The sequence below is a fragment of the Pinus tabuliformis genome, chromosome 6 (assembly GCF_031772625.1).
Source record: "Pinus tabuliformis cultivar Carrire ecotype Pingquan chromosome 6, CPIR1, whole genome shotgun sequence".
Taxonomy (NCBI): Eukaryota; Viridiplantae; Streptophyta; class Pinopsida; order Pinales; family Pinaceae; genus Pinus; species Pinus tabuliformis.
The window spans coordinates 780,431,291-780,575,469 of record NC_142292.1 but is presented as its reverse complement, the minus strand read 5'-3'; the positions used below and the strand labels follow the sequence as shown (position 1 = coordinate 780,575,469).

The 144,179-nt window shown below is 38.9% G+C and overlaps 1 pseudogene; it reads left to right on the top strand.

Moving 5' to 3' along the window:
• Nucleotides 1-36,437: 36,437 nt before the first annotated feature.
• Nucleotides 36,438-107,934, top strand: LOC149261053 (acyl-CoA-binding domain-containing protein 4-like; annotated as a pseudogene).
• Nucleotides 107,935-144,179: the final 36,245 nt, after the last annotated feature.

The window sequence follows — 144,179 nt, the reverse complement described above, 5'->3', positions numbered from 1 at the left end:
AGCTAGTGTATTTGGGTGCTTTGCAACGCAGCTAGCTAGTGGAGCAGTTGAAATGATCCTGATTTGACTAGTTCTGAGCAGTTTCTGGTGGAGAAATTCTGGGAGAAGCTGTAATTTGTTGACCTTGTTTCTTTAGGAGCTGGAACAACACTTTTAGGGAATTAGGATCCCTTGGTTTATGGACATTTCATGCTTAGAGCTGTAAGGCACAAAAATGTCTATAACAGTTGCCCCCTAAAGTATGAGGCCGTTTATCGGGTGAAATGCTTTATTAGGAGGATCCGAAGTTCTTCCAATGCTGGGAGGAGACCTGTAATAAGATACAATACAATACATTATCTTCATACTGTTTTCATGATCTAGCTGAGGCGGGCATTCCCATGCTCAGTCTTTATAAATTCATTTTCATGTACATAGGACAGACAACCGTCTGATGGTACACTGATGATTCTGATGGAGTCATCATCCTTTTGGTAGGATGATTATCTGTGCTGCAATGCTGTACATTTCAATGTCTTTATTTTTCCTGAATATATATCGCAACCCGGATGGATGAAACTAGATCCGGGGTCTTCAATCTCGTCCGATCTTCACTCGAAGTACAAGTCGATCCATGTGAGAAATGTTTTGAAGTCGAACATGGAAAGACATCGCTTGATTACCAGTCAATGATGTAAACTGTTAACAAGCGCGAGAGGAATCACCGATAATGATAATGACCCTCAAGGTAATGCAGTACAATTCACGTGGTGTGAATAAAGGACTTGGTGTCGAACACCACGCAAAATCTTTCGGTCGAAGGTCATTGATGTATACCTGTCGCCGGAAGTGAGAAACTTGCCATTGAGGCATGCAAGCTTCAAAGTACTGAAGGGGTTGTTCCTAGATCAACTTCTTGGATAATGAGTTGATGTCGACAAGAAGCGATCCATCAAAGGAGGGCCTTAATGAATCCCACATCAATGACACGGAACGGAGCAAATGATTTTGATGGAGGTGAAAAGGATCTGATGATATATGGTTCAGGGTGGCGGTTATGAAAGAATGAGGTATAATGTATGGTAGTGGATGGGACACGGGTGACTTCTCTTGCACATGTTGGCGACACTTATGTGATGGATTGGTAGCATCTACCCCAAATGTGGATGGTGTGGTGTGACCATGGTGATGTGACTGGTGAATGAAACAACCCAACCCGACTCAGGCATGGAGTGGAAGTGTCATGTTCAAGAGCGACTTGCTACCAATAAAGTTTCTTTGAGTTTTCTTCCCAATTATTCCCCAGTCATTGCTGACCAGTACCTCTTTATTTTTGTCAAGCTTGAGGAGGATAACATATGCTTGTTCTATAATTTTCCCTTCGGGCAAACCCATCACTATGTTTTAATGAGCCTAGCGATAGTGAAACTCGTTCTCACCTAAAGACAAGTTTGTCGCTATTAATCTTTTTAACGAGTCTAACGACAAAGATAACTCGGTCCTTTTCATTTTTAGAGAGTCTGAAAAGGCACGTAAAGGTAACTCTGAAGTTCCTTTTTCTTCATCTAATCCCTTAAGTCTGAAAAAGTATAAAACAATACAGAAGGGACGAATTTTCGATAGTTTTAACGAGCTGAACAAAACAAGCGCTCGATCTTTTTGTGCAATAATCCATCAGGTCCAAAAAGATTAAAATCTAGAGGAGGGATAGTACTTCCGGTCGCTTTAACGAGCTGGAAGGCCAAAACTCGGCAATCTTTTCATATTTTACGACTCAGTTGAAAAGAGCTTAAAGAAGACTCGTCTTTTGAGGAACGAGTGATAAAATGGGTAGCATCTGATTCCAGGTAAGGTTTGGAATTTTCCAATCACGGCAGTGTCACAAGGATGGCTAGTGAAATCACTCTTCGCAACTGTTCCTCAAAATGGGTAAAAAATCAAATGGAGGTGAATGATCGGCCAATGGAAAAGTGGAGGTGACGGTGCAAACACGACCAAGGCTTTAATGGCTGAAAATGCTTCATTCACGGTGGTTATTTACCGGGGGATAGTTCATTTTTTAATGAGCTTAAACGCGGGTGGAAACATTTGCTCGGTCTTATGTTTATTTTTTAACGAGCTTGAACTATGCGCTAAAACTGCTCGATTAATCCAGTCATATGATAAGAATGTCTCATATAAAAAAAACAACTTTTAGATTTTTGCCCCACATCCTTTCTTAATGCAAGTTAGGAAATGACTAATCCAAAAAACAGATAAATAATCGCTCTTTGCTTGCACGCCAAAAGGTTTGCATGCCCCCAGGTATAAAACAGAGCTTCAAAGTTACCCCTCAATTTGCAGACAAAACATTTGTTCCATCGGGAGAGGCCTACCTCTTACAGGTTACCCAAAGATTGTTCTATTCGCGCAGCAAATAAAAAACTTCTTCAGCGATGTCTATCGAGATAAACAAAGGTGAGCGACGATGCCCGCCAACTCACATAACTTTGACAAGAGAATCTTATTCTAGAATAACCCCTCTTCCAATCACGGACGGGGTACAGACTAGTCATATTCTCCCGCGGAAACCTACTCTATACCCAAAGTTTTCCTGCCGAAGCAGACCAGGATGCATGCCCCCTGGGCTTCAGTCATATCCCTCCGAATTACTCTCGTTCATTGGGAGGACGGACTGGGGATTGAGACATTTCTTGTGTGAAAAGACCTTTTAGGGACGGTATATGACTATTTGCTATGCGTGATCCGGGAAATGAAAGCTGGTCCACGAGCTTGACCACTCTTCCTTCGTGCGGAAAACACATTACTCTAAAGAGTGAGGAGACGATGGCTCCCATGCAATAAATATAGTCTCGTCCAAGGAGTAGGTTATAATCCAAGGGTCCTTGAACTACCATGACGTTCATGCGAACTATCTTCCCTCCCAATGTTATGGGCACATCGGGAAGGATCCCTAAAGGTCGACTGGTTCCTTTATCAAAGCCTGTTAGATTTCTCATTTTAGGCAACAACGATGGCGAACCAAGCGCTTTACAAGCAATAGAGGAAAGGATACTCATAGAAGCCCCCTCATCTATGATGGTACCAGCCATGACCATTCTATATATTTGAACGATAATTCAAAATGGTATGCTTGCTGGCAAAAGGGGTCTGCCTAGTTGATTCCAGTCGAGGGATACAACTAGGTTGCTTGGAGGTGGGACCGAGTAGACGTCCGGGTATGGCTCTGACGAACTTCCTTCCTGCGGTAAAGGAATGGGTGGATTGCCCCCATGTTCGTCGGAGTCTGTGTTGATGAAGAGAAATTGGACGGTGTCATCCTTGTTCTCTTTAGTGACTGTATCATCCGAAGATAAAACCTCTGAAGGCAAGACCGGGTCAACTGCCGCCTCGACCTTTTGACTTTCGTCTAGTATGGATTCAGTTGGTTTATCTTCAATGATAGGCGCTTCAGCCGACCACTTGAGTGGGCCAACTGGATTCTCAACTAGTGACGAACTTGGCAAGAGTTTTTTATATCCAGGAGGAAGTCGTAACGGTGAAACCGTACGATCATCCAAAACTCTTTTAGCTTTGTCTAAGAAGGGACAATGGTGGAGGGCATGGTTGCCTTCGCACAGTTTACAAGGAAATCTAGCTTTCCCTTTTTGTCCTGGGGGAAACTAGTTGACGGTGTGCTTTCAACATGATCTCCAGAGGTTGATGACACCGGATTGTGCAAACGAGGAGACTAGTCCCTTAGTATCCGGGGGATGCAAGGACAATCTCTGTGAAAGTGGTCTCCTTTGCAAATGACACATGGCGATTTAGGCCTGGTCGGTGCTGTGTGTGGATTTTCGTTAGACGACACTCATTTTCCCCCATTCGCCTTCGGCTCCTTCTTCTTTTTCTCTTTCTTCTTCTTTTCTTTCTTCTCCTTAGGAACTTGGCTTTTAGCTTTACCAGTTCCATCAAGCGAAGAGGAAGGAGGAGAGGAAGAATTAGAGGAAGTAGAAGGCTGGTGGGTGACTCTGGACTCGTCTAATTGCTGATTCGATTGTTTAGGAATAATGGTGTTCTGAACGACATTGGTTGAGAAGAGCCATACTGGCAAGCCAATTGTCAGTCCTGGAAGCGACAATGTGGCTATATGGGGTGCACCAACATCTCCCCAAGAGGAGAAGGGACTAGGATTTCCACCAAGGGGAATTCCTTGGTTGGTAGGCTCCATTTTCTCAACCTAAAGATCAACGTAGGAAAAGGGTATGAATATTCCGTTTAAAATAAATTTTAACACGCTTTGACACAACTTGTTTTTTCAGTTTTTAAGAGTCGAGAAAAAACAAAAGATGACACTAGTCTCCTTCGATTTTTAATGAGCCTGAAGTGACAAGTGCTCAGATGGACCTTTTCCGTTAAAGAGTCTGAAAAGGAACGAAAGGGACTACTCTGGAGATCTAGGTAGAGGGAGTACCAAACCAATCGCAAAACTGCAGAATACTTTTTACGGTACGGAAGTCAATCTTCCCGAATGCTGTGTTTGGTGCATTGCAATCAGTAGGGCGGCTAACACGGCTTCCTATGGATAAAGGTTTTATGCCTATAGGGGTCTCCCAATATATACTCGACGGTACGTGGGAGCACAAGTCCGTACTGGCACTTATCATCTCAAAGTGGAGGAATCACCCAACCATCAGTGAGGACAACAGTTACCAGGCGTTACGACGCCGGAATACGTCTCTAGCCTAGACCTCTAAATGTTGTGCGTTAAGTTACAAAGCGTTGTTAAGTTCATTGAATTTATTTTAAGTTGATCTTTCTTATGAAGTTTTCCTTTTGGGTTCACCACGAGATGCAGATGTAATTCCTAAAATGCAATCTAAAGATGATAAGCAAGCTTTTATCTCTTTTCAGCAATGAAAATCCTAGCTACAAGGGGAAAAAAAGACACAATCTTTTCTCAAAGAGCAAAGAGCACACTGTAAATGAACTTTTCCTAAATCAAGCCAAATAGACTGTCAATATGCAAATGCACATGTGCATGTATTTGTTTTTCACTTTCTTAATATTGATGTCTAAAAAGAAAGTTGTTGTACAAATTTGAATTCGTTTTCAAGTGAAAAACACAAACAAGCTTCTTTTCGAAATCAAAAGGTAGAGACGATTACGACACTTTATGATTTTGAAATAAACACTTGTTTCGACACTAGAAATTCACAAATTCAAGCCAAAGGCAAAAGTAAAAGCATAATCAACTGTCAACAGCAAATAAACTTTCTCCTAAGATCAAAATCGACACTTAAGACAAATCTAAATCAAAGGACGACAATATCACTATTCTACTTTTGCAATGGGAAACTGTAAATGACGCAACAAACACACAAAAACACATACAGTTTATTTTATACAACTGAGGCGGAATTAAGGCAAAGAAAAGGGGTTTTTAAATAGACACACACACTGATCACAGGTTGCAAAAATCAGAGACAAAACTGAAAAAATTGAGCAAAGAACCTCAGCTGCACAAGGCTAGGCTGATCAACGCACTTGCTACACAGAGAAACTGGATTGCAACGCAGGTTGCCCTCTCAGGAACTGCGCTGAAATGCAGGAACTCTTCACAGAGCCTGCGATGGGGCAGAAACGAGAATTCTATCCGGGTTATGGGTCACGGTTTGCAGTTTAATCTATGGTTTTTGGCCGAGTAAAAGCAATCAGTAATGCACAATCAGAGGGTAGATTTAAAAGAGGTTTAAGAGCTATCACAAAGGGTAATCAGATCATTTGTGAATCAGCTGTTCAAATCATAAATAGATCCAGTGAATGGATTGAAGTAGCAGATGTCTACTTTGCATTTGTTAATAGAAAATGCAGTTCGATTCGCTACTTCTAAGTTTATGAAACAAACAACAAGAGAAACACAAACTAACTAACTAGACACGATCCCCAGCAGAGTCGCCATTTTGTTAACGGGAAAAGTGTCTATTCAGAACGACCCTATCCCATTGAGGTGTGACAGTGACCTCAGAAACAAACAGGGAAACTACTTTCGTATTCTCCTTTATGAACTATAAACGAAGAGGAATAGGATGAACCAACCTGTGTCTTGCGCTAGTCCTTTGATCCAATCTCTCTCCTCTTTGACAGCTTCCAGCTACCTGCTCCCTTACTTGCCCAGCTTCACCAAGTTCCTGTAAGATCACAGAAGAAGGAAACTACACTAAGCTGGATTGGTTCTTCAACTTGTCCTGACGATGAACCACACTGGTTGGTTTGAAACGCGTCGACAAAAGATTGGTTATGTGATTTTGCCGAAGATTATCTAAACAATGTTATGGATCACAGAAGTCTAAATTCCTTAACATGGATTTATATTCATAAATAGCTTAGGATCAGATTTAAGCTAAACATACAAATGTAAACAACATCAATGATATACAAGCATGTAGGAGAAACTCAAATAGTTTTATTGATAAAACAAGAAGATCCAGGAGGAGTTACAACTGATGATTCCTGATCCAGCATCAACCTCCCAGCATAGAATCCCCTCTTCACCTCCAACAAAGCATAAATCACCCAATACTCTGATATCTATCTCAAAACCAACAACAATTCTCTGCAATGTACAAAATTCCAGCCTTTGGATCTCTTGGATGAGGGATCCATATATAGATGTATGCAAAGAGGATGAGTCAGCTCATGAATTGATTAGTGGCTTCTCTCTGTCAGTTCTTGCTTCCACTTGGAGACTGAGAGCCTCTTACTCATCACTGGTCGAATTCAGTGAGGCAAGTGTCATTGGGGAAGATTCTGGAAGCTTCCATTGTCTCTCCACCTCGGGGAATGACTCTGCCACTTGTCATTTCCTGATCAACGCACCCTGGTAGTGCATTTAGGTGCGTTGCAACGCACCTAGCTAGTATATTTGGGTGCTTTGCAACGCAGCTAGCTAGTGGAGCAATTGAAATGATCCTGATTTGACTAGTTCTGAGTAGTTTCTGGTGGAGAACTTCTGGAAGAAGCTATAATTTGTTGACCTTGTTTCTTTAGGAGCTGGAACAACACTTTTAGGGACTTAGGATCCCTTGGTTTATGGACATTTCATGCTTAGAGCTGTAAGGCACAAAAATGTCTATAACACTAAGGGATAGGTTCATTTCAGTGCACTTATTTAATAGTTTTCCCATGTTAGAGAGAGCCTCCAAGGAAAATTGAATGTGCTTTTATCTTGGTCCTTTGGGCTGATCTAGATCTTATTGTAACCATTGAATCCATCCAGGAAAGATAATAACTTCTTCACTACAAGACCATCCAAGACTTGATCAATGAAAGGTAGAGGGAAATGGTACTTTTTAGTGGCTTTGTTTAACTCTCTGTAATCGACACAGATCCTCCTTTCGCTATTCTTCTTTGGGACCAAAACTAGAGGAGATACCCACTCACTATTTGAGATGGGGTAAATGAACCCTGCGTCGAACAACTTCTGCAGTTATTCTTTGATTATGTCTTTGAGGGTTGGGTTCATTCTCCTCTAAGGTTGGTGCATTGGTTTGCAACTTTCCTTGATGTAGATGTGGTGAGTACACACCAAAGGGTGCACTCCCTTGATTTCCTCATAACACCAAGCAAAAGCATCTAAGTGCTCTCAGCATGTTGCACAACTTCTCTTCCTGATGCAATGAGAGAGAGGGGTTAATTTTCAATGTTTTAGACGGACCAAATTCTACCATTTTTATATGAGGAGGACTTGAATCAACTAGGCAAAAATCAATCGAAGGCTTATCTCCAGATTTCTTTGCCAGCTCATCAAGAGGCATGGTGTTGGGGGCTTGGTTCTGGAGGATTTGATCAATTAGGTCATCTTCATTAGATTTCCCCCCTCTTATAATAGTATCTAGGGTACAGATTGGGTAGGATGTGGCATGGTATACTTCATGTTCCTCCTCCTTTTCCAGCCATAAGGGTAAGTCATGCTCTAGGGATGGTTGAGCAAGAGGGTACAAGACCAACTGTTTCAACAGATACCCATTCTTAATGGTCATGTTTGTTGTTGGGAAAAGTATCCAACTCGGAATGCCCCTATCCCACTCTAAGAGGTGATAGTGCCTTAGCAACAAACAAGGAAAACTATCTGAGTATTCTTCTTTATGAGATGTAAATAGAGAAAGAAGGATGTAACTAACCAGCGTCTTCCGCTAGTTTGTCGATCCAATCACTCTCTCTTTTGTTCGCTTCCCACTGCCTGCTCTTTTACCGGTCCAACTTCACCCAGTTCCGGCAAGATCACAAGAGAGGAAAACTACACAAAAGACATAGATTCACATTCATAACTAGTTTAGGATCAGATGTAAACTAAATATGCAAATATAACAAAACATCACTGAAATACAAGCATATAGGAGAAACTCAAATAGATTTATTGATATGATAACAAGGTTCAAGAGGAGATACAACCAAGTGAGTCCCGATCCAGCATCTACCTCCCAGCAAAAGAATCCCTTCCTCTCCTCCAACAAAGCATAAATCACCCAATGTACTAATCTCAATCTCAAACCAACAACAATTCTCTGCAAAGTACAAAATTCCAGCATCCAGAACCTCTGGGTGAGAGATCCATATATAGATGTGAGCTGAGAGGATGAGTCAGCTCATGCTTTGACTTGTGGCTTATCTCTGTGAGTTCTTGCTTCCACTTGGAGGTTGAGAACCTCTTACTCATCATTTGGTCGAATTCATTGAGGCAAGTGTCATTGAGGAATATTCTGGAAGCTTCCAGGGTCTTTCCACCTCGTTGAATGAACTTGCCATTTGTCATTTCCCGCTCAGCGCACCCTGGTAGTGCTTCTACCTGCGTTGCAGTGCACCTAGCCAGTGCATACTTTGCATTTCAACGCAGGCAGCTAGTGGAGCTACTGAATTGATCATGATTTGACCATTTCTGAGTTGTTTTTGGTGGAGAACTTCTGGGAGAAGCTGTCTTTTATTGACCTTGTTCCTTTAGGGGTAGGAACAACTCTTTTAGGGACTTTGGATCCCTTGGATTATGGACATTTCATGTTCAATGCTGTAAGGCACAAAAATGTCTATAACAGTTGCCCCCTAAAGTATGAGGCCGTTTATTGGGTGAAATGCTTTATTAGGAGGATTCGAAGTTCTTCTAATGCTGGGAGGAGACCTGTAATAAGATACAATACAATACATTATTTTTCATACTGCTTTCACGATCTAGCCGAGGCGGGCATTCCCATGCTCAGCTTTATAAATTCATTTTTCTGTACATAGAACAGACAATCGTCTGATGGTAGACTGATGATTTTGATGAAATCATCATCCTTTTGGTAGGATGATTATCTGTTGCAATGCTGTACATGTCAATGTCTTTAATTTTCCTGAATATATATCGCAACCAGGATGGATGAAACTAGATCTGGGGTCTTCAATCTCGTTCGATCTTCACTCTAAGTACAAGTCGATCCATGTGAAAAATGTTCTGTAGTCGAACATGGAAAGACATCGCTTGATTACCAGTCAATGATGTAAACTGTTAACAAGCGCGAGAGGAATCACCGATAATGATAATGAACCTCAAGGTACTAAAGTACAATTCACGTGGTGTGAATAAAGGACTTGGCGTTGAACACCATGCAAAATCTTTCGGTCGAAGGACATTGATGTATACCTGTCACCGGAAGTGAGAAACTTTCCATTGAGGCATGCAAGCTTCAAAGTACTGAAGGGGGTGTTCCTAGATCAACTTCTTGGATAATGAGCTGATGTCGACAAGAAGCGATCCGTCAAAGGAGGGCCTTAATGTATCCCACATTAGTGACGGAACGGAGCAAATGATTTTGATGGAGGTGAAAACGATCTGATGATATATAGTTCAGGGTGGCGGTCATGAAAGGATGAAGGATAATGTATGGTAGTGGATGGGACATGGTTGACTTCTCTGGATGACTTCTCTTGAACATATCGACGACACTTGCGTGATGGATCGGTAGCATTTACCCCAACGGTGGATGGTATGGTGAGACCATGGTGATGTGACCGATGAATGAAACAACCCAACCCGACTCAGGCACGGAGTGGAAGTGTCATGTTCAAGAGCGACTTGTACCAATAAAAGTTCTTTGAGTTTCTTCCCAATTTTTCCCCAGTCATTTCTGACCAGTACCTCTTTATTTTTGTCAAGCTTGAGGAGGATAACATATGCTTGTTCTATAATTTGCCCTTCGGGCAAACCCATCGCTATGTTTTAACGAGCCTAGCGATAGTGAAAATCGTTCTCGTCTAAAGACAAGTTTGTCGCTATTAATGTTTTTTAACGAGTTTAACGACAAAGATAACTCGGTCCCTTTTCATTTTTAGAGAGTCTAAAAAGGTACGTAAAGATAACTCAAAGTTCCTTTTTTGTCATCTAATCCCTTAAGTCCGAAAAAGTATAAAACAATACAGAAGGGATGGGTTTTCGATAGTTTTAACGAGCTGAACAAAACAAGCGCTCGATCTTTTTGTGCAATAATCCCTCAGGTCCAAAAAGATTAAAATCTAGAGGAGGGATAACACTTCCGGTCGCTTTAATGAGCTGGAAGGCCAAAACTCGGCAATCTTTTCATATTTTACGAGTCAGATGAAAAGAGCTTAAAGAAGACTCGTCTTTTGAGGAACGAGTGATGAAACAGGTAGCAGTTGATTCCAGGTAACGGTTGGAATTTTCCAATCACGGCAGTGTCACAAGGATGGCTAAGTGAGATCACTCTTCGCAGCTGTTCCTCAAAATGGGTAAACAATCAAATGGAGGTGAATGATCGGCCAATGGAAAAGTGGAGGTGACGGTGCAAACACGACCAAGGCTTTAATGGCTGATAAATTTACATTCGCAGTGGTTATTTACCGGGTAGTTCATTTTTTAACGAGCTTAAACGCAAATTGAAACACTTGCTCGATCTTATGTTTATTTTTTAATGAGCCTGAACTATGTGTTAAAACTACTTAATTTTATGTTTATTTTTTAACGAGCATGAACTATATGCTAAAACTGCTCGATAACATGGTCTAATTTTGATTTTTTACCATAACTAGCTTTGCCCTTTTCAAAGATAGTACTGTACCCTCAATTGCTGCATCAAACTAGTTAGAAATGAATAACATTTGCTTGAAAATGAGATTAAAACCCTAATATTTCGCTTTGAACTACGTAAAAAGCAATTAAAAAGTGTTTTTACCTCTCATTTTACTATTTCATTTGAACTTGGTTTGTTGGAGCTTTGGAGGTGCCTCTTCCCCCTTGATTTTCATCAGTTGATTCCGGGAGATTCTGTGGACGATTCTCGGCGCCGTCTGGACTAGGTAGGAGCTAAACTTGAGCTCTTTCATTTCATGGTTTTCTTTCTACATTCTGTGCTTGATTTCTTGTTCTTCTGAGCCCCTGGGGTTTGATGGGGTCGCTCTGCCATCAGCGCACCTAGTGCACTCGAAACCTGCGCTGAATGTCAAGCTGTATGAAGGCAGTTTGACCTTCAATGCAGGTGGAACACTGGGCAGGTGCGCTGGGCGCAGAAAAAGAGTTTTGTTGCACAATTTTTGATGAAAAGTTTGCCAGTTTCTCATCAAATCCAGGATCTAACTCCTCTCATGTTTGTTTTTCAGAGATATTGGAGCAAAATGACCCTTACATGGCGAGAATGAGAACATGAAGAAGAGGACATGATTTCCCTACATGATCCTGTCACGGTGAACGCGCTGCAGAATTGTGGCCTGCTGAAGTTCTTTCGTATCTCTTGCATGAGACAGCAGATCTCCCTACTGCAGTATTTGATCGACGCTTGGGATCCTATTAACCAAGTATTCCAGATTAGGGGCAAATCTATCCCCTTGACCGCAGTAGACATTTACTTCTTGACTGGCTTGTCGAGGCGGGGTGCCCCCATTTCTTTGTCGGGTTCGGCCCGAGGGAGCGACTCCGTGAGAGATTATGTCTGCCAGTATTGCAGGGAAGGATCTTAGCCGAGTAAAGATGACAAGATCGTTATCCGTGAGGTTGCTGACAGGTCCCTCAGGTCCATTCTGTATACTATTGGTAGGATGGCCGGTAGTGCGTCTCTTCACGTAGCCAACAGATCCTATGTGCAGCATGCCTTGGAGTGCCTCCAACCGAAAATATTCAACTGGTGTGATGTAGTACTTCTTTAGATGAAAAGTCAGTTGACCAAGGTAAAGGACGGTAAGTTGAAGAACTTTGGGTTTGGTTCTATTTTGACCGCCTTTGCTTTGGAAAAGATACCACTGATGCAGCCACAGTACATTGCACTCGACTTGCCTTCTCCTACTGAACCACGCATGCAGAGATGGGTTGATCACATGTCTAGGCATGCTGGTCAATCTCAGATTTCTTTCTCTGATAGCTTCTTCAGGTGGTTCGAGCGTCAGGAGATGGTCTATTCCGAGTATCCATATGTCGGCATCGACTTCCGGGGTGATCCGGATTTGGTACTGCCGGACGACGAGCAGTGGGGCGCTATTGGTAAAATCTTCGACCATATCACTGTTTACTGTTTTTATTCATAATGTCCTTGTGCTTTGAAGACTTTAATCAAACTCATGTGTGCATGCAGATGTTGGTCCTGTTCGTCCAACAGTTCGCCCGAGAGCGCCAGCCACTGCCCCAGCAGGGGAGACTGCCGGGAGGGTTATTCTTCGCGACCTTGATGTGGCCGAGACCCTCATAGCTGTGCAGGAGCAGGTTGAGAGCCTTACTCTCGGCATTCCAGATGTGAGGATCGACGAGTTACCTCTACAGTTGCAGTGGCATACTACTGGTGTGCCTAGACGATGGACTCGTCTCTTACGCATGATCGCACAAGCCGTGACGTGCTATCATGAGCATCACTAGACTAGGGTGCCCCCTAGCATTTTTGAGTTTTTGGGTCATGCGACCGATTTTGTCTTGGTTACAGAACATTATATGTAAACCATAAACAACTTATATATATATTTTGATTTTCGGGGTTTTATTCTGGTTGAGTTATATGATCCATATGTACAACATTGATGATGTGTTTCTTTTTATAAATGTCACAAATGTCTATCTAACACATAGTTTGCTAATGAGTCGGTTAATGTGTTTAAGTTTCTGGAAATATGTTGGTATTGAATTAAATCAAACTGTCTTTCCAAAATCTTAACCCTTAGGAACATGCGATAAATAGCTGGGTTGCGGACGGAATATATACCATTGAGTTGTAGTATTACGAGTTGTGAGTCTAGCTTGACGATTAGTCGGCGTATACCATGGGTGATGGCATCAGAGAGCAGTTTTATCAACGCGCTATATTCAACTATGTTATTTGTTGATTGACCAATACATACACCTCTGAAACTTACTAACTCGCCGCTTGGATAAAAAATGGCCCAGGCTGCGGAGGACAGGTTCCGCGAACTACGACTCGCTCCGTCGGCATATCCCACACATGTCTCCAAAAGGTTCGACATCTGCAATAAATGTAAAAAGGTGGATTACTCGACCAAAACAACCACTTTAGCGAAAACAAAATACAACAAAAGCATATTGGTTACTATTTAAGCATAGTAACGCTTGAGGTACAACCCATTACGAGGTTGCGCCAGTGGAATTCCGTCATAATCCATCAACTCGTAGGCTCCTTTTTCTAACACTCGTTTAACAATATAGGGGCGCATCCATAAAGAATTAAATTTACCTGCTCCCAATTTATCGGATTCTTGGTCGTAAAGCAAGACCAAGTCACCTTCTGAGAAGACACGGGGTTTGACATTTTTGTCGAACTACGCCTTGACTCATTTCTTATGGGCTTCGTTAGACGAAGCGGCATCACGACGGGTTTCATCCAATTGGATTAATTCCAAGAAATGAGCCTCTTCTTCTGAAGTTCCGGGGAGGAGATCGATTGCGAGTTTAAGAGACGAGATTTCGCACTGGACTGGTAAGACTGCTTCCAGGCCATATACCAGTTGGAAAGGTGTGAACCCGGTCGCATTCCTTACTGATGTTCAGTAAGCCCACAAGGCTGAGTACAGGATTAGGTGCATCTTCTTTTGTGAACTCCGATCATCCTTTGCAACATACGCTTCAGGACCTTGTTGATCGCTTCAACTTGTCCGTTGGCTTGCGGATAATACGGGGTAGAGCTGTCGTGAGATAGCCCTAGCTTGGCAGCTAATTCAACCATCATGTGATTGCGAAAATGCGATCCATGATCCATAACTATAGCCTGTGGTACGCCGAATCTGGCGACTACATGATTGAAAAAGAAAAGGGCAGTTGTTTCACTAGTGTTATCTAATGTAGGCATCGCCTCGGCCCATTTGGTAAAATAGTCAACAACGACTATAATATACCCATGCCCCCTGGTCGAGGTGGGGTTACATGTCATGAAATCGATGCCCCATTTGGCGAAAGGCCCAACAGCAACTATTGGTTGTAAAGGTGCGGGTGGTCTTCTGGTTTTGCTATCAAAAATTTGACAAGCATGGCAACTTTTGACTGCAGTTATGCAATCTTTGAACATGGTTGGCCAGAAGTATCCTGCTCGTAAGATTTTTTGTGCTGTAGCATATCCAGATTGATGCCCCCCACACGTGCCTGAATGACACTCATTTAGGGCTTTTTCGGCCTCCTCATGGGTGAGGCACCTTCTCAGAACTGTATCGATACCACGACGATAAAGCGTATCACCGACGATCATGTAGTCTTTTGCTTGGTATCGTATACGTTTTTGTTCAGAGTGTGAGGTGTTAGGCCTGAACTTTTGGGTTTGGAGATAAATTATTATATCTCCATACCACTCATTTCTTGTAGATATCAGAAACAAATTCTCGTCCACGATTGATTCTTCGGATGTTTCATCGTTGGACGACGATGGGAGATCGCACAATAATTCTGCGAAAACTAGAGCTTTCTTTGATTTGGATTTTACAAATTCCAGATCAAACTCTTGAAGGATTGCTATCCATTTTGAATATTTTCCCCCCAGCAACTGTCGCGACAATATATAAGTCATGGGGTTGCAATCTGACAGAATGGTAGTTTTCCGAAAGAGGACATAATGTCGAAACCTTTGTATCGCTTGAACAACTGCAAGCGCTAGTTTTTCAACATAAGAATATTTTCTTTCTGTATCATTTAAGTTTCTACTTAAATAATATATAGGGTGTTCAATTCCGTCTACTTCTTGAACTAAAACCATCGCGATGGTTGTATCTGCTGCAGCCAGATACAGGTTAAAATCTCTTTGATAATCGGGGGCGTACATTAATGATGCTTTTATTAAGGAATCCTTTAAAGCATAAAAGGAAGCTTGCGCAACCTGATCCCAAATGAAGGGCACCTCCTTTTTCAAAAGACGAGTATAACCTTTAGCAAGTTCTGCGTAATTTGGAATGAACCTCCTCAGAAAGTTTGCTTTCCCTTGGAGTTTCTGAATCTGAAGCAAATTCGAAGGTGGAGGCAAATTGATGATTGCCTGGACCTTGCAAGGGTCGAGACGAATCCCATCCTTGGAGACTACAAAGCCAAGTAAACGACCAGAACTGACGCAAAATACACATTTGTGCGGATTGAGTCTTATCTTGTTGTGTCGGCAACGTAGAAATATCGCTCTTAAATGCTGCGGATGATCAGTCCGCTTTCGTGAATGAGCTGGAAGGTCGTCGAGGTATGGTTGAACGATGTTCTTAATGTCATGGAAGGCATAATTCATTGCACTCTGAAACGTCGCCCCTGCGTTCTTTAAACCAAAGGGTAATTTTCGATATGCGAATGTGCCCCACGGACAAATGAATGCAGTCTTTGACTGGTCCTGTGGGCGGATATTTATTTGATTATACCCGGAAAATCCATCCATGAATGAAAAGATTTCACATCCGGCGCATTCATCAATTATCTGGTCGATGAAGGGTGTAGGGTAGTTGTCTTTTGGACAAGCTTGGTTTACATCCCTATAATCGACACACACTCTAATCGTCCCTTGTTTCTTCATAACAGGGACAATATTCGATACCCAATCGGTTAGAGGAACCGGGTAGATGAAACCAGCATGGAGAAGTTTTTCAACTTCTGCCTTAATGGCAGCGGCTTTCTTGGGGTGCACCTTCCTGAGCCGTTGTCTTACCGGTTTGACATCTGGATACATCTTAATTTCGTGTTCAACTATACTCGAGTAAATGCCTGGCATCTCATCATATGACCAAGCAAAGACATCTCTGAACTCGCAAAAAAGAGCGTTATATATTTCCAGTTCTGAAGGAGAACAACCTTTGCCGACATAAATATTCTCTACAACATTCATTTTAGTCGAGATATTTATGGCTATAGTCTCTTCAATATTGGATAAGTTTTGCTCGGAATCCACCGTATTTACAGTATTTGATAGGAATTCAAAGACTGAAGGGTTATAAAGGTCATCTTGAGTATCTTCTTCATATTCTGGAAGAAGGGAACGATGGTGGCAATCATTCCATGGTGCCCCTTCAATCAACATTGATTGTAGAATTCCTTCGTCGGTTCCATGCACTCTCGACCAAGGATCTAAAGGGGTACCATACTCTCTAGACCTATCTACCCAAACGCTTGATGAGCGTTGATTGGGGTTTGCCTCCCATGCTAGAAACATTGATTGCTACAATACTTCTATTGGGCTTGGGGGCAAAACCATTGCATGATCCATGTTGATATCGTCTTCTAAGATCTTCGTGGAAGATATCATATTGCAGGTACCTATCGACGCTACTTCCGCCAAATCGATGGGAGGTGGAAGAGCGAAAGTTCCCATTAATATAGGATCTTTTAGTAGGCCTACTCCGATATTCTGAAGCGAATGGGGGCTTCCATGGATCATGGGAATGCTTCCCGTAACTTGTGAACCATTGGGGAGGAAGTTTTGTTGGTCGACGATTGTAATCCCTCCTTGAAAGGGAAATGAAATCTTCCTAAAATAGGTCGACACAACAGATGCCATGGCATATATCCACGGTCTTCCTAGTAGGATGTTGTAATCAAGATTCCCATCGATGACTTCAACATCTATTTCTACTGTTTTCCCCCCTAGTTCAACTTTCAAGTTATTTAGGATACCATATGGGGTATATGTCCTTCCGTCGAATGATTTTAATGTCGTCGAAGATCACGACAAGGTTGGAGATCCTAAAGTTTTCCAGCAACTCATTGACATAATACATGTAGATGCCCCCTCATCAATAATTGTTCGGTGAACAGTTTTGTTGAGGGCTTTCACTTGAATAAGGAAAGCTAGTTGAGCTGGTAACTGAGGATCGTATCCTTTGTGGTCAAAGCATACAAGATTGGAATCCTTCGGATCAACCCCAGCAATGGCCGATAACAAAGCCTGCCTTTGGGATGGACAATTTTGTAGTACTTCAAGAGTCGACATAGCGGATGGCGATTGAGCCAAATCTTCTACTATGTTATAATGCTGCGCTGCTCTGGCGCGAGGATTAAAGTTCGACTTGTGTACTACTCCCTTTGGCGGTTTTATTGTTAATTCAGGAATGATGGGTGGTACAACTTCTGTCAGAGTTGTTGTCAAACTACTTGGTTGATCTTTACCTTTGTCGCTCGACAACTGCGGATTCCCGTAATCTTTGTTCCTTGTCGAAATCAAAGCATCATTTTGTTGCTTGGAAATCGACAACATTAGCACTTGCGACGGGGAAGCATTTCCACTGTCAACCAGATTTGTGCCTGGATTCAGAAACGGATCAGTTAATACAGCTGAGGTTTGCGAACTCTTAAAGAATCTTTTAAGCTCAACTTTGTATGGACATTTTGAGGTCCAATGATCCTCATCACATATGTGACACCCTGCGGGGGGTTTCCTATCTCCAGGAGGGTTTGAAGAAGTTTTTTCAGGAGATGACTCACCCTGTTTCTTCTTCTTCCCTTTGCTTTGTTTCTTCTTGCTTCCTGGTTGTTTGGTTTCTTTGCCTTTATCTGCTAATACGAAATTTACTTCCGAAGAAAGAATTTCGTCTTTTGCATTTTGATCTGAAATCTTACGGGCTTTCTTGGACGAAGCCTTTGTCGATTTCGCGTTTGTCGTGCCAATCACGCCATCGCCGACATGAGAGTCATTATTTGATTTAGGAGGAGGAGGAATTGAGAATTCCGGTCTAGGGGCGTCAGGTATTTTGTCGTAGAGCATGCCAGACTGAGTATAGACCAAGTCTAGATACTGCGCACGAGCGATGACTTGCTCTTCCGTTACGAATCCCCCCTTCGCCACATCTTCCGTTATGGCAGGAAGTAACGACTTGATAAACCATTCAGCTAAAAGCTGATCGGGAACGTACGTTTTTACCATCCTTCGACGACATCGCCACTCATGTATATGATCAGATATGTGAGTGGCTGTTGTCTGTTTGAAGTTGGTTAAGATTTCCGTTCCTGTCTCATACCTTATCGGTAATTGAAAATGGGTTAAGAAAGTCGTGGCTAAGGTGCTGAAATTGTCGAACGAAGCTCTAGGTAATTCAATATACCATTTTGCCGCTGGACCCGTTAACGTCCTCTGAAAAAGGCGAAGCCTTATCGAATCATCGTTTAGGGTGTTTGATGAACACCACAAATGAAATGTCATCACGTGATTCGATGGGTCTTCACCTGGATTTCCATTAGCTTTAGGAATGTCTGATGGAAGTTTGTGAGGAATCGCTGGCCACCAAGGGGCGTAAGCAACTGGATCGTTTGTTAACTGGTGTAAATCGGGTAACTCTAAAGTTGCCACGAATGGTAACTGTTGATTCAGGTTAGGTGAAGCATACCCAGGGTACGATGGAATTACCTGAGCAGTTGGCCTTTGCATACCAGCATAATGCAGTTGATGCTGGTATGACTGATATGGTTGGTGGACTTGACCACTGTAAAGTGGTTGATTTTGACCGTTTTGAATGTACGGTTGTCCACTGTTCGCAAAGATCTGCTGCTCAGGACCTTGGTACACTTGTTGGAATTGTGGTTGTTGATATTGCACCAGCCACAGTTGTGAATCCATGTTCTGTTGTGCTATACTAACCATCGGACCAAGATGTGGGGTAATTGTACCCGTTTGGACCTGTGTCGCCCCACCAGTTGGTGATTGTGGTTGAGTCACAGGGTCAAGGGGCTGTTGCATTACAACCTGAGAAATCTGAGGTTGACATACAACAGGCATCGTTTGAACTTGTGACACTGTTACAATAGCTGGTGTTGTCGGGATGTTCGACATAGGTACACATTGTTGCATAGAATACACAACTCTTGGTTGTTGGGGGAGTATAGGTACCCAACCACTTGTCGTAACTCCAGTATAACCTGAATATTGTTGAGAACTCCCGTATGGATATCCTCCCGGAGGGGGTAATGAAAGGGTATACTGCCCCCCATACGGTGGTAATCTGGAACTCAAGGGGATTGTTTGCCCTTGGGGACTGGATGGCCCAAATTGACTTCCAAATGGATCAATTTTCCGAGTCTCAACATAAGAGTTGCCGGATATTATTCCGGAGGAACAAACAGGAACAGACCACACTGTCGAAATAGTCCCTGGATGGACTCCTTCTAGCGGTTGTGAGCTAGTCGGGACAGATGGTACACCGACAAACATTGTCGGAGTGACGATAGGGAGTTCTGCTGTCGCTGTGTCATTCAACACAGTCCTAGATGTTGATGGTTGTTCAGACATTTTGAGTCTATCCAATAGATTTCCTAGCGATTCTACAGGAACTTCCACTGGTGGTAGACTAACTTCTGATGTCGAAGGAAATAGAGTGACCCCGACTCCAAAATGTGTTGGAGTACTTGCTTGCGGATCTTCTACAATTTCCTCTATCGCAATCAAACCAGGTGGAAGGGGAAGACCGTCAGGTCCGTAAAATATTTCTGGTGCCGAAGAAGGGGTCGAATCGACAGCGACAGATGTTTGAGGAGCAAGACTCTCTGAACTGGTTGCAGATGGAACTGGTTCAGTAACGCAAGTATTCACTCTCAGACTAGGATCAGTATCACTGTCCCTCTGTGACTGTTGAACTTCTTCTATAGAGGCAGGGTTTCCATAAATGTTCAGAGTAACCGGAATCTCGGATGTTGTTGGAACACTTGTTCTAACTTTGATAGGAGATTTCGAACCGGTTAAACGAGTTCGCTTTGTCCGTACTGTTTTCGATTCCAGAGACAAAGACGGTTGACTCGTAAGCCTCCACGAATGACGAGGTTTCAATTGACTTTCTTCCACGATTGCGGATTACTCGATCAACCAAAATACAAAAGGGGAAAGTGTGTTTCCGAATTAAATGAATTTTTAGACGCTTTAGACACAACTTGATTTTTCAATTTTAAAGAGTCGAGAAAAAGCTAAAGATGACTCTAGTCTCCTTCGATGTTTTAACGAGCCCGAAGTGACAAATGCTCGGATGGAATTTTTCCGTTATAGAGTCTGAAAAAGGCCAAAAGGAACTGCTCTGGAGTTCTAGGTAAAGGGTGTGCCAAACTTCTCGCAAAACCGCAGAATACTTTTTAGGGTACGGGCGGTCAATCTTCCTGAATGTTGTTTTTAGTGCATTGTGATCAGTAGGGCGGCCGACACGGCTTCCGATGGATAAAGGTTATATTCCTATAGGGGTCTCCCAATATATACGCGACGGTACGTGGGAGCACAATCCGTACTGGCACTTATCGTCTCTCAGGAGGAATCACCCAACCATCAGTGAGGCGACCAGTGACCAGGTTTTACGACGCCGGAACACGTCTCTAGCCTAGACCTCTATGTTGTGCGTTATGTTACAAAGCGTTGTTAAGTTCATTCAATTTATTTTATGTTGATCTTTCTTAGAAGTTTGCCTTTTTGGATCACCATGAGATGTATAATACAATTCCTAAATGCAGTCTAAAGATGATAAGCAAGCTTTTATATCTTTTCAACAATGAAAATCCTAGCTACAAGGGGAAAAGAAAGACACCATCTTTTCTCAAAGAGCATAGAGCACACAGTAATGCACATTTTCCTAAATCAACATACAAACTGTCAAAATGCAAATGCACATATGCATGTATTTGTTTTCACTTTCTTAATATTGATGCCTAAAAAGAAAGCTGTTGTAAAAATTTGAATTCGATTTCAAGTGAAAACACAAACAAGTTCCTTTTTCGAAATCAAAAAGACGATTACGACACTTTATGATTTACTTGTTTCGACACTTTGAAATGCATAAATTCAAACCAAAAGACAAAAGTAAAAGCTAAATCAACTGTGAACAGCAAACAAACTCACTCCTAAGATCAAAACGACACTTACGACAGGTCTAGATCTAGGGGCGACAGTATGACTAGTTTACTTTTGTAATGGGAAACTGCAAATGATGTAAAAAATACACAAAGAACAAATACAGTTTCTTTATACAACCGAGGTGGAATTGAGGCAAAGAAAAGGGGTTTCAGATAGGTACACTGACTGATAACAGGCTGCAAAAAACAGAGATAAAACTGAGCAAAAGGAAGCAAGGAACCACAGCTGCACAAGGCAAGCACTGATCAGCGCACCCTCAACACAGAGAATCTGACCTTCAGCGCAAGTAGCCTTCACGGGACCTGCATTGAAATGCAAAACCTCTTCACAAAGTCTGCGCTGAAGCAGAAATGAGAGTTGTTTCTGGATTCTGGGTTACGGTTTGCAGTTTGATCTACAGTTTTTGGCCGGATAAAAGCTATCAATTAGGTACAATTAGGAGGATGATTTATAGGAGGACTAAGATCTATCACAAAGGGCTGTTAGAGCACTTGTGGATCAGCTTTTCAGATCATAAACAGGCCCAGTGAGAGGACTAGAGTAGCTGATCTCTACTTTGCATTTGTAAATAGCAAATGCAGTTCGATTCGGCACTCTTGAGTTTATGAAATGAATAGCAATAGAAACACAAGTAAACCAACAAGATACTGTCCCCAGCGGAGTCACCAATTTGTTGTTGGGAAAAGTATCCAACTCGGAAGGCCCCTATCCCACTCTAAGAGGTGATAGTGCCTTAGCAACAAACAAGGAAAACTATCTGAGTATTCTTCTTTATGAGATGTAAATAGAGAAAGAAGGATGTAACTAACCGGTGTCTTCCGCTAGTTTGTCGATCCAATCACTCTCTCTTTTGTTCGCTTCCCACTGCCTGCTATTTTACCGATCCAGCTTCACCCAGTTCCTGCAAGATCACAAGAGAGGAAAACTACACAAAAGACATAGATTCACATTCATAACTAGTTTAGGATCAGATGTAAACTAAATATGTAAATATAACAAAACATCACTGAAATACAAGCATATAGGAGAAACTCAAATAGCTTTATTGATATGATAACAAGGTTCAAGAGGAGATACAACCAAGTGAGTCCCGATCCAGCATCTACCTCCCAGCAAAAGAATCCCTTCCTCTCCTCCAACAAAGCATAAATCACCCAATGTACTAAACTCAATCTCAAACCAACAACAATTCTCTGCAAAGTACAAAATTCCAGCCTCCAGAACCTCTGGGTGAGAGATCCATATATAGATGTGAGCAGAGAGGATGAGTCAGCTCATGCTTTGACTTGTGGCTTCTCTCTGTGAGTTCTTGCTTCCACTTGGAGGTTGAGAACCTCTTACTCATCATTTGGTCGAATTCATTGAGGCAAGTGTCATTGAGGAAGATTCTGGAAGCTTCCAGGGTCTTTCCACCTCGTTGAATGAACTTGCCATTTGTCATTTCCTGCTCAGCGCACCCTGGTAGTGCTTCTACCTACGTTGCAGTGCACCTAGCCAGTGTAGACTTTGCATTTCAACGCAGGCAGCTAGTGGAGCTACTGAATTGATCCTGATTTGACCATTTCTGAGTTGTTTTTGGTGGAGAACTTCTGGGAGAAGCTGTCTTTTGTTGACCTTGTTCCTTTAGGGGTAGGAACAACTCTTTTAGGGACTTTGGATCCCTTGGATTATGGACATTTCATGTTCAATGCTGTAAGGCACAAAAATGTCTATAACAATGTTCCCAGCCCTGCAACTTATGTAAGCATCAAAAGTGTCTAGCCAAGTATGAGAGGATAACCATTGAATTTGGTCTTGTGCTGGAGAACTAAGAAGTCAGCAGGGTACTCCCAGGAATCAATAGAGACCATCACATCCTCAACAACTCCCTCAGGAGATACTGTGGATTTGTCTACAAGATGCAATACTGTTGTGGTCTTCCTCAATGATCCTTTAAGATTCAGTTTGAGCATGGTCTCCTTATTAATCACATTTATGGAAACCCCGAGATCAATCAAGGTGTGGGGGAAAATGATGTCATCAATGTGCACATACACCACAGAACTTCCAGGGTCTAGATACTTTGGTAAAATCACTCTCCCCAATATTAAGTCAGACAACTGTCTGATGAAATTAATGGTAGGGATGTCTTTCTTTCTCCTCCGAGGATGTTTGAAGAATTTCTCCTTTATTAGCTTGTTGTAGATGGGAACATCCTTGATGGCTTGGAGGAGTGGGATTTTAACACGCACGTTTTTCAATTCTCCCATATGTTCAGTCTCTTCTTGGGTGTGTTGACTAGAATGGATCAATCTTTCAGGAAAAGGAGGTTGATTGGCTTTAGGAACACTTTCCTTTTCCTCTTCAAGCTCCTCAGGTGGAGATGGAATTTTGTTATCTGGAAGCACTCTTCTAGACTTGAGGTTGTTTTCTTAAATCTCCACAACATTGGTAGGGTAGGATGTCTCTCCACTATAGCGCTGTTGTGCATGTTTGTTGTTCGGGTTTGGATTTGTTTGAGCAGGCATATGAGGTTTCTTAGGTGGAGTAGGATGAAGGAGCTGTGGTTGAGATGGAGGTGGAGGTAGTAAGGCTGGAGATTGGTTGAATGGGGGCCTCCACCCCTGTGATGGGGTATTCCTCTAAAGATGTGGAGGAGCATATGGCTGAAATGACTGATTGGTAGGTTGGGAAGGGTATTGAGGTGCATAAGACCAAGGAGAATGTGTGGACCATGAAGGATGAGAAGGAGAACACCAAGGGGGAAGGGATGCATTCTGATTTGGATTTTAATATGAATAGGGCACCCCTTGGATGCCCTACTGGTATGGTCAAGGTCCTTGAGGCCCCTTTGGTTGATATAACAGAGTTGTTCAGCCCCATTGATATACAAATTTCAATCCAGGCATAGAAGTGTCAGGCGGAAAGAGTCGATAGTGCGGACACAACCAACCTCCCTAGGAGCCTAAGACTCTCTAGTGACAAACAAGACAAACAAGAGCTATCCTTCTCTAAACATGCATTTACTATATAAGAAATCAAGTGTTTAGATCCTACCTGTAGTCCAACGCTGTTGTAGCAGTCCAGCCTCGCTGATCCGGATGAGCTCCTCCTTCACTTCGAAACCTGCATTCACTAACAATCAAACGATTAAATAGCACTTGATAATCTCATAGAATAAAACATATTTAACACATAGACCAAGGAGTACATGAAACAACTCATAAATAACAAGTTATTGAGAAGAATGGACTCATTTGCATTAATAGGAAACAAAAGGAACAATTACAACCTGAGCCTTGGTGTTGTGCAAGTCCCTCCCAGGGTCCATCAAGAGTTCTCCTTTACTTTGACAAAGCTCACCCACTTCCAAATAGAACAAGCAAAGATGGCAATCTCTCCTCACAAGCTTCTAAATGGGAGTCCTAATTCCAGCAACATCTACCCTTAGAAATTTTTAGCTTCCAACCTCCCCTCCTTCTGGCCCAATACCTGTATTTATAGTGCTCAAGAGGAAGTTAATTAGGTCCACCATCAATGGGATAATCCCCTCTTTGGATGGGATAGCTCCCTTATTGATGGGATAAGTTCCTCTTTGGTAGGGGTACATGAACCATCTGGAGGCGCTCAATACACGTCGAACAACCTTCTAGAATGATTTAGAAATGACCACAAGTAACTTTTTAAAGATGAAACTTGCGCATTTTGACCTTTACAGGGGGACGCACCTGCCCCTTTACATACAGAGCGTCCAAGGACGCAACTTTTGTGAACATTGGGTGCGTACCCGCAGGTAAGGTTGAGAGAACCTGTGTACCCAGAGATAAATACATTTATAAAGACTTTCTCTCTTTTTGGAGTTTGACATGGAGAGCAGAGGCATAAGACTTGCCTAAGAGGATAGCATGACTGTTGATAGAGCCATACTAGTTGTCAGTAGCCATGGTGACATTTTTTAGTGTAACAAGAAGGGCACTTATCTGTGGAGTAATTTTCCTCAAAGTTCAAGCAGACCTCTATAACATTCAATGGACATTCATTTATAGGGTGCCCTCTAGTGCATCTAGGGCAAAAGACAACTAAGTCTCTCTCTTCTTCCTTCCGCTTCCTCTTGATTTTAATGGTGTCCATTTGTATAGAAAGGGTATGCAACATTTCACTTTTGAAGTCTTCCAATATGTTTCCAATTTCACTTTTGATAGATGTGTTGGAGGAAGAGGAACCGACCAAATCTTAATTGGTCCTACCCTTATTTCTGGAAACCATAGAATAATTTTTGAAAACTGTCTTAATATCTTCATAAGATAGCTAATAGATGTCCCCTCCACACAACATGTTTATGGTTTCTAGGATATCTTCCCCAGTCCCTCTAAGAAGGACTAACTTGAGTGATTCAGGATCAAGGGTGCATCTGGCCCTTTTATAGCTGACTTGGAACCTTTCCTCATAATCCTCCAAGGATTCATCATGTCCCAAGGTCATTCTAAATATTTCCTCTTTGGTGTCCTTGGACCTACAACAGTCCATATACTTGTAATTGAAGGATTGCTACATTTCAGCCTAGGTAGTGATGTTGTCCCTAGCTAAACCCATGAACTAGTGCAAGGTTGCACCTTTAAGGGTGGATGGGAATAACTTCAACTTCTGGTCATCAAAGGTATAGTCATAAGTTATGCAGATGACAAAAAATTCAAACAAAAAGGTATAAGGGTATTATGAGGTTAAGCCATGGAAGTGAGTAAGGGCATAGGGTTTTATGTTTTTCATCCTCGTATCTCCATTAGTCTATCTAATGGGAAAAACACCTTCATTTATTTTTTCAGTCCTATTTCTATTTTCAAGAATGGTGTAAGTGTGCAAAATGGTTTCTTCTTCTTATTCTTCCCAATACACTCTTCAAATATCTATGGTTCCTCACTTAATGGGTCCTCTAACTCCCTTACAGTCAGAAAAGGAAGCTGACAACCACCGAAGAAGAGGGAAGGTTGAGTGTCTGATGGTGTGGGGGTATTTGGCAAAAATTTCCCTAAATTGTCTCTACTCCTACGAGGCATGAAAGAAAGTTTTTCATAATTAATTGCAAAACAAAAAGGAAAGTAGAATAAAATCAGCCTACTTAATGAAATTTAGAAATTAAAGTAGAAATGACATCTACCGCGACACCTCTGCGACAACAACGCCAAAAAATGATGAGCCTTAGTATTGCAGCAAGGATGCTGCAACTCATAGGGCTACCAGCTTTACTTTATCAACTCGGGGTTTTGTATAAACTTGGAGGTGACAGTGCTATATACACAACATATGAAACATTCTACTCATGTCACTTCTCAACTGGGGCGCTAGACCACTAGGGTTCTAGACTAGTCTTCTATTGACTAGAAGGATTCTGACTACTAACAGTGAATGTAAAGCTATTTATAATGAAGGAAAGTAAATGCTTGCCTATTTAGGAAATGAAAGTTACTAAATGGTAAATTCTATGAAATACCATAAATCATCTAGTTAGGAAACAACACAAATTACTTGCAGAAAAGAACTATGCTAACCTTGCAATTTATCCTCTAGCTATTATGACTTCTTGAAATAGAAAGTTGTTCTATCATTTTAGGACTCATACATACATGCACTAAATATCTCGGTTTACATTTGCAAAAAAAGAATCTTTTAATTTCTAAATTTAGAAATGTAAATTCTATGCTATTTTGTCTGATCTTGCAGAGGGAGAAGACATGGGATAGATGATATTAGGTGGTACTGATAGGCATGGAATCCAAGATGAGGGCCTAACCTTCTCTTATACTGTCATATTTGGTCAAAATAGGGTCAAATAGGCTGTTACATGATGTCTTGGTTTTCTACAGGAAGTTAGCTAAAAGGCTTAGGGGGGCAAGAAAAGTGAGATGAGGTGCTGGAGAGATGTATAATTGTGATATAAGGTGTGGGGAAGGTGCACATTACCTACGACTAAGCTCAACACTCCAAGGAGGTTGGATTTTCCTAAGCTGGCTTGCTCATGGTGGCTGCAAAGCAGAGGTTCGGACTATGGGCAGGTATGCCTTGGTAGAAGGTGGAGAGGACCTAGGTGAAGCTGGTTGGATGAGTTCCTCCCTACAGATCAACAATCCCTGCAACAAAACATGTTTTTCTTTTCATTTATGCATCACTACATGTCAACATCGAAAAGATGAGTTGAATTTTAGAAATTTGATCTATCCATTGTTAAGAACTATATCTATGAATTGGAATGCCTTTTAAGCTACAAAAAACTTAAGGAAATAAGATAACGACTATAGGTGCTTCCAAGAAATCATAAACAATGATCTAGATAATAATGAAACCTAAGTTGTGCAATAACCAAAAGAAAAACTATGTTTATGAGGTGTGAGAGTGGGGCCCTCTAATCATAATCCCATGAGGGAGATGAGACAGAGGCCACTGTCACAAGGTTCTCTGAAGTACTTTTCTTCACTATTGCACCACTGATCTACCTCTTCAAACTAATGGAAACTAGGTTAAGGAATTACTCAAATACTTGTTAAGCTAAACAAAACATAAATAAACTTCGACAACTAACTATCATTATAATCTAAGCATACAAATACAAAAAGAGGAACTTTTTGCTAGGATTGGGACCTAACCCAAGAGATTTATCCCTTTGAGTCAACTGAGTGTTGGATCAAAACAAAATTTCTCATTATCTTTAAAATTTCAATTACAACATAACAATAACAATCACAATGTTTTAGCTCCAACATGGCCTCTTGTATACAAAAAAAAAAGAATCATACGAGTCCCTTCGCTCTCTTATTTATACAAAACTGGAGCTCCCAAGAACTCCCTCCAAAATAGGGAGACTTGTCTCCCTAACTCAAGAATGACTCCTTAACTTTCACTAGCTTGACTGCCAATGGACTCGACTTGCTTGGATGATAGTAACTCTGAATTGATGATAAATTGTGGAGGAATATTTGAATGATTTGAGGAGTTAAGGAGGGAGACCAATCTCCTAAAATCTCTCTTGCTTGCCCACTTCGAGTTCCTGCACTTAAGTCAACCCAAAACTTCTCCAATTCCTGAATTTAATACATATTAGGCCACATGACATAGTAAGTCATCTTCAACCTTCTCACTGAGCAAAATATATAAATAAATGTGAGAAAAGTCAATTTTAATAAGCTGGAGAGTGGCATTGTGACCCATATAGTTTACCTATTGATGAGCCTCATCATCCCCTCCTTCTTGACATCTTGCATCATAGGGCTTATTTTCTTTCTGCTTCTACCTGCATGGACAATCCTTTTTCAATGTTTTTCTCCACAACACCAAAAAAAATTCTGCTCTTCTCCTTTTCAGCCTCACGATGCCTCTTCCTACCAATATCATCTTTCTTTTTTTAGGATTCAGTTTTATATGTCATTTATCACAATTTTTTTTATAGTTCAACATTCTACTCAGTCAGATTTTGCAGTTTCCTAATGAAATTTGTAATTTCTTCCCTGTAGATATTTAGCTCATCTTCCAAGTCCTTGAGCTCAACTTCCAAATTATTGAAGGTTATTTTCCTTTGGAGTGATGTCCCTCTTTCTCACTTTTGATGGACTTGGTCCACATCTTGTTGCACCACACCACTATACATGTTTCATTTCGCTACCATTGATTCTTGCTATGTGTTGCCACATACACCCAATTGTTAGTGCATTAATATATATAAAGAAATATACTAGTTTCCTTGCCCCATTGTACCAAGCACATTTCCCCTGCAACTGCACACATGTATCAATTTATGTATTATTCAAATGTCTCAAATTCAGGAAAAAAAATATCTCAATATAATTTTTGTTTTCAAAACCATAATTTCTACATGCAAATGCACATATCAGCTCCTTTATAACCATGCTTTTAGAAGATTTCAGTTTCCTTTTCAAGTTGCTACTATGCCAAAATCAACATCATTGATTTAATTCAGTCTTTATACCGAGACCAAAGCAATAATTTAAATTCATCCTTTATACTAAGGCTAGAAAAAACAAGCATCTCATAAAGTTGACTTTCATATGCAACAATATCATCGACATATTCAACCATGTCATCATTATCTGAGCCACAATATTCAATTACTTGGTCCACTATACTATAAGAATACCCTATACAAACAAAACAAGCATTGATTGAAGAGGATTATGTAACAAAAGGGACTCTTGATAATTGAAGATAAACTCTAATATTATTGCAATCTCTTTCTCTAGCAGAGCTACAAATCCTTCATCTATAAGGTCTACACAAGTCCCTTTCCTTTGAGGTCATTTAACTTAGGTATTGAACATGGATGTTATATCTCATAGTGAGATAACAACCTTTACAAGCTTCAACCAACTATTTTTGTATGTCTCACCCATTCCTTAAACATGAAGGCATTGACCATGAGGACAATAATTCATGAGGAAAACAGAATAACCATAATCATCATAAAGAATAGTCAACCTCAACAGAGGTTCTGTGCAATATAAAAATTATGAAATGGAACTCCCCCATCCTAATCAATATTATCATATACATATATACTTATGTTATATTTGAACCCTTTAACATTTAAATAAAGAAGAAATTTACAGGAAAGAAACTGAATGAGAAAACAAGAACACACGAAGTATTTACAAGGTAAAACCCTGATAGTGTGTTAAGGAAACCTCCATGTGGCAAGGGATTGGAATTCTTATTGCTACAAAGTCAAGAATGACTCTCCAAGTTACATCAAGACTCTCGAGAAATCACCATTTTAATACAAATATTTCGTTACATAACTCCCTATAGTTACACAACTGCCTAAATGGTAAAACTAAATTTACTTAGATAATTACATTGTTAACATTAATTGTTGTCATTCTTTAACAATATCCACATTGACAACAATTTTCCTAATCCCTTTCCCATGCCCATTCATCATCTCTTCTACAAGCCAAGAGAAGCCAAACACCATCATAACTTCTATACCAAAACTGGCTTTGTGAACATGTCTGTGCGATTCTCCTATGTATGGAACTTCTTGAGAGCTACTTTGTCATATAAATCACATGTCTTAAAAATGGTACCTTACATCAATGTTCTTAGTCTTATTATGATAAGATGGATTTGTAGCCAAATTAATAGAACTATGGTTGTCACAAAATACATTCACTTTCTCTTGTGTCCTTCCAATCTCATCAAGTAGACCTTTCAACTAGATTACCTCTTTACAGGCGTATACGCAATGATCATACTCACTTCTAGTAAAGTTATGGCTCACCATGAAGGAGTCAAACTATGTGTACCATTGCCCAAGAGACTGCCTCAGGCCATACAATGATTCCCTAAGCTTGCAAACTAATCTTCAGTTGCGACCTTGTACAAAACCTTCTCGTTGTTCCATATAAATCTTGTCATCCAAATCTCCATGAAGAAAAGTTGTCTTAACATCTATCTTCTCTAACTCAATATCAAGTAATGTAATTAGTGTTAACACATTTCGAATAGAAACAAGTTTTACGACCAGTGAAAAAATATCATGAAAGTCAATACCTTCAACTTGAGAATACCCCTTTGCTACTAGCATCGCCTTATACCTTTTGATACTTCCATAAAAATTTCACTTCAATTTGAAGACCCATTTACATCCGACAACACTTATCCATTCAGGAATTTCTACAATATCCCAAGTTTTTCTCTTGACTAAGGAATCCATTTCTTCATCCATAGCCTTTTTCCACTTTTCACTATACGCATCATCCACTGCTTCCTGATAACAAGAAGGTTCCCTGTCTTCAGTAATCAATGGAATAAATGAAGCATACTATTCATACCTTTTGGGTGTTCTTATTTCCCTTGTATCCCTCCTTAGAGTGACTGATTTCAGGACTGGTTCTTGAACTTATATAGTTTCCTTACATCTTCTTCACTTTTTTCTTCAGAAGTCTCTCCTTCCTTTTGACTTTCCAAAAAAGGTTTAGTATCCAACTGAATTTTCTGATTCAGCATTCCTGTTCAACTTTTTAAACATCTGATTTTAGAAGAGAAGATTCATCAGATTTTACATCTCTACCAATGACTATCTTATGTGAAGAAGGATCCCACAACCTGTATCCTTTTAGCTCATAGTCATACCCAACAAAGACATAACATTTTTCTTTTGGGTCTAACTTAAAACGTTGATTCTTCGGAACAAGAGCATAGGCATCACCACCAAAAAATATTAAGAGTGAGTAATCACAAGACTAACCTGACCAAACTTCTTTAGGAATTTTATAATTTATGGCAATTGAAGGTGATATATTTACCAAATAACAAGTAATATATATTGCTTCTACCCACAACTCCTTCTGCAGGTTAGCATTGTTGATGATACTTTTGGCTCTCTCCATAAGAGTTTGATTCATACATTCAGCAATGTCATTTTGCTAAGGAGTATAGACAACAATTTTATGTCTAATTATCCCTTCATCCTTATAATATTTTTCAAATTCTAAGTAAGTAAATTCACCGCTATTGTCAGTTCTTAAACATTTAATTGATTTTCACTATAGATTTAAATTTCCTTTAAATTGTTTAAAAAAATTAAATACATCATCTTTTATTTCCAACATATAGACCCAGGCCTTCCTAGAGTAATCATCAATAAATGCTAAGAAGTATAATTCACCTCCATAAGATAAAATAGGAGATGGTCCCTAAAGATCATAATGAATATAGTCCAAAATTCCTTTACTATTATGACTTCCAGTTTTAAATTTTTGTTTACATTGTTTTCCATATACAAAATGTTTACAAAAATCCAACCTCAAGGATTTTAAATTAGGAAACAATTTGCGATTCATTAGTACCTGAAGGCCCTTTTTTCTCATGTGGCCCAGTCGCCGATGCCATAAGAGAATATCTTCTTCTGCCTTCACAAATATAGTTGATAACTAACCTGAGTGCTTCCTCTGAGTCTATAAAGATTTCTGATATTCTCTGCCTTCATAACAACCAAATCACCCTTTGAAACTTTCAACACTCCATTTTGACCTATAAACTTGTAAACTCGTGAGTCCAACACTCCCAAAGAAATCAAATTATTTCTCAACTCAGATACATTTCTAACATCGGGAAATGTTCTAATTGTATCATCCTACATTTTAATTCTGACATTTCCCATCCCAATAGTCTGACAAGATACATTATTTCCCATAAACATAGAACAACCATTCACAACTTGATATGAAGTGAACCTATTTCTATGCAGACTCATGTGATGAGAAGCAACAAAATCTAACAACCAATTTTCATAATTTTAAGAGACATTGCAAACTAGTAAAGCTTCATCTACATTAACCTAATTCAAAAAATAAACTTCATCAATCATACCTGACTCAACTTGATTTTCTTCCTTCTTTAGGTTTTCAATGGACTCCTTTCTTTTCCAACAATCTTTCTTGAGATGCCCTATTTTGTTGTAGTACCATCATTTGGATTTAAAATTCTTTCCTTTTGATTTTGATTTGGAAAAACTTCTTTCTTTGTCCCCTCTTTCCTTGGACTGACCTCATGCTACCATGGCTTCTAGTGCAAAAGTTTCAATGCTGGACTTCCTCTATATTTCTTTAGATAACATAGCTCCCATAATAGAATCAAATTCCAAAGATTTGGTTGTGCTCAAACTGATTGAAGTCACAAATTGATCCAAAGACTTGGGCAAGGAACATAATAAGGTAATATATTTATCTTCTTCTTCAAATATAACATTCATATATGACAACTAGAAAATAAGTGTATTAAATACATTCAAATGTTCAACAATTTTAATACCCTCCTTCATCCGAAGGCTATACAATTTTCTCTTCAAATAAATTTTATTGGCTAAATATTTGGTCATATATAGTGTTTCCAATTTTACCCACAAACCTGCTATCGAGGTTTGTTCAACAATGTTGAAGAGAACTTCATCTGTGAGGCACAACCTCATGGTACTAAGAGCTCAAGCATCTAAGTACTCCAAATCCAAATATGTCATGCCAACATGTTTCTTTTTATCCCCATAAAATGCTTTGTGCAACCCTTTTTGCACCAACAAATCTCATACTTTCAGTTTCCACAATGCAAAATTGTTCTTATTGGTGAAATTCTCCACCTCAATCTTAGTATTAGTAATTTTTTCCATTTCTTCTTACACGGGCTCTTTAAAATTTCTTTATTAATGACTGTGTTCCTTCAAAAAAATTTGATACCCTTTCAGTTTTCAACTAGGGTTTTCGAAATTTATTTGTGACTATGGATTTTCAAAAAAAAAAAACGTTGATTTCTAGGGTTTTTTTTTGTTTTTTCTAGATTCAAAAAAAAATTCAAAATTCCTATTCTAATTCTAGAAGTTTCTGCTCAGAACCCTACTTATCCTTTTTGAAAACCCAACAACAAAGTTTAATAGTTTAAAATTTTAGAAAGGAATCTTCAACAAGCAAATTTTGTTTCTACTGCCAAAAATAATAATAAAAAATACTCAGGCTTATCCTTTTTGAAAACCCAACAACAAATTTTAACAGTTCAAAATTTCAGAAAGGAATCTTCAACAACCAAATTTTATTTTTCTACCAAAAACAATAATTAAAAATACTCATGCTTGTGCTTCAAGTACATGAGCAGTTGTCAACTTTCATTTTTCTTTCAACCGAGGTAGGGGATGTCTCTTCTTCTTCAACAAAAATGTTTCTAGAGAGGCTCCAGTCTACATGAATTTTCTCGAGGTGGCTTCTTAATAGGCTACATACACTTCTACGTTAGCACCTTCTTATCGCCTTCCTTCTCAGTATTGTTCTTGCAGACATGTGACTTATTTCCTCCAAGAATGCAACTTCCATATTTGAGTCTCGGGTAAGAGGCTCTGCTTTTCGACCAAATTTGATTTTATTAGAAATAATTCTCTTCAACCGATGAATCAGTGTCAATACGTAGAATGATGACTGTGACTTTCTCTAACAACTTCAAACAGGGTTCGACGCATCAAATGTTCAACTTCTACTGGGGTTTTTATTTGTGTGTCTGCTTCAGGTAATAGACAGACGAATAACATACAGTCGATCGTTCATAAAAAATTGGTAGTTTTGTGGGCCTTGGGCTCTTCTTCTTAGCTCGGCTTACTCCGGCTCAACTTAATCGTCACAAGGCTTCAGACAGGCGATGACACGACTCCAAGAGTGCACATTCCTTCAACGAATTTGTTTTCAGTGGGCTAGAATTTCCTGACTCAATGGTATGCATAAAATATTCTCCCAGTTGGCAACAATTCAACTCATGAATCCACTGGTCTATGCTTGAGTGTAATCTTCATAGAAGAACTCAAATTTCTTGGTTTCAACAAAAAAACACCAAGCAGGTCACTCCTTGTCTAGTGAGACTATTAAAAAAAAAAACCTCACCACCCTCACAACCAAGCTTTGATACCACTTGTTGCATTTGATCCTATTAACATTTAAATAAGGAATACATTTACAAGAAAGAGATTGAATGACACAACAAGGATACACAAAGCATTAGATGGGGTTAAAAATAACCTTTTGGCATGACATATTTGGATTGGGAGGATTTGGATGCCTGAGCTCTCAGTACCATTAGGTTATGCCTAGACGATGAAGTTCTCTTCAACATTGTCGAAGAAACCTCAGTAGCAAGTTCGTGGGGAAAATTGGAAACATTGTATACAACCAAATATTTAACCAATAGGATTTATTTTAAGAGGAAATTGTATAGTCTTCGGCTAAATAAGAAGTGACAACCCCTGCCGCTGATTGAAAAAAAAGGGGAAAGTCGACAACTACTGGTGTATTTGAAGTAGAAGCCCAAGTATGTTTTATTTATTTTTAGCAGCATAAATAAAATTTGGTTGTTGAATATTCCTTTATAAAATTATGAACTATTAAACTTTGTTGTTGGGTTTTCAAAAAGGAAACGTAGGGTTTTGAGTGGAAAATGATTGAATTGGAGTAGGTATTTTGAAGTTTTTTTTGAATTTGATATATATATATATATATATATATATTGGAAAATCCCTAGTCAAAAAGAAATTCGGAAAACCCTAGCTAAAAGATGAAAGGGTAGAATTTTTTTTTGAAGGAACACAATTATCAAGAAAATAAATTTTAAAGAGCCTGTGTAGGAAAAAATGGAAAAAATCACTAACAATAAGTTTGAGGTGGAGAAGTTCACTGGTAAGAACGATTTTGCGTTGTGGAAACTGAAATTATGAGATTTGTTTGTGCAAGAAGGGTTGCACAAAGCATTATATTGGGTTAAAAAGAAACATGTTGGTATGACATATTTGGATTGGGGAGAATTGGAGCTCGGGCTCTCAGTACCATTACGTTGTGCCTGGAAAATGAAGTTCTATACAACATTGTTGAAGAAAACTCAGCAACAGGTTTGTGAGTAAAATTGGAAACATTGTATCTGACCAAATTTTTAACCAACTGAATTTATTTGAAGAGGCAACTATATTTCCTTTAGACGAAGGAGGGTACTAAAATTATAGAACATTTAAATGTATTTAATACACTTATTTTCCAGTTTTCATATATGAATGTTAGATTTGAAGAAGAAGATAAAGTTATTACCTTGTTACGTTCTTTTCTCGAGCCTTGGGAAATCTTTATGACTTATATCAGTTTGAGCACAACCCAATATTTAGAATTTGATTATGTTGTGGGAGCTTTGTTATCTGAAGAAGTACGGAGGAAGTCCAACATTGAAACTTCCACACCAGAAGCCATGGTAGAAAGAGGTCGATCTAAGGAAAGAGGGGGGAAAGAAATAAGTTCTTCCAGATCAAAATCAAAAGGCAAGAAGTGTAAAGAGAAATGTTGGTACTATAACAAAATAGGGCATCTCAAGAAAGACTGTTGGAAAAGAAATAAGTCTGTTGAAAACCCAAAGAAGGAAAAAAATCAAGTTGAGTAAAATATGATTGACGAAGTTTTATCTGTTGAATTAGGTATGGTAGATGAAGCATTACTAGTTTGCAATGTCTCTCAGAATTATGAAAATTAGTTGTTAGATTCTGGTGCTTCTCATCACATGAGTCTGCACAGAAATCAATTCACTTCCTATCAAGCGGTGAATGGTAGTTTTGTGTTTATGGGAAATAATATATCTTGTCAGATTTTTGGGATGGGAAATGTCAAAATTAAAATGTATGATGAGATAGCTAGAACATTAACTGATGTTAGACTTGTACCTGGGTTGAGAAAGAATTTGATTTCTTTGGGAGTATTGGACTCAGAAGGTTACGATTTTACATGTCAAAATGAAGTGCTGAAACTTTCAAAGGGCACTATGGTTGTTATGAAGGCAAAGACGATCATAAATCTTTACATACTTAAAGGAAGTACTCAGGTCAGTGAGGTAGCAATTGTATCTGAGAAAGTAGAAGAAGATACTTTCTTATGGCATCAACGAAAAGGCCACATGAGCGAAAAGGGCCTTCAGGTACTAATGAATCACAAATTGCTTCCTAATTTGAATCCTTGAGGTTGGATTTTTGTAAACATTATGTATTTGGAAAGAAATGTAAACATAGATTTAAAACTGGAAGTCATAATAGTAAAGGAATTTTGGACTATATTCATTCTGATCTTTGGGGACCATCTCATGTTATATATTATGGAGGTTCATTATAATTCTTAACATTTATTGATGATTATTCCAGGAAAGTATGGGTCTATATGTTGAAAACAAAAGATGATGTATTTAATTTTTTAAACAATTTAAAGCTATGGTGGAAAATAAAACATGAAAATCAATTAAATGTTTAAGAACTGACAATGGTGGTGAATTTACTTCCTTAGAATTTGAAAAATATTGTAAGGATGAAGGGATTGTTAGGTATAAAACTATTGTCTATACCCCTTAGCAAAAAGGCATTGTTGAATGTATGAATCAAACTCTTATGGAGAGAGCCAGAAGCATGATCAATAATGCTAACCTACAAAAGGAGATGTGGGCAGAAGGAGTATCTATTACTTGTTATTTGGTAAATAGATCACTTTCAATTTCCATAAATGATAAAGTTCCTAAAGAAGTTTGGTTGAGTTAGTATTGTGATTACTCACAGTTAAGATTTTTTGGTTGTGATGCCTATGCTCTTGTTCTGAAGAATCAATGTTTTAAGTTAGACCCAAAAGAAAAATGTTATGTCTTTGTTGGGTATGACTATGAGCTAAAAGGATACAGGTTGTGGGATCCTTCTTCACATAAGATAGTCATTAGTAGCTATGTAATATTTGATGAATCTTCTCTTCTAAAATCAGATGTTTAAAAGGTTTGAATAGGAACAAGTATTATTGAATCGAACGATTTAGTTGGAGACTAAACATTTTTTGGAAATTTGAAAGGAAGGAGAGACTTCTAAAGAAAAAGGTGAAGAAGATGCAAAGGAAATTGTACAAGTTCAAGAACCAGTCCTGAAATCAGTCACTCTAAGGAGGGATACAAGGGAAAGAAGAACACCCAAAAGGTATGAATATTATGCTTCATCTATTGCATTGATTATTGAAGATGGTGAACCTTCTTGTTATTAGGAAGTAGTAGATGATGTGGATAGTGAAAAGTGGAAAAAGGATATGGATGAAGAAATGGATTCCTTAGCTAAGAACAAAACATGGGATCTTGTAGAACTTCTTGAAGGGAGAAGTGTTGTCAAATGAAAATGGGTCTTCAAATTGAAGAAATTTTTTTATGGAAGTATCGAAAAGTATAAGGCAAAGCTGGTAGCAAAAGGGTATTCTTAGGTTTAAGGTTTTGACTTTCATGAGATTTTTTCACCAGTCGTAAAACGTGTTTCTATTTGAACTGTGTTAGCAATAACTGCATTACTTGATCTTGATTTAGAATAATTAAGTGTTAAAACTACTTTTCTTCATGGAGACTTTGATGAAGAGATTTATATGGAACAACAAGAAGGTTTTGTACAAGGTCGCAACTGAATATTAGTTTGCAAGCTCAGGGAATCATTGTATGGCCCGAGGCAGTCTCCTAGGAAATGGTACAAGAAGTTTGACCCCTTCATGGTGAGCCATAACTTTACTAGAAGTGAGTATGATCATTGTGTGTACTCTAAGAGTTTCAATGGAACATTCATTATCTTGGTCTTATATGTTGACAACATTCTTATTACAAGCAAAAGCATGGAACAGATCAAGAGGTTGAAGGCTAAACTTTATAGGATGTTTAATATGAAGGATCTTGCAGTGACAAAATATATCTTGTGCATGGAGATACAAAGAGAAGGGAAAATGGAAAGATCTGGTTATCACTATAGAAGTATGTGGAGAAGTACTTGAAAATTTTGGTATGAACAATCTAAAACCTGTTAATGTTCCATTAGCTTCCCATTTTAATATTTCTTTGGGTTTGATTCTTAGAAATGATGAATAAAAGAAGTATATGTCTCATGTATCATATGAAAATGCGGTAGGAAAATCAATGTATGTGATGGTATCTACAAGACCTGACATTTCACACGAAGTTGGAGTTGTCAGCAGGTTCATGGCAAATCCAGGAGAGGAACATCGACGTGCAGTGAAATGGGTGCTTCGGTATTTGAGAGGCACAAGTGACCATTGTATCATCCTTAATGGTAGTGAAAATTCATTCTACATATATATGGATGTTTATTATGCAGACAATTTGGACAAGAGGAGATCTACTATAAGATATGTCTTTAATCTTGCAGATGGAAAAATTAGCTCGATGTCAAAGCTTTACGAAAAAGTTACTTTATCTACTACTGAAGAAGAGTATATAACTACTTCAGATGCTTATAAAGAGGCTATCTAGTTGAAAGGTCTACTTGGTGAGATTGGAAGGACACAGGAGAAAGTGAATGTATTTTGTGACAGTTAGAGTGCTATTCATTTGGATACAAATCTAGCTTATCACAGTAAAGTTGGCATTATGAGACAAGTGTTTTCCTTGATGGAAAATCACACAGATGATAAATTATAGTGCAGCAAAGTTATTTTCAAGTTCACGCACTTTCATGAAGATAAAAGTTTCTTTCATGTAGAGAAAAGTTTCTTTCATGTAGAGAAAAGTTTCTTTCATGTAGAGAAAAGTTCACGCACATTCATGCAGAGAAAAGTTTCTTTCATGTAGAGAAAAGTTCATGCACTTTCATGCAGAGAAAAGTTACCTTCATGCAAGAGAAAAGTTAACGCACTTTCATGATTGGTTCATGGTATTAGTCCGATAGTTTTTGATCCTATGGTTTTGGTCTGTGGTATTGCATCCAAAGTGTTGATCTCACGCACTTTCATGGTTGGTTCATGGTATTAGTCCGACAATTTTTTATCCTATGGTTTTGGTCTGTGGTATTGCATGCAAAAGTGTTGATCCCAAGTATTGGGTCCGTGGTATTGTGTTATTATGGTTTTATACCGTGGTATTGTGAAAGGCCTAAGACTATAAAAGAGGAAGGAGATCATTTGGCAAAGCATCATCTGAATTATTGAATATCTAATAAAGTGCTAGATTTGGAATAGTGTGATTGGGTTATGGTGCAGATCTGGATCTAAGCTAAAGAGGGATCTCACCGGTTGAAGGAGAAAAAGATCTAAGGATAGATCGGGATCAAATGGTTTGAAATGAACTATCTCTATATATTTGATTATGCTTATTCTAGATCTGTATACTGATGCTTGTAATGATCTGAACTGGGTATAACTTAAGTTTGAAATCCCTGCAAGTCATGTTTGAATATTTATAGATCTGTACGCGGGTTGGCTTTGGTGTAAGCGCGTATGTATGCAGGTTTGGTTCATTGTAGTAGCGTATATAATTTGAGCTATGATATTTGAAGTCACAGGTGGTTCTGGTTGTTGATGGGTTTTGATGACAGTTTAAAGGTGTCAGTATTCTGCATATCCTATTTGGTTGATTGTGTTTAGCTTCAATATTGATGGATGAGAACTAATATTGGATCAGGATCATAATGACTCATATTTATGTGATTTGATGGACTAGATCTGGGTGCTAACACATATATTATCCTTGTATATGTATTGATCTGGTGTTTGGGTGATTCAGAAGATTGATTGATTATGTGCTTCAATGATATTAATGGGTCCAGTATGAAAATTGGATGAAACGTGGCCTTTCAGATTATGTGTTGTGCTTCAGGAGTATCCAGTCTGAAAATGTATGAAACATGGTACCTGGAGGAGAGAATATTGTAGGCCGGCGTCTACATACTAGTATCTTAGCTAGTACAAGAGCTAAGGGGGTGGTAGCTCCCTTCCAGTAGCAGTTGAAAACTTTGGAGCATTGTAGCAGGTAGCAGCCTGCGTACTAGTAAATGGATCGGCTAGTACAAGAACTATGGGGGTTGTAGCTCCCTTCCAGGAGAGACTGGAGAATGAGAGAGGATTGTAGCTCTCTGCAGGTAGAAGCCTGCGTACTGGTATAAGACTGCACTAGTACAGAAATATTGTAAAAGGATTTTCTTATTAAGAACAAGATTGAGATGACTTGCAACAGGTGGTTTTCTCCCACATTGGGTTTCCACCTTATATCATGGCGTTCATGTGTGTGGCTTATGTGTGATGATCTGTTCTATTTTGCTGCACCTGTTTACTGTTAATATGGTTGATAATGTTCTAATGCACTCATTAAGGATCAACTAACTGAATCATAAGAAGTTGTGGAAGTAGCATATATGAATCTGAATATGGAAATGAAAATGTTTTGTTGATGTGATAATACTGATTCATCCCCCCCTCTCAGTATTATTTCCAACAAGTAATACTAAGCACATTGATTTAAGGTACCATTTTGTAAGACATGTGATTGATGGTGATGAAGTAGCTCTCAAGAAGGTCCATACACAGGAGAATCATATAGACATGTTCACAAATCTAGTTTTGGTAGAGAAGTTGTGATGGTGTTTGGATTCTCTTGGCTTGCATAAGAGATGATGAATGGGCATGGGAAAGGGATTAGGAATATTGTTTTCAATGTGGAGATTGTTAAAGAAAGACAACAATAAATTTTAACAATGTAATTATCTAAGTAGATTTAGTTTTACTGTCTAGGCAGCTGTGTAGCTATAGGGAGTTATGTAACGAAATATTTGTATTAAAATGGTGATTACCTGAGAGGCTTGATGTAACTTGGAGAGTCTTTATTAACTTGGAGCAATAAGAATTCCAATCCCTTGCCCCGTGGAGGTTTATTTGACACACTGTCATGGTTTTACCATGTAAATACTTTGTGTGTTCTTGTTGTGTCATTCAGTTTCTTTCTTTTTAAATTGCTTCCTTATTTAAATTTTAACAAGTGGTATCAGAGCTTGGTTGTGAGGGTCGTGAGGTCAATTTAAGAAAATAAAAAATTGTGTGCACCGGCTAAGGAGTGACCTCCATGGTGTCTTTTTATTGAAGCTAAGAAATTTGAGTTATGCTATGAAAATTACACTCAAGCATAGACAAGAGGAACTGTGAATCGATTTCTTGCTGACTGGGAGAAAGTTTTCTATAGACCGTTGATTAAGGAAAGTCTAGCCCAATGAGAACAAAGTCGTCAAAGGAATGCGCATTCCTAGATTCCATGCCATCGCTTGTCTAAAGCGTTGTGACGAGTAAGCCAATTTGGAGTAAGACGAGCCAAGAAGAAGAGCCCCGAGCCCATGAAATTGCCAAAAAAATTTATGAACGACCCTATGTCTGTTCGTTATATGTCTATTGCCTAGAGCAGAGCTTCAAAGAAAACCCCCTGTCAAAGTTGAATAGTTGATGCGGCATACCCTATCTGAAGCCATCAAAGAAATACACAGTCGTAATTTTGTGTATTGACACTAAGACATTGGTTGAAGAGATCTGTCGCTGACAAAAGTAGAGCCACTGACCTAAACCTCAAACCTGGAAGTTGTATTCTTAGAGGAAAGAAGCCATATATCTGCAAGAATGACTCTAAGAAGGAAGGTGTTGACTTGGAAGTGTATGTAGCCTATTAATAAGCCACCTGGAGCAAATTCATGTAGATAGGAGCTTCTATACATACACCAATGCTAAAGAAGAAGAGATAGCCTCTGCCGCTGATTGCAAAAAAAAGGAAAGTTGACAACTGTTGGTATATTTGAAGCAGAAGTCAAGGCATTTTTTTAACTTTTGGTAGTAGAAACAAAATTTGGTTGTTGAAGATTCCTTTCTGAAATTCTGAACTATTAAACTTTTTTGTTAGGTTTTCAAAAAGGATAAGTAGGGTTACGAGCAATAAAATTATTGAATTGGAGTGGGATTCTGCGTTTTTTTTGAAAAAAATAATTATTCTATTTTTTGGAAAATACCTATTCAGAAAGAAATTTGGAAAACCCTAACTGTAATTTGAAAGGGTAGCATAATTTTTTGAAGGAATACAATCATTAATAAATAAATTTTAAAGATCCTGTGTAGGAAGAAATGAAAAAATGACTAATTCTAAGTTCGAGGTGGAGAATTTCATCGGTAAGAACAATTTTTCATTGTGGAAATTGAAAGTACAAGATTTGACGGTGCAACAAGGGTTGTACAAAGCGTTATATGGGGTTAAAAAGAAACATGTTGGCATGACAGATTTTGATTTGGGGGACTTGGATGCTTGAGCTCTCAACACCATCAAGTTGTGCCTGGAAAATGAAGTTCTCTTTAACATTGTTGAAGAAACCTCAGTGACAGGTTTGTGAGTAAAATTGGAAACACTGTATATGACCAAATATTTAACCAATAGAATTTATTTGAAGAGGAAACTATATGGCCTTCAAATGAAGGAGGGTACTAAAATTGTTGAACATTTAAATGTATTTAATACACTTATTTTCTAGTTATCATATATCAATGTTAGATTTGAAGAAGAAGATAAAGCTATTCACTTATTATGTTCCTTTCCCGAGTCTTGGGATCACGTTGTGACTTCTATGAGTTTGATCACAACCAAACCTTTGGAATTTTATTCTATTGTGGGAGCTCTATTATCTGAAGAAGTACGGAGGAATTCCAACATTGAAACTTTTGCACCAGAAGCCATGGTAGGAAGAGGTCAGTCCAAGGAAAGAGGGGAGAAAGCAAGAAGTTCTTCCAAATCAAAATCAAAAGGCAATAAATGTAAATCCAAATACTAGTACTGCAACAAAACAAGGAATCTCAAGAAAGAATGTTAGAAAATAAAGGAGTCCTTTGAAAACCAAAAGAAGGAAGCAAATCAAGTTGATTCAGGTATGATTGATGAAGTTTTATTTGTTGAATTAGGCATGGTAGATGAAGCTTTACCAGTTTGTAATGTCTCAGAATTATGAAAATTGGTTGTTAGATTATTGTGCTTCTCATCACATGATTTCATATAGAAATTGGTTCACTTCATATCAAGCTGTGAATGGTAGTTTTGTGTTTATGGGAAATAATGTATATTGTTAGACTGTTGGGATGCGAAATTTCAAAATTGAAATGTATGATGATATAGTTAGAACATTAACTGATTTTAGACATGTACCTGAGTTGAGAAATAATTTGATTTCTTTGGGAGTATTGGACTCAGAAGGTTACAAGTTTACAGGTCAAAATGGAGTGTTGAAAGTTTCAAAGGGCACTCTGGTTGTTATGAAGTCAGAGAAGATCATAAATATTTACAGACTCAAAGGAAGTAATTAGGTCAGTGATGCAATGACTGCATCTTCAAAGGAAGAAGAAGATACTCTCCTATGGCATCAACGACTGGGGCACAGGAGCGAAAAGGCCCTTTAGGTACTAATGAATCTCAAATTGATTCCTAATTTGAAATCCTTGAGGTTGGATTTTTGTAAACATTGTGTATATGGAAAACAATGTAAAAATAAATTTAAAACTAGAAGTCATAATAGTAAAGGAATTTTGGACTATATTCATTTTGATCTTTGGGGACCATCTCCTATTGTATCTTATGGAGGTGCATTATACTTCTTAACATTTATTGATGATTACTCCAGGAAAGTCTGGGTCTATATGTTGAAAAGAAAAGTTGATTTATTTAATGTTTTTAAAAATTTTAAAGCTATTGTGGAAAATAAAACATGCAAATCAATTAAATGTTTAAGAACTAACAATGGCAGTGAATTTACTTCCTTATAATTTAAACAATATTGTAAGGATGAAGGGATTGTTAGACATAAAACTACTATCTATACTCTTCAATAAAATGACGTTGTTAAACGTATGAATCAGACTCTTATGGAGATATCCAGAACCATGAACAATAATGCTAACATGCAAAAGGAGTTGCAGGCAGAATCAATATCTAATGCTTATTATTTGGCAAATAGATCACCTCTAGTTTCCATTAATTGTAAAATTATTGAAGAATTTTGGTCGGGTCAGTCTTGTGATTATTCACATTTAAGAATTTTTGGTTGTGATGCCTTGCTCTTATTCTGAAGAATCAACATTGTAAATTAAACATAAAATAAAAATGTTATATATTTGTTAGGTATGAATATGCAGTAAAAGAATACATGTTATGGGATCCTTCTTCACGTAAGATCCTTCTTCAAGAACCAGTCAAGAAATCAGTCACTCTAAGGAGGTCTACAAGGGAAAGAAGAACACCCAAAAGGTATGCATATTCTACTTCATATATTTAATTTATTACTGAAGATGGTGAACCTTCTTGTTATCAGGAAGTAGTGGATGATGTGGATAGGAAAAAGTAGAAAAGGGCTATGGATGAAGAAATGGATTCCATAGCTAAGAACAAAACATGGGATCTTGTAGAACTTCCTGAAGGGAGAAGTGTTGTCAGATGAAAATGGGTCTCCAAATTGAAGTGAAATGTTTATGGAAGTATAGAAAGGTATAAGGTGAGGCTGATAGAAAAAGGGTATTCCCAGGTTGAAGGTATTGACTTTCATGATATTTTTTCACCATTCGTAAAACTTGTTTCTATTTAAACTGTGTTAGCACTAACTGCATTACATGATCTTGAGTTAGAAAAATTAGTTGCTAAAACAACTTTTCTTCATGGATATTTGGATGAAAAAAATTATATGGAACAACCAGAAGGTTTTGTATAAGGTCACAACAAAATATTAGTTTGCAAGCTCAAGATATCATTATATGGCCTGAGGCAGTCTCTCAGGAAATGGTACAAGAAGTTTGGCTCCTTTATGGTGAGCCAGAACTTTACTAGAAGTGAGCATGATCATTATGTATACTTTAAAATTTTCAATGGCATATTCATTATCTTGGTATTATATGTTGACGATGTGCTTATTGCAAGAAAAAGCATGGAAGAAATCAACAAGTTGAAGACTCAACTTTCTAAGATGTTTGATATGAAGGATTTTGGAGTGACAAAACATATTTTGGGAATGTAGATACACAAAGATAGTAAAAATGGAAAGACCTGGTTATCACAGCAAAAGTATGTGGAGAAAGTACTTGAAGTGTTCAGTATGAACAATGTGAAACATGTTAATGTTCCATTAGCCTCCCATTTTAAGCTTTCTTTGGGTTTGAGTCCTAAAATTGATGAAGAAAAGAAGTATATGTCTTATGTACCATAAAAAATTGTGGTAGGTAAATTAATGTATGTGATGGTATGTACAAGACTTGACATTTCACATGCAGTTGGAGTTGCTAGGAGGTTCATGGAAAATTTGCGAGAAGAACATTGTCGAGTAGTGAAATGGGTGTAGGTTTGAACCCCATACAGAAATTACCTACATACAAATTCTAAAACACAAAAAATAAACAATGCGAGAGCATAACACATAAAACACATATACACAGAGATTTTCCCCTAGATCCCAAAAACAGGACCACCAGATTGATTTTTCATTATATTCCTTTCAATGTTACAATACATATTTATACATGCTGAAGCATCCAATACCATTACGTCCAAAAACATGGACCAAAAACCATAGGTAGGTTCGCCCAACCTAATATAGGGTCCAATTTTTTTTTTCTAGGGCACTGCCGCAGGCCCCATAGAGGGGGGCTACCCACCCCCCTCAAACCTCCTAGACAGGGGGGTTTCCGCCTCCCCTATGACCCCCTCGCTATGCAATCAGCGCAACAAAGGGGGGGCTTTGCCCCCCCTCTAACCCCCTGGTTCACTATGTAGGTTAGTCATGGAAATAATATAACACAACCCAACAATCTCCCACTTGTTGTTTTCCTTCCACAGGGGGCCACAGGAGAGCTTAGTCATTTTTCCAGCCCTAAAATGCCCATTGTTTCTCTACACCAGGAGAACTTCTCAGAGCTCACATATTTTGTCAATGCATCTGTAGTATTCTTCTAAGTGTCCACCTTTACCAACAACACATTTTTGTCTTCTATCATATCCCTCATAAAGTGATACTGAACATCAATGTGCTTTGTCTTTGAATGATAAGCAAGGTTCTTTGCCAAGAAAATTGCACTGTGGCTCCCAAGCCTCATTTTTGTGCAAAGATGCCATTTCATTAACCATGGCCTCTGTCCAGAGTTTTCCATCCTCTGAATCTATTGCTCCCTTCACAGTTCTGGGATCATCACCAATAATAGATAAAGAAAAATTTGAATAGAAAGCAGATGGACTATACCTTTCTGGCTGCCTTCTTTCTCGAACTGATCTTCTTACACCCGAAGTTTGTGGCTCTTCATCTTCTGATTCCTCCTCTACTGTAGAGTCTGATTCTTCTCCTTTAGCTCAAACTCTATCTTCTCAGGTTCTTTTGGTTGGACTTCATGTTTAATAACATCTTTCACCTCTCTGAAAACCACATCTCGATTGTACACAACCTTCCTTGTTACTGGGATCCAAAGCTTATAACCCTTTAAACCATCCTTATACCTAATAAAGATGCACTTTTCAGATTTACTATCCAACTTGGTCTGTTTCTCCTTTGGAACATGTACATATGCATCACATCCAAATACCCTCAAATGAAAAAAAGAGGGTTTCTTACCAGTCCATACCTCTTGTGGAGTCTTATCCTCCAACGCTGATGAAGGTGATCTGTTGACTAGGTAACATGCTATCTCCACCGCCTCTACCCAGAATTCCTGTCCTAACCAGGCACCACTGAGCATGCTTTTTTCCCTTTCCATCAACTTCTTGTTCATTCTTTCTGCAACTCCATTTTGCTGAGGTGTATATGGAGTAGTCTTCTGCCGTGCTATACCACACTTCTTACAAAATTCTTCAAATTCCTTACTGCAAAACTCTCCACCGTTATCTGTCCTAAGCACCTTTATCTTCTTCTCTATCTGGTTTTCCACCAGAGCCTTAAATTCTTTAAACTTGTTAGAGACTTCAGATTTCTTCTTAAGGAAATAAATCCATGTATTCCTTGAGAAGTCATCTATAAATGATACATAGTACATAGACTTACCCAATGATGGAACCTTCACAGGTCCAAACACATCACTGTGCACAAGCTCTAATATCTGTTGTGCCCTCTTACCACCTGTTGTGGCCACCAACAACCCCCCTCTTTGTTTAGTATTAGCAATAACACTAAGCAAATGGGAACCTTAATAAAAAATTCAAAAAACATTTTATAAAACTTTTTGTATTCTACTCCTTGAAATTATGTCGCATCGCGTGGAGAAGATAAAACACCCCTTATGAGCATAATAAAAACTGCGAAGAAGCGACGCGAAATTCATCACATCGCACACATTAAGAAGTGCTCTTAAATGAAAATCTTAAGAAATCTTCGACGACCGATGTGCGACGTCGCATATCGCAATATCACATAAGCAGCACACAATGATTTAAATACTCATGCGATTCGCGATGCTGCGATCTTGCGATATCTGTGATCTGCGATAATCCGATCTGAAAAAAATTGCGATGACACATCTAGGTAATGCGATGACGCGATGCTGCTATCGCCCATCACAAATTTCCTCCACTCAACATTCAAGAAAAGCTGTCTATAAATCAAAATTAGGCGCGCGCCTTAAAGGAAATTAATGAACATATGCCAAAGTGTCAGTGAAGGAAAGTTTTGTGTTTTTCGAAGAGTCAGTTCACGATGGGTGTCATGATTTTATACATTCATAGAGGTTAGAGCTTTCGTATCAGTATTTATTATCATTACTCTTTTCCTTTGCGTGAACTGCAGGAATGAAAAACAAGACACAATATGAAGCAATGAGCAGGAAACATCTAAGGAAAAGGGGAAAGCGTCAATGCTCGGAGAATAGAGAAGAGATGCCTTCATGAACGGATGTCGCATGCAACAGATCCACAGATTCCAGAGTATCACTCAACAGATGCTGAGGTCGATAGGTGATTCAACATTCAGGGTCAGAAAGCTCACAAAAGCAACATGTTTACAAAAAATCCTGAAACTTCTACCCGGTAAAGGAAAAAGGCGCTAAAGAAGGAAAACGCACTAGAAAAGCCCGGATCAAAGAACAGAGGCAGTTTTCGATGGCGCTAATCGCGCATCGCTAAGAAAATTGTTCAGAAAGAAAAGTCCCTAACTTGCTTAGTCATTCGCAAGTCCGGAAACTGAAATAGAAAAAGCAGAAGCAGTTTGAGGGAAATTTGGGTTGTTGCCAAGTATATACGCAGTGAATTTGCCCAACCAGAAGATAATTCTCAAAAATATCTTCTAGTGTACTAAAAAGTGGTGCCAACGCTTGCCATTTCTGTTTGCATAACTCAAACAAAAGCAGAAGGCAACCAGCCGACTCTTCCCAGGAAAATGTTGAATGCTCGCAACATTTAAGGAGCAAATGCAGAAATAGTTAGGAATTAGATTCAATTTTTAGAAATAGTTTTGCTTTAGAAGAAGGGCGGTCATTTAAACCGTATCCTAAATTTATGTAATTAATTTAATTAGTTATCAGTATTTAAGCCCTTCTCATGCATTTGGAGAAGGGTCCAGAAATTTGTCAAAAAAATTGTCCTCAGAACATGCACTTTTGCACCCTCGGAGGGGGTCTTTGATGAATGAATGGATCAAGGTTTATTAATGTTTGCATTTGATATCTGCTACTGATGTTGCACTTCTGTACTCTTAGTAGATGTTAGATCAAGGAGAGATAAATCATTGTTGCTTGAAGCTTATGAGTAGGATCAGTCATAAATGGTACTTTTATCTCTTGATCATTTCTGCTTATATTCTTAAAGTGATATACAGTTTTAGTTGTTTATATGTTATTGCATGAATGTGTGAGTTACCATTTGGCACTTTTGTATGGTGGAGCCATTTGTTTATGTCTGATATATGAATACTTATTATGTGATATGCCATTCACAACTGTTTTGCCTAACTTTTTATGCAAAGTAGTTCATCTTAATTGATTTCTATTCTTATGATAGTTGAATGATCTTTATTACCAGTTATTGTTTGAAATCTCTTTAGATCGCATAATAGAAGAAATACACCCTGGGTTAGCATAGATTAGATGTGTTGTTTTTCATTAGATTACAATAGCGTAAAGTTAGTTTAAAAGTTTGAATTAGATTAGCTTTAAGTATTCTTATATCAGCAACATCCAATTCTGCACACACACACCCTTATATTGGGAAACTGGTCCCATTATCCCTAGTCGGACCCGCTATACCAAACGAATAAGGACCTGCCAACCAAGTTCCGGACCGGGTGGGTATCCCCCTTGTTGTCGACCCGATTTTCGGGGCTTCAACATATCTGGCACTAGAAGGAGGGCCTGAACTATGAATGGCACCTAAATCAAAATCTAAATACCATTCTGAGATTAAATCACCCTCATCAACTCCCCCAACTTCCCTAGTACGTTTAAATCCAGAGTCAGAAGTCGCTCGAGTATTAACCGTTGCTACGCACCCTAATATTTCAGACCAATCTACCATTGAACCCCCTGAAGTTCAAACTCTAATTCACAAACTCCAGGGATTTTCCATTTCTACTCAGAGGTCTGATAAATCTCAAAGCAGCGTGACTTCGCAGTACAATCCTGCTCATCCCCTGACTAGATTAAAGAGTGAAAAATTTGGCATCCAGCCAACTGAATTTCACTCCCCACCAGGAAAAGAGCGAGGAAAACACCACAAGAGTCTGACAGTGAGACTCTTTCATCTACGTCGTCCATTTCAACTCCCTCACTGCGAAGTCAGCCACCCACATCTTCATCCCAAACCATCATCCATCCGCTTACTGGAACTCCCACAACCCCTCTTCAATCACCTACCATCATAGTGTACTCATCCTCCCAGCCATAGGGATCATCTTCTGCACTTTCATTCACTAGCAACTCAACGATGGCCTAGTCTCCATGGAATAATCCTGGGGCAGTCTTAATGCCTCCACCCTTGAGTCAAATACCAGCCCATCCTGAGAAATGGCCACCCAAATTCAGTCCAGAAGCAGGCATGCTAGTTGAAGAACACATAAACAATTTCATGGTTTCTGTCAATCTCAACGGAGTTACTAACGAAGATGCTGTTGTCCGGCTTTTTCCCTATAAAATGCAAGGAACAGCCGGGTCATGGTACTTTTCATTACTCTCCGGGTCTATCACAAGTTGGGACATTTTCCAAAGTCAATTCCTTACCAAGTTTGGTGATGACAGATCAACGACAACGTTAATCAATGACCTATCCAATCTTAAAGCCGAGGCTAGAGAACCCATCAAAGATTTCAATTTATGGTTCAATAAGATCCTTAACAAAATTCCCACTGCTTCCCAACCCAGCGAAGAAGTACGATGTGAATGGTATATTACGGCCTTACCATCAAACTTAGCAATCTTCGTGGATAGGGCAAATAAAACAACCTTAGTTGAAAACTTGACAGAGGCGATAGCAGTAGAGAAACGCGTAATAGCCCTGGAAAAGAGATCTGTGATAGAGGAACGCAAGTCTAAAAAAGTCACCTTCAAGGAAGACTCCAAGAAGAAACAAACAAAAGACCCTTTCGATTTGGAAGGATTGCAAAAAGTATTAAAGACCATGTCCAATGAGATGATTGACATAAAAAAACAAGTAGCAGAAAATTCTTCGAAAAATCCCTACAGAGCTTTTAAAAGAGGCCCTTCGATGGATGTGAAACCACCCAACGCTATTTCAAATGTCGAATCCGAAGAAGAGGAAGAAGAAGAGAATACCACTGAAGGGCAGACTGATGATGAAGAAGTTGTGGAATTACAAGGAATGTGGGATTTCATCCTCCCACAAGAAGAAGATCAAGAAGCATTTCTGGTTAGCACACGAAGCAAAAATCAACTTGATCCTCCCCAAACTACCCCTAAGCAGAAGAGCACAAGCTCTACAGCAAAAGATAAAGTTGCAACAAAAAAAACGACCACTAAAGCGACTTAACCTAGCCCGGTCCAATCAGATCAAACAACTCCATCAAAAACACTAATAGTGTCGGATGAAATGGAATACAACATTATTGACGACATGAAAAAGACTAGGGATAATATTACCCTTTACGAATTGAGCAAATTGAAACATCAACAGAAGATAATGATGAAAGAATTACATGCCGTGCCTATTACATCTTTGCCTACAGCTGTAGCTTCCCACAACATGGGAAAACCTCAAACCAACACGATTAATAAGATTGATCCTAATGACATCGCCTTGATTGGAGGAAGATCAAGGTCTCACACTCCCCATTTCCTTCTCACTTATGAAATTTTCAATAAAAATGTGCACAATTGTTTGGTAGATTCTGGTGCTTCAACGAATATTTTACCCAGATCAATATGTGTCAAGTTAAATGTTCAACCACAAAAATCCGCAGTGCGCATAGTTCAACTTGATCGATCTCAAGTCGAAGTGATTGGTGAAATTAATCAAGTAACCATAAGATTGTCATCCAACCCAAAGGTATGTCAGGTTATTGACATTCTAGTGGCTGATATCCCAGAATTCTATGGCTTGATCCTTAGCAGGGATTGGTCCAAAAACTCCATGGATACTTTTCAATCGACTGGTCACACATGTGGTTACCCTATAATGGTAAACTGAATCAAATAAAGGTTGAACGAGAGTTACACCAGAAGTACATAGTAACGGAATTGGGGGTAGAAAATGAAGCAGTAGCGTATAATAGCAGTATCATAGGTAATTACTCGGTAGATTCTTTTCTAGCAATTTCAATGCTTATACATCACCTTACTTGGAAAATTCAGTTTTGTACCAAGTCGAAATTTTTTCCCAAATTGATAATTCAAAGTGTGTTAATTTTGTAGATAAACCTGTAAATACATCTTTGTTTTGGAAATTATATTTTGATGGCTCTAAATCTAACGAAGGAGCAGGAGCAGGATGCATTCTGATTAGTCCAGAAGGAAATAAGACCATGCTTACGTGTAGACTTGAATTCGATTGCACAAACAATACAGTAGAATATGAGGCCTTGGTGCAAGGCCTATACAAAGCAATCGGGTTGAACGTCAAGTATCTTCAAGTCTCGGAGACTCTGAGATTGTTGTCAAACAGGTACGTAACACTATTCATTGCCTATCAATTCATTTAAAACACTATCAATCTTTGGTGCAAGATCTGACTGAGAATTTCATAGCATTCAATATTTCTTCAATCCCGAGACTCCAAAACGCAAGCGCAAACCTTTTGGCTAACATAGCCTCTATGCTTATTCCCTCCGAAGGGTTTAGTCCAGATAGATTCTCAATAGAATTAATCTTTAGACCATCCATCCCTGACAACATTACAAATTGGAGAGTATTCAATGACGATCCTGATATTGTAAATTTCCTCACTTCCGAAGGATCCTACTCCAATCAGATAATTGACGAAGACCATCACGATCGACTAATACAACAAAATGGCATTAATAATGCTATACCTAAATCGGTGGTTAAGTTAGAAGACCTATACGATTTAAAAAATCGGTTTAAAAGGTCTACCAATTCAAAGCTCTACAGTTCAACTCTGAACTACAAATTAGTAAACCTAGGAACCGACGATAAACCACAAAACATTAATCTAGGCATCGGCTTAGCCCCTGAAGAAAAACTAGCGTATATTCGTCTTTTGAGACAATATAAAAATGTCTTTGCCCGGAATTACGATGAAATGAAGACGTACGACACTTCTATCATTCAGCACACTATTCCTATGATTGACAACGAAAAACCTGTCCAACAGAAACTGAGAAAGATCCACCCCAATTTAGAAAATCAGATAAAAATCGAGCTAAATAAGTTGTTAAAAGCTAGAATAATTTTCCCCGTTAGATATTCTAAATGGGTCTCCAATATGGTACCCGTTAGAAAGAAAAACGGAGATATTAGAATCTGCACCGATTTTCGGAATCTCAACAAAGCCTGTCTAAAAGACAATTTTCCTCTCCCACCTATGGAGCAGATATTACAGGTAGTAGCAGGCTCAGAACTGATGTCTTTCTTGGATGGATTTTCAGGATATAATCAAGTGCTGGTACATCCCGATGATCAGTTGAAAACCACATTCAGAACTAAATGGGGCACATACGCATATCGGAAGATGCCATTTGGTTTGATCAATGTCGGTGCTACATTTCAGAGAGCCATGGACATCGCATTCAAGGGTTTAGTCAATAAATCCGTAGTAATTTATTTGGATGATATAACAGTGTACTCCAAGAAACGAAGCGACTATCTCAGAGACTTAAAACAGATCTTTCAACGATGTTTAAGGTATGGAATTTCACTTAACCCAAAGAAATCTTTTTTCGCACTAAGTGAAGGGAAACTTCTAGGATTCATAGTGTCAAAATCTAGTATTCACATCGAGCCTGATAGAATCAAAGAAATTTCTGAAATATCCCTACCTCATAATAAAAAATCCATGCAATCTTTCCTTGGTCAAATCAATTTTGTAAAGAGATTTGTCCCAGATTTTTCACGAATTGTGCCTCCTTTACAAACCATGATTAAAAAGAATTCAAATTTCAAATGGGGTCAAGATGAACATGAAGCATTCAACCTGATCAAACAAGCTATCATTAATGCTCCATCTTTAGCAACCCCGAATTTTTTAGAATCTTTTATCTTATACACATTTGCCTCAGAGAAATCATACGCTGCGATTCTAACTCAAGCAAATCAAGAAAAAGAGGAAGTTCCAATCGCATTTTTTCGCTCGAATTTACAAGGTGTTGAACTAAACTATTCAGACGTGGAGAAACATGCATATGCTGTTTTCAAAGCGGTCAAATATTTCAGACCTTTCTTACTTAAAACCCATACTAAGGTCATAGTACCATTTCCAACGATAAGAAATCTTCTAGTACAGAAGGATGTGGGTGAGAAAAGAGCAAATTGGATCACTGCTTTACAGGAATACGACCTTGAGATCAAGCCAGCAAACATTGTAAGAGGTCAAGGCTTATGCAAAATGTTGGCCGAAGCATCGCAGATTTATGAAAATTCATCTGAACAGGTACAACTGTATGAGGTAAGCCTAAACAATGCAGAATCATTATATGCTGACATCATTTATTACCTTAGGAACGGATATGCTCCATCACACCTAGATCAAACTAAGAAAAGAGCTCTGAGATTGAAAGCTAAACAATATCAGCTCATAAATGATGTTCTTTTTAGAAAGAATTATGATTCTATTCTTCTTAGATGTCTTGAGAAAACTGAAGCTGAAATTTTTTTGTAGGAACTCCACGAAGGACCAGCAGGCGGACACTATGCTGGAGATGCTACTGCACATAAGATCTTGCGTGCAGGATATTACTAGCCTACGTTGTTCAAAGACTCACATTGTTACGTAAGGAAATGTCAAGTCTGCCAAACAACTGCTGGAAGGCAAAAGAAGCCATCCCTGCCACTACAGTTGGTAAACATCGAGCAACCATTCAGTCAGTGGGGCTTGGACATAATAGGTGAGATCGTTCCTCACTCTTCTAAGCAGCATAGATACATCCTCACGGCAACAGATTATTTTACTAAATGGGTAGAAGCAGTTCCTCTCAAGACAACTAATTCTGAAAATATTATTGAATTCATAGGTCAATTTATAATCACTAGGTTTGGATTACCAATGGCTTTAATGTTTGATAATGCATCATACTTTTCTGGAAATGCAATGACTGAGTTTGCACTTAAAAGAGGGTTCAAGCTGAAATATTCGGCCAACTACTATCCGCAAGGTAATGGGTTAGCTGAGTCAACAAATAAAAACCTAATCAGGATTATTAAAAGAACAGTTGACCAGAACCAAAAGAATTGGCACAAAGCTTTGGTAAATGCTTTATGGGAAGATAGAATAACGAAGAAAGCTTCAATCGGCACTTCTCCCTTTAATTTAGTTTATGGGAAATAAGTGGTTCTTCCAACTCACTTAGTCATCCCCTCTTTGTCTTTAGTACAATACATCGATGAAGTATCTACTTCCTCCATACAACTAAGACAAATGGAAATAATTAAATTAGAAGAACAACGAGAACAAGCTAAGAAAACCCATGCTCATCACCAAGCACTAATAAAATCCTCTTACGATTCAAGCATAATGACCAGAAAAAGTTTTCAGATAGGAGATTTAGTTTTGAAATGGGATAAGGCTCATGAATAAAAGGGCAAACATACGAAATTTCAAAAGATGTGGCTTGGTCCTTTTCAGATTGTTGAAGTCATAGGTCAATCAACGTTTGTGTTGCAGGATTTAGCAGGTAGAAGGGATTCTTTGCCTGTTAATGGACAAATCCTTAAAATATATTTTCCATAGAAGATTATTCTTCTATTTTTGTAGAATAGTTTTTCTTTTCTCTTTCATAATAAAACCAGTTGTGAGTGATTACTACAGGTATTCGCGGAAAAGACACCAATTCTCTTTCAAATTTTGAGCTTTCGCTTGTATAAGTAGCAAATTTTTTTGAAAATATGATTTTTATTATTGACAGATACAGTTAAAAACTTTAGCCTAGAGATGATACTAGTTTTAACTTCAAAATTTGATGAAAGCAACCTTTAGCGAAGGAATTGTTTTATATTAGCACAATGAAAGGTATCAATAGCAAAATAAGGCTTCTCTGTAAGACTGCTGTTTTCAAACTCTATTATTGTCATTCAGAGCTTTCTTAAGGAAAAACAATGACTTCCTCCCCGCTAAAGAAAATCGCAGCATTCAGAGGAACAATCCGAGAAACACTATATCTCAAAGAATAAGAGGTCTCGTCACGAGCCGGCTTATCATGATCACAGATATTATAACTTGCTGACTTTGCCAATACTGTCCACCAAAACAGGGCAACGACTCAAGATTGTTGCAATCAAAAGACAAGGGGTCTCATCACGAGCCAGCTTGTTCAGCAAAAGTATAAATCAAGTGAATGATTGTGTCATAATTTTGGCTACCAAACCAAGACATTGTTCTTTGAGAATAAAAAAGGAAAAAGTGTCGATGTGGATTTTTCTTCGAAGGTTGTAGATAGCCTTAAGCAGGATAAAGGATCATTGCTGGGTAACAAGTAAACCTGTCGAGGCTATGGATGCTTGTTGGCAGCAGAGGCTCTACCTACGACAAATGAGCATATTTTAAAGCCAGCACACAGAGAAGACTTTATTTTATCTTTAAAAAGACCAAGTAGTGGCTGATATAAGTACAAGAACAAGCCTGAGGAAGCAAACAATTAGAATAGAAAGAGGTTGAAACAAAATATCATTGATAGGATAAGGCATAATGTACTCTATCTGTCCATAACAAAGCTTAGATTTATGAAAATTTTTCTGTTTTGAAAGTTTAGAAAAATTCAATAGAAAAGCAGAGATAACTGGTTCTTCCAAGTGAATCGCCATTGTTGTGGCCACCAACAACCCCCCTCTTTGTTTAGTATTAGCAATAACACTAAGCAAATGGGGACCCTTAATAAAAAATTCAAAAAACATTTTATAAAACTTTTTGTATTCTACTCCTTGAAATTATGTCGCATCGCGTGGAGAAGATAAAACACCCCCTTATGAGCATAATAAAAACTGCGAAGAAGCGACGCGAAATTCATCGCATCGCACACATTAAGAAGCGCTCTTAAATGAAAATCTTAAGAAATCTCCGACGGCCGATGTGCGACGTCGCATATCGCAATATCGCATAAGCAACACACAATGATTTAATGACTCATGCGATCCGCGATGCTGCGATATCTGCGATTTGCGATAATCCGATCTGAAAAAATTTGCGATGACACATCTAGGTAATGCGATGACACGATGCTGCTATTGCCCATCGCAAATTTCCTCGGCTCAACATTCAAGAAAAGCTGTCTATAAACCAAAATTAGGCACACGCCTTAAAGGAAATTAATGAACATATGCCAAAGTGTCAGTGAAGGACAGTTTTGTGTTTTTCGAAGAGTCAGTTCACGATGGGTGTCATGATTTTATACATTCATAGAGGTTAGAGCTTTCGTATCAGTATTTATTATCATTACTCTTTTCCTTTGTGTGAACTGCAGGAATGAAAAACAAGAAACAATATGAAGCAATGAGCAGGAAACATCTAAGGAAAAGGGGAAAGCGTCAATGCTTGGAGAATAAAGAAGAGATGCCTTCATGAATGGATGTCGCATGCAACAGAACCACAGATTCCTGAGTATCACTCAACAGATGCTGAGGTCGATAGGCGATTCAACATTCAGGGTCATAAAGCTCACAAAAGCAGCATGTTTACAAAAAATCCTGAAACTTCTACCCGGTAAAGGAAAAAGGCGCTAAAGAAGGAAAATGCACCAGAAAAGCCCGGATCAAAGAACAGAGGTAGTTTTCGATGCATGATTAGCGCCTAGCACTATTCGTGCATCGCTAAGAAAATTTTTCAGAAAGCAAAGTCCCTAACTTTCTTAGTCATTCGCAAGTCCGGAAACTGAAATAGCAAAAGTAGAAGCAGTTTGAGGGAAATTTGGGTTGTTGCCAAGTATATACGCAGTAAATTCGCCCAACCAGAAGATAATTCTCAAAAATATCTTCTAGTGTACTAAAAAGTGGTGCCAGCGCTTGCCATTTCTGTTTGCATAACTCAAACAAAAGCAGAAGGCAACCAGCCAGCTCTTCCCAGGCAAATGTTGAATGCTCGCAACATTTAAGGAGCAAATGCAGAAATAGTTAGGAATTAGATTCAGTTTCTAGAAATAGTTTTGCTTTAGAAGAAGGGCAGTCATTTAAACCGTATCCTAAATTTATGTAATTAAGTTAATTAGTTAGCAGTATTTAAACCCTTCTCATGCATTTGGAGAAGGGTCCAGAAATTTGTCAAAAAACTTGTCCTCAGAACATGCACTTTTGCACCCTCGGAGGGGGTCTTTGATGAATGGATGGATCAAGGTTTATTAATGTTTGCATTTGATATCTGCTACTGATGTTGCACTTCTGTACTCTTAGTAGATGTTAGAGCAAGGAGAGATAAATCATTGTTGCTTGAAGCTTATGAGTAGGATCAGTCATAAATGGTACTTTTATCTCTTGACCATTTCTGCTTATATTCTTAAAGTGATATACAATTTTAATTGTTTATATGTTATTGCATGAATGTGTGAGTTACCATTTGGCTCTTTTGTACGGTGGAGCCATTTGTTTATGTCTGATATATGAATAACTTATTATGCGATATGCTGTTCACAACTGTTTTGCCTAACTTTTTATGCAAAGTAGTTCATCTTAATTGATTTCTATTCTTATGATAGTTGAATGATCTTTATTACCAGTTATTGTTTGAAATCTCTTTAGATCGCATAATAGAAGAAATACACCCCTGGTTAGCATAGATTATATGTGTTGTTTTTCATTAGATTACAATAGCGTAAAGTTAGTTTAAAAGTTTGAATTAGATTAGCTTTAAGTATTCTTAGATCAACAACATCCAATTCTGCACACACACACCCTTAGATTGGGAAACTGGTCCCATTATCCCTAGTCGGACCCGCTATACCAAACAGATAAGGAGCTGCCAACCAAGGTCCGGACTGGGTGGGTATCCCCCTTGTTGTCGACCCAATTTTCAGGGCTTCAACACCACCAGAGGGGAAACTCACCCGATTTTGCTTCCCATATACAAAATTTTCACAAAAATCAAAATCCAGACAGCTATTACTCATACTTCTACCATACCTTTACCATGAAGTATTCGAAGGCCCTTCTCTTCTATATGTCCAAGCCTTTGATGCCACAACATGGTCTTCTCTCCAGAGACCACTAAATTTTCTACTCCACTTTCAGGAACCACATAACTGTTGCACCCTTCAACAACAGTGCTACCTTGCAGCTTATATAGATTTCCAACCCGAATTCCCCGCATCAATACCAGTGCTTCCGAAACCATCTTACAAGTATCCTTCTCGAACACTGTTTTACACATGCATCATCTAACTTGCTTACAAAAATCAGATTTCTGGCCAATGTAGGAATATGCAGAACACCTGAAAGTGTTCTAACCCTTCCACCTTGCAACTTAACCTTTACTTTTCCACGACCAACGATTCTAGCCTTCCTATCATCCCCTAAGAAGACACCACCACCATCGTATTTCTCATACTCGCAGAACCACTCTCTATGGGGAGTGAAGTGAAAGGATGCACCTAAGTCAATCAACCATGCCTCATGATCTACATGTGTACTTGAAGAAGCCAAGTACACATCCCCACCTTCATCTGAGGTGGTTTTCGCCTTTGCAGAAGGAGAATTATCAGATCCCTTTCCTTTGTCAGGAGCTTTAGATTTACAGTCCCTTTTGTATTGCCCTTCCTTTCCACATTTCTAGCACACCACTTTTACAAGTTTTCTTGGAGATTTAGATCTCCCACCTGATGACTTATTTTTGTTTCTGTTCTGGGACCGTCCTCGTACAGACAAGGCATCACCATTTTGGCTCTCCATACTTTTTCGTCTCATCTCCTTCGTCAACAAGGATGAGACTATTTCATCAAACTGCAAGGCAGTTTCATTGCTACCTATTGCAATAACCAGACTATCCCATGAATCTGGTAGAGAACACAATAAACTGATGCAATTATCTTCATCTGAAATTTTAATATCAGTAGACACTAATTGACTTACCATAGTATTAAATTCGTTCAGACGCTCTGTCACCGAGTCCCTAACTCTTACCACAAAGCCTTCGCCATAGCTTCCCCTGGTACATTCAACAATACTGAATTTGAGACACACAATCGTATTGTGCTCTTTGCCTTCTGATCCAAATTCTTTCATTCTTCATCAACACTCCCGTTGGTTTAGTACACAGATCTACTGCGATCCACTGATCTTTATCCACCAACAAATCCTCCATCTTGAGTTTCCACAACTCAAAACTTTGACCATTAAATTTCTCAATCTCTATCTTTCCACTGCTCGCCATCTTCTTTCACCACTAGAATCAATCCCGTAGATCTCCCACTGAACAGGGTCTACCACAGGCCCGAGCAAAACCCCTCAGCAACAAAGGCATCCCATTGAAGCCAAAACAACTCTGATACCAAATGTAGGTTTGAACCTCGTACAGAAATTACCTGCATATGAATTCTAAAACATAGAAAATAAATAATGCAAGAGCATAACACATAAAACACATATACACAGAGATTTTCCCTTGGATCCCAAAAACGGGACTACCAGATTGATTTTTCATTATATTCCTTTCAATGTTACAATATATATTTATACATGCCGAAGCATCCAATACCATGGACTGAAAACCATCACGTCCAAAACCGTGGATGGAAAACCATAGGTAGGTTCGCCCAACCTAATATAAGGTCCAAAAAAAAATTTCTCGGGGCAAGCGCTGCCCCGAACCCTATAAAGGGGGGCTACCCGCCCTCCTCAAATCCCCCAGACATGGGGGGCTGCCACCCCCCCTGTGACCCCCCCACTACACAATCGGCACAACTAAAGGGGGGCTCCGCCCCCCCTCTAACCCCCCAGTTCACTACGTAGGTTAGTCATGGAAAGAATATAACACAACCCAACAATGGGTGCTTTGGTATTTGAGAGGCACAAGTGACCATTGTATCATCTTTAATGGTAGTGAAGGTTTAATTTGTAGATATGTGGATGTTGATTATGTAGGTGATTTGGACAAGAGGAGATCTACTATAGGATATGTATTTACTCTTGCAAGTGGAGAAATTAGCTAGATGTCAAAGCTTCAAGAAATAGTTGCTTTGTCTACTACTAAAGCAGAGTATATAACTGCTTTAGATGCCTATAAAGAGGCAATTTGGTTGAAAGGTCTACTTGATGAGATTGGAAGGACACAAGAGAAAGTGAATGCATTATGTGACAATTATAGTGTTATTTATTTGGCTACAAATCTAGCTTATTGTTTGGAAGTGCAAGTGCACAATATATGATAGAAGGCTATTTATTAAGTTGGATTTATTAATTCATTGAGTTATTGGAAATGTGTTTTTAAGTTTTGTATTCCTATTTCAAAATATTTATATCTAACTAAAATAAAAAGATTGTGAATTTAAAGCTATATTTCTTACTTGAAAAATGAAACCATAAAGAACTCACACTTGAAACATGAAAACTATATTAACTCACACTTGAAGAATGAAAACTAATTTGACTCACACTTGTTAAATGAAAATAAATTAACTCTTACTTGCTGAATGGAAACTATATTAACTCACTCTTGCTTCAAAATTGAAAGTTCAAGAAAGTAACTTGCAAACAAACCACTCTTCTTCTGAATTTAAACTAAGAAAAATTTTTGAATACAAATGCTCTGATCATAAAGCTAAAAGAAATCTATATACCCAAATCTATAAAGAGAAACATCCTATGCTATGAAGTTGAAATGATTTTAATGAAATTCCAAAGACATCACAAGGAAGTCATTGGTATTTTGATGATTTAAATTAGCTTCAAAAACTATAAAAGAGAACTGTAAAACTACCATAAGAAGATCAAAATTATAAATGGCTATGATTAATATTTCTATTTGATGATCCAAAAACAACTAATAGAGAACTTCGCTACTGCTTTTCTAATCAAAAGAAATATCATTGCTGCTATCCAATCTAAAATCAGACTAAGAATTATGAAATGAACATATGCAAAAATACTACAGCAAATAATAACAAAAAGGGAAATCTATAAGTTAAAAACCCTCACTATTTGCAAGGGCCCTCCACAAACAGGCGGTCTCAAGCTTCAACGAACAATTAACTGTGCATCAAGTCTTCAAAGGCGCTTCCATTAAATAAAAACATAAAGTTTTAAAATGATTACAGTCACCAAATATTCATTCACGTCATCCCCTATTTTGTCCTGCCTTATGATATTTATAAAATCCATTTAATAAATGTTTGAGGCTTTCATGCCTACTTTCGGCTAACACAGTTCTAATTTAACTATCAAACTAAGAAATAGATAACGATTCACTCACGATTTTCTATTTGAAAAAGCAAATCGTGAGGCGTTTTCATCTCGGACTCTCACTCGCTTGCTCCAGCTACGTGTTGACTTTTTCCTTTGACCACACGATTCAAGCTTTCTTCTAACGATTTGGTTCAGATGAATAGGAGGCGATCATTGATGGGATCAACCTCTTTCTGCCCATATCTCTCTTTCCTTGAGTGATGCCTCAGACTCTATTCAGCAATGGAGTTGGCTGCAGAAACGAATGTTAGCTGCAGAATTGCATGAATCCGGTAGCCAATGAAAATTTTAACTTAATAATAAGGAACATTTAGGAAATATGAAAAATAGGATAATTACTACCTTACCTATGTCAAAAACCTGCAATTTGATGCCTATCAAGTTAAAATAAATGGTCAAGGAGAAGGAAAATGAGTGAAGAAGAGTGTTAAGATGAAGAATTCATGAGGCTCTACACTTATCATAGTAAGACTAATCACATTGATGTAAGGTACCATTTTTTAAGAGGTGATTAATGGCAGCAAAGTAGCTCTCAATAAGGTCAATACATAGGAGAATCGTGCAGACATGTTCATAAAGCCGGTTTTGGTAAAGAAGTTGTGATGATGTTTGGCTTCTCTTGGCTTGTAGAAGAGATGATGAATGGGAATGGGAAAGGGATTAGGAAAATTGTAGTCAAGGTGGAGATTGTTAAAGAATGAAAACAATTAATGTTAACAATGTCATTATCTGAGTAAATTTAGTTTTACTATTCAGGCAATTGTGTAACTATAGGGAGTTACGTAACACAACGTTTGTATTAAAATGGTGATTGCTTGAGAGGCTTGATGTAACTTGGAGAGTCACTATTGACTTTGGAGCAATAAGAATTCAAATCCCTTTCCCTATTGAGGTTTCCTTGACACATTGTTAAGGTTTTACCATGTAAATACTTTGTGCATTCTTGTTGTGTCATTCAATTTCTTTCTTGTAAATTTATTCCTTATTTAAATGTTAATGGGTTCAAATGCAACAAGTGGTTCTCCAAGTTACATCAAGCCTCTCGGGAAATAACTCCCTATAGTTACACAATTGGCTGAACAGTAAAACTACATTTACTCAAATAATTAATTACATTGTTAACATTAATTGTTGTCATTCTTTATTAACTTACATTCAATTAGAAACAAGCAATGCTATCCAAGCTATAGTAGCATAGGGATTTCCCCCACACCTGTCATATCATAGGGACATTCACATACAACCATTCCAAGTTGCAAGATCACATTACCCAACTAGTAGTGATGGTGTACTGCAAATGACCATACTTATTTCCATTTAGGAAGTTCTGCAAACTAAATAAAATTCAAAATCTCCAAGGTCACGACCACTAGTTTTCCATACCTTCAAGGTGCAAGTTAGCTAGCTCATGCATTACCAAGGAATCTATGAAAATAACATGTCAAACATCATTTCACTTAATGTTGAATACATATCAAATGCTATGAGTAAGATGCCATCATGCTCATATTCAATTATTACACTCACAATTAAGCTCCTCCCTAAATCCATTGGTCTAGGCATTGATACCATGCTACATAACTTGATCATGAGGTAAGCATGTCAACCATGCATACAATTATCCAATCACAGACTGACTTTTAACACCTAAACTTGTTTTATCAATTTTATAAAAAATAGTATGAACACCTTGATAGGAACCATGCCATCACTTTTAAATGATAGAACCCATCCAATCCAAGTTTTGAACTTGCATGCTATGACACCAAACTGTAACACAACCGCTCCTAATCCACCATAGATCAGGTTAGAAAGAGATGGTTACTATGCTAACCCAAGATCCAAGGCGTCATTAAGGAAATGGGGTCTAACTATTTTTATCTTTTTCAACATATTCAAAATCCTAATTAGACATATTCATTGTGTTCATCTCATTGAGACAATTCTAGTGATATAAATTTTGTCTCAATCTAGCCTTTGGACCGAGAGATGTGACCATTTGAAATTGAGCAAACAAAACAATGACACATCATCACCCTACCATGTGGCACCCACGTGTCCATCCCAGCCAACCTCCTAATGCCATTTGGAATTAGTGCATTAGTTGTCGACTCATTCATGGTGTGGGTCCTCACATTTAAATGTGAGTGTGTGTATGTGTGTGTTTACTCCCCACTGTCCGTTCACTTCCAACACATTTAAATATATAAACATATATATTTTTATTTAATAGAAAATCAATTTACGGTAATAATATTATCACTTGAGTCAATTACCGTGAACCTTTTCACTTTACACTTTCTCGAGTTGCTTTGGGGATGGCCTTCCAAGCTGACCGATCTGATGGGTCTGCACCGCGCCAATAAGAGGATAGCCAGGATCACAGGTATACCACCATGTCCCGGTGTTGAGTCACCCCACTCCTTTCAAAATTTGCCTCATCTTTGAACTACCAAGGGCCAACCTCTGGCTTATGCATCCCAATGGGTCTAGTCCTTTGCACTGCAAGTGCTTCTTGATTGGTTCACAATTCCCACTGCATACCAAAATTTCCCAACACTTAGTCACCCCAACGCTCCCTTTGTGTGCCTTCTCTTTGAAATCCTAGAATTATAACCCCAAGAAACGTCACCCTATGTTCCTCCTTCCTTATGCACTCAACGTGGACCCCATTCTTCCAACCTCCTACACAATTGTGGCCTTCCACGTGACCCCGATCCTTATCATCTCAGTCTTTCCCCATCAATTTCTCCCTTTTGAGCCTTCAGGGTTGAGGCCTCTAGCACATGTCATCCCAACTCTCCTACCACTATTAATGTGCAAAGGTCTACCATTAGGATTTCCAACATATGACAGAGTTTGGGCACGACATTCGATGGGGATTTCTTCATATCAGAATATGAGCTCAGGGTTTTATCATCGAGAATTCGGTCAATAATAAAGTTAATTATCATCGAGAATTCGGTCAATAATAAAGTTATGGAGTGGGAAATTAGGAATTCCAAGGTTATAATCTTAGGTTTTTCACCTGAACCAAATTATATGCCATTCACGAAGTAACTCCACTATGGCTCGGTTGCGGTGGTTTTGTAATCGCTTGGATTTACACTATGACTCAACCATCGCCATTAAGGTTGTATGAGGCACACATTGGTGCTATACCTGTTGATCTTACCACAATATTACTCTTCCTATGTTTTCGATAGTTGTAATGTAAAATGTAGTCCAAGGACTTGTCCATTGAGACTCTTAGAGGTCTGCGGTCCCTTTGATCGTCAATCTTTTATAGGAAACTAATCGATCTTATCCCAGAGATCTATCGGTCTCTTTTGAGGGAAAATAAGCATAAAAAAACTTATAAAAACCACCATAAGGCATACAATATCAAAGAAGGATACAAGGAGATTGGTATTCCACACAAAATAGGAAGTCTCCTTCTTAGTTCAAATTACAGAAACAACCCATGCATCTGGGCTCAAAACTAATGATATTACAGGCCTATAGCCATCAAATTTAGGCCAATTCAAACCTCAGTCATAAACCACATAGTTATTGCGTACAATGGTGTTACTCATTGCATAAAACACTCACACATATGGTTATATGTGTGTGTTTCCTGCATAAAGAACATTAGTACAACACCACAACAATAGTGCACACACATCGTAATTTCACCATTCCAATCATAGCGAACCATGAACCATTCATAAAATGAATACAACACTTGTTTAAAACTCAACATGAACTCAATAACAAGTTATGAATTTACAAACACTTATCTTGAATCAAAACTAGAGTTAGGAAATTGAGTTAGGGACAACAACTCTCCACCCAACCATAGACGAGATGTAACCAATTCTCACTTACAGTTTTCACCCCCGAGCGAGATTCCAAAGCTTGATGTAAGGTGCTTATGAGTGCTTTCAACCACTCAAAATAATTGAAATGGATGTCTCATGGCCATGTTGCCTTCATCTGCCAGTTAAGCTCATTATAACTCACATTGTTCAAGAATATTCACAAACATGCCAACATTTTATAATACATAGAAATCCAACTCACTTTCAAGAGAGAGAATCCACTATAATTAAGGTTCTTCAGTGGTTAAGTTGTTAGGGACAACAACTCTCCACCCAACCATAGATGAGATGCAACCAATTCTCACTTACAGTTGTCACCCCCAAGCCAGATTACAAAGCTTGAGGTAAGGTGCTTATGAGTGCTTTCAACCACTCAAAATAGTTGAAATGGATGTCTCATGGCCATGCTGCCTTCATCTTCCATCTAATCTCATTATAACTCACATTGTTTAAGAATATTCACAAACATTCCAACATTTCATAATACAGAGAAATCCAACTCACTTTCAGGAGAGAGAATCCACTATAAGTAAGGTTGTTCAGTGGTTAAGTTGTTAATGGGTAAATAAATCACTTCTCTAAGTGGTTCCTCAGTGATTCATCAACCCTCACGAGCACCTAAGTGATTCTTCCCATTCCAACAGGTTCATCAATCCACAAGCTTCCATTGGTTGAGAGAGAGAGAGAGAGAGAGAGAGAGAGAGAGAGAGAGAGAGAGAGAGAGAGAGAGAGAGAGAGACAATGGTCCGAGGAGAGAGAGAGGAGAGAGAGAGAGAGAGAGAGAGAGAGACAATGGTCCGAGGGAGAGAGAGAGAGAGAGAGAGAGAGAGAGAGAGAGAGAGAGAGAGAGAGAGAGAGAGAGAGAGATACACAATGGTCCTTGTCCTAAAAACACAACAAGGGGAGAGAGAGAGAGAGAGAGTTACACAATGGTCCTTGTCCTGACAACACAACGAGAGAGAGAGAGAGAGTTACACAATGGTCCTTGTCTTGACAACACAACGAGAGAGAGAGAGAGAGAGAGAGAGTTACACAATGGTCCTTGTCCTGACAACACAACAAGAGAGAGAGAGAGAGAGAGAGAGAGAGAGAGAGAGAGAGTTACACAATGGTCCTTGTCCTGACAACACAACAAGGAGAGATCGAGAGAGAGAGAGTGAATTACACAATGGTCCTTGTCCTGACAACACAACAAGGAGTGATTGAGAGAGAGAGAGAGAGAGATCCTATCTTTTTCTTTCTTGTGGTGGGAGTTGAAGGACACCTCGACTTGTCCCTATTTATTTAGTTAAATTTAATAGATAGTCAACAAATTTAATTCTTTTTAGTCAACCAAGAGAGAGAGAGAGAGAGTTACACAATGGTCCTTGTCCTGACAACACAACCGATGCCTATCTTTAATTTTGTCCTTTTATTTCTTGTGGTGGGAGTTGAAGGACACCTAAACTTGTCCCTATTTATTTAGTTAAATTTAATACACAGTCAACACATTTAATTATTTTTAGTCAACCAAGACTAATATTTAAAAAAAACTATTTCCTTAAGAAACCTCCTTCCTCAAGCAATGGAATTTGTGTCCCTCTCTCAACCATTTTAAAATAATTACAATTATTTACAAGGTATAAATGTTATCCAAGGTATGCCATAGATGGATACACATACTTGAGGGGTACATTTGGGTTATTTGGTGAGATACTTGATATTTTGGCCATCTTTCTAAATTATGTGATGTACTCCTATATGCTTTGCCCCTGATTCTACCTAAAGTAATGTGTTATCACTATAAAATAAAAATAAAAAATTGGACAACTTGTATGGTTCCAAAGTTGTAAGTCAGTCTTGGTCAAGTCATTTCGATTGTTTTTGTTTAAGGAGTCTAAAACATAGAGTAGAGTCTTGTTCCCATTGTCAAATGAGGTCAACAATCTTGTTTTAACTATCATTAGTCCCACATTGGCTCATAGGTGTCATGTGTCAAGATTGTTTTAAAGTTGGCATGCACTATGAAATTAACTAGGAGTTTTTGTAGCGCAAACTCATAACATAACACTATGTGCGCTATGAAAATAGGGATTCATAATTAGGAGATTTCGTAGTGAAAACCCATAATTTGCACTGGTTGTGCTACGAAATCGAGGATTCATGCCAGATCTTGTCTAGCTATCTAATCCATCAAAATCCATTAATGTTTCATCACCATGTGTCAATCCATGAACCTTGCTTATCACATGTAGCCATTCATTCTCATCATTAGATTCATTAGGGGTCTTGTTCGCACTCTTTTCAAATTTCAAAAAAGTAAGGTGAGGTGAGTTAGTCTTGGTATTTCTTGTTTTCCTTTCATGCATAAAAAGACAATTGGAAAGCTTAGGGACAACATTCACCAGAACTTTTTGAAAGCTCAAGTGAGGCAGTGTTCAAAAAAACACAGTGCATGTTTATCTTCAAGTTTCCTTGCAAGGGTTTCATATACATGTCTAAGGAAAGGAAAAATCATAGATCAGGCCGGTGTCTTAGAGCTGAGCCTGAAGGTTTATATGTGCTCATGAGAAACAGAGAGGTTGAACATGCATTCAAACAGGTGGGCTGTTGGAGATTCTGTGAAAAACTTTAGGGTGGTCACGTTCAAGTAACCAAAGACTTTGCCTTCAATTTCACCGGTTTGAATTCAAGAGTCGAAGTGCTAGAAATACCAATTTCTCTTGAGGTTATATCTACAGTCACAGAGATACCCAGCGGCCAAGAAAGATGGTTCAAGAATTTTAAATTTGAAATGGCACCCTGCCAAGAATTTTTGAAGCCAGAATTCATAGGTTCGAACTTAACCAAATTAGTTCCCAGAAGCTATGTAAAAGATTCATATGCCAACTTGCTGACATGCATCCAAAGATATTTTACCTGTGAGGGGAGATACCATAAGGTGTACTCTTACCATTTTAAGCTCCTCTTACATTTCACTGGAAAAATATCTCTTGATTTACCTTTTTATCTGTTTCGTAGCTTAGGAAAAATGTCTGATAAGGTTCAATTGAAGAAAGAAGCTTGTGAGACCTCCCTGTTCCATCATGGGTTGATCAAGTTGATTGTTTGACATGAGCTTCAGAAGATTGGAAGAGAATGGTCTACTTTCTTGTTTATGACAGGCTTTAAAACTAAAACAACACTTAGTCCTAAGGCTAAGGAGATTTCTTCACCAGCAGTAATTCATCAAGAGGAAACAAGATCAAGGATATTTGTGAAATTGAAAGCCAGAAAGCAGGTGAAGGAGCTTATGACACCACTAGTAGTTCAAGGCACTCCTCAACAGTCACAGAGGAAGAAGGTTTAGACCAATGAGGTGGTACAAGAGCAGTCTGTTGATAAAACTGTCCAAAGAAGAGTAACAAGAAGTCAGTTAGCCAAGGAAAAGGGGAAGAATGTGATTGCTGATGAAAACCCAACTTCAAAGGGAATTTTGAATGATCTCTTCCAGGCTATCGACATAGAAGAGACTCCTCTGGTCCAAGAAAATCTACTTGAAGCAGGTAAGAACAAAACAAAAAGAGTTAAATCTTCTAAAAAGCTTCAACTTGATGACCAGGTCTCAGAATTTGTGTTCAAGCCAAGAAGACCTGTGACTAGACATTTAAGAAGGTTACAAGAGGCAGATCCAAAAGCAAGTGAGACAGGGGAGGTAGCAGAATTCCTTGAAGAAGCTGTAGTTCCATCAATACAATATTCACTAATGCACAAAGATGACAGAGGAAAGGCAGTTATCACTCATGAGGAAGAATGTAGCTTGGAGGAGGTAAAAAATAAATTGGTGTCTACCAATCTTGAGATTGCCCAACTTAAGGAAAGGGCAAGGAGACATGTAGTTGAAATAGCAAAATTCAAAAGAGTAAAAGCCAGTTGGGAAGATGGAAAAGCTCCAAGATATGAAGTAGTGGGTAGTCATGCTCAATATTTCGTTTGGACCGTCCTTGCAATAAAGGAGGCAAGATATGTTAGAAGGGTCAATGAAAAATTAAGAACTAAAATCCGAATGATGAAAAGACAAATTGAATATTTGAAGATTCAACTGAATGAACCAGAAGAAAAGTCTCAACATAAATGAACCTGATAGTAAGTGAAGAAATTTTGACACAATTTTGTTGCGAAACTTACTTTTTGAAGATTGAAGATTATTTTTGGATGGACAATGTCAGTTTTGTTTGGCCTATTAGCATGTGGAGAAGCCATAAAAAAATCCCAAAAAATGACAAAAAAACTGTGTTCTTGATTCACACAGCAGTTTCGTAGCATGCTACGAAACTGTTGAAGCTGCTAGTTTTGTTTATTTTGAATGAATTTTGAAATGAAAAGGGGAACCATTATGAAATAATGTTGTTGTAGAAGACACAAAAGGGCCACCTCAGAAGTTTTGAATATAAAGCGAAGGAAAATTCAAAGAATGAGAAGGATATAATAACTCCAAACTCTGCGCTATGAAAACAACAGTCATTTCGTAGCTCAAACAGATTGTCATGCTTCAGGCAGCATCTAAGGGGTTTGTCTTAGCATGAGTATATCACCATGAACTTTGGATAAATTCAAGGCATCACATGTCATTAAAGGGGATAATATGGTTAGCAGAATTTAAGGAACCACTTTGGAGACAAAAACAGAAAATACAGGGGCAGTTTTCCTAGTATCTAGGGACAGTCAAAGAACAAGAAATCAAAGGCCAACATGAATTTTAAAGTCATCACTTAAGCCAAATATGAAGAGGGACAGATGTCAAATAACAAGTTTATTTTCATAGTTAAGGTTGTTGCTAGCATAAATAAGGAGTTATACTCCTAGTCAAATTAGGTCTCTAGGACTGTCAGTTTACAATCAGTTGTAATTAATAGTTTGTTTAAAGATCAGTAGGTGTCAGGTCTAGAGAAATTCGAATTCCCCTCTTGATGGAGGAAGGAATCCAAGCTTGTAATGAAACTCTATATATGACAAGAGATGTAATGCTCCAAGGGTTGGAAATTTTTGAGAAAAATACTCATACTGTGTCATTGTAGAAGACTATGTTTTTATGTAATACAGAGTTTTCCTTTACTACTTAGGATTCAGAAGAGAGTTAGCGATAAATCAGACGTAATGGAGCAATGAAAATGAAAATCGAAAAAAAAGTGAAACCCTTGCAAAATAGAGCAATCAAAATAAAATAAAAGTGATTGAACCAAACTTTACATGGTCGCAGCAATTGGCGACACATGGGGATGAAGCAGTGATCTTTTGTTTAAAATAATAGGCTTAAGTTTACTAAAGATTGAAATTAAAATTTTCAAACCTTCCTCACACATTGTACCATTCTTAATGGTCCAATATAAGATAGAACCAAAATAAGATAAGCTCTTAAATATGTATGTACTTGAACGCCCAACTCTAAAATGATGAATCTAAGTATAGGGAATCATAATTAATTTTAAATTTTCTCTCTACAATTGGGTGGTAAACATGGCTAGGAGGTTTTAAGAATCAGTATGCATCTATTATATATGAAATTTGTTAATTTTACATTGCTCTATGTTGTTTCAATTACTTTAGCCCAATTCAATTCTTCAATTAGCAATATTTCAATAACAAATAATAATTTTCATCAACCAGTAGTAACAAAAGATAAAACAATAATACAATGACAATAGGATACAATCAACACATCAACAAGAGACACTAATTTTGGTCAATGAATAGGGAAAAACCGTAGAAGGAGGAAAACCATTTGTAATTCTTCTTCTATTAGATTTCCATAAAATGTTCAACAGAGAGTATAATGAGCCCATACAAAAATATCCAACAATATCAACCAAACAATATCAGAAATATGATCCCAACAACAATATTGATCAGAGTTAGCTTTCCCAATTTGCAATCAACTGTAGTCAACTATCAAACTGAAACCCTAGATCCCAACCGCATGGAGGAATATTTATGTGTGTGGTTGAGATGCTCCAACAACACAAATGAGCCAGCGTGCCTGTGGTTATGACTGAAAATTGCCTGTGTCAACCCTCCTGCTAGAAACTAAAAACCCTAATCACATGTGTGAGCTTCAAACCCTGTAATTTAGGACATGTACAAACCAAAATCAGCGAACCAAACCTTATACTTGTGCGAACCAATCCAACAAAGAGATAAGAAGATGCTTGATAATGGTCTCCAAATAAGGGTTACTTGACTTATATTTATAGGCTTTCAAGGGTGACCAATTTTCTTTAGGGCCGACCTAATAAAATGTGACATTGTGGGCTTGAATTCAGAAATACACTTTCCCTTGTCCAAATTAAGTGCTTCAAAAGTCCAAATTGGTCTTCTCAAAAAGATGAATCTAGTCCCATGATTGGAATTTGTCACTGAGCTATCAAATTAACACTCCCTCTCATCTAGGAATAAACTCTAACTACATCTTGTAATCATCATAGATATCCTATCATAATATCACGTCCAAACACTGCTCAAATCTATCTGCTAAATAATTTTCAAATCTAAAGAAGAAGAATCTTTGGGAACATCAACTACCACCATCTCAAAACATTTAGGAATGTCATACATGGCACTCTCACCTCATGTCATCGTCTTCCACCCTATGTCGAGCAATAGGCAAGATGCAATATCTCATCCATCCTATTGCTTCCTAACCTTCCCAACAATGACCCTCAAGAGTCATGTGGTAGAACACCTTTCATCATAATCAAACTTGGGTGAGATACTCGATTTACCAAAGGTAAGGATCACATACCCCCAAGCCCTCTCAACCTGTTGGCTAGATAAGTAGTTACAATCGCATAGTTGTGGATATGATGAAATTTGGGGTGTACTATACTAGACAAAGATAGGGGAGAAACATCTTCCACTCTATGGGTGACAGATAGGGGGTGATATCCTATTGTCTAGAGATCCCTCAACCCCAGGAGCCTTACATCTCAATTCCTCACCTCGGGAGCTTTGATAGAGGGGAAGAGTTAGCTCAATGTCCTTGATTAGTGATGCCCCTTATCAAGAGAGGTCACAACCATCAATCCAAGATTCTATTTGAAGACCAAGAACTTCCTTTTCGACAACAAATCAGTGAGAATATCTACAATATACTCATCTATCGATATGTGATGGAGTCTAACGGTTCCTCTCTACACCATGTCTCGAATGTAATGATATCATATCTCTATGTGCTTGGAATTTTCATGAAACACGAGATTCTTTGCCATATGGATCCCACTCTTGTTATCACAATATATCAATAAAGTTGTAGATCTGATCCAAAAAATATATGAGAATAGAAATAACCCAAGAATAACAAGATAGAAATATATAGAAATGGTTCTTTATTGATCAACACCCTTAAGGTAGGGAAACACCATACATTCACTCCTTAAGGAAGGAGAACACTCCACAAGCCATATGCCTGTTCATACAATAATCCTTCACACTCTCCCATGTGGAGTCTCTAGCCTCTATATAGGCCTCATACATACAATACCATGGGTCATTACCATGGTTCCCTCATACCATCAACTAATACCATGGGCCCATTATATTATTATTAACTACTTGTGGTCCCTTACATGACATGGGTTAACCACCTTATTTATTACTATGGCCCATCCCATTATTACATTATTACCTTGGGTACCTCCCTTGGTACCCCATATTATCCCCCCTAGGTATATAACAAATCTTCAGTTAACTAGAGTAGCACTAGTTGACTACATGCATGCATCAACTGACTGATAACTCTCTATTAGTTCCTCAAACAGTTTGGAACTAATTTAACTGGACTTAACTCAGTAAACTAAGTTAGCTAATTACAACTCAAATATAACACAATATTATCTCCTTAATTTAAGGGATAACTCTTGCATGACTTAAAAAAGAATCCTAACTTGAATTTCTCCAACTAATTAATTCAAAATGAATTAATCAATTATTTCCAAATAGTTGTTAAGACTAAATTCGATTTTAATTCACAATTTAATTCAAGGACAAATTAAATTGCAATATTCTTGTTGCCACATTTCAACATAACTAGTATGTCTTTTAATGAAACTAACTAGAATTAATAGCAAGATATAGGAGGTGTATAGGATTCCTCAATGGAGGACAAGTCGATACCCCTCTACCCTATCTTGTGGATTTTTCTTGGACAAGTCAACTAGCAAAGAAGGGCAAAGAAATGAAGCATTCAAACAATGCAAGAAGGGGAGTGATGAGCATAATATGATAACTTTGTGGAAAAATAGAGGAGGGAACACCATAGTAAGCAAACACACGAGGACGTTACATCACACTGGAAAAGTGTGCAAGAAGAAGAGAAACCACAAACCGTGGATTAGACTTTTGGTGCACACAGTAGAGTGTGGAAAACATTACTCAAGTGAAGGCACAGGGATCTCTAGACCCGTGGTTTTGGGTGGAGGTATTGCAACCTTTGGATTCCTAGCTTGTAGAGGCATTCTCTATGTTTAATACTTGACTGTGGGCTTGCATTTGTTTACTAGTGTGCTATAGATTATTTAAATATTTGTCTTTCGAATCCATTACATAAAGGTATTGATTGCCAACACATTTCGAACCAACCAATGTGGTTCATCATCGGGATGATTATATGAAGAGAACCTGATCCAACAGGGTTATAAGAAGAAGAAGGAGTCAAAAGTCAAAAAAACTAACATTTAGAAAAAATAAATTTGTTATATAAAATCTCCAAATTCAATAATAAATGTAAATGTAAATAGTGTTATAATAATTTAATATTAATAAATACTAATAACGGTCAAATAAATTTAGAGATAAATAAATAATAATTAAGTATTAATATTCGATTATAAATAATATATATAAGGATGTTGGATGATGTATAAGGAATTCAAGATGTTATATAAGGATGATGGACGATGTTGGACGCGCCACAATATAAGGAATTCAAGATATTATATAAGGATGTTGGATGATGCTGGACTCAGTACTTACTTGAAAAATAGAAATACAAACGTCGAACGATGCTAGACTCAGTACTTACTTGAAAAATAGAAAGACGAACGTCGAGCTAATTCTCTCACCGAGAGACGTGAACCACGACCACTCCTCAGGTCTTCATTTTCGCCTTATACTCTCCAAGGTCTTTTGAGAATTACAGAACTGTCCTCAGACAGGCGGCCCAATAGGCTTCTATATTAAATCAAGCAAAAAACGTACATACCATGTGAATAACAACATAAGAGAGCTCGTTCTGAATGATGCTCCTTCTTTGTTAAAAACACTTATTTATAGACCAGAGAAGTCTCTTCAGATCTGAAATCTAGATTTGAAACCTAAACTAAGCATCTAGAATGATTGAGGGTCTTGCCGGGAATCATACCCACATAGTGTCTACTCAATATTTATTTTACCAAAGTAAATATTCCTATGTACAATTTTATTCACTATGACTATAGTCATAGACGCACGAATCCATTCCACAGTCGTTGCAAGTCTTATCGGTATCTTCCACCTTTTGTCTTTCTAGAGCCTCTAGAATATATTTAATATCCACTTCCTCTAGAATGGGGTTCAACTGAGCATATTTGTACCATGGCAGTGGTGGATCAACCTCTTTAGTTTTTTATGATTGTCCGATTTCAATATTTTTTATTTACCCATCAGGTCGTATATTTCTTTTTGCATAGGGCATCTACATGTGCTAGGTTGTCTACTTAGAAACTTTGAATCCAAATTTTATCAAAATTTATATATTTGACATGATTGACATGTAGTTCTTTTCCAGCAAGATCAGAGAAATCGATTTCTTTACAATTGAGTGTTTTATCCATTGCAAATTTATGTATTTTCCTCCAAGCCACTGATTATCAAACATGACATCGCTACAGCTTCCTGAAGTGAACATCAAGCAGATCAAACATAATGTATCATCATTCCAATTTCTTGAACAAATTATTAAAGTGATTAAAGATTTGACATTGATAATTAATCTGATTGTTCTATCTTTTCCAATTATTCATTCTGCTTCTTGGATAATTGCCTTTTTGTGAGATAATGTTTTTTCTGGAAAGGTTCGAAACCATTCTGAAACATCTTGAATTAATTGTTTATTGTAAACCAGTTTGAAGGCTCTTGCTGATGTTCCTGCTTTTTCCCATAATTGATCAAATGGGTTAAATGATAAATCATCTATTAAACCAATGGTTTCCCACAGTGTAGATGTCATCCTTAAATATTTCAGAGATCTTTCAATGTTTTGAGATATTTGTATCTCTCTCTTTTTTGTGCATCTTCCATCCTTTATTATCCAGTCGGCATGAGGTTCCAGAATATTAAACATGGGAAAGTTGTCATCTGCTTCATAGTCTTCTCCCCAACTTTGATAGAAAGCCCGATTTAATTCTTCCAAAAAATTTGGGATTCTTAATGACCTAAGCCATTTTTCTATTTCTTCTTGGATAGGAATATTTTCTTCATCTAAAAATTTGACTGAATTATATATCCCCATTCCAAAATCTACACATTTGACTAACTGATAATAGTTGATGATTTTTAGAACCTGTATCATTTGTGGTGTCCATGTGATAGACCACATACTTGTAAGTGATTTGAATAAGATTTTTACCTTCATCCCTTCATAAGGATAAATTTTGCAAAGTTCATCCCTGATTCCTAATTGAGTACTAATGTTCTTTGTTTTATAACCTATGATTTTGTTAATCCATTCATTTCTTCTCATTCTCATTCCTACCAGCCTTTTTATTTCATTTGTAAGCTATGGTATTTGTTGTTCTAAAAGTTGAAGCCTTTGTGCTAATGTTGTTTGGCTATCTTCTATTCCCAACATCTCAAATGGAGAATTTGATGAGTATGAAATCTGAATCTGAACATCTTGTTCATTTCTCTTATTAACACATCTGCTAACCAATTTGAGTTTTCTGGTATCCATTGAACTTCAAATTCATACTATTGGAACCATATTTGCCAGGATAGTAATCTGCCTCTAGACATTTTCCGTCCAATTTTTTCATTTAAGAAAAATTGAAAATTCTTGCAATCTGTTCCGATTATAAATTTAACGGGCACAAGATATAATTCAAATTTCTAGATTCCATTGAATATAGCCAAAGTTTCTTTTTCTACTGTGAAATAATTTTTCTGACTAGGAGAAAACTCACATGATTTATATGCACAGATTTGTTCTTCTTGATTTTCTCCTTTTTCAAGCAACACCGCTCCCCAGTATTCATCGGATGCATCTGTTTGAAGAAATAATTGTCATGTTCCTGTAGGTTTGAGTTTTGGCAAGCTCTGTGCTTCGTTTTTTATCTGATGTACTAATTTGGTCGCTAAACTGGTCCATCTGCCATTCAAGTGTTTTCTAATAGTTTCTATTTTTCAAATAATTTAGGAATATATTCATGTACATAATTCAGAATTTCCAAAAGTCTTTGGATTTGATTTTTGTCTTGTAATTCATCTAGGAAACTAGTTATCTTCTCTACAATGTGGGTTTGCATATGAATTTGTCCATTAATGAAGATTATTCCTAGAAACCCAATAGTTTCTTTGAACAATTCTAATTTTCGATCTGATAAAACAACATCCATCTTTGACTAGAGCATTTCTTCTTTTTATGTATATGTATTTTAGAAATGGTTTCCTTGGATTTGCTACTGGTTTTATCCTGTATTTCCTAAAGTGTCTTTTCTTATGATTTTTTCTTTTTATCGGAGTCTAGGGAGTATTTCTTTACAACATTCTTGTGATGGTTTGGTAGCACTTTCTTGAGCATTTTTCTACCAGTGAAGATATTTCAGCTTTTGTTTACAATGATTTATGAGATCTACCCAGTAGATAGCTTGAAGCTTTCTATCCCTTTCTTCTAGATCTTTCATTACTAAGTCACCTATGTTGTTTTGGATTTTTGACAGAAATGTGACTTTAGTCATTAAATCATTTCTTAGCTCAGTTGTTATTACCAGCCTGAAATATTCTTCAGAGAACTCTTCTAATCTTTTGGCATCTTTTAATTACATACAGGCTAGATCCACCATTGCCTGTTTCTTAGAGTCCTCTGGTTCTATACAGAACTGAGTCCTAAGTAATTGTTCAAAAACTTCTAATCCTGCATTTATGATCTCTTATCTTTCTTCTTGTGGTGGCATTCTCCACCATGTGTAGATTATTCCAGTCATTCTTTTCTCTTCCAAATTAAGGATTGAAACATTATCTAATTTTGTTGTTATTTTCATTTTCCATAACGAACCAATCCATACCCTGATTGAGTCTTCTGGGTTGTTTGTATGATCTAAATCTAAAATATAGCCATTGCTATTGAATGCAATTAGATCTTCTTTCACTTTTGGATACTTTGGTACAGAATGGAAAACATGTGCTTTGTTTAAACTTGGTCTGATAAAGCTTGGAAATTTCTTAGCTGCATCTTCTAATTTCAAATCACCTTTTTTTAATCCAAATAATGCTTGTTGCTTTCTACTTAACCCTTCCCCTTCAGAAAAACACAAAACTTCTATCTGTGTTGCTTCCCCATAAATGTGGATTTTTAATTCAACTTCTTTAAGAATGATTTTCTTTGTAAGTACAGACATAGTAGTATCTTTATAGACCTAGGAGCTTGTGAGCTGAGGGGGGTTCCACTTGGATGGGTCTATTAAAGGTTGTTCTTCTATATCATATTCAGATTCTCTACTACTTACTTCATCTATACGAGTTCTATTAACCAAAGAAAATGCTTTCATCATTCTATCCATGTTAATAGTAACCAAAAATAGAACGGGGATTTGATACCAATATAATGTACTAATTTGGTCACTAAACTGATCCATTCACCATTCAAGTATTTTCTAATAGCTTATGTTTTTTCAGATAATTTAGGAATATATTTATGTACATAATTCAGAATTCCCAAAAATATTTGGATTTGATTTTTGTCTTATAATTCATCTGGGAAACTAGTTATCTTTTGTACAATGTGGGGTTGCATCTGAATTTGTCCATTGATGACGATTATTCCTAGAAACTCAATAGTTTCTTTGAACAATTCTAATTTTCGATCTGATAACACAATCCCATGTGCTTCCACTTCTTTTATGAATATATATAGATGGAGAATATTTTCATTATGAATTAATATGTCATCAATATATACAATTATGAAATCGTACCTGCTAAAGATGATGTCCATTCATCGTTGAAAGAAAGCAGTTGCATTTTTTAGGCCAAACGGAACTACATTCCATTGGAAGAAACTGGCCGAGCAAGTGAAAGTTGTTTTGTGCCAATCTTCTGGTTTAATATGTATTTGATAATATCCGCTCTTCATATCAAATTTTGAGAAGATTTTTTACTTTTGTATCTTCTGCATCATAACCTCTTGCCTTGGTAGTGGATATTTGAATTCCTTTGTGATTGCATTAAGTGTTTTATAATTAATTACCATTCTGGCTTTTCCCCTTACCACTTCTGCTAGATTTCTAACAATGAAAGTTGAGCACGAATACTGAGATGTAGATTCTTCAATTAAATTTAGTTTAAGAAGTTCCTTTACCTGAGGTTTCATTTCTTGTTCATCTTGAGGTGTGCTTGGAATAACACCTCCTTGCACTCCGTTATCATGGAGTATTTCAATGTCCTACATTGGGCTTGTTTTGTCCCAAAATTCTTGGGAATCACTGGAACAGAATTTGAGTAACTTTCTTTGGATTCCTTTTTGTTCGTCTGACCAGCTTTCTTCTCTGGTAGATTTATTAACATGATGATATTTTTCTTTTGCTTCATATGTTTGCAATACTTCTTGCCAATCATTGCTATCTTTTTCTGGTTTCCTCATTTTTTTGTTTTTTGCTAGTTTTTCTGCTTTTTACATCTGATTCAGCTAAAGAAATTCTGTTTACACAGACTGCCTTATTCTTGATGTTGCAGATGATTTTATCTTTAGCTATTTTCATTATGAGGACTGATGTTATAAAGGGCATGCCCAATATCAGACTACTTGACTGATCATAATATTGGATTGCTGATATTTTTATAATGCTCCCCCCTATATTCATAGGAATATTATCTACATAATGGGTGAGAGTTACATTACCTCCAGTGGTTTCTAAATTGATTATGTTCCTTAATGGTTTCCATGAGGATTTGAACAAACTTGACCTAAACAAATTGTTTGAACCTCCTGAATCAATGAACATATATACCTCAACCCAATCCTTACCTGATTGAATTTCTACTGTTATGTACAATAGATCATTTTCTCTGACTATTTTCTTCATCAGGTTCGCTTCAGCTTCTAAATCATACTGTTGTGAGAATTCTGTAGAGTAACCAATGTTCTTGGGAACTGGACAAAAACTTTGAGATTTTGAATATATGTTGTTTGCCTTTCCTTTTCCTTCGATTGTTGCTAGTTCTGCATGTTTCTCCTCTTCCTCTGATTCTTCTAATATGTCGTCTGTTTCACTGAATTTTGTTTGGATGTATTCGCTAATGGTTTTTTATTCTAATTCTATCTCACAATCTGATCCAATACAAATATTCATTTTTTGGCCTGTATCTAGACCTTATTCTTTTGTTGTGTCTTTCGTTTCAGATAGAATATATACATCAGAGCATTCATCTTCACTATCTTCAACAGACCAAATGTCTACAAATTCATCCATTTCCATACATTTTTTCAGTTTTTATGAGGTATTTTTAGAACATTTAGCAGCAAAGTGTCCTTTTTTCTTATAGATAAAACAACATCCATCTTTGACTGGAGCATTTCTTCTTTTTATGTATTTGTATTTTGGAAATGGTTTCCTTGGATTTGCTACCCGTTTTATCTTGTATTTCCCAAAGTGTCTTTTCTTATGATTTTTTATTTTTATCGGAGTCCATGGGATTATTTCTTTACAACATTCTTGTGATGGTTTGGTAGCATTTTCTTGAGCATTTTTCTACCAGTAAAGATATTTTAGTTTTTGTTTACAATGATTTATGAGATCTAACCAATAGATAGCTTGCAGCTTTCTATCCCTTTCTTCTAGATCTTTCATTACTAAGTCACCTATGTTGTGTGGGAGTTTTGACAAAAATGTGACTTTAGACATTAAATCATTGCTTAGCTTAGTTGTTATTACCAGCCTGAAATATTCTTTGGAGAACTCTTCTAATATTTTGGCATCTTTTAATTCCATACGAGATAGATCCACCATTGTCTGTTTCTTAGAGTCCTTTGTTTCTATACAGAACTGAGTCCTGAGTGATTGTTCAAAAACTTCTAATCCCGCCTTTATGACCTCTTCTCTTTCTTCTTGTGGTAGCGTTCTCCACCAAGTGTAGACTATTCCAGTGATTCTTTTCTTTGCCAAATTAAGGATTGCAAAATTATCTAATTTGGTTGTTATTTTCATTTGCCATAAAGCACCAATCCATACCCTGATCGAGTCTTCTAGGTTGTTTGTATGATCTAAATCCAAAGCATAGCCATTGCTATTGGATTCCATTAGATCTTCTTCCACTTTTGGATACTTTGGTACATAATGGAAAACAAGTGCTTTGTTTAAACTTGGTCTGATAAAGCTTGGAAATTTCTTGGCTCCATCTTCTAATTTCAAATCACCTTTTTTTAATCCAATGAATACATGTTGCTTTCTACTTAACCCTTCCCCTTTAGCAAAAGACAAAACTTCTATCCTAGTGGGTTCAACAACAGATTGAGAACTTGTAGCTTCAAAATCTTCTTTATGGGATTGCCATATGCCTAGATTTTCAAATCTATTAGATTCTGACTTTTTCTTCTTCTTCTTTAAGTTCTCTTTTCTTCCTTCTCTCATCTTTTGCTTGTTTATCTAAATTTTGATTATCGTGGATTAATTTTAGATTCTGCAGAATTTGTTCTACTTGATAACCCAAATCATCTATGGCTACATCTACATGATTACACCAATTAGAAAGATGATTTGAAAGTTGATAAGATTCTTCTAAATATTTCGGGGATGTCGCTGAATGCTCTATCAGAGGAGCACAGTCTGCTCTTGTAGCTGGCTGATGTGATCTATTGTCACTAATTGTGCAGTATTTGGTCTTAGGAGACCATTTTCCACCTTTGTCAAATATTTTATTCTGAAACTGCCATTCCTCGACTAGGGGTATTGAGGATGAACTAGTAGTTCTGAAGGCTTTCTGGTTTATAGAGTCTTTTAATGACTTGTAGCCCTTTGGTAATGATTGTTCTTGAAATATAATCCCTTTAAATCTGAATGCTTTAGCCATGAAAGGTTTTTCTTCAGGAATAATTAGACGGCTACTACTTTCAGAGTTTTTTGACCTACTACTGCTGGGTCTGCTAGACCTTTCTGTGTCTACTAGATTTTGTTGGATATCTATAGATAGGATGGGTGGTCGAAATATAGGTCTTTCTATTTGATATAAATGTGAATGAATGATTTGAATCTTTCCTTCAAATGAAACTATCCTTTGTGGACATTTTTCTTTCTTTATTTCTTTATTTGCAGCTTGGTACTCAAAGTACCAATTTTCTAGTAGTCCTGCTTCTTCATATGTCACCCCTTGGGCATCTACAGTCGCTAAGCCTGTAATGAAACAGTCTTTAAGTATGGGTTGTTTCATTTTCGGATGAGCTGTATTTGTTAGCTGGAAAGAAGCTTGCATTATTATTGACCAATATTCAGACTCTGGTAACATTTTTAGATGTTGTTGGTGGGCTCCAGTATTGTAGCAATAATGCTACAACTCCTGGAGCTTCCTTCTTTAATTTTATCAACCCGGTAGTTCGTAAAAAACTTTGAAGCGACGGTGTTGTATGCACAAGTACTAGCTCTTGCCGCAGCTGTCACTTGGTCAGCTGGCACAAGTCCGCTAGGGGCTCAAGCCAACTTCTATGAGCTCTTAGAAGAAGCTTTTTAACTGATGGACGAAAGCTAACTCAAAGGAAGCTAATCTACTTGCAGAAAGGAACTGAAAGCCAACAAGAAACGCAAACCCTAATTCTACCAACTAGTCCTACTGATGCAAAGATGGGAATGCAAACTACTGAAAGAGATGCCATTACTTCTATGAAGGTGAGATGCATGTGTCTAGACTACTTCTACCTGAAGAAAACATCTTTTTGTATTTTTGAATAAGTTATTTAGAATTATCATGCATGTGCTTGTAACTGGATTTTTGCTGTGCAGAGGCGGATCACGGAGGAGAAATGCTTGGAAGAGGTCGGGAAGGTTCAGAGAGGGTCTACGGAGTCCCTAACATCCTTCCAGAGAGTTTCACAAAGTTTGGCTGCCAAGAAACCACGTTTATGAGCTTCTACAGGAAGTCTACAGGGGTTCTATAGGATGTTTCAGAATTTCTACAGGATGTTCAGTAATTCCTACAGGATGTTCTACGATTGGATTTTGGATGATGGGTGAGTGGAAGAGGCTGCATGGATGGATAGGGAGGTAGGAGAGGGGTTTGTAATGACTTAGTGACAGAGAGATGAGGTGATGAGAGGGTGTGTAAAGCTAGTTTTTCTTAAAGAGGGCAGAGGGAATGGAAGGCCAAAAAGGTAGGATGACGTGGGCAGTAGAGTAGTTGTGAGACGAGGGGTCTAATTTGGAGATGAGCAGCTGGCCTAGACGAAGGTTAGAGGGACGAGAGAGTGATGGAGTTGCACTGCACAGCGTAAACTGAACCAAATCATCCACGTCCTCCACATAATCAAAACATTCCTAATCTATCCCAACTGTTTAATGAAACCAATGAACAACAACGTTATTTATAAAGAGAACCATGTATGGTACTGAAGCAAAGAAACATTCCAAGAGGTCTGAGCGCATGGATAACTTCTACAAACGAAAATATTGCACCAAATATTGCATGAGTACGCAAACCAATGTTTTTGGTGGGTAGCACTGTCTGAAATTCCAGCCCCTAGAAAGAGGTGAAAATGAGAGTGCAGGAAACCCTTTTCTGGAACTTTTATCAATTCTAATCTCTTCACTCTATTCTAAACATCTGAAGCAACTCTATTTTCTAACAATGACCTCCTTAACCACACCAAGAAATCTAACTCAACAAACTACGTTTCAAATGCATGTAAAGAAAACCATATTGCTGAAAGGAAAGATATCAATACAAAAGAAGGAGGCCCTAGGCTCTCAGGTTGGGCCCAACCCCGAAAGTTATGGCTCCTTTAGAAACTCAGAGCTGAAATCAAATCTGGTTGCTTCTCATTAAAAAATAATAATCATAAGTCCATAGGTATGCCAATGATGGCTACAAAAGAGTAAAAACAGAGCTGCAGCTCGTAGTGCAGAATGTGCAATAGTGTTTCAAAAGTCCTTTTCGAAGGCTAAAGCCTTATCATTTATACATCACGAGGCCCAAAGCTGGCCTCCTAAATCTATGGGACTTGGCTGACCAAACTGGGAGTGAACAACTGCTTCCTCAAAATCTGTTTGGTTGCCTTCTAGATCCGGTTGTGGTGGTTGTTGGAGCTCGGAGTTGGGGGTGAAGATCCCGAGGAAGGCCATTTAATGTCGTGGACAACCCTCCTACGAATCCTCAACCCCATCTTGGTTGTCTCCTAGCCCTTATCTGCTCGGTTTTGCTCCAACATGTGTCAAAAAACCTGAAACGAGCACGTGTTAGCCACCTAGGAATAGTGACTGCCCTTATTCGTATAAATGACATAAACATACTAAAAAAGTGATGCATAAGTTATGAAAAATGAAGGATTGAGCAAGGGTAGTTAGGCCAAATGAGCCCAAAATGTTACCAAATTTGGGGCTCATCATCACCCCCCAGCTAAAATGATTGCTCATCCCTGAGCAACTAATCCAGCTCCTCGTCCTTCATAGCTTTCACCGCCACCCTCACATCCCAGGCTTCTGAAGTAGTATCCTCCTCACTGGCATGGAACCCAGCCTTCCTTTCCACCTCTTCCCACTGCTTATGCTCGTATTTTTATGTGCTGCCTTCCATTAATCCTAAAAGCAAAGGTGGGCTTAGCTTGAGGCCAATCCAACTGGCTTGGAGGTTCTGTATGGACTTCTTATAGAGGGGCACCCGTACTAGAGCTTCCCTCATTCGAGTTGGAGTGTGATATTCCCTGATTTTGAGGTTGTGGGACAATGTGTTCCATCGGCGGGTGCAAGCATGAACACAGTTTTCCCCTAATAGTCGCTCCATATCCTCGAAATGTGCTATAGCCTGAGCCTGCTGATCCATGTATTTCAATAAAGCTTGAGGGTTGGTGGCTAAGTGTTGGTGGGCCGATATCAATGCAGTGGGATCCCCTGGCTCTGCTCTAATCAGCAGTGGCTCATGTAACTCTCAGTTCATGACCTCTTTGACTTCTGCTGCTATCTTTTCTTCATGGTTCAACCATGAGGCAAATTCCATCAACTGCATATCTCCTACGACTGTGTTGGGATCCCATGAAGTCACATTAGGAAGGGCCAAATTATGGAGATAGAACTCCGATAGTTTGGCCTTGTCCTCTGATGAACTGCTATTGCATAACTCTGTGAACTGCTGGGGGTCTTGGATTTGGGATATACCCCTCTGTGCCAATGCATTAATTTGGAATTGCAGCCACTGGTCCCGTAGGTATAGGCCATAAGATTTGGCCGGTTGTCTACATTGTAGAGCATCCATGGCCCAACTGGCCATGCAGGCCAGTTGTGCCTCTTTTTGCTTCAACTGCTGTTTGAGAGCTTGTATTTCGATTTGTGCTTGCAGTTCCCTTTCCTGTAGATGCGAGGTTAGCTCCCCAAGACCAACTTGCAGTCCTTCTTTGCCTTGAGGTTCTGCTGTAGTGTCCCCTGATGATGTGCCCCTTTCTTTCCTCAGTTCCTGTAGCTGCAGTTTGAGTTTCTCATTCTCTTCCTGTAGGAATACCCGTTGGTAGTTTGCCACGTGTTTGGCCATAGCTAATTCTCTTCGCACCTCCTTGAGTTGTTCCTCCAAGGGGCCTATATCTGCCACTCCTTTTGATTTAGCTATCTTCATCCACGTGTGGGTTCTCACTCTCTCCTCCTCCAACGCAAAGAAAAGCGGCACTGTGAATTTCTGTGGAATAATTTTTCCAGCCTCCAAAAAGTTATAATACGAGCTCAAGCTTGGCTGGGGACTAGGTTCCGGAATATGCTCTTCCTCTTCTTCCGTCGGTGGCTCTACTTTGTCTTCCCTAAGTGGTGATGTGGCTGCCTCTCCCTCCATTCTCTCGGTCTCCTTGAGCTGAGCTAATGTTTCCTGTAGAACGGCCTCAGCATCCTGTCGGGGTTTTTGAAGCCAACCTGTCCATTCTCTCCTTCCAAGCAGTTGTCTTCGGGCTCCCTCGCTCATAAGTGACTGATATTTTTGAGGGGGACCTCTCCCTTGGCAAGGTAGGGGTGTCTTCTATGGTAATTGGGCTGCTGGATGGAGGTTGGGACCTGCCTGTTTTGATTCTCACACTTCTCCTTGCTTTGAAATACAGAGGGATATCCCTCTTTCGTTTTTCCTTTGGCTTGGGAGGGGTACTAAGGGTGGCCAGCACGGCTGCTGCCTCCCTTGCAAGGATTTCGGCTGTCTTCTCCTTTGGTTTTCCTTTCTCAGGACTTCCTGTAGAAAGCCCTGTAGTGGCTGATTTCTGGCTTCCTGTAGAAGCCATTTTTTATTTTCCTATAGAAACAGGTGGCACCGTTTTAGCCTGTTTGGCTGAGGGTGCTTTGTCTTTTGACTTTGCTGAGGCTGCTTTCGAGGTGCCTTCACTGACATGGACTTGTTCAGTCCTTTCCACCCTACTCTGTAACCTTTTCTCCCTGGGTGTCAATGTGGGTTTGTCATCCTCTTTTTCAGCAACCTGGTGTTTCTCTTGTTTCCCCTTTTGTTCTTTCTTTGGTGCTTTGGTCATGGTTTCTTGGCCTTTCCCTTTCTTCTCTGTGTGTATTGGCTCCTTCTCCTCGCTGCTGGAGGAGGTGAGCTCCTCGGTCAACATTTTGATGTTGCCATCCTTAGTCAAATTTCGGAAGGTTTCCCACGAGAGAGGGACGGTGTATGTGTGGAGTGCATCCTCCACGAGGAGCTTAATGAGCCCATGATGGGCTACCTGGTCTGGCGTGCCCTCTTGTAACTTGGTGGCACATTCAGTCATTGACTGCAGGAGGAAGTAAGGAATACTTAGCTTGTTTTCTGAAGGTAGGTCCATTTGGTGCCTAAGTTCTGTGAGCAGCCAGAAATGGTACCCATATACGATGCTGAATCGTCCTTCGCACGTGATATATTTCATAATTTGGAGGCTGACCTCACTCTAGAGCGGCTGTAGGCTAGCTCTGCGAACCCCGTTCTTATCCTCTGAGAATTGCTCCTCCAGCAGAAAGAACTCCTTTTTAGCCTTCTGGCCTAGTTTTCTCTCCTCCTTATCCCACAGTACCCCCATTGGGAGATCATTGACTCTACTGATGAACTGTGGGGTGAGTCTGAGATTCAAACCCTTGAAATTGACGTCAGCCAGCGTTTTTGATTTTGGCTTCAAAGCTCGCAGGAATTCCTCTGCCACCTTGTCATCGTAACCTTGCAGCTTGTCGCAGAACGACATCCATCGTGCACGAGAAAACAGTTCTACCACCTCAGGGTTTTCCCGTAGCTTCTTTGAGTCTCTCAGTTCCTTCCTAATGAACCCACCCGGCATGGTGAAAGCTTGCTGTGTTAGCCGGAGGTGGCTGGCGCGTATCAAAAGATGGGCCTTTGGGATTTCTTTAGACAGAGCGCAGAATTACGCCTCTGTCAAGCACACGGTTCGTGAATTCTCGGCTATCTACAGGTGAGCCTTGACAGGGGCTCAATTACAAACCAAATCCTGTAGAAAACCCTGCATATACACTACGACGACAATTCTCATGCAAAAGGAAGACGACGCTTGCAAATTTATGCCCAGACTGTAGTTTTACTTTTTTAGGATGTCGACTTCGCCACCCTTCAAACCAATTGCATGGGAGTACCAGGTTCAGGCTTACCTCTTCCAATTCGCCACCTTTGACGTGAATAGATTGATTTCCTCCGTAGCGGTGAGCTTCCTGTAGTGCAGCTTCCTGTAGAAGTCGCGCACGGGTTCTGGAGAGCGCGTCAGTGGTTCTGGGCCTTCTGTGCAACCACCAGACGTTTGAACAAGCCGAGGACTCAGAGTAACAGGCTTCAGGGAAATTCGGACGCTTACTCGACTGCAAAGCGGTGGATGATAAATGAGTGGAGTGCCATACACGATCTAGCCGGTGGATTTGAATCCCTGTGGAACTCGTGGCGCGGGGGTGAGCTGTCCCTGCCGGACCATTGGACGACGTCACCTATTCATTCCACTGCAAGTCTGCCTGACCGCCACATCATTCCCTGCATATCTACCGCCGCCATTTTTGTTAGATCGCCGCTTCTCCCCGACTGGACGCTTCCCACGTGTCCATTTCCTGTCTTGCTTAACACATCCAACACTTTCCAAATCTGACGAGACCATCGGACTGGTCGTGGTGGCCATTTGAATGGCTACCCGACTGGCTCAACCCATTCATTTTCATACTCGCAAACATTTTAGAGCATTGTTCATGTAATTTGACGAAAAAGGGTGAGGCACTTACCTGTGCGGCCGCGACGTTATTTTCAGGCTTCAGGACGAGGGTGACGGATCCGCTTGCTGCTGCTTCATGCACAGGCACGGGGGTTCCTCCTTGCCGACTGCTACTGGTTACGAAACTTATTACCTGGCTGCGGATGGTGCATGTGCCCACTCTATGTGTTGCAGGTGCCTTGATGGTGTACGCTCTAGCTGGATGAACTGCTACAGGATTCCTGTAGGATATCCTGTAGCCGTTTCTCCTCCTCGGGTGCATGCCGAAACGGTGGAGACGGTGGCATCACGGTCACGGTCGCAGGGTCCTCGGATGGCTTTGATAAGTAGCGCATGGGGTCTCTGCATCCTTTATTCCATTTGAGAATTGCTTCCTCTGAGAATTCAACGTTCTGATTTGACTGTGCAGGTATTTCCATTACATGGCAACAGGGGTGGTAGAAGGAGGCGACAGCTGCGGGTGATGGAGAAAAACATTGGCTTGCATGCCTCCATATTGGACCTCGGCTTCGAATCCTCCCACACAGTCAGTCCTGGGCCGTCCAAAGATTCTACAGGAAGTTTCCTGTAGAAATACAGAACTTCCTGTAGAAGGCTAAACTGTGATCAAATCATGCCCAGACCTTGGAAGAGATGAGTGTTTCTGGAGGGAGTGCTGGTGAGGCCACTTGGTAGCATAGTAGGGACCCTTGTCCTTGAGTTGAGGGACCTATTTTCCCTGCATGGAATACCTGCACGCTGCATGAGTTGTCAAATCTCAAACCTGTTTTCCCTGTTTCTTTGTTCGTTTTTTCCCTTTTTTTTTCTCTTTTTTTTTTTTTGAAAGACAACAGGGGCGCCTCCATGAGGTTTTCACCCTTACCATATGCCTTGAGCACCTCAGAGAGGTTTTCACCCAAGGGTCTTTTTTCAAACATTTTCAGAAAGACAGAAGGGATGCCTCAATGAGGTTTTCACCCCTACCATCTGCCTTGGGAGCCTCAGAAAGGTTTTCACCCAAGGATCTTTATTATATACATTTTTTTTTTTTATGAGATGTTCAGGGTATGCCCAAAACAGAGGCAGAACCCTTCTCTATGACCAGCACTGACTTTTCCACAGTTTTGATGAATTCTTGCCTTGAAAGAGGTTTTCTGTAGATCCTTAGTCGATGCCCATTGACAAGCATGGGGATGGCCTCCTCATCAATGGTCCGAATAAGAACAGACCCATTGTCATTACATTTTTCCACTGCATATGGTCCCAGCCATCTGGTTCTCAGCTTCCCCTTGAAATCCTTATGCCTAGAATCGTACAACAGCGCCCAATCTCCCGGCTAAAATTTCTTGTCATTGAGGTGTTGGTCATGCCATACCTTCCTCTGAAGTTGAACCACTTCTGAGTGAAGAAGGGCCTGCATTCGGTGCTCGTCCAATACATTCAGCTGCAATAACCTTTCTTGTTGGGCATGGCTGAGATCTAGGTCCAGCTGAGCTGCCATCCTCAAGGTGTTGTACTCGAACTCAATTGACAGCAAAGCTCTCTTCCCATAGACCAGCTCACAAGGTGTGAAGCCGGTTGTGGTCTTCCAAGTGGTGTTGTAAGCCCACGTGGCCTCAACCAGGCGATCTGCCCAATCTTTTCTACTGCTGCTCACCACCTTAGTCAAGATCCCTTCCAATGCTTTATTGGTGACTTCCACCTGCTCATTTGCTTGAGGATGATAGGGGGTGGAAGTCCTATGCTTGATTTTGTGATGAGCGAGTAGGTATTCAATTAAGTTGGAGGTGAACTGGCTTCCTTGATCGGTGACTAGCTCTCTTGGGTAGCCAAATTTGTAGATGTTTTCTCTTAAGAACTCGGCCACCTTTTCTTCTGTTGCTGCTTTGATTGCCTTGGTTTCTGCCCACTTTGTCAGGCAGTCTGTGCACACAATGATGTAAGACCTTTGCCTCGAAGGAGGATTGATTAGACCCACAAAATCCATACCCCACTTCTCAAATGGCTCAAGAGTCACTTGAGGTTGGAGAGGCATTTCGTCCCTTGGAGTCGGTTTCCCCATCCTTTGGCATCGGTCACATTGGTTGATATACCTTCTGACATCTTGATGAAGCGTGGGCCAATACTAGCCTGCCTGTAGGATTTTGAAAGCAGTCCTTTTGGCTGCAAAATGTCCTCCACAAGGCCCGTCATGACAGGTTAGGAGGATATCAAAGACTTCCTCCTCCCTTACACAACGCCTTAAGATCTGATCGGGGCCAAGCTTGAACAGGTTGCCCCCGATCCAAGTGAATGAGGCACTCTTCCTTACGATTCTGCTCTTCTCTCTTGAGGATAGGTGCGGAGGGAACTGTGCTGAGACAAGGTAGTTTGCTATATCAGCAAACCATGGAGAGAGTAGTGAGATAGCAAACATATGTTCATCTGGCATCTGGTCATCCACTGTTCCATCCTCACCTGCAGGTAAATCCAATCTAGACAAAAAGTCAGCAACAACATTTTCTTTACCTGGTTTGTCAACGATAGTCAAATCAAATTGCTGCAACAAAAGTAACCATCTAATAATACGAGCATTCACATCTGGTTTATTAATTAAATATCTAATTGCAGCATGATCCGTATGTATAAATGTTTGATAGCCAGTGATATAATGTCGGAACTTGTTCAGTGCATGGACCACGGCCAAGAATTCTTTCTCAGTTACGGTATAATTCAGTTCTGCCTTGGATAAGTTTTTGCTGACAAAATATATGGCGTATGGAAGTTTTTGTTCAACTTGTCCTAAGGCTGCCCCTATGGCTTTGTTAGAAGCATCAATGTGGATGTGGAAAGGTAGGGCCCAATTTGGACCTCTCAAGATTGGGGCAGACACCAACTTATCCTTTAATTCATTCAGAGCCTTCTGACAATCGTCAGTCCATTTAAACTCAACATCTTTTGCCAAGAGGCTAAACAATGGCGAGGCTAGCTTGCTGAAGTCTTTAATGAATCTCCTATAATACCCTGCTAAACCTAAGAAACTTTGAACATCTCTTACCTTCTGAGGAGGTGGAACCTTCTTGATGAGAGCAATTTTGTTAGGATCCACCTGTAACCCTTGGCGAGAAATGGTATGTCCTAGCACGGTCCCTTCAGTCATCAAGAATTCACACTTTTCAGCACTAAGGGATAGGTTCATCTCAATGCACTTGGTTAGAACTTTTCCCAGATTAGACAATGCTTCCTGGAAGTTGGACCCATAAGGAGTGAAGTCATCCATATAGATTTCCACTGAATCATGGACCAGCTCAGAAAAGATGCTCAAGACGGCTCTCTGGAAGGTGGCAGGAGCATTGCATAGTCCAAAGGGAAGAACTCGGTAAGCAAAGGTACCCCAGGGACAAGTGAAGGTGGTCTTATCTTGGTCTTCTGGGCTGATTTGGATCTGGTTATACCCGCTAAACCCATCTAGGAAAGAGAAAAACTTCTTTCCTGCCAGTTCATCCAACACGTGATATATGAAGGGTAGAGGAAAGTGGTCTTTCTTGGTGGCTTTGTTCAGTTCTCAGTAGTCCACACAGATTCTCCACTTCCCGTTTTTCTTGGGTACTAACACCAGAGGGGACACCCATTCGCTATCCGAGATGGGGTAAATGAATCCGGCATCCAACAGTTTTTGCAATTCTTCCTTGACGATGTCCTTAAGGGCTGGATTCATTCTCCTTTGGGGTTGCCTAACCAGTTTACAATCTTCTTTGATGTAGATGTGATGGGTACAGACCAAAGGATGGACTCCTTTCATCTCCTTATAGCTCCAAGCAAAAGCATCTAGATGACTGGCCAAGAGACTACACAGCTCCTTTTCCTGGGAAGGAGATAGGGAGGAGCTGATCTTTAACGTTCTCTCGTGGCCAAACTCCACATTTTTGACTCTGGGAGCGACTGGGTTGGTCACATAAAGGTCCACTAAGGTGCTGGCTTGGGCATCCTCCACCAATTCCTCTAAGGACAATGCACTGGGAGGTGGATTCTGAATCAAGGTCTCAATCAAATCATCCTCAGTTGGGGGGCCTCCCCTAGTGGTGTCTAGGGTGCACAAGGGTGCTGAGTACACCTCATCCTCTTCTCCTTCCTCCAACCAAAGTGGTAAGTCATGCTCTAGTGAGGGTTGGGTAGGAGGGTACAGAACTAGCTGCTTGGACATAGGACCATTTTTGATGGTCATGTTTCCTGCACGGCAGCTTATGTAAGCATCTGCAGTGGCTAACCAAGGCCTTCCCAAAATAAGGGGGTATCCAGTAATCTTTGCCTTTGGTTGCAGAACCAAGAAGTCTGCAGGGTACTCCCAAGAGTCAACAGAGACCAAGACATCCTCTACAATCCCTTCGGGAGTCACGGTGGAGCGATCTGCTAGTTGCAGGACGGTCGAGGTCTTTCTCAAGGAACCTGAAGGTTGAGTTTGAGCATGGTATCCCTGGTCATCACATTAATGGCAGCCCCCAGATCAATCAATGTGTGTGGTATGATGGTGCCATTGATGTGGACATCAACTACAGGACTCCCAGGATCCAAATACTTTGGGCAAATGACTTGCCCCAACATAAGATCAGACAGTTGTCCTATGACATTGATGGTTGAAGCATCTATTTTTCGCCTGCCTGGGTGTCTGAAACACTTTTCCTTAACCAGTTTGTTGTATATAGGTACATCTTTGATGGCTTGGAGAAGTGGTATTCTCACACACAACTGTTTGAGTTCTCCCAGAAGCTCATCCTCCTCTGGGTTGGGTTGTGTGGTGGCCGTTAGTCTCTCAGGAAAGGGTGGAATGGCTTTTGGTTCACCTTCCTGTTTATCTTCCTCGTCCTCTGGGGGAGGAGGTTGGTGATCCGAAAGAGTCTTTCCAGATCGCAGGTTGATCTCCTGGATCTCCACAGCATAGGTAGGGCATGATGTTTCCCCAGTATATACCTGTTGGGCCTGTCGGTTGTTGGGGTTCGGATTCGGTTGAGTAGGCATTTGGGGTTGCCTTGGAGGAGCAGGAGGTAATGGTTGTGGTTGAGCTGGTGGTGGAGGAAAAATGGCGGGAGGAGTATTGTACTGGGGCCTCCACCCCTGTTGAGGTGCATTCCACTGAGGCTGTGGCTGGGCATGTGAGTGAAACGAATGAGTAGTGGGCTGAGTATGGTACTGAGGCAGGTAAGACCATGGAGGAGGCACAGACCAGGAAGGATGAGCAGGGGGACCCCAGGAAGGCATAGGAGCAAATTGGTTGGGGCTATAATAAGCTTGGGGTGCCCCTTGCATCCCCTGTTGGTAAGGTCTAGGTCCATGTGGCCTCCTTTGGTTGAGGAAATAGAGAGGTTCAGTGGGCGCTTTTGTCCCTTGATACATGGCTTTAAGCCCAGGTAAGGTTGGGCATTGGTTTGTGGGGTGGTCCTCCTCACAAACAAAACATACCTCAACCGAATGTAATGGGCACTCGTTCTTAGGGTGCTTCCTTGTACACCTAGGGCAGAAGATAGCCAAAGCCCTCTCACCTTCCTCTTTCTTCTGTTGGATTCAGAATGTATCAAGTTGCATGGCAATGGTCTGTCTCACTTCACTCTTGAGGTCCTCTAATTGATTTGCAAACTCATGTTTGGAGAAAGGAATACCGGTTGAGAGGAGGTTTCCCCTACCTCTTTTCCGGGCTGCCCTAGAGTGGTTTCTAAACACAGTCTTTATATCCTCATAAGGTAATATCTCCTCCAGCTAGCATGTGAAGGGTATCTAAGAGGTCTTCAGGGACTCCTCAGAGCAGGACCAACTTGAGAGATTCAGGGTCAAGTGTGCACCTGGCCCGTTTATAGCTAAGTTGGAACCTTTCCTCGTAATCTTCTAAGGACTCATCATTTCCCATGGTCATCTGAAAGATTTCTCCCTTGGCTTCCTTGGACCTACAGTAGTCCCGGTATTTGGTATTGAAAGCTTGCTGCATGTGGGACCAAGTGGTGATACTGTTCCCAGGTAAGCCCATGAACTAGCGTAATGTTGCATCCTTAAGGGTAGAGGGGAAGAGTTTCAGTTTTTTCTCATCTTAGGTATAGTCATAGGTTCGACAAAGGACGGAAAACTCAAACAGGAAGGTATCAGGGTCTTCAGTAGTTAGTCCATGGAAGTGAGGTAAAGCGGAGGGGCTTATGTTCTTCATTTTCATGTCTCCATTGGTCTCTCGGATGGGGAAGGCACCTTCAATTCTCTCATCTTCTCCCCTATTGTCAGCCATAGCTTCAGATGGAGTGTTCTCTAACTCTTCTTCTGTTATAGGATCTTCGTATATCTCAGGAGGCTCTCCTATAGGTTCTTCTGGATCACTGTCACCAAAGAAGAGAGAAGGGTGACTCAGTGACGTGGTGGGGGTGTTGGGTAAGAATTTGCCTGTTTTATCTCGATTTCTATGAGGCATGAAATGGAAAGACTTTTGATTGCTTTTGTTTTTTTCTGGTACCTGCAAAACTTAAAACAGATTGAACTGCAACTAACTATCTTGCTGAAATGGAAATGCGGAATTGAAATGAAAACATGAAAGAACTAATCTATTTTGCTCAAATGAAATTGCAGGAATGAAATGCTAGGCTACGCTTGCGGAATTGAAATGCTAATCTACGCTTGAAGAAATGAAATTGCGGAATTGAAATGTTAATCTATGAAAGCAGGAAATGTCTATGCTACTTTTGCGGAAAGGAAATTGCAGAATGGAAATGAAATAAACTACTTAGCAGAAGGCGAGAGTAGGAAAATAGAAGAAAAGCAACAATCACCAATACTCTGACGCTTCCCCGGCAACGGCGCCAAAAAGGTGGTGGGCTCCAGTATTGTAGCAATAATGCTACAACTCCTGGAGCTTCCTTCTTTAATTTTATCAACCCGGTATTTCATAACAAACTTGGAAGCGACGGTGTTGTATGCACAAGTACTAGCTCTTGCCGCAGCTGTCACTTGGTCAGCTGGCACAAGTCCGCTAGGGGCTCAAGCCAACTTCTATGAGCTCTTAGAAGAAGCTTTTTAACTGATGGACGAAAGCTAACTCAAAGGAAGCTAATCTACTTGCAGAAAGGAACTGAGAGGCAACAAGAAACGCAAACCCTAGCAAACCCTAATTCTACCAGCTAGTCCTACTGATGCAAAGATGGGAATGCAAACTACTGAAAGAGATGCCATTACTTCTATGAAGGTGAGATGCATGTGTCTAGACTACTTCTACCTGAAGAAAACATCTTTTTGTATTTTTGAATAAGTTATTTAGAATTATCATGCATGTGCTTGTAACTAGCTTTTTACTGTGCAGAGGTGGATCACGGAGGAGAAATGCTTGGAAGAGTTCAGGAAGGTTCAGAGAGGGTCTACGGAGTCCCTAACATCCTTCCAGAGAGTTTCAAAAAGTTTGGCTGCCAAGAAACCAAGTTTATGAGCTTCTACAGGAAGTCTGCAGGGGTTCTACAGGATGTTTCAGAATTTCTACAGGATGTTCAGTAATTCCTACAGGATGTTCTACGATTGGATTTTGGATGATGGGTGAGTGGAAGAGGCTGCATGGATGGATAGGGAGGTAGGAGAGGGGTTTGTAATGACTTAGTGACAGAGAGATGAGGTGATGAGAGGGTGTGTAAAGCTAGTTTGTCTTAAAGAGGGCAGAGGGAATGGAAGGCCAAAAAGGTAGGATGACGTGGGCAGTAGAGTAGTTGTGAGACGAGGGGTCTAATTTGGAGATGAGCAGTTGGCCTAGACGAAGGTTAGAGGGACGAGAGAGTGATGGAGTTGCACTACATAGTGTAAACTGAACCAAATCATCCACGTCCTGCACATAATCAAAACATTCCTAATCTATCCTAACTGTTTAATGAAACCAATGAACAACAACGTTATTTCTAAAGAGAACCATGTATGGTACTGAAGCAAAGAAACATTCCAAGAGGTCTGAGCACATGGATAACTTCTACAAACGAAAATATTGCACCAAAGATTGCGTGAGTACGCAAACCAATGTTTTTGGTGGGTAGCACTGTCTGCAATTCCAGCCCCTAGAAAGAGGTGAAAATGAGAGTGCAGGCAACCCTTTTCTGGAACTTTTATCAATTCTTATCTCTTCACTCTATTCTAAACATCTGAAGCAACTCTATTTTCTAACAATGACCTCCTTAACCACACCAAGAAATCTAACTCAACAAACTGCGTTTCAAATGCATGTAAAGAAAACCATATTGCTGAAAGGAAATATATCAATACAAAATAAGGAGGCCCTAGGCTCTCAGGTTGGGCCCAACCCCGAGAGCTATGGCTCCTTTAGAAACTCAGAGCTGAAATCAAATCTGGCTGCTTCTCATTAAAAAATAATAATCATAAGTCCAGAGGTATGCCAATGATGGCTACAAAAGAGCAAAAACAGAGCTGGTAGCTCGTAGTGTAGAATGTGCAATAGTGTTTCAAAAGTCCTTTTCGAAGGCTGAAGCCTTATCATTTATACATCACGAGGCCCCAAGCTGGCCTCCTAAATCTATGGGACTTGGCTGACCAAACTGGGAGTGAACAACTGCTTCCTCAAAATCCGTTTGGCTGCCTTCTAGATCCGGTTGTGGTGGTTGTTGGAGCTCGGAGTTGGGGGTGAAGATCCCGAGGAAGGCCATTTAATGCCATGGAAAACCCTCCTACGAATCCTCAACCCCATCTTGGCTGTCTCCTAGCCCTTATCTGCTCGGTTTTGCTCCAACATGTGTCAAAAAACCTGAAATGAGCACGTGTTAGCCACCTAGGAATAATGACTGCCCTTATTTGTACAAATGACATAAACATACTAAAAAAATGATGCATAAGTTATGAAAAATGAAGGATTGAGCAAGGGTAGTTAGGCCAAATGAGCCCAAAATGTTACCAAATTTGGGGCTCATCAGTTGTACTCTCACCATTAACTTCCATGCATCTTTTAGATGTTTATCTGCTAGGCTCATGATGTAGTTTGGATAAATAGTACCATACTAACATCCTGCAATCAGGTTTCCTGTTATGGACCCAATTCTAGCTTGCTCATATTCTAGATTTCTAGAGTCAAATAGCTATGCTAAGACTGGAGAATTTATTCCATTCTTGAATAATGGAACTAAACCAAGTCTTATTCCTCCAAAATGTATATATGCATATTTTTTGGGTTTTACATATTCTTTAAACTTTTCTAGCTCCTTATCTTGAAACAGCTTTAACCCAACAATTTGGGTTGCTTCCCCAAAGATGCAGATTTTTAATTCAACTCTTTAAGAATGATTTTCTTTGTAAGTACATACATAGTAGTATATTTATAGACCTAGGAGCTTGTGAGCTCAAGGGGGTTCCACTTGGACGGGTCTATTAAAGATTGTTCTTCTATATCATATTCATCTTCTTTACTACTTACTTCATCTATACGAGTTCTATTAACCAAAGAAAATTATTTATGTTGGGTTGTGTTATATTCTTTCCACGACTAACCCACGTAGTTAACTAGGGGGTTAGAGGGGGGGTAGAGCCCCCCCTTCGTTGCGCGGATTGCGTAGCGGGGAGGGGGGGGGTCACAAGAGGTTTGATGGGTGCAGGTAACCCCACTCTATGGGGTCCAAGGCAACGCCGCAGAAATTTTTGGTTTTGGACCCTATGTTAGGTTGGGCGAACCCACCTATGGTTTTGTGCATGATTTTCGCACATGGTTTTGGACGCAATGGTTTTCGATCCATGGTTTTGGACACGATGGTTTTCGGTCCATGGTATTGGATGCTTCAGCATGTATAAATATGTATTGTAACATTGAAAGGAACATAATGAAAAATCAAGCTGGTAGTCCCAGTTTTGGGATCCAGGTGAAAATCTCTATGTATATGTGTTTTATGTGTTATGCTCTCGCATTGTTTATTTTCTGTGTTTTAGAATTCGTATGCAGGGAATTTCTGTACGAGGTTAAAACCTACATTTGGTATCAGAGTTATTTTGGCTTCAAGGGGACGCCTTTGTTGCTGAGGGGTTTCACTTGGGCCTGTGGTAGACCCTGTTAAGTGGGAGATCTGCGAGATCGATTCTGGTGAAAGAAGATGGCAAGCAGTGGAAAGATAGAGATCGAGAAATTTAATGGTCAGACTTTTGAGTTGTGGAAACTCAAGATGGAGGATCGGTTGGTGGATAAAGATCAGTGGATTGCGATAGATCCAAGTACTAAACCAACGAGAGTGTCTGATGAAGAATGGAAGAAGTTGGATTGGAAGGCAAAGAGCACAATACAATTGTGTGTCTCAGATTCAGTATTGTTGAATGTATCATGGGAAGTTACGACAAAGGATTTGTGGGAAAAGTTAGGGACTTTGTACCAATCTAAATCTTTGGTGAATAAACTGTTCCTGCGGAAAAGGTTGTATAACCTGAGGATGAAAGATGGAGACTCGGTGACAGATAAGTGCATCAGTTTGTTGTGTTCTCTACCAGATTCGTGGGATAGTCTGGTTATTGCAATAGGTAGCAATGCAACTGCCTTACAATTTGATGAAATAGTCTCATCCTTGCTGACAAAGGAGATGAGATGGAAAAATATGGAGAGCCAAAATGGTGATACCTTGTCTGTACGAGGATGGTCCCAGAATAAAAACAAAAATAAGTCATCGAGTGGGAGATCTAAATCTCCAAGAAAACCTGTAAAGGTGGTGTGCTGGAAATGTGGAAAGGAAGGGCACTACCAAAAGGGACTATAAATCTAAAGCTCCTGACAAAGGAAAGGGATCTGATGATGCTCCTTCTGCAGAGGTGAAAACCACCTCAGATGAAGGTGGGGATGTGTACTTGGCTTCTTCAAGTACACATGTAGATCATGAGGCATGGTTGATTGACTCAAGAGCATCCTTTCACTTCACTCCCCATAGAGAGTGGTTCTACTAGTATGAGAAATATAATGGTGGTGATGTCTTCTTAGGAGATGATAGGAAGGCTAGAATCGTTGGTCGTGGAAAAGTAAAGTTGAAGTTGCAAGGTGGAAGGGTTAGAACACTTTCGGGTGTTCTACATATTCCTGCATTGGCCATAAATTTGATTTCTGTAAGAAAGTTGGATGATGCAGGTGTAAAAATAGTGTTCAAGAAGGATACCTGCAAGATGGTTCAGGGAGCATTGGTATTGATTCAGGGAGTTCGGATTGGAACTCTGTACAAGCTGCAAGGTAGCATGGTTGTTGATGGGTGCAACAGTTCTGTGGCTCCTGAAAGTGGAGCAAAAAATCTAGTGGTTTCTGGAGAGAAGATCATGTTGTGGAATCAAAGGCTTGGACATATTGGAGAGAAGGGTCTTCGAATACTTCATGGTAAAGGTATGGTAGAAAGTATGCGTAATAGCTCTCCGGATTTTGATTTATGTGAAAATTGTGTATATGGGAAGTAGAATCGTGTGAGTTTACCCTCTAGTGGTAAGAGGGCGAAACAAATATTAGATCTTGTGCACAGTGACGTGTTTGAACCTGTGAAGGTTCCATCACTGGGTAAGTTTGTTTATTATGTATCATTTATAGATGAATTCTCAAGGAATACATGGATATATTTCCTTAAGAATAAATATGAAGTCTTTGACAGGTTTAAAGAATTTAAGGCTCTAGTGGAAAATCAGACAGAGAAGAAGATAAAGGTGCTGAGGACAGATAACAGTTGAGAGTTTTGCAATGAGGAATTTGAAGAATTTTGTAAGAAGTGTGATATAGCACGGTAGAAGACTACTCCATATACACCTCAGAAAATGGAGTTGTAGAAAGAATGAACAAGACGTTGATGGAAAGGGCAAGAATCATGCTCAGTGGTGCCGGGTTAGGACAGGAATTCTGGGCAAAGGTGGTGGAGACTGCATGTTACCTGGTCAACAAGTCACCTTCATCAGCATTGGAGGATAAGACTCCACAAGAGGTATGGACTGGTAAGAAACCCTCTCTTTCACATCTGAGGGTATTTGGATGTGATGCATATGTACATGTTCCAAATGAGAAAAGAACAAAGTTGGATAGTAAATATGAAAAGTGCATCTTTATTGGGTATAAGGATGGTTTAAAGGGTTATAAGCTTTGAAACCCAGTAACAAGGAAGGTTGTGTACAACCGAGATGCGGTGTTCAAAGAGGTGAAAGATGTTATTAAACATGAATTCCAACCAAAGGAACCTGAGAAGATAGAGTTTGAGCTAAAGGAGGAAGAATCAGACTCTACAGCAGAGGAGGAATCAGAAGATGAAGAGCCACAAACTCCAAGTGTGAGAAGATTAGTTCGATAAAGAAGGCAACCAAAAAGGTATAGTCCATCTATTTTCTATTCAAATTTTGTTTTATCTATTATTGATGATGATCCCAGAACTGTGAAGGAAGCAGTAGATTCAAAGGATGGAAAACTCTGGAAAGAGACCATGGTTGATGAAATGGCATATTTGCACAAAAATGAGGCTTGGGATCTAGTGGAGTTGTCAGCTGGAAGGAAACCCATTGGCAGCAAATGGGTCTTCAAGAAGAAGACAAATGCAGAAGGAAAGGTAGAGAAATACAAAGCTCGGTTGGTAGCAAAAGGTTATTCCCAGATGCCGGGAATTGATTTTGGTGATATTTTTTCTCCTATTGCCAAGGTAATTTCTATTAGATTATTGTTATATGTTGCTACTACTTTTGATTTTGAGGTAGAAAAAATGGATGTGAAGACAACATTTCTTCACGGGGATCTGGAAGAGGAGATCTACATGAAGCAACCTGAAGGTTTTGCGGTGAAGGGTAAGAAAGAACTAGTATGCAAGTTAAAGAAGTCTCTGTATGGGTTAAAACGATTACCATGGATGTGGTATCAGAAATTTGATACATTTATACAGGGACTTGGCTTCACCAGAAGCAAAGCAGATCACTGTGTGTATTTTAGATTAATTGGTGACCGTGTTATTTATCTAGTCTTGTATGTTGATAATATGTTGTTGGTTGGAAATGACAAAGAAATTATCCAAGATTTGAAGACCCAATTGTCCTCCAAATTTGACATGAAATATCTTGGTGCTGCAAACTATATTTTGGGCATGGAAATTAAAAGAGACCGAGAAAAGAGGAAGCTCTAGTTAAACTAGAGGAAGTATGTCGAGAAAATACTGCAGAAATCTAATATGCAGGACAGTAAACCGATGAAGGTTCATATTCCTGTAGGTGTAAAGTTATCTGCTAAACAGTGTCCCAAGACACACGAAGGGGAAGAGGACATGTCCCGTGTTCCATATGCAAGTGCAGTCAGTAGCCTGATGTATGCAATGGTCTGTACTAGACCAGAAATTTCACATGGAGTGGAAGTATTGAGCAGGTTTATGTAAAAACTAGGAAAGGAGCATTGGATAGCAGTGAAGTGGGTTTTCAAGTATTTTCATGGCACTAGTTATTATGGTTTGTGCTACCAAGGAAGACTAGGATTGGATAGAGTGTTGGATATTCATGGCTTTATTGATGCAGACTGGGCTGGAGATCTGGATCAGAGAAGATCTACAAGTGGGTATATGATTAACCTATTTGGAGGTGCATTCAGTTGGATGAGTTAGAAACAATCTGTAGTGGCACTATCAACTACAGAGGCAGAATACATGGCAGCCACTCATGCAAGCAAGGAAGCAGTTTGGTTGCAGAGATTGTGTTCAAGTATGGGGTTAGTACAGGGTGTTATAAGGATAGACTGTGACAGCCAAAGTGCATTTTCTTGGCAAAGAACCCTGCATATCATTCAAAGACAAAGCACATTGATGTTCAGTATCACTTTGTGAGGGATATGATAGATGACAAAAAGGTGTTGCTGGTAAAGGTGGACACTTTGAAGAATATTGCAGATGCATTGATAAAATCTGTGAGCTCTAAGAAGTTATCTTGGTGTAGAGAAATAGTGGGCGTTGCAGGGCTAGATAAATGACTAAGCTCTCTTGTGACCCCCTATGGAAAGAAAACAACAAGTGGGAGAATGTTGGATTGTGTTATATTCTTTCCACGACTAGCCCACGTAGTTAACCAAGGGGTTAGAGGGGGGGCGGAGCCCCCCCTTCGTTACGTCGATTACATAGCGGGGGGGGTTCACAGGGGGTTTGAGGGGTGCAAGTAACCCCACTCTATGGGGTCCAGGGTAGCGCCCAGGAAAATTTTGGTTTTGGACCCTATGTTAGGTTGGCAGACCCACCTATGATTTTGTGCATGATTTTCGCACATGTTTTTCGACGCAATGGTTTTCGGTCCATGGTATTGGATGTTTCGGCATGTATAAATATTTATTGTAACTTTGAAAGGAACATAATGAAAAATCAAGCTGGTAGTCCTAGTTTTGGGATCCAGGGGAAAATCTCTGTGTATATGTGTTTTATGTGTTATGCTCTCGCGTTGTTTATTTTCTATGTTTTAGAATTCGTATGCAGGTAATTTCTGTACAGGATTAAAACCTACACTTTCATCATTCTATCCATGTTAACAGTAACCAGAAATAGAACGAGCTCAATTAGAACTAAATATATAATACATTAAAATAATATTAGAAAATAAAAATCATTAAATACATATAAATATGAAATAAGTTAAATGAGATCCAAAATTAAAGATCAAAACTATCACTAAATATACAATACTTTAAAATGTTATTAAATAATTATAGATTAAATCTTAATAAATCCAAACTTAAGGAAAACCAAAAATAAAAAACAAGTTTATAATAAATAAATAGAAATTACAAATTAAGTCAAATATAAATTTAAGCATAATAATAAATGGAATATAATAAATATTCATACTATTTTTTCTATAAATAAATAATAATAATAATATTTTTATAAATAAAATATAAATAGTTAATAACATAAAATATAAATATTAGCGAAGGGTAGAATAAATTAAAAGAATGAAGAAAATAAAATTTAATTATTATTATTAAAAAAGTAAAATAAAAGTAAAATAAATAAAAATAAAAATAAAGAAATTAGAAAAATTATTAAAATATAGAAAGATTAAAACTAAGAAGAATAATGATTCGAGGAGAATGTAGGGATCCAATGTTCACTAATTCTCTAGTTATCATCTTTGTTATGATTGTTGACTACTCGTTTTTCTATATCGATGGCCTCTCTGAACTTTCTGTGATGATAATGAGAAATATTAATAAGGACACAAGCATCCTTGATACAAATATGATGCTTAGTCTTTGCATGCTTTGAAATACTAAGCATCATATTTGTATCGAGGCTGCTTGTGTCCTTATTAGGATTTCTCATTATCATCACAAAAAGTTCAGGGAGACCATCGAGATAGAGAAGCGAGCAACCAACAATCTTAACAGGGATGATGGTTGGAGAATCAATAAACATTGGATCCTTACTCTTTCCTCGAAGCATTCTTCTTCTTAGTTTTAATCTTTCTAGCTTTTAATATTTTTTCTAATTTCTTTATTTTTTTTGTTTTATTTTATTTCTTTATTTTTTTTAATAATACTAATTTAAAAAATTGTGGAAGTCTCCAATCACTCAAAACTAATTTAAATTTTATTTTCTTCTGTTTTTATTTATTCTCTTAATTTATTTTACCCTTAGCTAATATTTCTATTAATTTTATTATCTATTTATATTTTATTTATAGAAATATTAATATTAATTTTTATAGAATTTTTTTATTATTAATATTTAATATATTTTATTTATTATTATTAGTCTTAAATTTATATTTGACTTAATTTATATATTTTTATATCCATTTATTATAAACTTATTATTTATTTTCCTATTTATTTTCTTATTTTTGGTTTTCTTTAAATTTTGATTTCTTTAAACTTAATTTATAATTATTCAATACTATTTTAAAGTATTGTTTATTTATTCCTAGTTTTGACAGTTAATTTTAGATCTCATCTAATTGTCCTAAAGATGAACCACATTAGTTAGTTTGAAACACTTTATGTGATTGATCGAGAAGGCAAATCTTTGAATAACTCTACTCACAAAAGCCTCCATTAACATATTTTTTGTTGATTTTTGTAACTTGGGAGGTACTCCACAGCCCTAGGTATTGGGTTTATATGAGTTGGCACCACAAAATCTGTTTATGGGCAAAGTACCCGAGTAGTGGGTTTTGCACCCAAAGTTGTGGGTGTGAAATCAAGCATGATTATGGAGGTTGGACCCTTGTAGTAGGTGTGGCACACTTAATGGAGCAAGGGGCTACTAAGGAAACCAAGGGAGGTCTTCTCAAATGAGAGAAATGAATTTTTTATTTATGTGTAGCGGGCTTGTGACAAGAAGACAAGTCAACTGGCTTGTAGAAGTTCCCTATAAAGGGATAGTCATTGCATCCCTTAGAAACATATAAATAAAGAATATTGAGACCTCATTTGACACATCACAAGTGAATTTCACATGAGGAAGAGATATGAACCAGTCGCAACTACAAGGAGCCTTATCAAGTGAAGGAGTCAAGGTTTGGAGTCTTTTTGTGTTTGATATAGGTCAAGTTGATCCAAATGGAAAGTAGCATCCACCCATGGTATTTATCCACCCATGAAATTTACCCATGGTATTATAACTCAAAAAGGCTATAATTAACAAGCCTCCTTTTGTCAAATAATAAATTTTCCACCACAATGTAGCTTTTATAGTTCCCCTCTATTTTAATAAAAAAAAAAATTTCTTTGTGGTTTTGTTTACTATGTGTTCTCCTTTTTTTCTGGCATTTCTTTCTTTTCAGATCTTGAGAGCCTCTCCTTAAGATTAGGATCATTGGTATCAGAGCGGATTGTGATTCCATGACAATGGGGGTTTTATTTGAGTTTCCAAGGTGAATATGTATGCTTCATACCATAAATTGTTTCAATATGTAGCATTTTGGAAACTTTTCACCTAACCCAAAAATGCTAAGAATGAGCACTCGTTGAGCTTGTGTCATGCAGGTGTTCTTTGTCATTAGTTGTTTTTATTTTTGGATATCAACCACATTTGCGCAAAATAGTTATGATGCCTATATGATCGAGTCCTCAAACTCAAGTATGTTGAAGTTCTGATGGATCTCGTAACTTGGGCCACACTTGGGGGAATTATGTCCAGACTTCCATTTCCCTTTCATATCCAGATCGATTCTACACATTAGTTGCTTATGCTGGATTTGGCGAATCCACTGAGCCTTCTAAGATATTTTCGAATGAAACACCTTTGCTTCTCTACACCCTTTATCAACAAGAAACAGTTGGACCTTTCAATGCCCTTAAGCCTCAAGCCTATAACCTCATGGAGCATAGCGAGTGGTCCATAATCCATTAATAGCCTCTACTGCAAACGAATTTTTTTCAGCTCCAAATAGGATTCCAAAAGAAAATACAGAATTCGTTGAGGAAGAAAATAAGGATATTGTACTGGAAGATCTACTATCAGTTTGAGCTTATGACTAGTGGCTTTCACCGACCTTATCTTCTCGGCCCCCAATAGTTTTTTATGAGCATGCAACAGAAGTGGTGCAAGGAAAAATGTATGTTATTGGAGGTAATAATAATGGAAGTTATCTAAATGATATTCAAATGCTAGATCTAAATACTTTTAGTTGGTCTAATATTGAATGAAAGTTGGATATAAGCTCTCCACCCTTTGTTGAGGCTTCTTCTCAAGGAATTTTACCTCCTTGTGATGGGCATAGTTTGGTTCGATGGGGCATCAAACTTCTTTATCCGGGTGGGCACACCAAATATTCTTCTGATACATTGACAATTAGTGTGTTCTATATAGAGAGATATACATGGTCTATATTGAAGTCATATGGAAAACCACCATTGGCACGTGGAGGGAAGTCAATGAATCTTGTTGGGCCTACTTTGGTTATGTTTGGTTGAGATAAATCAAAGAGGAATCTTCTAAATTATCTCCATATTCTTGATTTGGAAATGATGGCGTGGGATGCTATTGAAGCTGCGGGCATGCCTCCAACACCATGGTCTAATCACATTGTTGTTGTTCACATAGATAGATATATTTTGGTCTTTGGAAATGGTTCTCATTCTACATCTTTCAACAATCTACATGTCCTTGATTTTCAAACTTTGGAGTGGTCTCAACCGCAACTATAGGGTCATCTACTAAATCTTAAGACTGGACATGTTAGTGTAACAATAGGTGAAAAATAGTATAGTGCAGGTAGTGGAGATAATAAGAGTGGTGTGTCTGCAACATTGGTTTTAAATATTTCTAAGCTTGCTTGGTATGTGGTAACGACTATTTAAGGGTATTGATTGCTAGTGAGCGCCTGAGTCTTGTCTCTACTTTAATTAATGGAGAAGATATTGTAATTTATATTGGTGGGAATAATGGAAGATACAACAACTAGGTACACATTTTAAAACCAAGTCACAAGGGGACAAAATAGCCTAATATTTTAGAATCCACGGTATTAGCCATTGTGGTTGCATCAACAACGATTACTTATGCAGCACATCCAGCAATTACTTATGCAATACATGCAGTAGTGCTAACATTGGATGGGATCAGTTGTCCAAAGCTGAAGTTTTGGTGTAAGAAATCAAATTTAGGGAGATTATTATGGAAAAATAAAATTTAGAGTCATTGCATCAAAGGAATGATGAAACAAGAAAATCAAAGATAGCAACATTAAAAGTAGAGAAATAGAACTTGGAAGACACACTTTTAACTGTGCAAACAAAGAACTTTGGCCTTAGGCAAAGGCATAGTAAAGCACATGCTACACATGAGAATTTAATTAAGGAATTACAATCTGTACGTAGAAAACTTTATGTTGAACAATCAAGGTGCTTCAAACTAGAAGGTGATGATGTACTATCTGAGATGATCTTGATATGGTTATCCGAAGGGCAACAATGTCACTCAAGTTCTTTCTTGTCTTCAAGGGGAACATCTCTTGAGATAGACACAACTCTACATGAATGATAATAAACCATCGGGTTCAATTACAAAATATGATGGAAATATTTCCAAGTTTCTATTTCTCTATATCTCTCACAACAACATTTTAGGAAACCTTCTGCAAGAATTGTTAGAGCATTATGATCTTCAAAACTTGGATATTTAATTCTATAATTTCAAGCTCTCCCTTGCTGGTCATGGCATAGACAAAAGAATTCCCAAGTTTTTTTCAACAATTTTGGGGTGTCTTTCTGTGCTCAACTTGCAAAAAAAAAACATTGATATGCAACCTGAAAAATCTCAAAACTTTGGATATCCATTTAAACCTCCACTAAGGGCCAATTTCTAGAAGGAAAATTAAGGATCGTTTACCTTTCCCACAATAGGTTCAATGGTTCAATACCTCTTAATCCAGGAATCACACTTTCAAGTGTACTCTATTGCACCTTGGTGACATCAGAGACATATTTGTTTGCCTCTATCGTTTTATCTACCAAGGGTGCCCATGGAGACAGGGTTATCTTTTATGACTATCGTGAAGCACACTTCTACCCCTCTTTACATCATGGCGAGACTATCAAATCACAACAATGACAAACAAAAATTTGAAATTGGATAGCCATAATTTACAAAGATAATCCACCATATTTCTACCAAGAAGACACAAAGGAAAGCTATCTTGAGGTCCATTTTCTAGGCCATGTATTATCAGTCTCACAGTTGGCCCACAAGCATTATTGGGTATCTCTATCATCGGACCCTCATTCATCATGGTTATCGGTCACCCAAAAACCCAAGATTATGGGTCAACAACACAAAACCCTTGTCATTGAAGTCCATTTTCTAGGTCGCACATTTTCAGTATCACAATTGGTCACGAGAATTACAATTTATCTGTATCCTTAGATATTTGTTTGTCATGGTTATGGGTCATCCACAAACCCACGCTTCATCGAAGTCTATTTTCTAGGATGCACATTATCATTATAATAATTGGTCAAAATCATTACACGGTATCTCTATCCTTGGATCTTCGTTCATCACGGTTATGAGTCAACCACAAAAAACTATTCTCTTTAGTGGCTCTTCATATTCAACAAAGGCTTCTTAGGAGGGAACTTCATGCAATGGGGATCATTTATTCTTAAGAGGGGATGAATGATCTGAATGGAAATTGGCATCCACCCATGGTATTCATCCTCCCACAGAATTTACCCATGGTATTGTAACTCAAAAATGTTATAAGTAACAAGCCTTATTTTGTAAATGGAAAAATTATCCACCACAATGTAGCTTACAGTTCCTCTCTATTTAATAAAAAAAAGTTTCTTTGTGGTTTTGTTTATTATGTGTTCTCATTTTTTTTCTGGAATTTTAATTTTTCAGATCTTGAGGGCCTCCCCCCAGATCTAGATCATGAGTTGGGAAGAGCATTGGAGGATGAAATCTATATTTATTCTATGCAATATTTGTGGGTTAATTCTCTTAAGAAGAGGCTACAAAAGTTATGTGTCTCTTGGGAATAAGGGTTGATCTTCTGTAACTTGGTTTTGGAGAGTCTTAAGGCCTAAAAGAAAGCTTGAATAGGGGTTGAGAAGACTCAAAGCACAACGAAGGCGGACAACTTGTTAGAAGAGGGTTGAGTACAGATTTTGAGAGAAATAGGAGGCCGAGAAGGAGGGTTGTAGTAGCTTCTACAGGAAGCCATAACCAGGGCCAACTATTATATACCTTTGCTCATGCACATGTCCAAAACGTTGGGACAATAATTGACGCCCAAAGGTATGATATCTCTCCTTCCATGTTTGATGTTGATGTTTATGGTCCAAATTGGGACAAATTTGGTGGTAGATTAAGAACAAAATGAAGGACTATTAGTAGTTGTCATATTGTGCCCTAAAGTACAACCTTGTGTAGAGCTAGAAGGTTTTTAGTAGAGCAATATTTTTGGAGACTATAGATTCATCCTTTGAAGGAGAAAAGGGAATCTAAGAGGTATATTGAATCATCCCTATTTTAGTGAAGTTGCAATGGTCATTTTCAGTGGAAAGTGGGAAACCTCCATTTCCCTAAGACTTTTCATTTGTGGAGCAATAATGAAGCAAGTAGTGGGGAGATTGAAGACCTATGTGTTGTATACCTTGAAGGACAAAGGAGAAACTAGAGGGCAGAGTTGTTTGGGCCTATGTTTAGTGACCTAAAGGAGTTGTGTTGATTGATAAAGGAAGATTGAGGAGATGCACATTTGGAAGCAAAAGGACCAGCATATGTGTTCAAGGTACATGGACTGAAAGGAGCTAAGGAGCATGCTACATCAATAAGTAGGTCAGTTGTACTTTGTTCAGGGTATATTGGTTATCATAGTTGTTGATACCTAGCCTGAGTTGTCTTGTATTAGGTTGATTGTAAAGGACCATGATCCTTAGTACTGTATTCGTAGGATGTTGTATTAAATATTGTTAATATAACTAAGTTAGGTTGAAAAATTTGTGTCTTGTGTATGCATTGGCTCACTCATATTGTTTTCCACTAAGAAAAGTAGTATTGTTGTGGAATTTGGGTGTGTTTGTGTTTGAGATTCTAAAACCCAAACCAGATTCTTAAGTGCCAAGAAAATTTCAACATGGTATCAAAGTAACTTTGAAGGGATAGTGAATCAGAGGTTGCACAACACATCGTACAACTAAAGAGGGATATGGTTCCATTATTGTTGAAGAACTAATAGAAATGGAAAAATTTTCGGGTGGTCTGTGATATGAGGACAGGTTGGATGGACTGACTAACTATAGTTCGTGGAAGGAAAGGATTAAGTTAGTCTTGATGGTCAACAAGATATACCATTTTGTAGTCAAGGAGATCAAGAAACCAACTGACAGTAAATATTTGGAAGTGTACGAGGACTTGAATACGAAGGCCAAGTTGATCATCCTAGATGGTGTCAAGATTAATTTGATACCTCATCTGTCAGGGAAGAGAAGTGCATGTGAAATGTGGAAATCTCTTCAGGATATGTTCTAGAACAAGAACGAGAACTAGCTACTAATATTAAAGGACAAGTTGAAGAGCACCAAGATGTTGGATGGATAAGCAGTGGCATCCTATCTGACAATATTGTCTCAAGTTTGATATGAGGTTTCTACCATCAGAGAGTCTATTTCAGATTCTCAGATGGTGAGAATTTCTTTGAAAGGGTTCACTGAGGAATGAAATATCTTCATCAAAGGGATCATTGCTATAGAGAAGTTTACACACTGGAATAGGTAGTTGGATGAATTAGTTTAAAAGGAACTATGATATGAGGACCTTCATAAAAAGAAGAAGACTTCATATTATATGATGGCTCTTGTAGGGAGAATGAAGGGAAAGCTAAAGGACTTGAGTAAGCTGAAGTGTTTTAGCTGTGGTGAGTATGGTCATTATTCAACGAAGTGTCGGAAGAAGAAGTAGGGAGATAATGAGAAGAAGAAGGGGAAGGAGGTGTTAGTGCCTAAATCTACCTCAGGCTGAAGGAAGGCAAGTCTAGGGTAACATCAAACCACACTTAACCTAGTAGCTAGCCCTACTAGGTCGGGAGAGGGCTCTCTCCTTATCAATCTCAATTAGAATATGGCAACTAGGGCTTGAGATGACTGAAATTAATGTTGATTTTAGGCTAGGTATAGTAGATTAGGGTTTTTGATTTGATTTTAGGTTTTGGTTGTTCGATAAATTGGAGAAGGTGGATTGGGTTCGGGAAATCAACTTAAGGATACAGTCATGTCCTGTGGGGCAAGGTAGACAAGGGTTTATGTACTAGCAATGGATTGAGATGGTAGAGTAAGATAGCTAAGGAGTTGAGGAGGGCATAAGAAACTATGAATCCTCTTCAAATAGTGAAAACATTGAAAACCAAATGCATTCCCAAGACAAAGCACTGTAAATTTAGTTTATTTTGTCTATTCACCTTGAATCATTTAGTTTAGAAGAGAGAGAGATGTGGATGCATATAAAACATCAGAAAAAACTCATTACAAAGAAGAAACAATACATAAACTCATTGTCACAAGAATCCCACAAAAATAGTTGTGAAACCTGGTTTTATTCCTTGCCAAACTGTTGTTACAAATGTTCACTGAGTCCACCACTTCTACCAAAGTCCAACCTTTACAAATGACTAAGAAATTACATAATATAGACGAGGAAACCACTCGTGCTAGATATCAGGGTCGAATTCATGAGAAAAGGGGTGGTTTCAACCATATCTAAACTAGGAACACAAAAGTAGGCAGTGGAACAGCTTGCCTCTAAAACTAAGGAAACTAATACATTCAGTTTAAAATCACCTTTGCTTTGATGTATCTACCCCCTCACGTCATTTTACATAAAACTTACATCATATTACATCATTTACCATGCAAAATTTACCAAGAAAATAAGAAGAAGTCAACTGCTGAAGAAACTAGGTGAATTTTGACTTTTAGGCAAAATTGACAAAATTTGCCTAATGCGTCGTGTCTTGAGCCTGATGCACAGCACCGCTTCAAGGCTAATTTTTGAGGCCTTCCTCTCATCCAAATCAAGCCCAAGATAGCTTTTTAGAAAGCCCTACCTGTCTAGTTTCTGGAACACTTTGAATTTTCTGATTTGGAGGTTATTTGCCCCCTCAAAAGTGGATTCTCCCAAGACTGGTTCCTGTGTGTCCAAAAAGTAGCAGAGAGGGAACTTTTTGAGTGTTTTTTTCCCTTTTGGTGGCCAAGATCTCCTCCAAAATTAATGAAATATTCTAGGTTTGCTTATTTTTTGATGCTAAACCTAAATATACAAGCCATTTTTCAAGAGGATTGGTCGGAATTTCCTGTGTTGCCTAATTCAAAAATTGGAAAATGACAAAATCGTTTCAAAATTTGCCCAATTTTGGCTCAAAGCTGCATCATGGATTGCTTTTTTGGGTTAAAGTCGCATCAGCCAAAATGTTGAGCTTTTCATCCTTTGTTTTGCCTCAGTCTTGCTAGTTCATGATGAAATTTTACCCTCTGAACCATCTCACAAAACTCAAAACAAGAGTGATATCTGAAACATGTGGTGGCTAGAGGGCAGGTAAGAAGTTCACTCATGCTGATAGGTTCCTCCCTGATGATTATGCCACCTTTATGAGGTTTCCTTGGCTGCAAATTCCTCTCTCTAAAACTATCACTTAGGATGTATTCTTCATATTCAAACTCACTGTTTCACTCCATTTTTGTCTTTTGGGATGATTTAGTGAATGATGGACAGTTATGTAAAAGATGAGTATGAAGAGATTTTTCAAATGTGAAGTGGGGTAGGGGAATGAAGGGATAGATTCAGGAAATTAGGGTTTTGAATTTATGAGGGACTTAGGGTTTAATGAAGGGAATTAGTTTCTTAGGAGAATAGGGAAAGGGAAAATGGAATTAATGGGTAGATTAAGGGCAATGAAGTTTGGGAAAAGGGGAAAAATATGTTGGTTTTATAATGCGGTGAAAGTTTTGCAATGAGATGAAAAATTATGAAGGCAATCTGGGGTTTGATTTTAAGAAGCAACTCATGAGGAAAACATGAAGAAGACTAATTTTAGCTCGATCGATTAAAAATTACTTGTAGGAGATGCAGCTTTTGGGAGAGTTTAGAATGAATTTGAGTGATTTTGGAACCTCCTTGGCCAATGCGCAGCGCACTAGGCCCAATGTGCAGTGCCTACCTAATGCGCAGCGCCTGTGTATTTTTACACTAGCAGAAATTATCTGATGCGCAGCACTGGTCTGATGCGTAGTGCCAACCCTCTGATGCGCAGCACCAGGCAAACTTGCTGCAAAAACAGGGTTTTCTTCCTCCTTTGCTCAATTTCCCTTCAAATCACGATTTTGGCTCTCCACTTGATGTTTTGCACAATGAAATGAATGGCTAGCATGAATTCACTTTATAAATGATGCACTTTAATTTTTCCTCATTGCAAACCCACTTTTATAAAGTCTTAGTCACTTTTTCTCAAAAACCCTGTTTTTCATTTGAAGTTTGACCTTTTTTTCTTGACCATTTGATGGAATGATGCATTGGTGCTTTTTTTTTTTCAGTGGCAGGAGTTGGCAAGGTGACCAGGAATAGCTGCTGAACTTATTACATATAGAAACACTTAAATTACATGAAATTTATACATAAAATGGAAAAACTTTGTTTTCACCTCAAAATAGAGTTTTGAGGTAAAAAAGATTTATTGAGCATATCAAAAGAAAATTTATGATTCTATGAACTTATTTATTCTCCTCATGTGCTTGTTGACCTTTTTATTCAATTTTGGATGACCATGATGACCAACCTTAGACCTAGTGAGAGTAAAACCCTAAAACTGATTTTTATAAATGAAATGAAACGGGATGATAGTAAATGACATAAAAAATGTGAAAACAGGTCAACAGGTGAATGTCATGAGGGAAATTGACATGAAACCACTACCATCAGTTGATCCATGACCTAATGGAATGCAGCTGATCGGATGAGACACATAATATGCGTGCAAAAGAGCAATTTGATCACTGATGGAAGTGTGAAGATACTGACACTAACAGGTGGAAGGTTTCAAAGGCTAACACTAACAGGAGGTAACAGGTGTCAACACTTATTTTGAGCTGGATGATCTCTTAAGAAGATTGGAGAGTGAATATTTTTCTCTAGTATCTCATTTCTTTGGTGGTATCATCAACAATACTGCAAGGTATGTGGACAGTGGTGCATTGAAGCAAATCATAGGTTTGTGTGATGTGTTTGAGACTCTAACTGAGTGGGACTCGAAGTTGCACATGATGGTGGGAAACAAGAGTCAGAAGGAGATTAGAGGATTAGGGATCATTTCATTCAATATGAAGTCAGGTCAAATGATGCAAGTTCAAGATGCATTGTTTGTATTACAGCTCTGATATAACATATTTTATTCGTTAGTGATTGATAAGAAATGGTTTGAAGTTATTTTTCAGGATGGTAAAGTGAATCCTAAGCCCAAACGATCTAACTATGTTGGAGTGGTAATCAAAGGTAGGGAGCATGGTCTATACCGACTAACGGGAAAGCCCATAGATCATGGCAAGTAGGAGCAGGTGAAAGTTCCTGAGGCCCAGAGGGAGCCAAGTTCTAGTAGGAGTATGCAAGTTGACAGGGATCATGTGCAAGCCAAGAAGAGCACGTGGTTAGTTGGGAGTAAGGGTACTTCTACAGCTAGAAATAAGGAACCATGGGATGGCCTTAAACCATTTTAGGAGAAGAAGAAGTAGGACAATTCTCGTGGCCGAGTCACTACCGAGACGAGCATAGTTCATTCTTCAAGGTATTCTAGAGTGGTGACAAATAGGAGTTGGGCTAGTGTCACCATTAGTGATGATGATGATGATGAATTTTTTATTTATGTGTAGCAGGCTTGTGACAAGAAGACAAGTCGGTTGGCTTGTACAAGTGCCCTAGAAAGGGCTAGTCATTGCATCCCTTAGAAACATATAAATAAAGAAGAGTGAGACCTCATTTGACACATCACAAGTGCATCACGCATAAGGATAAGGAGATCTAAACTATCCACAGCCAAAAGGAGCCTTATCAAGTGAAGGAGTCAAGCTTTGGAGAATTTTCTATGTTTGATACAGGCCAATTTTGGCAGAGGGCTGGAGGATTAAATATGGACTATTTATGTGCAATATTTTTGGGCTAATTCTCTTAAGAATAGGCTACATAAGTTTTGTGTCTCTTGGGAAGAAGGGGTGAGATCTTGTAGCTTGGTTTTGGAAAGTCATAAGGCCTAATAGAAGTTGGAACATGGGTCAAGTGGACTCCAAGCTCAAAAACTGTGGACAAATTGTTATAAGAGGGTTGAACACATGTTTTTGGAGCAATAAGAGGCCAATTAGGAGGATTGTAGCAGCTACTACAGGAAAAACAACTAGGGTCGAAGATTGTCGACCTTGGTGCATGCACATGTCCCAGAACTTGGGACATTAATTGACATCAAAAGGTATGATATCTCTCCTTACATGTTTGATGTTGATGCTAGGTTGATGGTCAATATTGGGACATATTTGGTGGTAGCTTAAGAAAAAATTAGAGGACTATTAGTAGTTTTCATATTGTGCCTTAAAGTAAACCTTGTGAAGGACTAGAAGGTTGTTAGTAGCGCAGGATATTTGGATATTAGAGGTTGATCCTTTGAAGGAGAAAATGGAATCCAAGAGGAATAGTGAATCAAACCTAGTGTAGTGGAGTTGTGGTGGTCATCTTCAATGGAAAGTGGGCAGCCTCCATTGCTCTAAGACTTTTCATTTGTGCAGTAGCAGTGAAGAAAGTAGTGGGCATATTGAAGACATATGTGTTGCATACCTTGAAGGACAAAGGAGTAGCTATAGGGTAGAGTTGTTTGGGCCTATGTTTACTGACCTAAAGAGTTTTTCTAACTAATAGAGGTAGATTGAGGAGTTTCATATTGGGAAGCAAAAGGACCAACAAATTTGTTCAAGGTACATGGACTAAAAGGAGTTTATGAGTGTGCCACATCAACAAGTAGGTTAGTTGTACTTTGTTCCTGGAAGATTGGTTATCATAGTTGTTGTTGATACCTAGCCCTAGTTATCTTGTAAAAGGCCATGATCCTTGGTATGAGAGCCTTAGACTGTTGTATTAAAGATTTTTAATATAAGGAAGTTGAGTTGAAAAAGTTGTGTCTTGCGTATGAGTTTATTCATTGCTATTGTTTTCCACTGTGCAAAGTAGCATTGTTGTGGAATTTAGGTGTGTTTGTGTTTGAGATTCTATTACCCAAACCAGATTTTTAAGTGCCAAGCAAAGTTCAACATTTTTATTTTCTAATATCATTTTAATGGTATTATATATTTAGTCCTAATGGACCTCTATTATATATATATATATATATATCTATATATATATATATATATATATATATATATATATATATATATATATATATATATATATATATATATATATATATATATATATATATATATATATATATATATATATATATATATATATATATATATATATATATAATTTCTATTTATTTATAATCAAAGACTAATAATTAGTTATTAATTATTACTTATTTATCTCTAATTTTACTTGATCCTTATTAGTATTTATTAATATTAAATTATTATAACACTATTTACATTTACATTTATATTGAATTTGGAGATTTTATATAATAAATTTTTTTTTTCAAGAGTTAGTTTTTTTTACTTTTGACCTAGTCTTTTAGTTCTTTGACTCCTTCCTCATTTTTTACCCTGTCAAATGAGATTGTCTTCATTTAATTATCTTGATGATGAACGATATTGGTTGGTTCAAAATGAATCGATAATCAAAACATTTATGTTATGGATCTAGAAGATAGATATTTAAATAATTCTACTCACAAAAGGCCCCATTCATATGTGCTCTGGATTCTCGGTTTAAGGTGGAGACGCTTGAGGAATCATTATCATGCTCACATGGTTAGATATGATGTACTCTCTAGACTCCCCGTGCCAGTGGATTGTTGGTTTACTTTCCCTTAGAGCACTCCTCCTTAGGCTCTTATCCTAGCTCGAGGTGGTTAACTATAAGAAAGTTGCAGTCCCACTCTCAGTTGCCAATCTTCTATTTTCATAAGATAAGTTCCCTGTTATACCACTGCATATTAATGCAATGTAAATGTTTATTTCTATTTCTATGTGTAACTTGTGTTGTTGATGAGGAATGTATTCTCTTGTGTGTATTTTTGTATTCATGCCTATTTATTGTCATGATGAGAGAGATATGAAGAGTCTTTGTTTAACTGGTTAATTTCCTATAATGAAATGTTTGTTATTAAATGGCCTTAGGATCTTGAATGGTGTAAAGAAATAATTTCTCCCTATGTATGATTAAATAACATGAATGTGTTAATTTCCATTACAGTTCAAGAGAAATAGCACAAATGCATCTAAGTGTTAAAGGGTGTCCATATTGATAATATGGCTTAGGAGGGATAACCAAAATTTATCTAATTCTTAAAGGTATTCTTGTTTATATATCTATATATCTATCTATATATATATATATATATATATATATATATATATATATATATATATATATATATATATATATATATATATTTTGCATCGTGGCCCTTGGAGGGCCTCAACTTCGCCTCATCTATCAGCGAGAAGGTGAGGGAGAGGGATGTAGTATTTCCCATTAATAGGTGGACATATTCATGTCTTAGGATCACGGGCCTCGAGAAATTTGACTCCTAACATTGCATAAAAAGGGGTCTAGGTGAGCTACATGGAGGCCAAAGGCTCCACTATAATGCCTAAGACTTATAACAGAGAAATTTGTGTTTTATATGCGCAATCGAGCCCCGATGGGACCTAAGCTATAGGATGAGGTGGAAAGTGACATGGAAACATATGTACTATGGCATGCATATGGCATGACACTTGCAAGTTACTAGACGCCCTTTGGAGGGCCACATGGCTTGAAAATTAGTGACACATGGCATCCTTGGAGAGGCTCACATGGCAATCATGATGTCATCTATGGATGATGTCAGCATGATGTTATCTGAGACTAAAGGGATCCCTCATTGTATTAGCGTGTATGGAAGGGGAGGTTATGTTTAATGGGGCCAGGGAATGGGAATGGTCCCCAACAAATGACGATAAAAGTTTTTCCCACCTGGGGTGTTTGAGTACTTTAGCACTATGGGCCTGAAATACCACTAAAATTGTTATATTGTGAACATGGTTTCAAACCAAGTTAAGGGTTGGTTTAGTGAGCCAAAGTGAGAGGATGATGGGGAAAGTTCTATGGATACAAGTTAGTGGAAAAGTGTGATGACCTGGACCTACCAAATGAGGTTGGGTTGTCATGTGGGCACCACGTGGGTGGCCATGTGAATGCCACATGGCAGTGCCTTACTTACATGGCAAGGCTATTAAGTTCAAAAATTAAATGGCCATAAATTTTTTATCTCTAAGTCAGATTAAGATAAAATTCATATCATTAGAAGTCTCTCAACAAGTTAATTGTGTTGGTGGTATCCATTTTTATTTTCGAGGAAGCCGAAATTGACAAATTTTGTAACCCCATCTCTATGTAAAGACCATGGAAGTTGGGTTAGGACTAAGTAGCAACTTCCACCTTGCCTAGGTTAGGAAAAAGGGGTGGTAAGGAATGCTACAACCTTGTAGCTTAAAAATGAAAAAAAACCAATAATTACAATCTTATTCGAGGGCGAACCTCCTTTTATGATGAATACAATGTATAAGACAATATATACAAGACAAAGGGTACAATTACAATAAAATGGGACCATGAAAAGTTCTATAATACATAATAATACAATAACATAAATGTAATCACTCAATATCTATATATTAATAAGGGGTTTCGGGGTTAACATGGGGCTTATGTTGGGCTTAACATCTAGGAGATTTCAAACTATAAATGCAGGGTTTCATTGTGGAGGCTCCCCTAAATTTGAGAGAAATTATATTTTGATGGGGGGGCTATATTTCTACTAGATCCATGTCATTAGATGAAAACTAGTCATGGCATTCATAGTTATGGTTACGATTGAAATTCGAACATATATTGATGAAAGTATTGTGTTTTCAAAATTGTCACGAGGGATAATTTCAAGTATCATGTGCCACTTCAATGTTGTAGTTTGCACATTTATTGAGGATATATTGTTGGAGTGACTTCTCTTGGATTATTTTATGGATGACATTGGAGTATACCATGGTCTTATTCACTCTTTAATGAATGCATCTTTCCTTAATGGAGCATTCTTTATTAGAGGCACACATGGGTTGACTACCATTATTTTATGTATTTTTTGCCTGTTAATTGGAGCATATTGTTTCTTTTCCACTCAACATGAAAGATATAAGGTTTTGGTAGTGGATATTGTTATTTTATTATAGATGACTATGGAGCTCAAACCTATATAAGGGTTTTCTCTCTTCATTAATTATGATGGTTGATTTTTGAAGTTCCCCCTGTTAGAAACTAGGACAATACTGAGAAGGAGGGTGAATAAGTATTGTAGGAATTTTAAAACTTTATTTCACTGGCAATGACATTAGGACACCAACAAATACTTCAACAATTAATACATATGAGCATGACAAGAATCAAAATAACTAGCACAAATAGTACACAGATTATTCTTTTTCTTTTGCAATTTCTTCACAAGGCAAGCTACAACTTCTTGTTACAAATTTCTCTGGCTACAAATCCCTAACTTATTAGCTACAACTGAATGGAGTGACAACCCTAAAATATTTACCAGCACCTACTGTTGGCATTATGATACATATGTTGTACTTGATGGCAACCCACTCATCTCAGATGATAATTTATAGTGCAGCAAAGTTCACGCACTTTCATGAAGATAAAAGTTTCTTTCATGAAGATAAAAGTTTCTTTCATGTAGAGAAAAGTTCACGCACTTTTATGCAGAGAAAAGTTTATTTCATGTAGAGAAAAGTTCACGCACTTTTATGAAGAGAAAAGTTTATTTCATGTAGAGAAAAGTTCACGCACTTTTATGCAGAGAAAAGTTTAGAGAAAAGTTCGCGCACTTTTATGCAGAGAAAAGTTTATTTCATGTAGAGAAAAGTTCACGCACTTTCATGCAATGAAAATTTCCTTTCATGAAGAGAAAAGTTCACGTACTTTCATGGTTGGCTCATGGTATTAGTCTGACAGTTTTTGATGCTATGGTTTTGGTCCGTGGTATTGCATCCAAAAGTGTTGATCTCACGCACTTCCATGGTTGGTTCATGGTATTAGTCCGATAGTTTTTGATCCTATGGTTTTGGTTCGTGGTATTGCATCCAAAAGTGTTGATCTCACGCACTTTCATGGTTGGTTCATGGTATTAGTCCAACAGTTTTTTGATCCTATGGTTTTGGACCGTGGTATTGTGGAAGGCCTAAGACTATATAAGAGGAAGAAGATCATTTGGCAAAGCATCATCAAATGAATTGAATATCTAATAAGTGCTAGATCTGAAATATTTGTGATTGGGTTATGGTGCAGATCTAGATCTGAATGAAGGAGGAACCTTAGCGCATAAAGAAGGATAAGTTCTATTGATGGATCATAATCTTTATGCTTGAATAATAGTATCTTTGTATGATTTTGATCTGTTATGTGAGGCGCATGCTTGATCTATAAATCTGACAATCTGGGTTAATTAGTGTCTGAATATTTGAAAGAAGGAATTATTCTTTATAGATCTGCACGCAGGTTTCAAGTTGTTGAAGTAGCGTATATCTTTAAATTATGATCTAGCTGCCTCTGTCTATTGCTGTAGTATTCTGGGTTCAGAATTTGGTGTGTGGTTACTGTTACTGTGTTCTGGGTACAGCTGTCAGAGAAGTGTTTACTTGATTCAGTGCTAATTGGGAAAAGGAGATTGTTTGATGCAGATATACTTGATGATTGATTGACGTTCATGTATCCAGTCTGAAAATTAATCAAAAGTGGTCCTTGAAAGAAAAGAAGTAGGGGGTTGTAGCTCCCTTCCAGGAGAGACTGGAAAACGAGAGAGAGAGTTGTAGCTCTATGCAGGTTGTAGCCTGCGTACTGGTAAAGGACTGCACCAGTACAAAATCATTGTAAAAGGAGTTTCTTATTAAAAGAAGATAGAGACATATTGCAGCAGGTGGTTTTCACCCACGTTGGGTTTCCACCTTATATCTGGTGTTCTTTTGTGTGACTATTTGCTTTTCTTGTTCATGCTCATTATTTTATGATACTGACATACAAAGTAATGATCAATATTTGAAGAATTATTCAAAGTATAAATAAGGAAGATATATTGAAAAGAATTTGATAATACTGATTCACCCCCCCTCTCAGTATTATTTCCAACAATTGGTATCAGAGCAGGTCCTTCTGAAGAATCTTGATCGCTTGAAGGAAGATCTAACATCATGAGAAACTACGAGAGGGAAGCATCAATCAGGCCACCGATTTTTGATGGGACAAACTTCGTATATTGGAAGGTAAGAGTTACTGCCTATCTTCAATCTTTGGGTACAGAAGTATGGGACATTATAGAAACATGGTATACTTTTCCATCGGCTACTCCTACAGATTCCGCTGAGAAGAAGAAATATGAAACAAATGCAAAAGCGGTTAATACTCTTCTAGGATGTCTATCTCAATTTGAATTCGTGAAGGTTATGCAATATAAATCCGCAAAAGAAATATGGGACAAGATTGTTTTGAGCTACGAAGGAGATGAACAGGTAAAACATGCAAAACTTCAAACCCTCGGGATTCAATATGAAAATCTCAGAATGTATAATGATGAAAGTGTGGCTAACTATTTCCTTCAGGTAGATGAGATTGTTAATTGTATGAAAAACTTGGGTGAAGAAATAAAAGAGGCTGTTGTGGTTGAAAAAGTCCTAAGATCATTGTCCCCCAAGTTTGAATCTAAAGTATCTGCAATAGAAGAAAAGGAAAATCTACGAACTCTTACTATGTCTCAGCTACACGGAATTCTAACTGCTTATGAAATGAGAAAAGGAGGTCTATCAGACAGGAGAGAAGCTGCTTTTAAGGCTTCAGGCAAAGGAGACTACTATGAATCAAGTCACGTGCCAGAAGAAGAAGAAGAATCAAATTTTGTCAGAAATCTTCAACGGGGTACTGGAAGGTTCAGAGGTAAGCTACCTTTTAAATGTTTTTCTTGTGGAAGAGTAGGTCATTATGCTACCAAATGTCCTTATAAGGATAAGATTGACAATAGAAATTACAATCATTTGGCCGGTAGATTTGATAATCACAGAAGTTTCTTCAATGGGAAATGTTTCTCTTTCCATAACTTCGGTCACAAAGCAGCTCAATGTGTTGCATATAAAACAATCATGACTAGAGAAGCTCAAAAACAAAGAAGTATGATCGGGATTACAAAAAGGACCTATAACAACTTTTCGGCTCTTGAAAATGAAGTTGGATGTTCTATTTGCAATAAATTTGGTCATGAATATTCTGAATGTAGGAGCAGGTTTCAGCAGACAAAGGAACAAGCCTCAAGCACCAGAACATGGAGAATAAAGGAACCAAAAAAAGAAAGATGTGGGATAACATTTTATGCAGAAGGAAAAGAAAATCTATGGTACATTGACAGTGGATGTTCAAAACATATGACAGGTGAGAAAGAAAAACTTGAATCATATTCTGCTTTAGAAAAGGGAAAGAAAGTTTCTTTTGGAAATGATACTCCTACAACTATAAAAGGAAAAGGCACTGCTTAGTTAAAAGAAAAGGTCAAAGCTGGAAATGTTTTGTATGTTGATGGATTGAAGCATAATCTTCTAAGTGTCACCCAGATGTGTGATCAAGGAACCGAGGTGATATTTAGATCAAACGGATGTCGTGTTCGTGATCTTGATACAGGTGAAACAGTGATCAAAGGTAGAAGAAATCCAAATAATCTTTACATATTTGAAGAAGGACAAAAACAATGCTATTTGAGCAAGGATGATGAACACTAGTTATGGCACCGGAGGTTGGGGCATCTAAGCTTTTCACAAATAAGGAAAGCATGCAAATATCAGGCAGTTCGTGGTCTTCCAGATATCAAAATTCCAGAAAACACCATATGCAAATCATGTCAGTTTGGAAAGCAAACCAGAACTAAATTTCCAGAGAAGGAAGGATCAGCTAGCATGCCTCTTGAGCTAGTCCATACAGATGTATGTGGTCCATTTAGGAAAAGGACACCTCGAGGAGAAGAATACTTGATATTATTCATTGACGATTTCTCTAGGTTTGTTTGGTTAGGACTTATGAAGCACAAAGACGAAGCATTCGAGAAATTCAAATCCTTCAAAGCCTTGGTTGAAAATGAATCAGGTTACAAAATTAAGTGCCTCAGGTCTGACAGAGGTGGGGAGTTTACCTCAAATGAATTTTTCGATTTCTGTGAAGAACATGGGATAAGAAGAGAATTCTCTACGGCTAGAACTCCTCAGCAAAATGGAGTGGTGGAAAGGATGAACAGAACAATCCAACAAATGGCTCGTGCTATGCTGGATGAGTCTGGAACTCCCGCAACTTTCTGGGGTGAAGCCGCATATGCTGCGGTTGTTATTCTCAACAAAACAAATGTCCGAGTGAACAACACTCAAACTCCTCATGAGCTCTGGTATGGTGAGAATCCTTTGGTAAAGCACTTCAAAATCTTTGGGAGAAAATGCTATATGAAGAATAATGATGAGCAACTTGGCAAACGTGAACCTAGAGCAGATGAAGGCATTCTTCTTGGTTATTCTCCACACAGCAAAGCATATAAGTGTTACAATAAAAGACTTGGAAGAATTGTTGACAGCATTGATGTAGTGGTTGATGAAAAGGGATACATTCCTAGGCAAGTAAATCATGAAAATATCGAAGAAGATGAAGACTACCCTCAAAGACATAATGATGAAGAAGAAGAACCTCAAGGAGCACCAGAGGAACAGATAAGAATAGAAGAGAAGACTCCATCCCGGTACGTTCAGAAGAATCATCCAAAATCTCAGATTTTGGGGCAGAAATAAGCAGGTGTACAAACAAGAAGAACAATTGCAGAAGCTTCAAGCTATTTGGCATTACTCTCCTCCACTAAACCACAAAATGTAAAAGAGGCATGCAAAGATGAATGTTGGGTCAAAGCAATGGATGAAGAACTTGAGTAGATCGAAAAGAACAACACTTGGGAGTTGGTTCCTAGACCAAAGGATAAGAATGTTATAGGGACAAAATGGGTCTTCAAAAATAAGTTGAATGAAAATGGGGAAGTAATTAGAAACAAGGCAAGACTTGTTTGTAAAGGGTATGTGCAGCAAGAAGGAATAGATTTTGAGGAAACTTTTGCTCCTGTTGCAAGACTTGAGGCCATCCGAATGTTCCTTGCTCTCTCAAGCTTTCAAAAGTTCAAAGTATTTCAAATGGACGTGAAATCAGCCTTTCTGAATGGAGACTTAGAAGAAGAAGTATACATTGAGCAGCCAGATGGGTTCATTCTTGGAAATGATCCAAATCTTGTATGCAGACTGAAAAAGGCTCTCTATGGTCTTAAACAAGCTCCAAGGGCTTGGTACTATCGTTTGGACAAATATCTTCATCAACAAGGTTTTTCAAAAGGATCAGCAGATAGCAATCTTTATATAAAAATTGAAAATGACAAATTGCTAATACTTGTTGTATATGTAGATGACATTATCTTTGGCAGCAATGAAGAATCTATGAGTCAAAGCTTTGCCTTGGTGATGCAGAAAGAATTCGAAATGTCCTTGCTTGGCGAATTGACATATTTTCTTGGCCTGCAAATCCAACAAAAGGAAGGAGGGATCTTCTTGTCTCAAACCAAGTATCTCAAGCATATTTTGAAGAAATATGGCATGGAAGATGCAAAACCAGTATGTACACCCATGGTCACAGGATGTAGCCTCAGTGCAAATGATGAATCAGTAGCAGTACATCAACCAACCTACAGATCTATGATTGGAAGTCTACTTTATTTGACAAGTACCCGACCAGACATCATGCATGCAGTGGGAATAGTTGGAAGATTTCAAGAAAATCCAAAGGAAACTCATCTTCAGGCAGTAAAGATAATCTTCAAATATCTTCAAGGGACTCAAAATTATGGCTTATGGTATCCTAGAGATACAGATCTCACACTTCATGCTTATACTGATGCAGATTGGGCCGGAAGCGTGGATGACAGGAAGAGCACAAGTGGTGGTGCATTCTTTATGGGTTCCAGATTAGTATCTTGGTTCGGTAAGAAACATAGTTCGATTGCCTTGTCTACAGCTGAAGTAGAATATGTTGTTGCTGCATCTTGCTGCACTCAACTCCTTTGGATGATGCAGACCCTGCAGGATTTTCAAATCACTTGTACACCACCTATCTCCATCTTATGTGATAATACAAGTGCAATCAGCATTTCAAAGAACCCAGTCATGCACTCAAAAACCAAGCACATACCAATCAAGTATCACTTTCTCTGGGAACAAGTGCTTGAACAAAAGGTCAAGTTGGAGTATGTTCCTTCTAAGGAACAGGTTGCTGATATACTCACCAAACCATTGCCTAGGGAGACCTTTGAATACCTCAGGCAAAAGCTAGGGGTTGTTGATGCATCATCTTGTTGTTGACTCTCTTCTGATTGTTGGTTGCACGCAAGGTTCATCTGGGGTATATGCGTACATTTGCTGAGTTGCGGATTGGTCAAAGATCGAATGGCACAAGTTCAGGGGGAGCATATAATGCATTGTTGGCATTATGGAGGAAGGACAGAAGGAATATTGCTACAATATGTCTCTATCTCTTTCATGGTCATTTATGGTGATTTTCAGATGCTGCTGATATCAGTTATTGACATTGCTTATAGTCAGGGGGAGCATGAACAACACACTTCAGTAGAGCAGAGACTTCAGCATGTACTCAGAGGAAGCATGGACAGAGTGGTACACCTTGGCATATACAAAGGGGGAGCTCTTTCAGAGATGTCAGCAGGTACTCAGGGGGAGTATGGGCAGCAGAATGTTTCTCTAGGAAAGAGATTATCTTGGTTTGCCCTTTGCCCTTGATGTCAAAGGGGGAGAGTGATTGGTTGTTGTTTCCATCAAGTCCAAAGGGGGAGATTGTTGGCATTATGATACATATGTTGTACTTGATGGCAACCCACTCATCTCAGATGATAAATTATAGTGCAGCAAAGTTCGCGCACTTTCATGAAGATAAAAGTTTCTTTCATGTAGAGAAAAGTTCACGCACTTTTATGTAGAGAAAATTTTATTTCATGTAGAGAAAAGTTCACGCACTTTTATGTAGAGAAAATTTTAGATAAAAGTTCACGCACTTTTATGCAGAGAAAAGTTTATTTCATGTAGAGAAAAGTTCACGCACTTTTATGCAGAGAAAAGTTTATTTTATGTAGAGAAAAGTTCACGCACTTTCATGCAGAGAAAAGTTCCTTTCATGAAGAGAAAAGTTCATGCACTTTCATGGTTGGCTCATGGTATTAGTCCGACAGTTTTTGATGCTATTGTTTTGGTGCGTGGTATTGCATCCAAAAGTGTTGATCTCACGCACTTCCATGGTTGGCTCATGGTATTAGTCCAATAGTTTTTGATCCTATGGTTTTGGTTCGTGGTATTGCATCCAAAAGTGTTGATCTCACGCACTTTCATGGTTGGTTCATGGTATTAGTCCAACAGTTTTTTGATCCTATGGTTTTGGACCGTGGTATTGTGGAAGGCCTAAGACTATATAAGAGGAAGAAGATCATTTGGCAAAGCATCATCGAATGAATTGAATATCTAATAAGTGCTAGATCTGAAATATTTGTGATTGGGTTATGGTGCAGATCTGGATCTGAATGAAGGAGGAAACTTAGTGCATAAAGAAGGATAAGTTCTATTGATGGGTCATAATCTTTATGCTTGAATAATAGTATCTTTGTATGATTTTGATCTGTTATGTGAGGCGCATGTTTGATCTATAAATCTGACAATCTGGGTTAATTAGTATCTGAATATTTGAAAGAAGGAATTATTCTTTATAGATCTGCACGCAAGTTTCAGGTTGTTGAAGTAGCGTATATCTTTAAACTATGATCTAGCTGCCTCTGTCTATTGCTGCAGTATTCTGGGTTCAGAATTTGGTGTGTGGTTATTGTTACTGTGTTCTGGGTATAGCTGTCAGAGAAGTGTTTACTTGATTCAGTGCTAATTGGGAAAAGGAGATTGTTTGATGCAGATATACTTGATGATTGATTGATATTCATGGATCCAATCTGAAAATTAATGAAAAGTGGTCCTTGAAAGAAAAGAAGTAGGGGGTTGTAGCTCCCTTCCAAGAGAGACTGGAAAACGAGAGAGAGAGAGTTGTAGCTCTTTGCAGGTTGTAGCCTGTGTACTGGTAAAGGACTGCACCAATACAAAATCATTGTAAAAGGAGTTTCTTATTAAAAGAAGATAGAGACATATTGCAGCAGGTGGTTTTCACCCACATTGGGTTTCCACCTTATATCTGGTGTTCTTTTGTGTGACTATTTGCTTTTCTTGTTCCTGCTCATTATTTTATGATACTGACATACAAAGTAATGATCAATATTTGAAGAATTATTCAAAGTATAAATAAGGAAGATATATTGAAAATAATTTGATAATACTGATTCACCCCCCCTCTCAGTATTATTTCCAACATTTACCAGCACCTACTAGAAGGAGTTACAACCCCTATTCTGCAAGCTGCAACTTTCTTGACATCAATGATTCATTTTTCATTCATTTTCACACTAGAACCATGAATTCCAACTCAAAAATAAATTAAGTTTCCTCTCAAGACTCATGAACACACCTTCAACAATCTCTCATTATTGAGAAATTCACCATATACATTGACAACTTCTCAAATCATACTCTTCACAATCAACAACCATCTCACTCAATCAATTTACTTATAAAAGAAAATTCTTGCTAAATTAGGCTTCTTCACTTCAAATTTTCAGTCAAATTCTAGCCTCACCAGCATGCATAAACTTTATTTTTTCTTCATCTAGCCCTTGTGAAGTTTTTTTAATTTGTTCTTCAAGTTTTCAATCGTTGATTTGCTATACTGAACTCAATCTCTAAGTTTTTCTAATTAAATATGCAATTTCTACTTATTCTGGAACTTATCAAAGTTTAAATGGAGTTTTAGCTATAGTTCTAACTTTAGTTAAGCTCCAAATATAGGGAAAATTCCATAGTGACAATAATGTCCATGCCACTAAATTTCTCCTTTAATCCCTTTGTGCTAGCCCCTTATCTCATAAGACGAAAGGCTATGGCCAAAACCTTATGACATGAGCACTTAGCCCCTATGCCTATGCCTTTGGTCACTGTGCCACCATAGAATCAAGTCCTAGTGCTTGGAACCTAGTGCCTTTTATCCTAATGCTTTTGTTTGTGCATGTTTAAAACCTTATGGGGTAGGCCTAGTGGGGTGTGTTATTTGTGTGGATTCCATGCACCTTCTCACATTGGTCATCAGCTCCGCCCGTACATGCCAATGTGTCCTAGCGTTATCACCACATTGTTCTCCTTCTGCTACCATAACTTTCCTTTGAGGTCATGCCACAAGGATGACGTGTCTCATGGGGATGCATCTCCTCTTCTTTGATTGGTTGTTTCTTCCTGGTTGTACAAGGTGACGTGTCCTAGCCATTTCAGCCCCACTATTCTTCTGTTGCACCCTCAAAACACTTTGGGGTCAGACCTACATGATGATGTCACACTGACGTCATCATCACCACGTGGCACCATCTGAGTGGTCCATGTGTCACTTATAATTGACCCATTAGGGTACCCAAAAACACCAAATCTACATGCGACATGTCCTCTAGTCCATACTTCCACATCACCTATGTTGATATCATCTTTAAACAACTGATGCTACGATGTGTCCTATCAAAGAGGAGAGAGAAAGGGTCTCAAAGCCTTAGTTTTGTGCCATTTTACTTTATAAAACATTCTAAGGGTCCCAGTCCTTTTCTCTTTTCACCATGTTACCTAGCCTTGCTCCGTTATTGTGAAAACAACTATTACAAAAAACCACCAATTTCGACACCCCTATTGTGAGGTTTGTGGTATTGGGGGGGGGGGGGGGGGGGGGTGTGGTGTTAGAATGAACCTCTTTCATTAATTTTTCTATTAGCGGTATGGGAAAACCACCCATTCTAACACCCTCCTACATATTAATGCTTCTGCATGTTGACTAGTTGGAATTATCTCTAATGCGCCAGTGGGACGCATGGGGCCCGATACATCACCTTACATGCTCAAAATTTAAACTATGTGGTGTGGCTTATGTGCCACTTATGTGTCATATGTCTATCAGTGAGTGGTGGAACCTACTATTAGTATCCTTTTAACCTTCCACACTATCTTTCTATTGTGCAATCACATGTCGTGGTCATGATCATGGTTGTAGTTGCGGTTACACCAAACCATTGGTAGTTTCTGTGCACCTTGTTGGTTGGTTTGTGATTTAGATTGGGGGCATGCAACTCACTTTTTTTGTCGATTTAATGATCGATGGTATGGGAAAGCTGCCCATTGTGCACCCCCCACGTTTATGATGCGAGTGCTCTTGGGTTCCCACAAAGCCAACAATGTATCTATGGGGGCACATGTAACATGATCTGCCACTGACCTTACCTATTATTTAACATCAACCTTCACTAGTCTGCTTCGCTAGGTTTGACCATATGCCAAATTTAACTCTAGCTAAGTCCTTTTGTCATTGTAAATAATCCTCCTTTGACTTTTAGGGGTCCTATCTTTGAATGATCGTAGCTTTCAAATGAGGTGGCTATTTTCTACCTTCCACATACCACTATAAGTCTCTTTCATAGCTTTGTCCATATGCTTAGGTTCTAACTTCTCTTGAAGTGATCTTCTACATCATAAATGCCTTTAAAGTTTCTACACCCTTTCACCTTTAAAGTTGATCTTCATTCATCTTGTTGTACCTAAACCCTGATCAAATGTGCCATCATGATTAATACTTTAATGACATCTTTGCCATCAATGACAACATATTTCTAACATTCTCCCCCTTTGGCATTGATGGCAACACCTTTGATTAAAAAACATCATCATGAAGGCAAACAAAATATGTTTGTGCTCATATCTCTCCATTTTTAAATGATGCTCCCTTTGTGATGTACTTCTTTTTTCTATATAGATTGTTGTTGTGGTGTTAATTCTACACTATGACTTCTTTGGGACTTCTCCAAGACTTCTTTCTTTTGTTTGATCCCCAATACATCTCCCCCTTTGACATCAGACACTATTGACTTCCCCTACAAATTTACTCCCCATGTCAATAAGATTCCCCTACCTTGTTGATCTTATGTACTTGGAAACTTCATCTTCATATGCTGAAGGTATCCCAACTTCCTTTCTTCCCCTTGAAGTAAGATCTAATGAAGGGAGGTGTTGTAGAGGCTACAACCATCTTGCAAAATTTTTCCTTAGCTTTGTTTTGGAGCCTCCCTACCAACCATCCTTAGCAGCGTGTCTTGGACTGTCAAGTACATAGGCTTCATTTGTTTTTTAGTGGCTTGCTAGCCTGTGCATGTGATTTTCCTTCACTCTCTTCATAGGCTACTATTCCAGACTTACGTTATTTTTTGGTTGAGAAACTCCCATAGAAAATTGTGCAATTCTGGAGGGGAGCCAACCTTCCCTCCAGAAATTGTACAAATCTGTTGGGCAACCTTCTGGGCTCCAAAATTGCACAAAACAGTCAAACAGGCTTCCTTGAGAAAACTATGCAATTTGGCCCAGCACTGCAGCTCAGCCTAGAAATTGGGAAATTCTAGGAAGCAACCACTTGTTGACCCCAGAAATTGCGCAATCCCTCAGGGACAACCAGCCTAGCTCAGCCCAAAAAATGTGTAAATCCCTCTCCCCATCTTGTAGGCTATTGCATGTGCCTTCAGGTTGACCGGTTCCACCCGGGACCCAGCAAACTCTATTTGCATGCATGGGCTTATTTTCCCGAAATAGAAAAGAGAAACATGCAAAAAGCATCCCTATATTTTAGGGATCCATTTTTAACGGTTGGAGGTTACATGCAAAGATCGTTTTAGAAACTATCCTCCAAGTGTCGCTTTTTCCTAGATATGTGGCATGCGCGTCATAAGCCTCAAACTTATTTATTCAACACTACATAGCTCATTATTCACATCGATCTTGGAGCTCTGACATCCCACAACACATCTAGGAGTCTTCGTCACATTAAGCTCAGCTATTTCCATGTAAGTCCGCTTTACTTTTCTTTTGCAACATTTTGATCGCACTTTGTGTTTTGGCTTGTGTAAGTGATGTCTACTTGATTTTTTTGAACGCTTGATGTCATTTGCATGCATATTAGCCTATACAATCATCATTTTAGTTTTCATTTGCATCTCACTGTTGTCGCATGCATGACATTGTTTTGCACTGACGGCCGCCGATTCGGCGACCCGTTTCACACATGCATGTTTTCCCATTTTTTGAATCTTGCATTCACTGTTTTCATGCATGATCATTCAATATTTCTTACACTCAGTTTCATCATGCATTTAGATATTCATATGTTTTCAATCGCCTGTCGGCGGGTCTGGGCAACCTTGGCTCGAGCCCTGCCTTTCCCGGATAGCATTGTGCATTTCTAAGAGGGAAGGTTTTTCCTTCCTCCTAGAAAATGCACAAAACTGGATAGACATTGTCCTCCAGGATTTCTTTGTGCAATTATGAGAGGCAATGCTCTACTAGGCTAGAAAATTGCGCAATATAGTCCCTGGGCCTACATGACTTGCTGACTGAAATTGTGCATTGTACAATCTAGCACCCAACAGGTCATCCTGGATTGCGCATTGCATAATTCCAACAATCAACCAGCCTCCCAACAGTTTGGAATTCCTTTTACATTGTTCTAGCAGTCAATCTCCCAGCCTCCTGGTGAAAATTGTGCAATCCTTTCCATCAGTCTCCCGGGTATGTTGCAGGTCATTCCTCAAGTTTGATTTGGTTTTCAACTAATAGATTTATTTCCATGCATGTCGCAATGTCTCCAGGTATAGCAAGCATTTTTCTATCTCTCAATAGTTCAGGTTCAATGGCCTCCAAGAGAGAAGGGTCGAAGGAGACCAACGAAAGCGCAAATGGAGATGCAGTTGAGCAAGTGACTATGAGTTTGCCGATTTACGAAGACACTAAGATGATCGTAGACAAATACATCAAGATGAAATGGTAGGACATCAATGATTCATTCTCAGGCACATTTGAGGAAGATCTTGAAGACTGCAGGGTCTATGTGAACATTCACAAGTCCGGCTTGCACCGGATTGCATGCAGGTATCCTGCGTTTCCATGCACGTACATGATACATTGGATTGTCTCTCACACTAATCACGAGACGATGGTATTAAGGAGTGTTAGCAAGACAAATATTGCCACCTTCGGGGCACAGGACTATCAACTGATGTACCACTTTCTGAAGCCAGTGATCATAATGGAGACACCCTTCAGCATACCCAGCAGTAGTGCAAACTCCATTGATATCTTGAAGAGATGGGTGACGGAGCCAACCAAGTTCAAGATGACACCCAACTAGATTTATAAGCTGAAGATACTATGAAAGGCATATCAGTACTTGGTCATCTTTTCATGTTGCTTGTACAGCCAAGAGAGCATGGAGACCTTCCCGCGGAGTTGGGTGATCGTGTTGGACCAACTAGCCAGTGAAGGAAAACCATGCAACTGGTCTGACATGTTGGCTCGCAGGCTGAAGGAATAAGTAACAGGAGCTAGACAGTTGCCCAAAGGTCAACAAGCATAAATATACATCTCCACGTAGATATTGGATGAAATTTGTGCCCGTCAGAAGTTCCCAAGCGTGAAGTGGGCATGGAAATTAGCAGAAACCTTTGCACATACTTCTTTCAAACTGTTTTCTGAATACAGCTTCCGCGGAGTCAGTTGTCAGACCATTTTTTCACCCTAGTCTACAAGATAATATTTGAGCAGGATCCACCTTTCATGTCGAAGGCAGAAATGGAGGCATTGATCGACATAGCAGATTGGTATGCCTCACCTTTTGGCACCTTTATAGGGTTTTACATCGTGGAGAAGCCTCTGTATGTTTTACTAAAGTTTTCCATAGAAAATCTTGTCATGCAAGAAGTGTCATACAACATATCGGTAGGACTGTCAGCTAGGCTGCATCAGAAGAAGAAGGCACCCTGGCCCACTCTTATGTTGCGGATTGGGTTGTATGAGATATGGAATCTCAAGCATGTTGATGCCGAGACAAAAGAGTTCAAAAGATTTACTTTCGACACCAGAAGCTTTAATCCGTACGACCCACATTGCTTTGTAAAGGATCATTATGCGAGAGTGAAATTCCCTTTGATCCATGAGGTGTGTCATTGAGATGAGGAATACCCATGGAGATATTGTCACAGCTTCTCCAGGCCCAATGAACTGGTCGGCATCACTATGGAATGGTTAGCAAAGCAGCACGAAGCATCATCTAGGATATCACCATCATCAATAGCAGCAGACGGTAAGATACCTGCGCATGACAAAGGCAAGATAAAGATTGTTGATAGCATATAGGAAGAACAAAGTTGCAAGTGCAAAGTGGACCCACTTGTGGAGAAAGTAGCTTTGGTGATAGAGGCAAAGAGGCGACATCACGACAAGAGAAATGCGCAAAGGCAGAGAGATAAACAAAGGATGGAGGAAACAGTCAAGGAGTTGCAAGAGCTAAAGCAACAACTCCAGGAAGAACAAGAGATGCGCAGAAAGGAGAAGGAAGCGCAGCAGGGATAGACACAGAAGGGGGGCACAACATGCACAGATTGATGAAACTGCGCCCATACAAGTTGTAGACTCATCCAAGCAGCTGGCACAAAGCAGACAATGTGAGTAGTCACATGATCAAGACTTTGCTCAAGATATTGAATATATACTTGAGCAAATGGATACGGAGATGGAGCAGCCAAAGTTATAACAAGGCATCAACCTCATGCCTTACAACCAAGAGGTCGACCCATCGCTTCACTAGATCTAGAAGCAGAGAAAGTCTTGAACGACCAAGGAGATACTGAGATCCTTGGAGACAATCCAGAAGAAGAGACACACAACATATAATTCAATGATTCGCGACGTAGAGTTATGCGATTGCACAGAGTGTCCACTCCAGATGTCCACATCTCCTGCGTAGTTTTAGGAATGAGTGATCGTATCCAATGTGTGCAAGCATCTAGCAGCATTGGCCGATGCTACCAGAGCATATGTTGAAGCCACCAAATTGAGTGTTCGCTTCTTGATAGCAGAGAACGAGTGAATGGCTAAGGAGTTACAGATGGCCAAGCAGGGAGGAGAACAGGTTAAAACATCCACTAGAGCATGTTTGAAGAAGGAGATACTGGATGAAGTATCATCCCTTGAGACAGTCATGCGGATGTTGTATTCCAAATTTGGTACCATTCATAAGGCGGTTGTCCATCTCAACTGTTGGCAGTAGCGTTGTGCTAGGAGAGCACATATCTTTTAAAATTTTCATACTATTGTCGACCGCATGAAAACATGGAAAATGAGATACAAAGGATCCCCGTTACACTTGCCCAAGTTGATGAAGCCCAAGGTAGTTGAGTTGAAGGCACGAATCTGAAGTCAGATCCAAAACTATGAGGAACTCTTGCAGCTCATCACTAGTTTGTAGACTTCCCATGCATGGGTGTTCAGAAGCATGGATGTTGTTGTGTACGCGCATGTGATCCAATCTATTGGGACACTCATCAAGGCAAAGACAAAGAATCAAGTCCGACTGGAGCTAGACACATAGTTTTACGAGTTGATGCACATATCCACAAGTGCAGACTTGGGATCAACACAGACACTATGCATCAATATGTCATTTGTCTAACCTCACTCAAGACAATGATGTTCATGTTATCAGACGAGTTGGACAGAGGAGCCAAATCAGTGTACCATGCAACAGAGGAAAGAGTTCATTTCTAGAAATATTTCACCACAAAGTACACGGACACCATCGTGGACTACCAAGATTGGCATCAGTTCGCCACCATCGACCATCATGAGGATGTCAAAGAGTTGGTCTTTCCATAGTTTTCCATGTCTTAGTGATGTCTTGCGTGGCTTGCTCAAGCCATTTTGTCTCACATGGGTACATGTGCAGATTGTATGTAACATCTTATAAAGTGGAATTCCAAGTGTCGATAGTTGAATGTAACATTCATAGAGTAGTTGAAGAGTCATGAAGGTAGGTGAGCAGTCACAAAGGGGAATGTCAAGGGTCACCCCACCCTTTGCTATTTATAGTACCTCATAACTCATCGTAGAGGCTTTTGGGTAGCAAAGATTCTGATAGGAGTATCTTAGAGAAAGCTTGGAGAGTATTGTAATGAACCTTGGCTTCTCCACAATGCAAAGCTAGTACATCTCTTTGGAGGAGTAGATGGAAGTGATTGTAATGTTCCGTTATTGAGACTAGTGGTTGGTCATGGTTGTATTGTATTATTGGAACTTTCACTTCTTAATATAACATAGCCATCACGTTTCATGCATATGTTGTTATTGTATTTCAATTGTCTTGGTTACTCTAATGATATATGTATATGTTTGGTTACGCATGTATGTATAGACTCTTTCTATATATGTATGTAGGAATCTTATTGAGATGTGTTGTTGGTTTAACCATCACTTTGGATTGTCGGTTTGCTTGCCTTCCAGTTTGTGATGCATCTTTGCTCGTGTGTTCCTTTCCAAGCTACGTGTTTACACAGGTTTCCAAGGGGCTCACTCATTCCACCTTCCGTGTGTTAGAAGCATTCATGCACCTTCCTTGGCTTGTTACGCATGTCACACCCTTGCTACCAACAAGGACATATTACTTACCTATGTTCACAGCTGCGGTCAAGGCGATACCGTACGACCCACTACTAGGACTCCTACACCAAATGGTCTGAGATCTAGTTGAGGCTTCTTACCTAGGAGATCCCCTGACATGTTGGTGGTTCCAGCACCATTAAATTTTCTTGGTACTAGAAGGAGGGCTAGATGACATGTTGTTTCCTCTCATCCTATTTTGAGTCTTCGTACATCTATCATGGATACTATCAAACTCATCCCTCTGCGATGTTTTTCACATGTCGAACCTCTCGATATCACAAGGGAGTTTTCTGACCTCTTGTCCAAATTCCCATATGATGGTGAAGGCGAATTGGCCTGGCCTGTGCACTTACAAGGCTTATATTCATTTCTTGATGATGTAGATGACTTCTCTAATGAAGAGGCCAGCCTGATGCTTGCATACACACTTCATGAATCCCTACAATAGTCATGTTGGAGTTTTCCACCCAGCTGTGTGCACTCACTTGAGAAGTTTTGTTATCTCATTGAATATACTTTCCATCATTTTGATCCATAACCTCTTGAAAAAAAATTGTTAAAACAATGGAATACCCTTTAAGAATCGCCTATGGATTTTTGGGGTCGTTTCCGTGTGTTGCAGTTTGAAGCTCTGAAAAGTCAGATGAAATTCCAGTATCTCATGGACATATTTGAATATTGTCTCACCAAATCTCTCAATATTGAGAATAAGTTCAACCTAAAACCCTGCTTAGCATACTTCGGTGATGGAGTTGCACAATCACAGATGGACATGATCGTTGTTACAAGTGATTGTCTGTCGTTCCCTCATCAAACAGCTCCACCACTACAAAGTGATGTGGGAGAACATGCATACACATACGTTCAACTATCACATCCTACCAACATCACTTCTCTCAATTTTAATTCAAATTTGGTTCTGAAGCCCATGGGTTGTCACATACATGTCTTACCTCAACCTCTATCTTCATGTTCTGTCGATCCTCCGAATTGCACCATCTTGTGTTCTTCCATTCTAGACTCTACACCTGTTATGAACTAGGATCAAGCTATCGAAGGAGTTGGTGTTGCACAACCAACCTACATTGTCATTAATGAAGAGTATGACTGGGAGCCTGAGCATCAACCTGTGGTAAATGATGATTCCCTTCTATCTGCACCTCCTCCGTTTTTCCCTGACATCTTTGGTGATTCTACCATCCCTGATTTCGCATGTGTATCTCCATCTACAGATGCACCCATTTTTGATCATTCGCAAAACACACCTAATTTCAGTCCATCATCTAACAACAAAGAGGACAAATCATTCTTTGAAAATCCACTCGATTTTTCATCTACCTTTTCCAGAAATGCAAAGGGTGAATTTTTCTGCTTCTCATCTACCCCTCTGTTTGACTCATCACACCATGAGGATGCCGATGAAATCATTGATTTTTTTGATCGTAGCTGTTGTGAGTTTTTTACCCCTGTATTCAATCAGGATGATGATTCTATCACAATTTATTTTTCAAAGCCACCTGCTTATGATGATATATCTGTCGATGAAGTCGAAACCCCACAGACTATCAAGGCACTTCAGCTCGATCTGATGGTTGTGTTAGGTCCTTGCTATTGTGAATTTGGTTTCACTTCCAGTCAAGAAATTGTTGAAACATGCAAGGCTCCTCATCACTCATATGTATGCACTGAAGATGAATATAACACTCAGATTTCGTTTCCTCCACTCGAGTTACACTATCCCATTGCTCATGCATTGGAGGAATCTTACACAGCATGCACACTTGCGCAACGTAAGTGGTATACCTTCTCATGTTTTCTTGCATGTCACAGTTAAGAGAATATGTATGCTTAACATCAGTATGCATGATAGAATAACACCATGGCAAGTCCATAGAGTACATGTCATGCGCTTTCACTCACTTATTTTATGTGGACGAACTTAAGCCCGGAGTGCGTTTTTATTCATTGTTATATCTTTCATGCTTGCTGGTTCGCGCATCTGTGTTGTTCGTGAACCATACCTTCACCAACATTGGTCGACCAATGCATCAGTGGCTGCATTGAAAGTATCACTTCATGTGAGAAAACCCATGCACCATTAGCTTAGGAGTAGGAGTAGTGTTTTCTTTTGGTTTGTTTGCTTGCATGCATGCTTACTTCTTATTTTGTTCATTTGCTTGCTTGCCTGCTTGTTTTCTTACTCACTTTTCTTACACATTTACTTATGCTTTTTCTTTGTTTTTTTTGTTTCTTTGCTTATTTATGTTCGTAGGTTAGTTTCGCATGAAACCGTGTGTGACTCTTGAAACAAGCTAGGTAAAGTACAAGAGGACTTGTGTAGTTATCAATACTTGGTTATTCACCGTCCTGCTTCTACATGAATAACTTGTTGTCTTCAATCCATGCTACATCAATGGAAAATAAGTGTTGTTCGTAGTGAAGCTTGGTGAAAACACAATGCTTGCACACTAACTAGTATCACCTACTCTAGTCGGTTGTTTTTGGGTTAATCCTTGTCATCTCAGTAAAGTAGAGTAAGGTGAGGGGGAAAACCTTAACAAAAATGTCAAAGGTATATACAAACTACTTCTTTGAAGGAACAACCTCTTCTGCTCTCAATGATTCGGGATCCCTCTTCCGCCTTTGAAATGAATAAGTGTTATGCACAGTTATGAAAATGAAAATGTGAAAAAAAATTCGAGAAAATGAAAAAAGAATAAGGAAAAAGAAGAGAAAGGCTTCCTGCATAGAGAAGTGATGCAAGTAACTCCCCTGGGGTACTGACCAAGGTCGCTGGTAGCGGAGCGATGCTTTTGTTCCTACGTGACTCCGTAGGGTACAATCCAAGCCTGCTGGCAGAAGAGCAACATCAGAGATGAAACTAAAACTCTGATGATCATATGACTTGTGCACCAATATACCCCTCAACCCCAATTGAAACACCTATGTTGGCTTGGCTTGGAGTGTGTGCCGACTGACCAAGAGCTTGGTAGATGCTACATCTTACAATCAAGAAAGTGTGGAAACCATGAAGAAGAAAGTACTGAAAAATTCTTCAAGAGGTGTTAGACTTGCTTTCACAAACAAGGTTCATTCAGAGAGTTGAAGTTCTACCAGTGTGTCGCCAAGTGTTGTAGCAACTACAACCACCCTCCAAAATTTTGCCTTAGCTTCGTTTTGGAGCCTCCCTACCAACCATCCTTAGCAACATGTCTTGCACTTTCAAGTACATAGGTTTCATTTTTTTTTCAGTGGCTTGCTAGCCTATGCATGTCAGTTTGCTTCACTCCCTTCACAGGCTGCCATTTCGAACTTAAGTTATTTGCTAGCTAATAAGATCCCATAGAAAATTGCACAATTCTGGAGGGGAACTAGCCTTCCCTCCAGAAATTGTGCAAATCTGTCGGGAAGCCTACTGGGCTCCAAAATTGCACAAAACAGTCAGATAGGCTTCCTTGACAAAACTGCACGATATGGCCCACCACTGCAGCTCAGCCCAGAAATTTTGCAATTCTGGGAAGCAACCACCTGCTAAACCTATAAATTGCACAATCCCTCATGGATAGCCAGCCCATCTCAACCCAGAAACTACGCAAATCCCTCTCCCAATCTTGAAGGTTTTTGCATGTGCATTCAAGTTGACTGGTTTCACCCGAGACCCAGCAAAATTGATTTGCATGCATGGGCTGCTTTTCCCGAAATAGAAAAAAGCAATATGCAAAAATCATCCCTATATTTTAGGGATCTATTCTTAGCAGTTGGAGGTTACATGCAAAGATCGTTTTAGAAACTGCCCTCCAAGTGTCGCTTTTTCCTAGATTTATGGCATGCACATCATAAGCCTCAAAATTATTTATTTGACACTACAGAGCTCATTATTCACATCGATATTGGAGCTCTGACATCCCACTACACATCTAGGAGTCTTTGGCACATTCAACTCAGCTATTTTCAGCTAGGTACGCTTTACTTGTCTTTTGCAGCATTTGTCTCGCTTTTTGTGTTTTGGCTTGTGTGAGTGTTGTCTGCTTGATTTTTGTAAACTCTTGCTATCGTTTGCATGCATGTTAGCATGTACAAGCATCATTTCAGCTTTAGTTTGCATCTCACTATTGTTAGATGCATGACATTGTTTTGCACTGAATCAGCGACCCGTTTCACACACATGCATGTTTTCCCATTTTCAAAATCTTGCATTCATTGTTTGCATGCATGATCATTCACTCTTTCTTACACTCATTTTTTCCATGCATTAAAATCTTCATATGTTTTCATTCGCCCGTCGTCCAGTCTGGGAAACCTTAGCCCAGGCCCTGCCTTGCCTGAATAGCATTGTGCATTTCTGAGAGGGAAGGTTCTTCCTTCCTCCCATAAAATGTGCAAACCTGGCTGGACATTGTCTTGGGGCTTTCTTTGCACAATTCATAGAGGCAGTGCTCTGCTGGCCTAGAAATTGTGCAATGTAGTCCCTGGGCCTACATGCCTTGCTGACTGAAATTGCAAATTACCCAATCTCAGCACCCAGCAGGTCAGTCTGGATTGTGCAATTCCAGCAGTCAACCAGCCTCCCAACGGTTCAGACTTCCTTTTGTGGAGTTCTGGTAGTCAGTCTCCCAACATATCAGTGAAAATTGTGCAATCCTTGTAGTCAGTCTCTAGAGTATGTTTCTAGTTAGTCCCCAAGACTACTTTGGTTTTCAATTGACAAATTTCTTTGCATGCATGTCACAACGTCTCTAGGTATAGCAGGTTTTCATATGTCTCTCAATAGTTTAGGTTCAATGGCCTCCAAGAGAGAAGGGTCAAAGGACATACCGACTGCTGGCTGATGTCTTTTTGGTTATGGCAACTACAAACACCCTTCGGCTCCTCAAATTTAGTCTTTTCAAGGAAGACTAGCTGATGCTCTTTTACTACCCAATTTTCGATGGGGTAGCTCTCTCAGAAATATTTTTGCAACAATTCAACTTTGGGATCTTCTTGAAAAACTTTTTGCTGGGAGATTTTTCTCCAGTAGCTGGAAAACAACTCCTTATGAACTTCTGTGACCATCTCTTCCTCCTCAAAATAAAATGAATCACAAATTGGAGGAGGGTCTTGGTCTTGGTATTCCGGTGAATAATGAGCATTGTACACTAGAGCCTCCTTGCTAACCTCCTTATGGGATTCCCCTTCTTGCACAACTTCCCATGATAGGAAGCATTGTGGCTCTACATCACTTGACTCTCCAGCAGAGTCGTATTCATCATAGGAAGGAGAAACATCCAGTTCAGTCGAATCAGACTCCTAAGGGTTTGTTGGCAGCTCAATAGTATTTCCTTCCTCTCTTTCTTGTTCATCAAGTGATGCCTCTTGACGAGAGAAGATGTTTTCTTGGAGAGGAGCTCCACAAACATCTCCAAAAAATTCATCAACCTTGGGACTACCTTCATCATTAAAAAATTTGTAGCACTCTTCAAACGTAGCATTTGGTAGATAAAATCTCTTGTAATATTGATGTAATGTTGTATGGAAATATTTCAAGGAAGATATGTTTCCCTAAGGTAGTTTTTGGTACTAGAATCTAGCACCTCCTTCTAAAGAATACATTAACAACTTCATTTGTACATATTCAAAGAAAATACCTTGTTTCTCCATGCATTCGTGAAACTCTTTTAGGTGTTGGTCAGGCCTTTTCTCTGTGTTCCCTTTGAATCTAGTCAAATAGCTATCCCACTCATGAAATGAAGGGACATGATGGGGAGAACCAGCAACAGAGAAAAGATCTAGGAGGCGAATTTATTGGCCAAAAATGTGGGAAGGTCCATCTTGAAAACCTCCCTATATGATTGATTTCAAATTCAAAGGCAGGGATAGTTATAAGTTGCCAAAGCATCAGAGTGAGTACGGGGCTACTTGAAAGACATGATGATCAAATAGAGGTATGGATAGTGAATTCGCCAAGATGTTTACCATAGAATTGATAATGGAGTAGCCTAGGTGAGAGATCTTCAACCCACACTTCCCTAGCTCACCTAATAGGGGAAATGTAAAAATTTGTTGTACCCATGGAAAAATATTCTAATCCATTCCCCGGAAATAGTGCTAGAAAGATATTGTGGCTAAATATTTCACCTGTAGTACAAGTGCAGCAAGAGGCAAGGAAAGCTCCCTAGAGACATCCTCTGTGTCACGCCCCCAAGCCTACGGTAGTCTTTCAACCGTGCCGGCGAGGCGCGGCACCACCGAACGCTTTCTTTTTAACAATACTAACGTTTATGGGCTACGCCTATTCCAACATAAACTTACTTAACTTGTGTTCTTATAACCGAATAAAATGTTATCCTTTATACTTCAACAGAGAACATTCTTATTCATTAACCATCAACAATAAACCAAGAACAATACAAGTGTAAAGGGAGGGGCAACTCCCCGAACAGTCTGCCCAACAATAATATTATGTCAAGAATATCAGATTTTACAACCAGTGTGCCTTGGCTGAACCAAGTCTCACACTTAACCAATTTTTACAAAAGACAGGCCACCTACCTTTTACAACATTTCATGCACCCTTGTACAAGAGAGAGTGCTCACCCGAGCCACTCAACCTCCTTACAAAAACATGCATAAAACCGTGTACAAAACTCCACTCGCAATGGCACTCTTTGCCAACCTCCAACTAGGATAAACTGTGCACTTCCTTCAAGTCTAATGCGCATGAGATATGCGCATTTACCTCCCTGAGACTGCGCCCTCTTTTACCCTTATGTGAAGGCTTGAGCGAATGAATGCTTTCTCCAAATGAGCTCCATACATGGTGTACTTATACGCTTCACATGAGATTATATGGGGGTGTCCACCTCATGGCCGACCCCACCATCCATTGTCGTATGCTCTATATAACATGTCGGCTCCATTATATTTTAATGCTCCATGTTTTAATTTCTAAGCCCACGTCCAACGCATATAAACCTTCATGCGTTCACATATGACACTTAGCCATTTTTTTTTACACGCTCCTTATCGTCGCATTTCATCACATTTAACTCATATGATCGTCGCACCAACGTTGCAGCTCGTCGCACTCCCGCTTGCCCGCGCGCCCGTGTGCCCGCCCGCGCCCTCGTGCACGATCGCCCGCCCGGTGCCCGTCGCACCGCAGCTCGGAGGCCTTACATTCTCCTCCACCTGAAATCGTTGTCGTCCTCGACAACATACCATCTCGGTAGCTCTCCACCAAGATCATCATCATTCAGGATGTCGACCTTTCTACACAAGGCAAACATCCTTGCAACATATGTAGAGACTCTTTCTCCACTATGTCCCGGCCTAGTGACCACTGCCACCAAGCTCACCATACCAAGGTATGTATCTCCATAATCCATGCTCAAGTGTATCACCAAAGCATCATCATCATCATCATCGTTGTAACTCCATCACTCCAAAGTGCCTCATACCGATCCTCTACATCAAGTCACTCTTCCAAGCCATGCCCATACATGTACTTTGAAAGTATGCATCCCATACTGCATCAAAGTCACCTGACCTCAGCTCCTCAATGCATTAGATCCTCCAAGTCCACCATATGAAGTCCCTAAAAGTCACAACAATCTTGTGTCATCATGAGCTCCATAAACCATCCCCAACGAACACCTCAGCAAGCATACAAAATGCCTCAGCTCCCATGTAGTAGGAATACTTCATAGCTACTCACAAGTCTATCCAAGTCTTTCAATCTTCGGTTTAGTGAACTCGGTCACTCAACCATCCCATCATCATGTCATGAGTCCCTTCACC